At 37.8% G+C, this 144,179-nt stretch overlaps 1 protein-coding gene across 4 annotated transcripts; it reads left to right on the top strand.

The window, feature by feature from the left end:
• Nucleotides 1-19,503: 19,503 nt before the first annotated feature.
• On the top strand, nt 19,504-93,512 carry FAM126A (family with sequence similarity 126 member A). 4 transcript variants are annotated; one of them, XM_025380037.1, is made up of 12 exons: nt 19,504-19,774; nt 42,216-42,294; nt 49,573-49,674; nt 55,506-55,685; nt 56,534-56,614; nt 57,140-57,255; nt 57,643-57,738; nt 69,667-69,783; nt 72,813-72,900; nt 73,718-73,877; nt 87,543-87,838; nt 88,627-93,512. In XM_025380037.1, the coding sequence occupies exons 2-11, from the start codon at nt 42,244-42,246 to the stop codon at nt 87,809-87,811; spliced, it is 1,260 nt and encodes a 419-aa protein (XP_025235822.1). In that variant the 5' UTR covers nt 19,504-19,774; nt 42,216-42,243; the 3' UTR covers nt 87,812-87,838; nt 88,627-93,512. The 4 variants fall into 4 exon arrangements, with proteins under 4 accessions (XP_025235822.1, XP_025235823.1, XP_025235821.1 ...); XM_025380038.1 differs by having other exon boundaries at nt 87,543-87,757; XM_025380036.1 differs by lacking the exon at nt 87,543-87,838.
• The last annotated feature ends 50,667 nt before the right edge of the window (nt 93,513-144,179 follow it).

Raw genomic sequence — 144,179 nt, forward strand, 5'->3', positions numbered from 1 at the left:
CAGAGTCAAAGGTCAGAGGAATAGTGATGCCAAGATTCAAATTATAGCCTGAATTCAAAGTTCACATTCTTTAATTTCACCAAACTGCTTTTTTTCTAAAAAGTATAATGAACTAAACCACATGAAAACAAATGAATGACAGAATCAGAGTTTGATGGGGGTTGGGGAGAGGGCTGCAGTATAGTGTAGTGAGTAAACGGACTTGAGGGTCAGACAGACCTGAATCCCAGATTCTTCACTCAGCAGTCCACTAAGTTTTGGCAAGTTATATCCTTCACAGGAACTATTCTAAGTATTAAATGACAGAGCGATAAATAAAATCTTTGGCAGATACCATCACAAAGAAGACAAGAAAAAAAAAATCTTCAGCAGAGCATGGCACATAGTAAGTGCATGATAAATGCTGGCTATAATTGTTTTCATTTTTAGAAATTTAAACACTGTTCCAACACTCTTAAGAAATAAAAACTGAGGTCCAGAGAGTCTAAGTGAATTTCTCAAAGACACAGGATGAACCACTGACATAACTAGAATTGGAATTCAGCCCTTTTGTGTCCTGGCATATTCTTGTTATCTTTCTAAGATATGTGCTTCACAAGAGGATTTTAAGAGTTTTTGAGATTGTCATCTTTTTTCTTCCCTTTTTTTTTTTTTTTTTTGAGACCGAGTTTCGCTCTTGTTGCCCCGGCTGGAGTGCAGTGGCATGATCTTGGCTCACAGCAACCTCCGCCTCCCAGGTTCAAGTGATTCTCCTGCCTCCTGCCTCAGCCTTCCTGAGTAGCTGGGATTACAGGCATAAGCCACCACGCCCAGCTAATTTTGTATTTTTAGTAGAGACGGGGTTTCTCCATGTTGATCAGGCTGGTCTCGAACTCCTGACCTCAGATGATCTGCCTGCCTCGGCCTCCCAAAGTATTGGAATTACAGGCGTGAGCCACCATGCCCAGCCGAGATAGTCAACTTAATGGCCGTGTTTTGCAAACCACATGAAACAGAATATTTGAAACCAATACTATTCTTGAAAAATCCAGGATGTGAACACTGTTATGAGCTCAATAAACATAACTTCCTTTTCTTCCTTTCTAACAGAACCTCAGTTTTCTCCAGGTATCCACTCCTTCTCCATCTCTAGAAGTAAATTCTATTTAGTCTAAAACAGTAGTCCTCAGACCATACAATATAAGGAGGACTTGTTAAAACTCAGATTGCTGGATCCCACCCTCAGCATTTCTGATTCCATAGATGTTCATTTCTATGAGGTCTCCAGGTTCCCAGCAGCTTAAACTGCTGCTCTGAGGATGATGTTTTGAGAATCACGGGTTTAGGACCATCAGTGGTAGTTCCCTGTTCTAGGGACAGGCACGTGTAGTAAGTTGGCCCAATCAGACTAAAGGCAAAGATTCGTGTTCCTCGGTGGGAGGATTTCCTCTCTCCTGTTGTAGATGAATACTGAACAATGTTGCTCCAGTCCTTGCAATGGGCCATCTTATCACCATGAGGAGAGAACTAGCTTCCGTAAAAAGCCAGCACTGTAGATGGAAGAGCAGAGAGATGGATAGAGCCCAAGTGTTTGATGACATCATTGAACCAGTGAATCGGCTAACCTGGAGGCTTGATCTTCCTCTGTACCTTCTGGTATGAGAGGTTGTGCAAATGTCCTAGTTTAAGCTAGATCAAATCAGAACTTCTGTTATTTTGGCCACACTTAACTACCTAAAGTCAGGTAAATTCCTAAGACAATAAAATGAAAATGTGTATTTGAAAATAAGAAGTATTTTAACTTAATGCCAGCTTTTTTTATCCAAATAGCTGGCAACTGTATCTTTCATTAATGAGATAATACACACTTAAATACAAATCTGTTTCTGTGCTTTACATCACAGAAAGTGCTCAATAAAAGCACAGCCCTATTCTTAATGTTTTCTTGATATACTGTGGGCAGGAAAAACAATTGTCTTTTCAAAGACTCACTGTGATTAGTTAGTAGTTGTCAGTGAGAAACATACTTCAGAATATTACTAAATTAGGAAACACTTGAAATTCTTAGACAAGATAAATACATTTTATGTCAGTTGATCCACATAATCTTAAATATTGCCAGCTTGTTAGAGCCTCTATTCTGTTTTATAAATCTAGGTAGGAGTAAATAAGTTAATCCAACTCCTTTATGTTATTATATTGTTACTGTAAATAGCTGCAACTATGGTAAGGATATTAAAAAGAAAAAAAAAAAGCTCAAATAACATACTAGGTCCTCCTCCTAACATCACAGAACTGGAATATATATATATTTACCCAGTCCATTTCTTTTTCATAGAAACATGAGATTCATTGTTTATGACTGTAAGCAGACAACATTTTTGTCTACGATTCTGATACAATTCCATTTAAGGCTTCTCTGTGTAAAGGTCATTTTATTGTGGCATAAGTATTTGTTCTCTTTCAGAAAATATATATTACCTGAGGACAGAGCTTATCTACATCTTTAAGTCATTTGGAACGGGATCAATAACAAAGTTTGAGCTTTTCTGTTTCCCCTACACCAAAGAACAGGGTGAGTAGTAGTAACAGCATTTGTTGCTACTTTGCTCTGCTTCAGATATTGTGCTAAGTGCTTCACGGTGACTTTTGTTTCATTCAATCATTAATTCACTCACCATACATTTTTGGAACACCTAACATTTGCCAGTCCGATTTGTCAGAATGTTCTATAGAACATTTTCTGCTAGAATGTTCATCAGGGTGACAGAGAAGAGCAGTCTAATTTTGGATTCCAGGGCAAGAATCATATTCCCCAGGATGTAGGAGATGAAGAAGATAGGAATCATGTTTCCCTCCTTTTTATTTCCTGAGTTTCTGCTCCCAGCATGATATACTGTGTTTCTCAATGGGTATTCATTGTAATTGCAACAAGATAATGATAATAGATGTTATTTTAAAAGTTGTCATGGCTAAAAGTTTGAGGAAGAAACATGGGAGTTTAACCATTAAACAGGATTCTTGCTACAGAAGTTCTCAGTGCCTTTAATAAGCTTTGGGGCACTCCAAGAAGGAGGCACATTTTGCACTATTTCCCAAACTTATTTGACCATAACCTCTGCACCCACCGAACATCATGGGAAGGGCTTACAGTGTTAGGGCTTCATGGTACATACTTCAGGAAAGGGCTCATCCAAGCTATTTTTGCTTTTAAAACTTTATCATTTCTCCTTCCAGAGCTCCTTCCAGAGCACTTTCATGCTCTGAAATCTCAGGGTTTTATTCTCCACTACTACAAACTCATCACCTTCCTGCCAACCTTTCACATCTTTGACATATCTAGTTTTCAGACCTCACAGACATTTCTAGTCACATTTGGGATATCTATAATAGATATTTAGCTATGAAGCAGGAGATGCAGAGCAACAGAGTGAGGAGGAGAGAATCTCAGGGACCAGAGCAAGTGAGGATCTCAGGAGGAAATGAAGAATAACCAGGCCTCCTTTGCACAGTGGGTAACAACCGGGTAACAACTTTGAACAAGCCCCCTATGCTCAATGAACAGAATATTTTGCTTTCAGATCAGAGTCCAATCCCTTCATTTTACAGATAAGAAAACTGAGAACACACATCTTACAAGAGCTATGTGAGCTTTCAGCTCAAGCCTGGCTTCTGGTTCAAGGCTCTTTCCATTCTCCCACTCTGCATCTTTTATAATCTCTCTGAGTCTCCTCATTATCTTACTTCAGCCTTGAAATTCCACTTGCTCAGATCTCTGGTATCTCCTAGGCAAGGAAAAAGAGGGATGAAGATTTCCTCTGCAGGTACACATATGCTGCCAACACTAGGCTATTAATCTGAATAAGGAAGACATTCTCAGTTTCTGCAAACACAATGCGCAAATTGCACAGGAATAAAAATAAGCTTATATTAAAGCCTGGCTATATCTCTTTGACTGAGCTGGATGAATCTGAAGAACCGGCTCACCGAGAGAGGTCAACTTGATCCATCCAACTATGCCACAGGTATTCTGTGTGGCAATCTCAATAGGTGATGGAGGTGGCCAAAATTAGGTTCTATTAGGGTTAGTGGTGGCTTGGGCCACCTGAGGAATGTAGGGCACTTAAGGTTTCCATGCTTCAGGGCCAGCCTTGGGGAAACTGAGAATTTATTGACCTTTCTTTTAGGTGACCTCATACCCACACCTTCTTCCAGGTCCCTTTGTCCCCTTCCATCTCTAGGCCCTGGTTTAGCCTGGAGCCACTGTCTTTCCTCTTTGAATGAGGCTTCATTGAATGTGGCCCCACATTTCAGACTGTCCTTGGCCCTCTGCTCAGTTGAGGCTTAACTATCCTCTAGGGTTTCCCTTTCAGTGAGATTTCTGGAGAGGATCTGGTGTCTAACTGTTCAGGGTGGCTACTTAGTGTGTAATGTGTTACCCTTCCCAAGAACTTTCCCCATTTTCTCATTCTTGGCTACTCTCTCCACATTTACAATATCTCAATGTGATAAATAAACTCTGTGATGGAATGTTTATGTACTTCAGTCAGCCTGTAATGCAGGCAGCAAGGGAACACCCACCTAGCATCCCCTCTTGGTTAAGATGCACAGGAAGGGGAGCCCACCACAGCTCAAGGAGGCCGACCTGCCTCTGTAGACTCCTCCTCTGGGGACAGGGCATAGCTAAATAAAAAGCAGCAGAAACCTCGGCAGAGGTAAATGCCCCTGTCTGACAGCTTTGAAGAGAGCAGTGGATCTTCCAGCACGGAGGTTGAGATCTGAGAACGGACAGACTGCCTGCTCAAGTGGGTCCTTGACCCCTGAGTAGCCTAAGTGGGAGACATCCCCCACTAGGTGCAGACCGACACCTCACACCTCACATGGTGGGGTACACCCCTGAGACGAAGCTTCCAGAGCAAGAATCACACAGCAACACTTGCTGTTCAGCAATATTCTATCTTCCGCAGCCTCTGTTGCTGATACCCAGGCAAACAGGGTCTGGAGTGGACCTCAAGCAAACTCCAACAGACCTACAGCTGAGGGTCCTGACTGTTAGAAGGAAAACTAACAAATAGAAAGGACACCTACACCAAAACCCCATCAGTACGTCAACATCGTCAAAGACCAAAGGCAGATAAAACCACAAAGATGGGGAAAAAGCAGTGCAGAAAAGCTGGAAATTCAAAAAATCAGAGTGCATCTCCCCCTCCAAAGGAATGCAGCTCATCGCCAGCAATGGAACAAAGCTGGACGGAGAATGACTTTGACGAGTTGAGAGAAGAAGGCTTCAGTTGATCAACTTCTCAGAGCTAAAGGAGGAACTATGTAACCAGCGCAAAGAAACTAAAAATCTTGAAAAAACAATGGATGAATGGATAACTAGAATAATCAATGCAGAGAAGACCTTAAAAGAACTGATAGAGATGAAAATCATAACACAAGAACTACGTGACAAATGCACAAGCTTCAGTAACTGACTCGATCAACTGGAAGAAAGAGTATTAGCGATTGAAGATAAAATGAATGAAATGAAGCGAGAAGAGAAGTGTAGAGAAAAAAGAGGAAAAAGAAATGAACAAAGCCTCCAAGATATATGGGATTATGTGAAAAGACCAAATCTACGTCTGATTGGTGTGCCTGAAAGTGACGGGGAAAATGGAACCAAGTTGGAAAACAGTGCAGGATACCATCCAGGAGAACTTCCCCATCCTAGTAAGGCAGGCCAACATTCAAATTCAGGAAATACAGAGAACGCCACAAAGATACTCCTTGAGAAGAACAACTCCAAGACACGTAATTGTCAGATTCACCAAAGTTGAAATGAAGGAAAAAATGTTAAGGGCAGCCAGAGAGAAAGATTGGGTTACCCACAAAGGGAAGCCCATCAGACTAACAGCAGATCTCTCGGCAGAAACTCTCCAAGCCAGAAGAGAGTGGGGGCCAATATTCAACATTCTTAAAGAAAAGAATTTTCAACCCAGAATTTCATATCCAGCCAAACTAAGTTTCATAAGTGAAGGAGAAATAAAATCCTTTACAGACAAGCAAATGCTTAGAGATTTTGTCACCACCAGGCCTGCCCTACAAGAGATCCTGAAGGAAGCACTAAATATGGAAAGGAACAACAGGTACCAGTCATTGCAAAAACATGTCAAAATGTAAAGTCCATCGATGCTAGGAAGAAACTGCATCAACTAGTGAGCAAAATAACCAGCTAAGATCATAATGACAGGATCAAGTTCACACATAACAATATTAACCTTAAATGTAAATGGATTAATTGGTCCAATTAAAAGACACAGACTGGCAAATTGGATAAAGAGTCAAGACCCATCAGTTTGCTGTATTCATGAGACCCATCTTACATGCAGAGACACACATAGGCTCAAAATAAAGGGATGGAGGAAGATCTACCAAGCAAATGGAAAACAAAAAAAAGCAGCGGTTGCAATCCTAGTCTCTGATAAAACAGACTTTAAACCATCAAAGATCAAAAGAGACAAAGAAGGTCATTACATAATGGTAAAGGGATCAATTCATCAGGAAGAGCTAACTATCCTAAATATATATGCACCCAATACAGGAGCACCCAGATTCATTAAGCAAGTCCTTAGAGACTTACAAAGAGACTTAGACTTCCATACAATAATAATGGGAGACTTTAACACCCCACTGTCGACATTAGACAGATCAACGAGACAGAAAGTTAACAAGGATATCCAGGAATTGAACTCAACTCTGCAGCAAGTGGACCTAATAGATATCTACAGAACTCTCCACCCCAAATCAACAGAATATACATTCTTCTCAGCACCACATCACACTTATTCCAAAATTGACCACATAGTTGGAAGTAAAGCACTCCTCAGCAAATGTACAAGAACAGAAATTATAACAAACTGTCTCTCAGACCACAGTGCAATCAAACTAGAACTCAGGACTAAGAAACTCAATCAAAACCGCTCAACTACATGGAAACTGAACAACTTGCTCCTGAATGACTACTGGGTACATAACAAAATAAAGGCAGAAATAAAGATGATCTTTGAAACCAATGAGAACAAAGATACAACATACCAGAATCTCTGGGACACATTTAAAGCAGTGTGTAGAGGGAGATTTATAGCACTAAATGCCCACAAGAGAAAGCAGGAAAGATCTAAAATGGACACCTTAACATCACAATTAAAAGAACTAGAGAAGCAAGAGCAAACACATTCAAAAGCTAGCAGAAGGCAAGAAATAACTAAGATCAGAGCAGAACTGAAGGAGATAGAGACACAAAAAACCCTCCAAAAAATCAGTGAATCTAGGAGCTCGTTTTTTGAAAACATCAACAAAATTGATAGACTGCTAGCAAGACTAATAAAGAAGAAAAGAGAGAAGAATCAAATAGATGCAATAAAAAAATGATAAAGGGGATATCACCACCAACTCCACAGAAATACAAACTATCATCAGAGAATACTATAAACACCTCTACACAAATAAACTAGAAAACCTAGAAGAAATGGATAATTTCCTGGACACTTACACTCTCCCAAGACTAAACCAGGAAGAAGTTGAATCCCTGAATAGACCAAGAGCAGGCTCTGAAATTGAGGCAATAATTAATAGCCTACCAACGAAAAAAAGTCCAGGACCATTCTACCAGAGGTACAAGGAGGAGTTGGTACCATTCCTTTTGAAACTATTCCAATCAATAGAAAAAGAGGGAATCCTCCCTAACTCATTTTATGAGGCCAACATCATCCTGATACCAAAGCCTAACAGAGATACAACAAAAAAAAAGAGAATTTTAGACCAATATCCCTGATGAACATCGATGCAAAAATCCTCAATAAAATACTGGCAAACCGAATCCAGCAGCACATCAAAAAACTTATCCACCATGATCAAGTGGGCTTCATCCCTGGGATGCAAGGCTGGTTCAACATACACAAATCAATAAATGTAATCCAGCATATAAACAGAACCAAAGACAAAAACCATGTGATTATCTCAATAGATGCAGAAAAGGCCTTTGACAAAATTCAACAGCCCTTCATGCTAAAAACTCTCAATAAATTCGGTATTGATGGAACATATCTCAAAATAATAAGAGCTATTTATGACAAAGTCACAGCCAATATCATACTGAATGGGCGAAAACTGGAAGCATTCCCTTTGAAGACTGGCACAAGACTGGGATGCCCTCTCTCACCACGCCTATTCAACATACTGTTGGAAGTTCCGGCTAGGGCAATCAGGCAAGAGAAAGTAAGAAACGGTATTCAATTAGGAAAAGAGGAAGTCAAATTGTCCCTGTTTGCAGATGACATGATTGTATATTTAGAAAACCCCATCATCTCAGCCCAAAATCTCCTTAAGCTGATAAGCAACTTCAGCAAAGTCTCAGGATACAAAATCAATGTGCAAAAATCACAAGCATTCTTATACACCAGTAACAGACAAACAGAGAGCAAAATCATGAATGAACTCCCATTCACAATAGCTTCAAAAAGAATAAAATACCTAGGAATCCACTTACAAGGGATGTAAAGGATCTCTTCAAGGAGAACTACAAACCATGGCTCAGTGAGATAAAAGAGGACACAAACAAATGGAAGAACATACCATGCTCATGGATAGGAAGAATCAATATTGTGGAAATGGCCATACTGCCCAAGGTAATTTATAGATTCAATGCCATCCCCATTAAGCTGCCAATGACTTTCTTCACAGAATTGGAAAAAACTGCTTTAAAGTTCATATGGAACCAAAAAAGACCCCGCATTGCCAAGACAATCCTAAGCCAAAAGAACAAAGCTGGAGGCATCACGCTACCTGACTTCAAACTATACTACAAGGCTACAGTAACGAAAACAGCATGGTACTGGTACCAAAACAGAGATACAGACCAACGGAACAGAACAGAGCCCTCAGAAATAATACCACACATCTACAGCCATCTTATCTTTGACAAACCTGACAAAAACAAGAAATGGGGAAATGATTCCCTATTTAATAAATGGTGCTGGGAAAATTGGCTAGCCATAAGTAGAAAGCTGAAACTGGATCCTTTCCTTACTCCTTATACGAAAATTAATTCAAGATGGATTAGAGACTTCAATGTTAGACTTAAAACCATAAAAACCCTAGAAGAAAACCTAGGTAATACCATTCAGGACATAGGCATGGGCAAGGACTTCATGTCTAAAACACCAAAAGCAATGGCAACAAAAGCCAAAATTGACAAATGGGATCTCATTAAACTAAAGAGCTTCTGCACAGCAAAAGAAACTACCATCAGAGTGAACAGGCAACCTACAGAATGGGAGACAATTTTTGCAATCTACTCATCTGACAAAGGACTAATATCCATTACCTAAAAAGAACTCAGTCAAATTTACAAGAAAAAAAAAAAATCCCATCAAAAAGTGGTCAAAGCATATGAACAGACACTTCTCTAAAGAAGACATTCACACAGCCAACAGACACATGAAAAAATGCTCATCATCACTCACCATCAGAGAAATGAAAATCAAAACCACAATGAGATACCATCTCACATCAGTTAGAATGGCAATCATTAAAAAATCAGGAAACAACAGGTGCTGGAGAGGACGTGGAGAAATAGGAACACTTTTACACTGTTGGTGGGACTGTAAACTAGTTCAACCATTGTGGAAAACAGTGTGGCAATTCCTCAAGGATCTAGAACTAGAAATACCATTTGACCCAGCCATCCCATTACTGGGGATATACCCAAAGGATCATAAGTCATGCTGCTATAAAGACACATGCACATGTATGTTTATTGCAGCACTATTCACAATAGCAAAGACTTGGAATCAACCCAAATGTCCATCAGTGACAGACTGGATTAAGAAAACGTGGCACATATACACCATGGAATACTATGCAGCCATAAAAAAGGATGAGTTTGTGTCCTTTGTAGGGACATGGATGCAGCTGGAAACCATCATTCTCAGCAAACTATCGCAAGAATAGAAAACTAAATACCGCATGTTCTCACTCATAGGTGGGAATTGAACAATGAGATCACTTGGACACAGGAAGTGGAACATCACACTCCGGGTCCTATTATGGGGAGGGGGAGGGGAGGGATGGCATTAGGAGATATACCTAATGTAAATGATGAGTTAATGGGTGCAGCACACCAACATGGCACATGTATACATATGTAACAAACCTGCACGCTGTTCACATGTACCCTAGAACTTAAAGTATGAAAAAAAAAATGCACAGGAAGGCAATTCAGGGCCTCTTTTTCTAAAACAGAAGGAGCTTCCCATCGGCCACTGTTGCCATCTTTGGACAAAACTCTGACAGATGGGATTTGAGGTTAAGTAAACCAGTCTTTGTCCCTCAATAATCGTCATGTTACCAGAGGTTCACCCACATTTTCAGAGAACCTGTTTTTTCTATGAGTTATTCAGAGAAAGATCTTTCTGGAAGATTTTTATATCATGGTATCATCAAACAACTGTTATGGTTCACTTTCCCTTGTTTATGAGAACTAGTGTTATCTGTAGCAGTATTAAACATTATCCTATTTTATGGCTGATAAGTTAAATTATGTAGTTGTAGAAACTGTCATCAACTATTCTTAAGCCAGAAAACTTGAAAATCCAGCTGGTTTTCATTCTCTACACTCAACCCCATTCCTGCCCTCTGTCCCCAGCCCTGCTGAGACATTCTTTTCCCAGAAATGCTCTCTCCACAATGTCAGTGATAATATATCCTAGAGCGAAACCAGCAGGACTGACCTGAAACCACTTAGTCCAGAAAAAAACTCTCTCACCACCACCTTCAGACCAAGCACATGGAGGCATCTAATGTATGTAGACTCTGACTCACAGTAGGGACTTAATAAATGGTTGTTGATTTAAAATCTCAATACAGCTGAGGAACGATTTACAATGAAACAGACATGCAGAGTTGCTTTAAAATTGCAGAGCACAAAAAAGTCTGTGTGAGTCATCAGGGAAATGCAAATTAAAGCCACAATGAGATAGCACTACACACACACCAGAATAGCTAGAATTTAAAAGACTGATAATACAAATATTGGCAAGGATGTGGAGCAACTGGAACTCTCATATTCCACTGGTGGGTGTGTAAGTGATACAATTACTTTGGAAAGTCATTTGGCAGTATTATATAAAGGAGAGCATATGCCTACCTTCTTCCCAACAATACCCCTCCTGGATATATATCACAGAAGAGTATGTAGATGTGCACCAAGAGGCATGTACAAGAATACTCCAAATGGCATTCTTCGTAATAGTCTCAACTGAAAACAACCCAAATACCCATCAGCTGTAGGACTGTCAAACAAATCATGGCATATTCATACAGTAGAATACCTTACAGTAATGAAAATGAACAAACTACAATTCCAATAAGAAATATAGTTGGACTCCACAAAACACAATATTGATAGAAAAAACCAGACACACAAGCATATATCCCATATGATTCCACTTACATGAAATTTAGCAGGCGTAGATAAACTAAAGCATCATGAGTCAGAACTGATGTTGTCTTTGAGAATAAGAGACAGGGTGATGATTGGCAGTGGGTCCAAGGGAGCTTCTGGATTGCATCAATATTCTTTTTCTTGATGTGGTTTGCAGTGTTTGCCTGTAAAAATCCACTGAACGAATCATATTTTTGTTGTCTCTACTTTCTTATATGTATATTATACTTTTTTTTTTTTTTTTTAACAAAAGTTGCAGTTGCAGAGCTTGTAGGACTGATTCAGGTCAACATAGCCTGCCCTCTTTGACCCTTTAGATTCATCTTATTTCCTTCAATGGTTGCTTTGATTCTTCTCAGGCCTGGTTGTGTCTTACTGTTCATGGTCCCCAGAGCTTGAGTCCTCCCTGGATACTGTTCCAGGCTCAGATATCTACATTCCCTCCCACTGCCCTCCCCATTTTTTTCCCTAAAGCCCCACACTTTCTTAGGGACCTAACCAATTAATCTTAGCTAAGTTGTTGATGACTAATGTGGCTTCTCCTCCTGGTGTAATTCAACTTCGAAAAACACCCTCAAGAGTGACTTTAAAGGTTAGTATCATGGTCCAACCCACAGGGGTAGACGTTTTTTGGATAATGCCCTTTCAGTGACACAGGGTAGCTGGCCCTGGACATGTCTATGCTGAGGACTTGCTTCAGGTAAGCAGAGAAGATGAGAAAATGTGTGCTTTGCCTCTGCCAGCATAACGGGAGTTTTGATGATGGGATGGGTCACTTCCACGTGGTGGTAGAGGAAATGGAAGCCACGCTTGTTCTTATTGAACATTGGTGATGTACTCTCTTGCTGAATTTTTTTTTTTTTTGGCTTAAGTATCAGGGTGTGGTGCTGATGACTAAGTAGATGAGAACAAAATTTAAAAAATGGAAGTATTACTCATATATTGGACTCCCTTAGCACAGAGTTACAAACCAGCGAGAGTCAGCTGGCAAAACTCTTTGGGGGTATGCCTCTTTCTGGCATTTCATCCCTCTTCTTGCAGCTGGGCTGAGTTCCCAAACTCACCCTCCCTTCATCCAGTGCTTGTTGAATTGCTTTGTGGGAACCGCTTAGCAAAGAAACTAAGGAAGTGTGTGCCTTGATTGCTACCTCTGCTCTCTGGGTGAGGGGTTAACACATGGGAAATGATTTTGGAAAGATAAAAGGTGATACACAATGAAGTGTTAAACTGAATACAATTGAAATTCATTGCATCTAATGAATGCAGCCAGTGGTCAGAAAGGGGAGAAGTCACATTTTCCAATCCTTGGCCTGTATGCCTGTGGACAGGTGTGCCAACCTGAAAAAGATTCAAACTCAACCAATGTTAAGATGGAGGAGGAAAATGACCATCTTTTCATGTGCTCCTTTAACCTGTTTTTTTGAAGCTCCTCCACTGGCCAAGCACTATACTATTTCAGGGGGGTCCAAAGATGACAAGAAAAGTTCAACTTCTTCTGAGGGAGTCAGTTTATCACATTTACCTATGTATTTTCCCCGTGTTATTTTCTGTTCTCTTGACCACCATTTGTCAGAGAAAATCTGTATACAAGTTCATGCTTCTATATTAAATACTCATTAGCAAGGTCTTTTGCTTGTCAGCAATAACCAGAGCTTCTCTGTGGAATTTATGAGAACATTTTAAAGAATTTTGAATAATGCATTAGCTAAAAGTGAAAGGAAGAATGTTTAACTGAGGTTCACTTAGGCAGAATTAACAATAAGCAAGGTACAGTCTGCTGTCTCTTCATCTGAAGAAGTAATGTGTACTTCTGTTTTTTTGGTTTTTTTTTTGAGACAGAGTCTTACTCTGTCGCCAGGCTGTAGTGCAGTGGCACGATCTTGGCTCACTGCAACCTCTGCCTCCCAGGTTCAAGCAATTCTCCTGCCTCAGCCTCCTGAGTAGCTGGGACTACAGGTGCCTGCCACCATGTCCGGCTAGCTTTTTGTACTTTAGTAGAGATGGGGTTTCACCATGTTGGCCAGTATGGTCTTGATCTGACCTCTTGATCTGCCCACCTTCGCCTCCCAAAGTGCTGGGATTACAGGCGTGAGCCACCACGCCTGGCCGCACTTCTGTTTTTGTTTGTTTGTTTTGAGACGGAGTCTTGCTCTCTCGCCCAGGCTGGAGTGCAGTGGCGCGATCTCGGCTCACTGCAAGCTGTGCCTCCCGGGTTCAGGCCATTCTCCTGCCTTAGCCTCCCATGTAGCTGGGACTATAGGCACCCACCACGTCTGGCTAATTTTTTTTTTTTTTTTTGTATTTTTAGTAGAGACAGGGTTTCACCGTGTTAGCCAGGATGGTCTCGATCTCCTGACCTCGTGATCCGCCCGTCTCGGCCTCCCAAAGTGCTGGGATTACAGGCGTGAGCCACCGCGCCTGGCCTGTTTGTTTTCTTAAATAAAACCAACACTTATTTATTGTAGAACATTTGGTAATTTGAAAACACGTATGAAGAAGAAGATAACATTCACTTATGATTTCTCCATGCTTATATATTGCTGATATATCCTCCTGCCATGAACACTTGACAGACTGTGACCATGTCATATACTATGCAGTTTGTAACCATCTGTTTCATCTAATGTGATGAAAGAAATGTCTTTTTCCCATGTCATCAAATATTTTTCAAAAACATGATGTATAAAAGCTGCATAATAATTCTCTCCCGACAGTAATTCTTCTAGAAGACATTGGTTAATAAAATGTCTTAGAAGATAAATGTGGATATTTTTCATTTCCAATCATGTGAGGGTAGCAGTTAGCCATTATGTTTTCCACCCCTATCTATATGACTTGCTCATAAATATGAACCAGGTTGGTGCAGCTATTAAAAGACAAGAGAAAGGAGACCTTTTCCCCCTTAAAATATAACATTATAAAGTTTTAATTTATGTCTTCTTTTTTAAGATGTGAAGAATGTTTTCTTCTTTCGAGAGATATTATTCCTAGAAAAACCTATAACCAATCTTAAAGGATGAAATTCTCTTCACAAAATGCAATTGGTCCAGCTTCTTTCACTGAATGCATGATTCTGGAAATCTACATATTGGTTTATACAGGGGTGAAAGATACAACTATTTACTTGGAATAGGTGATGGAGATGGGAATTTTGGGGACTCTGGGAACAGCTACAGTTGGACCTCACAGATGTTGAATGCAAACACTGGAACTGGAGCGATTCAGTGCAGCTGCAGGAAATGGATTATCTCACTGTCCTTTCAACAACAGGACTTCATTGACCCCCATCTTTGTTACCGTGACTCATTCCACTGCCTCTACTTCTGCCGCTCCTTTGTTACCTATTACTTCACCATCCACTTTATACATCTTGATGCTACCTAATGGCTTCAGTTTACTGAAAACTTGCCCTTTTTATAGCTTCTCAGGGCTTCTTTCTGCTGTCTGATTTTTTAGCTTCTGCTTCCGCCATGTTATTTTCTCTTCCCATTTCCAGTTCAAATTCTTGAAAGAGAGTGGGTGCTCATGTCAGGTTACCTCTTGAGGTTGGCTGCCCTTGGGTTATACAGTTCATGAAGGGGGTTGTATGCTATAGATCATGCCTCAGGTTGCTGCTTTAGCTGGGTCCACTGGCTGGGGTAGTTCCCTTAAAAAGGGAATCTGATACAGCAATCCCTTGAATGACCTCCCAGGCATACTCTTTTTGTTTTGATTGCATTTCTTTGATTTTTTTTTTTTCTTAAAGTATGTTTAACATACCACAAAAGCAACATTTTGATATATTTTTCATGTTTTTTTTAAACAAAATTCTTTTTAATTTAAAATAATCATGCTATCTATTTTAACATGTTATCTATTTTAACTATTTTAACAATAGCTGTTGTCCAATTGACTTTAATAGAAATATAAAATATTTGAACTAGGTCAGGCACGGCGGCTCATGCCTGTAATCCTAGCGCTTTGGGAGGCCAAAGTGGGCAGATCACTTGAGGCCAAGAGTTCGAGACCAGCCTGGCCAACATGGTGAAACCCTGTTTCTACCAAAAAAATACAAAAATCAACCAGGCACGGTGGCACACGCCTGTAGCCCCAGCAAGTCAGGAGGCTGAGGCACGAGAATCGCTTGAATCCAGGAGGTGGAGGTTGCAGTGAACTGAGATGGTGCCACTGCACTCCAACCTGGGTGACAGAATGAGACACTGTCTCAAAAACAAAGCAAAACAAAACAAAACAAACAAACAAAAAAAAAAAAAAAAGAAAGAAAAAAGAAAGAAATAAAGAGAAAGATATTTGAACTAAATTTTTCTTAAAGTTCCTGAAATCTAATGTCTTAGGGAAAATGTTTATGTTTATAATGTTCAGCTGTCACTTTTATACGGTCATTTGCAAGAAGATAAATGCATTTTAATAGTTTAGAATTATGCATGTGGATATCAGAGACTAGCAAAGATGAGCAGAAAAGATCTGGAATATGTTGACTTTTATACAGTAGGTTAAAAGCATTTTCCTTTTGAAACAGAATGTTCTCTTAGGCATTTTTCTGGTGCTTTGCGATTAAAATATAAATGGTTATGTATAAAACTTAACTGCAGACTGTTATTGTTGGAAATTATTTTTATACACACAAATAGTGATGGAAAGGAAAGTAGACTGGAAACATAATTTGTGCTTTCGTTTTACTCTGACTTAGAGGGAAGACAACTGAAATTGCCTTCTATACTACCTTACCACTGCAAAATGGGAAGTGAAGTCAGACAGTAAACTGCTTCCTGTCTTCTTGCAGGAAGGAAACAAATTATACATAAATACACATAGCCAAACTTCAGTTTCTCTCCACTCAATCTATCCTATGCACAGCCCTGATTTGGCATTAGTAAAATGTTATATTATTTCCCTTTTGTCAACCTTGGGTGTATATTAGAACCACTTGGGAAGCTTTTTAAAAAACCCAATGTCTAGCCTCACACCCCAATTTTTTTATTTATTTAGTGTGGGGTGTGGTTTGAGTACTGATAATTTTGAAAGGCATCCTAAGTGATTCTAATGAGCAGAGAGGAAGCCACAAGGCAAAAGGAGAAAATCTGAACAACTGAGCTTGCCGTCAAGGTGCTCTATTATCTATCTGCAACCTAGCTTGCCAGGCTTGGCTGACCCAAATTGCCTCCCATGCCCTCTGAACATTGCTTGTACTTCCTCTCTGGTGTTATCTCTCCAGGCATTCTAGGAGTTACTTTCTCACACATTTAATCTGGTTCAAATTCCTCCTCATTTTTCTAGACCCAGCCCATTTTACCTCTTTCATGAAGCCTTCCCTGACTGCGCTTGACTGCAATGCTTGCATCCTCCTCTGAAAACACAGTGGTTATTGCCTAGAAAATCATTTGAACAATGAATCAATTATGTACTGCCTTATGTAATCTCTCCACCGCTGCATTAAATAATTACTTTAATCTTTGCTTAACCTTTCATCTGTTTGTTATCCAGCTACCTATACTGTAAGCAAGCTTCTAGCATTCATCTATATCCTTGACAAGCCACGTGCCTTGTACAGTACAGGAAGTCAGTAATGTTTACCTCTCCCTTCCATCCTGACTTCCACAGGTTTGGTTCAAGATTGTCTCCTGGAATCTTGTCCTGGTCTTGGCTGGCCTTCCTGCCACCAGACACTTTGGCTCTTCAAATCAGGTCAACACATTACTGGCACACATGGCCAATGACCTGTAAAACTGATGGGGGGTGTGTGTGTGCATGTGTGCAAGTGTGCACTCTTTTGCTCACTCTTGTTTCTATCTTATGATTTGGCTGACTGGGTTTCTTTCCTTCCTTGGTCCCTCACTGTCCTACTCAATGGGACTTGATGGCAGAATTCAACTTCTCAGGTTTTGACCTCTTGTTTTCTCTCAGGTGAATAACATGCTGCCTGGATCTTCCTGTTCCTATTCCTTTGAGTAAACACTTGTGCTGAACAGGCTCTGGCCAAGGGGACCTAAGTTAAGTCAATCTGATCTGTCAAGAGTTTCCTCTCTACCCTGTATTTTTTTTTTTTTTTTGGATTCTCACAATTTAAAAGAAACCTGATTGTATTGTCCACATGATTAAAAGCTGTTGTTGGTCCCTCATTGCCTTTAGAAGAAAATCTAAACCTGAGCTATCCAATATGGGAGTTGTTAAAGTTAAAATTAAAAATTAATGCCAGACATGGTGGCTCACACCTGTAATCCCAGCACTTTGGGAGGCTGAGGTGTGTGGATCACCTGAGGTCAAGAGTTCGAGACCAGCCTGGCCAACATGGTGAAACCCTGTCTCTACTAAAAATACAAAAATTAGCTGGACGTGGTGGTGGGTGCATGTAACCCCAGCTAGTCGGGAGGCTGAGGCAGGAGAATTGCTTGAACCTGGGAGGTGGAAGTTGCAGTGAGCTGAGATCCCACCACTGCACTCTAGCCTGGGTGACATAGGGAGACTCTGCCAAAAATAAAAAATAAATAAAATAAATAAAAATTGAGTTCCAGCCGCCTATGGTAGTTCATGCCTGTAATCCCAGCACTTTGGGAGGCTAAGGTGGGAGGATCACTTGAGCACTGTACCCCAGTTTAGGTGACAGCGTGAGATCTTGTCTCAAAAATAAATAAATAAATTGAGCTCTTCAGTCACACCATGTTTCAAATATTTGATAGCCACATGTGGCTAATGGCTACTATTTTGGACAACACAAATATAGAACATTTTCACCATTGCAGAAGGCTCTGCTTGACAGTGCTTGTCTGAATATCTTAGTGTAGCTTGTGAGGTCTTTTACAATCTCACCTCAACCTTTTGCTCCAGCCCAATTTTTGGCTGTTCCTCATTGTTTAACCCCATCTACTTTCTCAATGTTCCACAACGGCTCTGTGTCCTTTCATAGCTCCATGCCTTTGAACATGGTGTTCTCTCTTTCTGAAATACCCTTTGACTTTCTTCTCTGGCAAAGTCCTATTTACCTTTTAAGATCCAACTCAAACATCACCTTCCTTGTGGAGTTCGCTGACTTTCCTAAACAGTCATTTCTTGTCCTCTGTTTCCATTGCTCATTGAACCAATCTCTATTGTCCTTATCACTGTAGTTTGTTGTTATTTACTTATTAATCTGATCCTCCCTTTGGAGGGAGGATCCTATCTGTTTTAGCAATCTGCCCTAATAATTACCTGAAATTGTTTGCTTGATACCCTTTTGATAATCAAGTAACATATCTTCTTCTTTATGTGCTTGTTATTTATGAGTTCAGCATGTTTGAAAAGTTCACTTAGTGTTTCTGGAGAAATCCTGCCCAAAGCTAGAATGACTTCCTGTTTTCTAGGGTGGAGGTCAGTTTTTCTTCTAATTAATCCTGACCAGACTTGAGAAGGATGTGGTAGGAGGGGTTTACAAGGTCAAAAACAGCAGGACTGTCTGCAGGAGCAGGTTCAGGTGTTCTCAGGTTCCAGTTATTATACAAAATATTTAGTATATGTTCAGAGAAAAAGTAGGGAGTAATGATGGAAAAAATAAAAACAACCTCCATGGAAAGAAAACTGGGGTATCGTATTTGACTTTTTCCAAGCTAAGCCCAAAAGCAATGATGTAGTGAGGGGGAAGTTTTTATTTCCATTTTGCAAAAACGTAATTTTTTTTTCCTCCCGGGATTTGGTAAGATTTTCATAAATTCTTGTGAATTCAATTACAGGGAAGTAAATCCTACTTACTAGTAAATTATCAATTTGTTTCTCTTTTCTTACAAAAGAGAAACAAATTGATACACTTCACATCACCCGGTAAAGCTTATTTTTTCTGAGAAGGCCATAAGCCCTAACGGCTCAGAATCTAAGAGACCTTCACTGATTGTCATCGCCTAGCGGCCACCGCAAACCTTACAGTCAATCATCTTCCCCCGGGCCCCGGATCACGCCCATTGCTCAGACCACGCCCACTCAAGTCGCCTCAGAGCTCCGCCCCAGGCCCAGCAGAAGAAGATTCTCATTGGTGGAGAAGTTGTTCTGATCCCGCCCCGGAGGACGGCGATAGGCTGAATCGGCGTGGGGCGGTGGTGGTTGGCTGCTTCAGGACGGGTCCCTGGTCGTGCCTGTCAGAGAGGCTGGCGGCAGTGGCGGCTCTCCGGGCTGGGTTGTCAGTCAGTGAGAGGAGGGGGAAGATGGCTCGCCGGGACCCGTTCTGCTAGGAAGAAGGGGAGCAGGTGGTGCTGCTACTCCGGAGGAAGCAGAGCAGCTGCCGTCGCTGTGGCTGCGAGCCTCACGAGTCGAGGTCCTGCAGGTGGAGCTCCGGCAGCCGCTCTGGTGAGTCCAGCCGAGAGACCCACGCCGGGCCCCCAGGGCGTCTGGCGACAGATAACTTTTTTTTGTCAGGGAGGAGCCGGGGCGAGGCGGCGGCGAGGACAGGACCGAGACTTTGTCCCCGGGGCCGCGGCTCCACTGGGGGTAACGGCTCCGGCGCGAGGCGCCACGGGTGGGCGCGAGGCGGCGCCAGGCGCTGGGGGCTTCTGGCGGGCGGGTGGGCTGCGGCCGGCGGCTGTTCGCCCCGAAGTTGGGCGCAGCCCGCCCGCTGCCTGGAGGGCGGCAGCTTTGTGCGCGCGATTCGGGTCTCTCCTTCCCGGCGAGGAGCAGTCCAGCCTTCTGCCGTGACCCGGGTGTCGCCGCCTCGGCCCCACCGGCCGCTCCTCTGCGGGATGGGCCTGGGGCGGGAGCCCCCGGTCCCCTCCCTGCCGCGGCGGATGCTCCGGCCTCTGCCTCCTCTCCCATCCGCGCTCTCCGCTCCCGCGAGGCCGCCGCTGTCCGTCCGGTCTGGTGGCCACAATGGTCACTATCGACCCCCCGGCCCCGCCCCTTGGGAGGATAGTGTTGGCCTGAGTCGTTCTTGGGTCCCCTGCAGGGCGGAGAGGTTCAGACAGCAGCCACGCTTCCTTCATGGGTTATTACGCTGAAAATCTCTTCTTGAGCCCTTGCCCTTTCTTTCTATGAGTTATTCCTCTCCCGAGGCTCATTTTAACATACTCGGGAATCCTCGGGGGTTTGGCTCCAAATGGTTGCATTAAAACACCCCCAAGTTTGTATGCTTCAGAGCGAAATTTGGTGTCCGCCCGTCAGCTTGCACATGTGTGCTTTGTGAGTTTAGACCTTCCTGAAAGATTTTAATTTTGCCTAAGTGGTTTAGTACTGCACAGAATCTGCTCTCTGAGAAATACACTATCACAAGCCTGGCAGCCGCGGCGCTCTTCAGGTAGGGGGAATTCATTCCACCGGCAGCTTACTCCTTATCTCAGAGACTGCGCTACAGGCAGTAGGGCCAAGCTGACCTTTTGCAAATTATTTATCCTTGGGTCACACAGTAGTTTTTTGGAGCAGGTGGGCCACCTCTTTGGTTCATGTAACACTTGACAGTTTGAGGTTTTCAGCTTTCATATCTTATTGGCATATAGTCAGAAAGACTGGGAGGCTTGTTTTCCATGAGAACATTCTTCTGCTAACATCCACAGGCACCCCACCTCCCCCGACATTTCTAAGTATTTTTTTTTCTTTAGGTGAACACATTTTAAGGTTTACAGGATGAATAGTAGTCTAAACCCCCATATTTTTGAAGTGCAGGCAAAGGCAAGGAAGGAAAAACATTTAAGATCTGCTTGGCCAATAGTAGCTTCAAAGTTAGCTATTCAAATAATCAGTTCAATCAAACCAAGTGGCAAGGGGGAAAAGCATCACATATTTAGGAAACAAATTCTGGATTTGACTCGTTTATCCTTATTCAATTTATTGAAATTACCGTAGAGGGATTAGAAGGATTAGAAACCTTCTTAGTCATCGGCATTAGCAGTACCTGGATACAGACACCCGATGAGGCATTAGCTGGGTCAGCGTTTATCCTTGCTGTGCTTCCTTTCTTTGTTGTATTTCTGTTTTATGAAATTTGCTCTGGGTTCTATTTTTTAGACTGGTGTCTTTTTGACAATGAGTTTAATATATGTACTGTTTTATTCAGCATCCTCTTGCCTAATATTTATTTTATAATGGATCTTAAGAAATTTTAAGAAATCAGTATTCAAGACCTCTTTTGGGGTATCGTTTATATTTTATAAATAATTGCAATTATGTCAAGCATAAATTTATTTTTTTCACTCTTCCAGGCTGAGTAGGTACTAGGGATACAGAAATGAATGTCATAGCTCTTGTCTTCAAGGAATTTACTATCTAATATACAAGGTGTTAGTAACATTACAGTAAATTAACAATTATAATACTATGTAGTCAGTGGGAATGGAGATATGCCTAGTGTAGTAGGAGAGTTTAGAATAGGAGATGGTTAACTTGCCTTGAGTGTAGGTGGAGTTGGGAGCACACAACCAAGATGTGAAGGATGATATAATTTTGCCAAGTGCAGGAGGTAAGTAACTTCCCAAGAGGAGGATATAATAAATGAGAAGGCAAGGAGGCCTGAGAAACTGTGGCGATTTAGATAAGTCATTGACAATGACAAGTCAGTGTCAATTGACATTGACAGTTGACAAAGTCAGTAACATTGACATTGATGTGGCTTGAATGCAGGGATTAGTAGGGAAATGGTGCCAGATGAAGATAGTGAGGGTGGTAGAGGGCCAGATCAGGGAATGGTATCCTTAGCTAAAGTGATTGGATTGAACGTGATAGATGAGAAGCCATTTATTGGATTTGTATTTTAGACCTTTACTGTGGCAGAGTGAGGGAAAAACTGACAAGTCCTAATCACCTATGAGAAGAAAGGAGGACTCAGGACTCTGAAGGTTTGACTTGGGGTTCTGTTGATTGGAAATGAGGAACACATAAATAGAAGGAAGATGATAAATTCTGTTTTGAATTTGAAGAAGCAGTGGAACTTCGGGTGAATATATAGATAGATGTTTGTATCTATGGATGTGAAAATCAGGATTAAAGAGATGATTGGGGGTTGAATTGAAGCTGTATTGATTTGGTTGTGTTGAAATGACTCAGGGAAAGCCTTTAGCATGATGAAAGTGGCAGCTAGAGAACAGACTCTCATAAATAGCAGAAGTAGGGAGAAGAATTGTCTGAAAGTTAGAGGAACAGTAGCTAGCAAGGTAGGAGGACCATCAGGAAAGATGCCAAGGGTGGGGAGATTTTCCAATGGAGGAGGAACAGGTTAACATTTTTGAATGCTGCAAGGAGGTGTCAAGTTAGGAGAGGGCCCCAGTGACCACTGAATTTGTCAGGACTCCATAGGTAACTTTAACAAGAACAGTTTTAACTGAGTGGTTCAGAAACCAGGCTTCAGAAGATTGAGAAAGAATGGGTGTGATAAAGTAGACATGCTTGATTGAGACTTTTTGAGAGAACTGAAATAAAGAAGGGAGAAAATGATAGCTATAGCTTTCATTGAGCAGCGGTTCTCAATCTTGGCTATGCATTTATTTACAATATTGTAATAATAATTTACAGTAATCTCAGGAGCTTTAAAGAATTTTGTTTTCCAGAGAGAACCCCTATACCAATTTGGTGTGGGAGGTGTTGAACCCAGATATCAATATTTATTTCAACAGCTTTTCTGTTGAAGTGTAATTGATATGTAATATACTACATATATTTAAAGTGTACAATTTGATATTTGACATATGTTTATACCTGCAAAACCATCACCATAATCAAAATAATATTCACCTCCAAAAGTTTCCTGTGTCCCTTTATAATCTTTTCCTCTTATCCCCAGGAAACCACTGTCTACTTTCTATCACTATTGCTTACTTGCACTGATACTTTTTTATAGTTCCTTAAGTAATTCCAGTGTGCAGCCATGATTGAAAACTATTGCAGAGGAATATTGTTTGAAGGAATGTTATGTTTGTTTGTTTACATGCATAAGGAAAGAGAGAGTAGAGACAAGTGGGAAGAGATTCTTAAGCAATTTAGGAAAGATGAGATAATTATTGGAACTAAGACCCTGAGGAGCTAGAAGTGGATGGAATTCAGAGCTTTGACTAGTAAGAAAGGAAGACATTTCTGGAAGCGACATCTCTAAGAATATAATGTTAAAGACAGTATATTTCTTTGTTATCATCATCAAAGTTGGCATATAGTATCCAAATTGGTTCTCTGAAGTACTTCTGAAGTACTTAAAAAAGTTAGAGAGCATGTTAACATTGTGAAAATGGATACTGCTCAGAAAAATTCCTTAAATGGAGCCTGAGATCCCTGGCATCATCATGTAATGCTTTGTCATTTTTTGGAGGGGAGCAGATGGAATTAGCAGTTTGACTATTGCTTATTGTTGAGAGCCAAGTCCTGCCATAGACTTTTTGACCTTCTCAGAGTTAGGCTGCATATCTGCACTAAGGGAAAAGAACATTTAACACTTGAAAATCTCCTATTTAAGGTATCTTTGCTCAGAAGAAATCTTGTTTGCTTGCCCTTTGGATATATGGCTTATAAATACATTTGAGGATAAAATCATTCCTCTGTCTCCTAAATGAGACAGAGAAGAGTTGTGACTAGAAGTTCTCAAAGGCCCACATTTTCTATCTTGAGAAGGGTAATAGCTATCCTCACCTCACCACCTTTTTTTTTTTTCTTTTTGAAATTTCTGGCTCAGGATTTGGATATAGGTAAAATTGAGTCCTGCTGGTTCTGAGGTCTAGGGCTTGTTCCTCAGCCTTGACTCTAAGCTTTCATAGGGGGCTGAAAACGGAATAGCTTATCCAAATATTATTTGGCCTTGTAACTTGGTCATAAATAAAGAAGAAGTGAAAAGTTTTGTCTGATTGTATTCTAGAGTTCTGAAAATTTCTTTCATTGTGATTAAATAATTAAAGTATGATTCTTTTCTAGAGAGGAAAGTCATCCCTAATTTTGGTGCAGCCTAAAAGAGTGGAAATATTGATGTTAGCATGATTTTGGACATTATTATTATAGTCACAGCCATATTGTAAACATTCTATATTTTCTTAATTACTATTATAATAATCATTGTAGGAAATTTGAAAAATTCAGGAAAGCATAAATGGTAAATAACACTTATAATGTCTCCACCCAGAGATCCTTATTTCTTTTGTGAATTACCTATTAGTGTCCTTTGTCTACTATAACACTGGAGATTTTTAAATACTAAGTTATGAGAGCTCTTTGTATATACAAACTATTAGGTCTTTGTCAAATTACATTGCAGATAATTTCCCAAGTTTGTCATTTTTATCTTAATTTTGTTTTTGATGTGAATTTTCTTTTTAAACAGATTGCTAACATTTTAATATGTTTAAACTTATCAAATTTTTATTTTATGATACCTTGCTACTTAGAAAGGGCTTGTATTCCCAAATTATATGACTGTTCACCTCTATTTCCTTATATTAATTTCACAGTTTTTAAAAAAATTTACATCTTTAGTCTGTTTGCAGTGTATTTTAACAGAGTGATGGTTCAGTTATTTTAATGCTACTTATTGAACAATTACCTTCTTCAGAGGTTTTAAATACCAAATCATGTGCATATACTCTATAGATATGGATATATGACTTTTTCTATTTAGTTTAATTGGGCTATTTATTTTTGCTCTAGTGATTCCAAACTGTCTTAATTATTGTGAGTTTTTAATGTATTTCACTAAATGGTTGTGTGAATACCTACTATTGTCTTTGTTAAAACATTTTCAGCATTTCTCATATATTTCTTTATTCATGTTACATGAAAGGCAGTAAAGATTCTAAAAGAACCTCACTGGAATATCTGAGTGAATTTTCTAGAGAAAGTTGTACTATCTCTATTAATACAATGTTATCATTTATTGAAGTCATCTTTTATGACTCAAAGATGTAGTTTTGAGTTTACTTCTTGTATTTTATAGTTTGTAGTTTTCTTCATATGAGTTCTGCCCATTTTTCAAGTGGTATTTTTGATATTTAAAAACTTACTGATTCTATTGGGAATGGAACTTTTAAAATTATTTTATAAAGAGGATTCTATGTACCTGATGGAACATAGAAAGATGGCTAATTCTCGTATACTGTTTTCTAACTGGTCATTTTATGAAACTCTTAATTCTGATAGTTTTTATTGTGTTTTGTAGTAACTCAATTATAGCACGTGTAAATGGTGATGATTTTGTCTTCTTGCCAACACTTAATCCTTATTTCTTTTTCTTAGGACGTTGATCAGAATTTCTAGAATAATGTTAAGTTATAGCAGTGAACAGTGAGGATCCTTGGCTTATTTCTCATTTAAATGGAAACACCTTTAGGGTTTCATAGTTGTGTATTCAAAATTTTTATTTGTGGTATGTTAAGGAAATAGTCTTCTATGCCTTTTCAGGAGGAACCAAGACAGATACTTAGTTTGCTCACATGCCCTCTTAATGTACCTTGAGATGATCATATAGTTTTCCTTCTTTTACCTATTGGTTGATGAATTGTGTTACATTTCCAAGTAGCTTTCGTCAAACAATTGCTGTCTTAGGGATAAAGGCAACTTGATAATAGCATATCTCTTTAAAATAGTGCTATATTTAATTTGCTATATGAGACTGATCTTTAGTGTTCCTTTTATATTACCTTTTTAAGGTTTTGATTTCTGAATATGCCAGCTTTGTGAAAAGAGAGACCGAGAAAGCTTTCCATCTTTGCATGTGCTCTGGCAATTAATCTCTTCCTTGGAAGATTTGAAATAGATTGGCTCTAAAAATGTCTAGGTCTTTTTGGACTGAATACAATTATAAAGATCTTAATATGTGCTTAAGTACTAAGTATTTTGCATAATTAATTTCATTTAGTCTCTATATAACTTTATGAGGTAAAAATTGTTTATTCTACAGACAAACTGAGACTCAGAAGTTAAGACAGTTGTTCACCATCAATAAAGTACACAAAGTTTAAACTCAATTCCTATCTGATGTAATGCCCATGTTTTCTAATCAGTACCCTAATGTTTTTCTTAATTTCTTCACCCCATATTACTGAGAAGTAAATTTAATCATTTTATTTGAGCATCTTATTAAGTATTTTTCCTCTTTGCACACTGAGTTTTAATTTTTGGTAACCCTATTATAATTATCACTGGTCTGTTCTGTGCTGATGTGTCGTATCTTTTGCTATTTTAATAAATACTGTGATCTTGGAGTGAGGTGGGATAGCGTGGGTGAACTTAAAATTGTTGTTCATATAATGCACTTAATATAATTTACATTTTAATTTGTTGAGTGTTCAAGATCAGTTTGCATTATTGAATCCTGTTTGTACCTTGTAAAGAATGTTAAGTGTACCACATACAAGAGATCAAAGAGTTTTGGAAACACAGTACTTTTCCATTTTAGTTTGAATTATTTTTGTTGTGAGCCTTGCATCAGGGTAGCTTTTTAGTAGTAATGTTAAGGGATATTTGTTTGGTGTTTTCTTGAACAAAGAGTCTTTTGCTAGTTGACAAACAGTTGCTTTCTCATATAAATACATAGAATTCATTCAGTCACTTAAGAATTCATTCAGTCATTTATACTTGACTTAATGAAACCATATATGAATTATTAAACTGTATCATGCAAATTAGGTTCTAGCCTATTAGAATATTTATATTTACTCTTATGTTGAGTGATGTATAGGCTTGCAAATTTAAGAGAATAGTGTAAGCCTTAAAAGTGCTTAAATTGGGAAAGCAATTGTAAACTTTTTATTTATCTTTTTGAACTCTTATGTTCCCCCCCTTTAAATGTAAATTAACGTTTAATTAATTCAGTTAGGGTTTTGGTTATAATCAACACACCCAGACTGCATTCCCCATGCCCTTCCTACGGGGACAATCTGAACCTCTCAAACCTGCCAGACACATACATGTTCTTTTGTTCTAAATTTCAAGGTTCCTGCTGATTTGTTAATCAGTAGATGTCACAGTTGTGGACAAGGTGACAAATAGCCCCTGCAGCAGTGCACCCATTAGTAGTTAAGAAAAGGGAGAGACTATTTTGGAAAATCATGAAACTTCAAGTGAGTCCTGATAGGGAAATGGAGAGGAAGGTGAAAATATTATAGAAATGGATGGGGGAAGAAGGGAAGATAAAAATGTGTAAATCAAATAGATTGTTGGAGAAATATAGAAAATTGGTTACATAGGTGATAGAACCAGAATATTCAAGTCAGTGAGGTCAAGAAGTAGAGTTTCAGAAAGAAAGACTCTTGCTTCAGGTTACAGAAAAATAAAGACCATAGAGAAAGAACTGATAGAGTTGTCATTTATAAGGTCATGGAGAGTGGATGATGAGACCCAAATTTATACTGTAAAAGGGATTAAGGAATAAATTGATGGTGAGCAATTGGAAGTGGTGGTAGTAGATTAAGCTACTAAATCAGAAAGTTAATCAGTGAAGAGTAAATAAGGATGGAGTAACTAGGGCATTAGAATCTGATGAAGCCTTACTCTTGTGCCCCCTCTTTTCAGAACTGTAAGATCATGAAATACATTCTTAATTGTCCAAATGATAAATACTTTGTTAGTGATACCTAGAGGTATAATTCATTGAGTACCTTTTGTTTGCCAATGCTTTATTTGCATTATTTTTAATCCTTAAAACATTCCTAAAAGATAGATGTTATTATCTGTCGTTCACAGTTGAGGAAACTGAGACTTAGAAAGTTTAAGTAACTTGTTGAAAATTGGTATGGGTTTTTTGGACTCCAGAGTCAGCATTCTTTTCATTATGCCATGTTGTTTCCTTTATGTATTGAGCTGTGTTAAAACACTGGGGGCTTATAAGAGGAATATAGGTGGGATTCCTCTGCTTGTAGAAAGTAGTAGAAGAGGCCGGCATGGTGGCTCTTGCCTGTAATCCCAGCACTTTGAGAGGCTGAGGTGGGTGGATAGCGAGGTCAGGAGATCGAGACCATCCTGACTAACACGGTGAAACCCTGTCTGTACTAAAAACACAAAAAATGAGCCGGGCATGGTGGCACGCCCCTGTAGTCCCAGTTACTCGGGAGGCTGAGGCAGGAGAATCGCTTGAACCCAGGAGGCAGTGGTTGCAGTGAGCTGAGATTGCACCATTGCACTCCAGCCTGGGCGACACAGCGAGACTCTGTCTCAAAAACAAAACAAAACGAAAAAAGCAGTAGAAGAGAAATCCTAATTATGCTTGCCATAATTTGTGTTGACTATATTTTTATTTAAAATGTTTTTATAAAGGGAATCCTGGTAAGCTCCCCTACTATGTTTATAATATCTGATTTTTAACAATTTTTTACCCATGATAATGATGGGTTGAGAGGAAAGGAAGAACAGGTCAAGAAAAAGCATGTAAAGAAAAGTAAGACTAAAACTTGTTATTTTCACTATGAGAACTTCTAATATGTCATACAATTTTAGGTAGCACCTCAGAAAGGCCAACCTCTTCATGGAAATCGTATCGAGCTAGTCACAAGATGGTAATTAGGGCAGATATTCTTCATGTCACCAGATTATAGAGCTCCAAAGAATTTATTGTAATATAGTGTGATTTATTGAATTTAGATTTCATCAATCAGGAATTAGTTATTGGTGAAAGGGTCTAAGCAGATGTTTGATTTTTCTGTAATAAACCTTTCTTCAAAAACAATGTGTAATTGAAAAAGAAATGCTTAAAATACTTTAGGGATTAAACATTCTTATAGGACTTTGAAGTACTTTGGGAGGAACCAGGATAGAAATTTTTGCTGTGCTAATTTTAGCCTCATATTCAGCTACAAAACAACGTCTAGGTTACATTCTGCTGTACTAGTATAAGATAGTATTATTGAAAACTTTATTTTAAAAATAATTTTATAATTCAGCCTCTGCTAAAACAAATTGACTCTTAGCCCAGTTAATACGAATCAGCGTGGTCATACTGAACTATTTATTTCTCCTTTGGTTACTATAATATTTTTAAACCAAGAAAAACAACTATATTCATAATATCCACATAGTTTCTGATTGGGGAGAATCAAATAGAATTTTGTACAGTCAAGATCTGTTGTTTTTATTATTATGGCCCTATTAGCACACATGACTACCATTAACTGTGTTTACTTACATTTTCTTATTGCACTTCCCTCTTTGCCCTACTATTTTCTGTTGAACATCTGAGCCTCTATTGGCAGACCTCTTTAAAGGTTGAAAGTCTCATTCCAGCATATTAAAGGGCAGCGACTTCCTCTAAGACTTTAACTCCCAAGTTAATTGGAATTTGATTCTCTTAACATTTCTGTCTTTCTTTGTCCCCAACATTGCAAAAAGGAAAGCACTTAGAATGCAAAAAACTTTAAGGAGTCAAAGTAGAGCTGTGCTTTGGAAACCACATTTCCATATGCTATTATGTTTTGGAGAGAGGAAAGAGGGGTTATTGATAGTAAAATGATTGAAATATAATGTTTACATTGGGCTTTCTTTTACATTCCTCCTTATTTTTTCTCATGGCATTCATTTATTTTATTTTATTGCTTATATTCTGATTTACCTTGGTTTGTTTTTAAAACAGCTTAAGACACACTCATTTCTGCTGTTTTAGGTTTATTTGTCTCTCCTAATAGTCTGTGAATCCCCTAAGTCAGCCATGTCATATTCATTTTTGTAAATCTAGTATCTAAGACATAGTTGGCATTTAATAGTTTATGAATAAATGGATGATATTTAACCACCTTAATATAAGAAAAAAAAGAGCCAGGTTGGTTGCTGAACCCTAGGTTACTGCAGCTTTAGTGGTATTATGGGCTGCACTGTGTCCCATCCAAAATTCATAAGTTGAAGGCCTAACCCCCAGTACCTCAGAATGTAGCATCATTTGGAAATAGGGTCCCTAGAGAGGTAATTAAGTTAAATGGGATAATTAGGATGGGCCCTAATTCAGTATGATTGGTGTCCTAGTAAGAACAGGAAATTTGGATAGGCCGTACAGAGGGAGGATAATGTGAAGGCACAGAGAGAAGACCACCATCTACAAGCCAGGGGGAAAGGCCTGAAACTATTCTCTCAGAGCTCTGAGAAGGAACCAACCCTCCTGAATCTTGATCTTACACTCCTATGAATCTTGATCTTAGACTCCTAGCCTAGAGAACTGTGAGAAAATAAATTTCTGTTGTTTAAGCCACCCAGTCTGTGGTACTTTGTTACGGCAGCCCTAGCAAACGAATATAGATGGCTTTTATACTTGGATGTAGCAAAATCTCAAATACCCTTAATTTGCCTATTCCCAAGGGAACAGTTTGCCAAGGCGAATGTCAAAACCTCAAAAATTTATATACTTCTCCTAGGTAAAACATGGAAGAGAAAGATTTGGATACCTTAATGAAGAAAGTAATAACTATTTGCTCCTCCTTCATCTTTCCCAATACAGCCAATCGCAAGCAACTGGCTAATTCCTTAATTTAATTGAATTTGTTTAGTTCGGCAAGGAGAAAGTGTTTACAGGGTATTTGTGTTCCTAAGTGTTCAAGAGCCTCTCCCAATAAACCTGGTTCCTTTTTCATGGTAGAAAATGGAAGAGGAAGACTAAATAAAATACTTTTTAATATGATGTTAATTTGAGCTAATGGCTTGTGTATAATCTTAGTCACATTGTTTTACTTGAGTTATAGTCAACAGGGGCAAAACAGTATGTCTTTTACATGCCCATTGCTGTGGTAGTTGCTGTACCCTTTGATCATCAACTAGTCATACTGAGTTGCCACAGTGGTTGTCAGCGTTTTTTCATTACATGCTGTAGCCACAAACTATATATATATATACACACACACACACACACACACACACAATTTTTACTATTATTTCTTCTTGACATTTTTAATTGAGTTATGTATCAAATAGTGCTGTGTTCAGTCAGCTTTTATAGTGCTTTCAGATACTTCACTGAAGAGAAAATTTCAAACATATACAAAAGCAAAACATTTGCTCTTTCATCATTTGGGGGCAGTTTTCCCATAGTTCTGAAAGTAGGGTAAACTAAATTAGAGAACTGAACAAAGATCTCAGCCCCAGAATTTAAAAAAAAAAAAAAGTTTGCCGTAAAGCAAAGGAAACCAAAACCAAACAGAAAACCTCTGACTTAGGGGCACATAAGAATTTTGGTCTAATTTTGGCATTTCAACTTCAGTCACACCCATATGTTTTTGGACCACTTTTGTTACCAGTATGTAGGCACTGTGGTAAATACCAGTTGATAGATTTTTCTCATCTTTTTTTCTTTTCCTTCATTGCAACTGAGAAAAATACTGCAACCACATGCTAACAAGTGGCAGAGCTAGGTCTAAGTAAATTGAATACTTTTTCTCCAGTACCCTACCGTGTTCTTTTACTGCCCTGTAGTTCTCAACCTGGCCGCCAAACACAGTCATCTGAATAATTTACTTTTCCCTACCAATTTATTTTAAAATGAAAATATCCTACTTTTCAATTTAGAATGAAAATATTAGGAAGAAGAAAAGAGTGAACAAGAGTAAATTATATATGAGACAAGGGAAAGGCTTTGAACTGTTTTAGGTGCCGTGGGTAGGGATTGCTGATAGCATGGTGATTAGAATGGGGTCTTTGGAATTCGACTGCATGGGTTCTAACCCTAACTTAACCACTTTGGTAGTGTGTGATCTTGGGCAAGTTATTTCTTTAAGTGTTAGCTTTCTTTTTTGTGAAATAGAGATTATGTTAATTTACCAGCTAGGATGGCTATGAGAATTAAATTAAAATTCCAATAAATCGCTTAGCATAGTGCCAGAAACATAAGTGCTTGAGGAATGTTAGTCATTATCACAACATTATCCATGGACATCTACCATTGCTATGTATGACACATTCGGTCACATTGAATGTTTTCCAGACCATATTCCCAGTGATGCCAGTTGCGTATGGACAGCAAAGGATCCCATGGTCAAGTGCATTTAGGAAAATATTTCATTCTAAATGCGTTTCTTGGAGATTAGTAATACAGATTTAGCATATTAAAGGCTCTTAAAAGTCCTTTGATTAAAAAAAAAAGCTTCTTTAACTTTGTCAAGTAGTTAAATTTTCACAAGGAAAGCCTTTCTTTCTGCTGTCCTCCAGGATCTGTCTTCATGTGGCTTCTCATGCAGATGTCTGTCCCTCAGCTCTTATAGCATGGTGGTTACCCTCTAAGAGGGACAATTGAAGAGGACAGGTCCTAGATGGAAGCTCTTATTAAGCTTCTCCTTGCACCATGCTTGCTAAAGTCCACTGGCAAAAACATGTCACTTTGCCAACTCCAGCATTGATGTGGAGGAGGACTACACAAAGAAGTAAATTACAGGAGAGGTCATTTGTTGAAGGTCGTAAATATAATAGTAATAGAGTACCACATATTTTTTAAAAAGGTCCATGATGTATTAGGTGAAAAATAATCAAGTTTTGATAGAATGTGGTTCTATTTTTATGTTAAAATCAAAATATAAATGGACTATGTATACATGTATGTATATATGTGCATATATACATATGTACATGTTTTGATAGAGCAGATATATTTTGTTTTGGTTGAGCAGATATCTATATAGATATAGATAGGTACCTATCTATATACATGTGTTATTTGGTTGATATATTTTTCTTGGTTGAAAAGATATATTTTGTTTTGGTTTAGATATACTGCTCAATACTTTTTAAGGGTAGAGAGTTTTCAGAACTGCTGATTATATAGTATATGTATAGAAGAAAGTCTGAAATAATATAAAGTTAACAGTGTTTTCTTTTGAAGAGTGGGATAACAGCAGTGAGAATGATGATTATTTATTTTAATTATGTGGAAAAGATTTAAGTGCAGCAATTTAAAAAAATCTCTAGTAAAGAAAAATATTAGCAGGGATGGGAGATCAGTTTTCTTCCTAGTGTTCATAGTTTTTGTGTGTGTTTTATTTTCTTTCTTGGTGGAATTTTTATAATCTTTTATAGTTGCATAATGAGCAGAACCCTTGTTTTAAACTCTTCATTATTGATTTTGTGTATTTCTGATAATTTTCTCATGATTGCCCTTGCAATTATTCCTTTAGAAAATGTAAGATGCTACCTTGACTTATTTGCCTCTCGTCTATTCCCTGCTTTTCCTTTGCCATCTGGATTACAATTGCCTTAAGGACACAGATCGTATTTTACTATTCGTTTGCTAATAGTGCACACTAATAGAAACACTTTACATTACGCTCAGTAGACACTCAAGGACTTGCTGAATTATTAATGTTGCAGTTTGAACATATAGTAGTATTGACTTTTTGCATATATGAAAATATTGAATGAGTTACCCCTTAATGTGACCTCCCATTCTATGTTTGTTTTTGCTACTTCTATTGCTTTGTTCTTACTCTGACCCTGTCCAGCCTACTGTCTGGATAAATTATATGAACAGGCTGTCAACTTGACATCCTGTTCTAGTGAATATGTAGAAAGCATTTCTAATCACTATGCTATTTAATATGCAATTGTGTGATAATCATGTCAATGAATGTGATTGAGGTAATTATTATAGTTCAAAATTTTTACACTGATCTCTTGAAATCTTAACATAAACTTTATAATTTGTATGTTATCAGGGCTTACTGAAGTTTGATTCACTGAGGTAATACTTGAATCACTTAGTATGTACTATAATTATATTTTGTAAAAGTTGGTACAAACATTTTGGAAAGCTTTATTTCAGCAATAACTGCTCTTGTAGATTTTTACCCAATATTAAATGTAAAATAATTGGTTTGTGATATTTTTATGTTTAATGAAATATATAACATATTAATGGACTTTTAAGATTTCTTATAAAATTCTAATAAGAGGTTTTCTAAGTCAAGGTTATCTGCATCAATCAGTCTTTAAAATAATCAGATGATGCTGTTGTGTCTCACAGATGCAGTGTCAGTTCTCTCCTGGCAGCTTACCTTGCCAGTGCATGCATTTCATTAATAAGAGCCCCGGGTTTTTCCTAGGTAGGGTGTAAAAGCTGAGGAGCAAAAGGAAGATAGAGAGGAGAAGCATAGTCAAAGACATGGAGCCTGGAGTGGCATGGAGTATTTTGGAGAATAGTGTTAAGTGAAATTTGGATAAGTAAATTATGACCATATTATAGGGAAAGTTTGATGTAGAATATTTGTTAGGTCTGATGTCATGGTGTGTTCAGGAGAAAAGTAATTTCAATAAGATTATATGGCAGCAACATGCATGGTGCACTGGAGAAGGGAAGAAACCAGGAGCCAGAAGGCTGTGTGATCAGCACATGCAGAGGAAATAAAGGCCCAGACTCAGGGTGTTGCTGTGGAGATGGAGAGCAGATGGTAAATTTGACAGGCATTATAAAGGGTGAAATTTATTCCTCTATTCAATAAATATTTATTAATACTTGCTGTATGTTACTTATGCTTATAATATCTGGACTGAAATTTGCCTGTAATTACTAATACAGTTTAAAACTTTAAAATTATGTTATGTAATTTTTATTTGAAAAAAAATAATGTTGAACCACTGAGTCATGTGCTATATTAATGTCAATAAGAAGTGCTCATCTTAGTGCCGTGGTTCCCAGAGATCTCACCATTCTGTCTGCTCTTATCTAAAAGAAATCTAATTTGTTAATACATTGTACATGATCTTAGTCAAGGCTATTTGAATGCTAGCTCAAAAAGGAGGGAGAATATTTGCAATAGAAATCCAAGAGCAGTAACTGTTGGCCTCAGAAGTTTCACAGCATTGTGTTTGCTGTATTCTTTTGGTCAACATGGTTGTTAAAAAATAGTTCTTCCTAACTTCTCTTATTGGAGTCCAAATCAGATATCCTTTCCCTGGACACAGTGTTCTTCTGAAGTCCTGGAGGATCTTGTCTATGGCCATACTACCTTGAATGCGCCCAATCTTGTCTGAAGTCCTGGAGGATCTGAGAAGAATGGGAAGATAGAAATAGGGAATGAGACGAAAGAACTTCTTACCTTCTAATTGTTCTAGCTTTTCCAACAGAAACACACTGGGCTGGTTGCCATAGCACACTGATATCCCAGCATGATCTTATTTGTCCTTGGGGTAGGCAAAAGATGGTTTAGCCAAAAACCATTTTATTGAGTAAAAACCTATGTTCTATTCTTGATAATCGGACACTTGTTTTGTGATTTGGAGGGAAAATAGTCCTAAGTAATAGGCCTTTGGAAAGACTTCCCAAATGTCTCTTACTATGAATTATTTACTTTTCCTGGTGCCTTGAGAGGCAGCTTTATTTACTTGATGACCTAGGTAGGCAGTGAGGCATCAACATCACTTCTTTTTAAACAACAGCACAAATACCCTCCTCCTTCACAGTTGATTGGTCAGTTTCTAAGCAGCAAAATCCTAAAATTAAATTAATTTTATTCTGTAACATAATCTGAACATTTCTCTCCATTCTATTTTCCTGAAATTCACCCAGGAATTCTTGATAATCTTCTGGTAGTGCTTAATTTAACTACAGCAATGGCCTCATTGCATAGGAGAGAAGTTTAAAATTTCGTGATGTGTCACAATCCATTTATAGAAATTTGGTTGCTCTATAAATTTATAGAAACTTGGTTTTCATAATGATATATAAAACAAATGGTTATAAAAAGTTTTATAGTAGTTTATAGTTAGTACTTAATGATGGAGGGGATGATTTAAAAAATAGGAATAAGGAAATGTTTAGAGTTTTACAGTGAAAGTTACAAATACTTTAAAAATATTCTTAAAAAATAATTAAAATGTTATATGCCTCTGATGACAACACTAAAAGATAAACTTTGGTAATTGTTATTAATAACAATGTGGGAATTGAAGAGTAAGACATTTGACTTAGAAAGGTTTTATTGTACATTGAAAATATAAAAAATTAGTGTTAGACAGACTAATTGGGCTAGTGAAATACTACATGGACTCCTAGCAAGCCTTCTAATGTAATTTTAAATATTCTCCTACGGAACATTTTGGCAAAAATAGGAAGTTAGTTACACAGCAGGAAACACGTATTTTAATTTTATCTCTTACCTTTGAGAAGAATAAAGTTTTTAAAAATGCAAGTGGCCAGGCGCGGTGGCTCAAGCCTGTAATCCCAGCACTTTGGGAGGCCGAGACGGGCGGATCACGAGGTCAGGAGATCGAGACCATCCTGGCTAACACGGTGAAACGCCGTCTCTACTAAAAAATACAAAAAATTAGCCGGGCGAGGTGGCGGGCGCCTGTAGTCCCAGCTACTTGGGAGGCTGAGGCAGGAGAATGGCGTGAACCCGGGAGGCGGAGCTTGCAGTGAGCTGAGATCCGGCCACTGCACTCCAGCCTGGGTGACAGAGCGAGACTCCGTCTCAAAAAAAAAAAAATAAATAAATAAAAATGCAAGTATATTTTGAATATTACTAGAGATGTCTAATTAGATTTATAAAGCTTGCAGAGTTATATAATCAAGTCTTTGGCATAGATGTTAATAGGTTACATATTAGATATGAAATGTGGGGTGGGTTAGCAACTTGTAGAGAGCCTCCTGCTGCTTGCTGGTAGAGAGAAACTGTTTTAAATCATCATTTTGTGACCAGTTTACTTTTTGTCCTATCTAAGCTTTAGTGATACCTTTAGTCATAACTGTTATTCATCTTGAAGCCCAGGGCTTATGGAAATAATTTTTTTTTTTTTTTTACAATGTTACTGTATGTGGTAAGGACAAAGAAAAGCTTATGTCAGCTAGTAAACACTGTTGGCTTTTTAATTTTTCATTTCTTTAAATACTTATCCTACAATAGTACTTCAAACCTCAGCATCACACACTATACCCATGTAACAAACCTGCTTATGTACCTCCTGAATCTAAAATAACAAAATTATCCTACACTTTATAGAATTCCATTGTTCTCTTTCTTACATAATGCATTGCTATTTCAGGCTTCATTTTTAATGTTTGTATATTTTCTTTTCTTTCTTTCTTTCTTTTTTTTTTTTTGAGACAGAGTCTCGCACTGTCACCCAGGCTGGAGTGCAGTGGCGCGATCTCGGCTCACTGAAACCTCTGCCTCCCGGGTTCAAGCGATTCGTCTGCCTCAGCCTCCCAAGTACCTGGGATCACAGGCACACACCACCATGCCTGGCTAATTTTTGTATTTTTAGTAGAGAGGAGTTTCACTGTGTTGGCCAGGCTTTCTCAAACTCCTGACCTCAAGTGATCCTCCCGCCTCAGCCTTCCAAAGTGCTGGTATTACAGGCATGAGGCACCGCACCCAGCCATACTTTCTCTTCTAAAAATATTCTTTCTTTTATAGTTAAGAGGAACTTACCAGGGGCCAGGCACGGTGGCTCATGTCTGTAATCATATTGGATGGTACTTGATATTCACATGACATCATGTTGATGTTAGCTTTGATCAAGGCAGTGCTTGCCAGGTTTCACCACTATACAGTTGCTCTTTTCTTCTTTCCATACTCTATTTTTGTGGAAGTGAATAGCTATGTCCAATGCACTCTCAATGGCGAAGCAAGGACTAAGCTCTACCTCCTGGAAGAGATAGTGTCTACATCTATTATTTGGAATTCTTCTGTAAGGAAGCTTTACCTCCTATTCTCTTATTTATTTAATCATTTATTTATATGAGTATGGCCTCATGTATATTTATTTTACACTTTGGGTTATAATTCGATACTACATTATTTGTTCTATTGCTCAGATTGTTCCAGCTTTAGCCATTGGGTATTCTTTCAGGTTGGCTTAATATTTAATAGTATAAAGAGTACCTTACCAAAATGTTTGAAAACAGGTGGTCTAGGGTATGATCATAGATTATGATCATAGGATTGAGTAGCTAAGGCAGGGAGGAAGATAATAGTGTAGGAGGAGAAATCTAGGAATTAAGACTTCTAGGAATTAAGACTTCAGGCAAGAAAAAAATCACCAAGATTTAAGCAGGAGTTGTTTGAAAGCATGACAGTGACCTAGGAGCTAAGATCATCCAGAAATGAAGGGGAGAGACCAAGCAGGGCAAGGGCTTGGGGTGGATTGATTGATAGATGATGGTGACAGAGTTTCAAAGCAGCTTTGGGTGGATGGTTGAAGGAGGAAAAGAATGATCTTGAGTGGTAATAAGAAGGAAGGAGAACACCTACTTTACCTCTAGGCCCAGTGGTTTCTTTCAGGGATGTGTGAGGAAATGCAATCACTATTTGGTAAGGTTGCATGCAGGGAAACTAGTGTCTCATGAAAAGAAGAAAACATTTGAAGAACTGTTGAAGATATAGAGGATTTTGCTGGTAATAGACTCTAAATTCCAGAGGACACAGTAGAAGTATATCCTCCTTCCAGAATTAGGATGGGATGGGGGATGGGAGATCGGAGCAAAACAGAAGATGTACAAAGAGTTATGATGACAGTGTATGGGAGATGAATGTCACCTAGGTGTCTGTAGCTTCTTGTGGTGCCGGACATAAACAGGGATGAAGGGAATAATGACTTTAGTCCTGGTGGACCTAAGGCAGACAGTGGTGATGAGACTGTGAAACTTTCAGGGTAGGGAGGCATGTTATAGACTCCCTTTTGAGTTCTACAGGAGACAGAGAAGTTTGGGGAGGAACAATTTTATTCTGAGCTTGCATACATGCTAAACAGGTGAGTGTCCATGTGAGCTCAGCTATACAATGAGGGCACCCATTTGATCTCTATCAACTGGAAGATAAGAGACCCAGGGCTGACTGGTGTTACTAATGTATAATATACACACAGAAAAATGTACAAATTATGAGTATTCAGCTTGGCAAATTTTCACCAAATGTACACACCTGAGTAACCAGCACCTAGATCAAGAAACAGAATGTTACCAGAACCAACAAGATAGGCCCCTCAAGAGCAGCCACCATCCCAACTTCTAACACAAATGGATTCGTTTTATCTGTTCTTGAAATTTACATAAATGGAATTATATAGTATGTACTCTCTTTTCCTGCATTCTTTTATCCAACACCGTAACACAGATACAGTTTATTCATTCAAAGTTATATTTTGTTGTATAGTCAGGACAGCCCTTGACTGTTCTTGGTTCCTTGTGCATTCCTCTTGATTTCTTTTAATTTAAAAAAAGTTAACCTTAATTTTAATTGGAGAGTTATTGTGAAATTTTGTAAATTTTATACTGTACCAATTTGCATTCACATTAGCTGTGTCTGAATATTGATTGCTCCATATCTTTTTCAACACTTGGTGTGATCTGGCTTTCATTTTAGCTACACGTGTATGTGTGTGTGTATGTGTGTGTGTCTGTATGCTGTATTTCACTGTGGGTTTTAACTGACGTTTCCCTGATGACTAACAAAGTTGAGCACGTTTCATGTACTAAGTTTCCATTTGAATAAATGATGGTCTTGTTTTTCCTGTAGGATTGTCTACCTTTTTCTTAATAATTTATGAGTTCTTTATATATTCTGGATATGAAACTTCTGTCATATATATGAATTGCAGATATCATCTGCCACTCTATGGCTTTGCCTTTTCATTCTCTTAGTGGTGTCTTTTGGGGAGTAGAAATTCTTACTTTCAAGGAAGTCTGGTTTATCCTTTTTTTCCTCCTTGTGGTTAGTGCTTTTGTGCCTCTTGTTTAAGAAACCTTTGCCTAGCCTAAGATTATGAAAGTACTCTCTTGCGTTTTCTTCTAGAAGCCTTATGGTTTACTGTTCACAATTAGATCTATGATCCAACTGAAACTGTTTTTTTGTTTTTGCATGCAGCATGATCTCTGGGGTCATGGTTCTTTTTGTCCTCCCCTTGTAGCTATCCAAATAACCTAGCCCCATTTATTATAAGGATCATCCTTTCCTCACTGAATTTCAGTGTTATTTTTGTCATAAATCAGGTGACCATGTATGTGTGGGTCTATTTCTGGCCACTCTATTCTGTTCCATTGGTTGATTTCTATCCTTCCGACAGTGCCACCACTGGCTTAATTACCATAGTTTTTGGTAAGTTTTATGCTGAGCTTTGCTATCGGAAGTCCAGGTCCCACAGCGCTGTTGTTCTTCAAGACAGCCCTTGACTGTTCTTGGTTCCTTGTGTATTCCTCTTGATTTCTTTTAATTTAAAAAAAGTTAACCTTAATTTTAATTGGAGAGTTATTGTGAATTTTTGTAAAAATTTTACCTCCCCAGTTCTATGTAACTTGATGTAGTGTGGTTCCATTTGTGATAACTTTCTGTCCTAATTTATTAAACAATGTAATTCATACAAAAGAAAATTTTTGTGCATTTATACTGGCTTTGTTTTACAAATACACATAACAACATGAAACAACGTAGATACAGGCAGACAGAAAATAAGAGTAAGACAAAGAGACTCAGTTATGAAACTCACAGTATTCATAATATAAAAACAAACAAGTTACTCCAAAGGAGAGGTTTTCCTGGTACTGCAAACTTAAGATGTGAATTTTCTAGACTCTGTTGGCTTTTAAGGAGGATAAATGTGATCTAGCAGTGCTTTGGTAACATTTTGGACATAATTTCAAAGCCCAGTTTCTCCAAACAGACAGTTCTATAAAATCAATAATACACCACATGTATGTGGTTTTCTGTTAGTCTGACTTGATCCAAGGAGGAATATTTTTTATTTTAACAATAAAATTCATATTACTCAAGTAATCTTTTACGAATGAATGAATGACCAAAAAAATGTTTTAATCATGTATTTCATGAGAATTAGACATCAGGAACCTTAGAATGTATTCTTTGACTAGAACCTGTGTTGTTCATTAAGGCATATCTGGATACTTTGATAGACAGTTGAGCAGAGTTTATAAGAATTAATAATAATAATATTGCATAGTAATAATACTTTGTTGCCAGAAATGGAAATAACTACTTTTATTTGCATTTTAACATGGACTCCTCACAATAACTCCTTGCAAATAGGTACTATCGTTATCCCTATTTTGCAGATTAAAAAAAAGTAAGGCAAATATCTTGCCCAAGGTAGTACTGCAAGTAAGTAATAGAATCAGAATTCATTTCTGGCTACTCTGCCTGAGTTTCTACTACGTTATAATGCTGATAAAAATTAAGTAGCCTAATGAAGGATTTGTGACTGAATTTGGAAGTTAGGAAATTCAGATAGAGCTCAACTTTTCCATCAGGAAATAGTTTCCAAGTGTACTCCCATACAAATGGATGGGTAAAGACAAATACATTGTATTTTGACATTTTGCTTGAGATAAAACTGTTCTGCATTTCCTTTAGCTTGTTTCTTTAAATTTATACTTAAGTAAATCCCAATCTTCTGAATAACTATTGTCAAATATGGTCATTTTGAATATTGTCACTTTTACTTTTTAAAAAACGAGTATTACACTTTCATGAAACCAAATGGCTTGCCTAGTTACTGTTGTAAAGAACTGAAATATAAGCAAATTAAATTACTTTAATGCTTTCTATAAAGTCAATTTTGGATGCATGTCTTCTTATATTTCCACGGTTTTGAAATATTTTCTGCCTTTTTTTTAAGTTCAATGATCTTTTTGAAATTATTTTATTGAAACTAGAGAAAAATGTCCAGTATGTTTTGCAGCTGGCATTCCTGAAAACCAAATGAAAATTGCAGAGCCAATTTCATCATGTTATGATATTTATGCTTTTGTCAGAATTCTTGCATTTTAAGGCTTGTTTGTGCACATTGGTTTTGAAATGAATTTAGTAATTTATGTTTGAAACTCATTTCACAAATATGAAGTAACAACTTTATAGGATTATCTCTATTCATAGTAATCTGACTAAATGTATTCAAAACGTTAACATTTTTCTATGTTAATTTTCAGGTTGAAGGTTTAGAACAGATGTGGAAAAATGTTTACTTCAGAGAAAGGGGTTGTGGAGGAATGGTTGTCAGAGTTTAAGGTAATATTTACTGTTCTACTATAGTAATTATAGTCCAAAGAAGTTTTGTCTGGGGTTTAAATTCCAGTGATTTTTTGTATTTTATATGACTGAAGGGTTAAATATCTGTGGAAGAAGTATTTTCTATCAAATCTCAATAGAGAGTTATTTACACATAGTAATCTTTTCTAGGAAATTGATTCCTTTTTTCTCCCAAGTGGTTCAAAGAGTTTATTCGTTTGTTTATTTTCTTTCTTTCATGGCAATACCACAAATAATTAAAGTCTCTGAATGTTGATGTCATTCTCCAACGACCATCAATGATTCATTGTCAAAATGTTTCTTGCAGTTTGGAGGGCAGTGGAACTGGGCATGACCAACAATGAGGGAAGATATTTGCTCAACTTTATATCAGTGGATCTTTCTCTAGCTGGCTAACCCAGTGGCTATATAAGGGGTGTATAACCTTTGATTAGTTAATGAAGAAAATAAAACTTATATTTTCTTGTCTCATGAATTTTCTCTAGGATAGCTAAAATGGTGTTTCTTTAATCAGCTAATTACTTTTCTCTGTCCTTATATGACACATAATTATGTGTACTTGCATGATCATGAACCACAGGAATGAAGAGTTTGGGCTGCAACTGTCACTTTGATTTTGTCCAGCCCAGTCAGCCCAAGACCTGTAAGGACAAAGTTACAGACTGACAAAGTCAGGCTTATTGACTTGTTGCATTGAGAGAGATTGCCCAACAGATACCATGGGACCATCTCACCAAACCAAAGAAAAGATAAAGTTATAATATTTTGGAGGAAGGGTAGAGTTTAGGTAAAATTTAAATGGAACAGTATTCTGGTAGACTCAAAACAAAGCAGGGCTGTTTATAATGGGGTGAACATCTGGTCTGGCCTTCAAAGTAGACCCAGGATCTTGTTGTCTTGAAAACTACAAAGTTAACGTAGATTTGAAATGTTATGTTCAGAAACTCTGTATTTATATCTTTGTACCTGGGTTGAAAATCAAGGCTGCTTCTCTATGTCAAAGTGACTTAGATGCTCTAGGCAAGAGTGGGATGTTTTGTTCTTACTGATACATGTTCAACAACAAACTTTTTTATAATCTGTGATTTTAGGCAACAAGTCATCTTAGTAAGTAAGAATTTAGTAGTCACTCAAGGAGATTGTTATGACATTTTTCAGTTGCAGTGTGTATTTAGGAAAAGCACCATTTCCTGTTAATTTTACAGCTGGCCTTATCTGTCTCTGTTAGCTAATCCTGATGAATTGCTGGGCAGACTTTTACTGTCTGAGCTTTTGTAGCCATGAATTGAGCATCCTTCTATGGATTCCCTAAGTCATCATGAAGTGACATAGAATGTTACAGAAGTGCTTTCTACATATTTTAATAACTTGTGGCCAGATGTGGTGGCTCATGCCTGGTAATACTAGCACTTGAGAGGCGGAGATGGAAGGATTGCTTAAGGCCAGGAGTTTAAGACCAGCCTAGGCACCGGGCGCGGTGGCTCACGCCTGTAATCCCAGCACTTTGGGAGGCCGAAGCGGGCGGATTACGAGGTCAGGAGATCGAGACCATCCTGGCTAACATGGTGAAACCCCGTCTCTACTAAAAATACAAAAAATTAGCCTGGCGTGGTGGCGGGCACCTTTAGTCCCAGCTACTCAGGAGGCTGAGGCAGGAGAATAGCATGAACCCAGGATGCAGAGCTTGCAGTGAGCCGAGATTACGCCATTGCACTCTAGCCTGGGTGACAGAGTGAGACTCTGCCTCAAAAAAAGAAAAAAAAAAGACCAGCCTAGACAACATAGCAAGACCTCCTCTCTACAAAAAAAAAAAAAAAAAAAAAAATTAGCTGGGCTTGTTGGTGCATGCCTGCAGCCCCGGCTACTTGGGAGGCTGAGATGGGAGGATCACTTGAGCCCAGGAATTCAAAGATGCAGTGAGCTATGATAGCACCACTGCTGTCCAGTCTAGTGACAGAGGGAGACTTTTGTCTCTAAAAGAAAAACAAAAAACGAAACAAAAAAACTTTGATTAATCTTGTGTGTGTGTGTGTGTGTGTGTGTGTGTGTTTCCTGCTTGTGTTATCTTTGTGTTTAACATAGTCTCTTATCATGGCTTTTTTTTTTTTGGCAGATTGATGGAAATTGTCAAGTTTAACAGTTGAATGCTATTTCTTCTAGGGCGTTCTTATGTTTCATGATGAAGTAAAATATGCAAAAGCAAATATCGCTAGCTATCCATTCTTTAAGATGGAGTTGTGGAAAGAGAGCATGTTAAAGGGTGGGTTGTAGGGGTAAGATCAGCTAGTAAGGCAAATAATGGAAAACCATGACTGATCTCCTTCTCTTCCCATCTGTTCATTTATTCCCTTCCCCTCCTGGTTTGGATATATAGACACCTAGGAAGTGCAGTACCAAGGAGTGAGGGGCAGAGCAGCGGTTATTGGCAGTAGTGTCTGAGGAAGTAGGTGGTTGGGGTGAAGGACTACAGAGGTGGCATGTAGAAGAGTAACCAGAATAGTTACACTGGTAGATTGGTTACATTGAGCAAATAAGTTGATTGAACAAATAAGTAAATACTTTGAAGATAATGGGAGTTAGATTTCTGTCTGTCTAAAAAGGGAATTACAATTATGGAACAGCAAAAGTCAAGAAAGAACTCTAAGGGTGTTGTATTGGAATCATTATGAACTCACGGGTTCTAAGTATGCATATGATATATATGTGTGTGTGTGTCTGTACATATATGCATACATTTATCCCCTAGCTTTGTTCACTGGGAGGACCTAGAAACAATGGCACCCCGGTTGCAGTGAGTACACTAAGCACCCAGATCTTGTTTTCCAAATACCATCTTCCGCTACAAGAAACCAGAGTATGCATAAATAGAAAATATTATTTAAGTAGTATTTTATCAATATAACATATTATGTGGCTAGCAATATTTTATTAACATTTTTAATAAATTTAATGCAAGCATAGGGAAACTTTTCCTTTAGGAGGAGGGAGTGAAATCATGGCCTACAAGAAATAAAATGTAGTTTAAGAAGTTTCTCCTGCCCAACCCCAAGATTAACTTTACCCAATTTTGAATCAATTTGATACTCAAATGTTTTAAATTATTTTCAAATCTGTATTATAGCCAGTTCAAGGAAGGATATTTCCCATTCCTTGGTTAGTTTGGTAGGCATTCCTGATAATTATTTGGAGTGTTATTCTAAATTGGGTTAATGTGTGTTGAATTCAGCTCTATGTTTGACAAAGAGAAGAAGGTTATCAGGCAAAATCAGCAGCATACCAGAGGTAATAGAATATAGAAAAGTGCTTGGGAACATGTCTGCTAAGTACTTCTAAAATTAGAGTAACATATCTTTTGAAATCTCTGATGTTAAATACACATTTTTGTTAAAATATTTAAGAAAGGTTTTGGTTACATACATATTTCTAGAAAAGCTTCTGCTTGGTGGTTTGATTTAATAACCATGATGCTCATAAGGCCATGATGCTAATAAGGCCACTTACTCATGATTGAGTAAGTAAACTGAAAGTCAGAAACCCTTTGACTTAATTCTAATTCTCCCCTAGGCTGGTTTTATGATGTTGGGCATAACTTCTCTGGGTCTCATATTTTCATCAGAAAAGTTAAAGTACTGTAAGTGGTTTATGAAGATGATTTTTAGCTCTACACTGGTCCACGGTCAGTCTGAACTCCTAACCTCACCCAACATCTCTCAAATGTGTAGAGACGACACAATTTGCTTTGTACAAATACTTTATTTAAAATTTTTGAAATTGAAAATTTGGTAAAATTATTCAGTGTCTGTTCTAGCTATGGACTCTCATTAGTATTTTCTTTTTTTAAAATTTGAGACAGGGTCTCACACTGTCACCCAAGCTGGAGTTCAGTGGCACAATCTTGGCTCACTGCAACGTGTACCTCCCGGGTTCAAGTGATTCTCATGCCTCAGCCTTCTGAGTGGCTGGGATTACAGGTGTGCACCACCATGCCCAGCTAATTTTTATATTTTTAGTAGAGATGGGGTCTTGCCATGGTAGTGAGGCTGGTCTCGAACTCCTGGCCTCAAGTGATCTGCTTGCCTTGGCCTCCCAAAAGTGTTAGGATTACAGGTGTGAGCCACTGTGCTTGTCCTATTTTCTTTATATACCAACTAAATGATTAGTTTAGGACTTCATTATTTTAAGATTTCATGAATAGTTCAAGCTCTATCTTTTCAAAGATTTATTTATAAAATATTACCTTTCAGATTGTGTTATTTTTGTTACTGCTGTGTGGTAGATTTATCTAGCAGATTTCCGGACTCCTAAGTTTTTAAAATTTTCTGATAGTTGCTGAATCTCAATATGTGACTCAAAATCAAATCTTATGTGTGATGTCGTTGAACAGGATTGTTTTAATTACTGGTTCTTCACCCATCTGTCCATCTTGATTAATTCTCTGCTACTCAACCCATATCACCTCCTCACATTTTTGAAAAACCATCTGTCAAATGATACTTTAGTATGAGGCATCTGTCTTCAAATTTTTTTTTTTTTTTCGAGACAGAGTCTCGCTCCGTTGCCCAGGCTGGAGTGTAGTGGCACGATCTTGGTTCACTGCAACCTCTGCCTCCCGGGTTCAAGCGATTCTCTTGCCTCAGCCTCCCTAGTAGCTGGGACTACAGGCGCATGGCACCACATACCTGGCTAATTTTCGTAGTTTTACTAAAGATGGGGTCCCACCTGCCTCGGCCTCCCAAAGTGCTGGGATTGCAGGTGTGAGCTATCACACCCGATGTCAAATTTTGCCAAGAATAATATACCAACATAATTTTCCATTAGGTACTTTTCAACTCCAGTTATGCCTTCTGAAATGTGAGAAAGCTAAGCTGGTATTTAAGAAGGTCAGTACCTTTGAACTAGTACAGTGCATGAAAATTTAAATGTTTTTGCTATAATAGTATTTAAATTCATTTGGCTCTTTTAGATCTTGTTTTTTAAAGCACCATTTATGAACACAACAGTTACATTTTCTCCCTCTCTACAGACAAAATTAACTTTTCTCACATTCATTAAATGAAATGTCAGAATTGTGAATAAAAGGTATTATTACTGCACTAATTTTTAAGATACCCTTCCTTTCATTTATCAGTGGTAACCTGGGTCCATGGTATTTTCTAGAGCTTGTCTTTTCAGAAAACAGCTGTCTTTTTGCCTTTGGGTGTTTCACAGAAAATATTTTACCTCGTGACAGTCAGCTAGTATATAAGCTGAACATTGTAATTCATGTTTTTAATGAATGATCTAGTTTTAGCCTAGATCATATATATATGTATATATAATAATAATCTTTCTATTCACTAATAATTTTTCTAAAGATTTGTATTTTGATTCATTTATTCTTTAATTTTATAGTTAGACATATATATTAGACATGTATACTTAGTTACATAAGTTAGACATCAATGTGTTTTAAATATATATAATGCATTTTATACATAATTTAGATTTATTTTTATTCAGAGGATTAGGAATCTGCTGTTTATTTAACTGTTATTCCCTTTTATATAAATTTCCCAAGTATTAGGTTACTCTTGATCAAATGACGGAAATGGAATGTTGCCTGGAGATCTTTTGTGTCATGCTTTTGAAATATTGAAGAATGCCTTAATCTCTTCTTTATGTAAGCAGTTGCAGTAAAACCTTTTTTTCCCCACTCTGGAGAATTGTGAAAGGTTTCCAAATAGTCCACATTTGCTTACCCTTCTGGTAAATAAAACTCTTATTAAACTTAAAAAAAAAGTCTATTCACTTATGTATCCTAAGGTGAAATGTGACCTACTTTTAAAGAATCTACCAAAGTATAAACAATGGCAATTTTTATTTCTTATTTTGTTTATCTGTAATATGTTCCCTCAGCAAAGATTTGTGTATGTGGCCTTGTGGTGAGTGCTGTGCATGGAGAGATGATAAGACAGTTCTTGCCCTCAAGGAGCTCACAGTAAAGTGAAAATGAATCAAATGTCTTTATTGTAAAAATTTATGCTGTTTAATTTATGCACACATTCACCTATACGCTAATCATAACCCATATTAAATTTTGAAATACTAGGATATGAGACATATAAGGAATAATGTATATTTTAGAGTGAGTTAGGAATATCCTGAGACATGGTATCTACTTCAGGATTGACATTGATTGACTGAAGGAAGTAATTTGGGTGAGATAGAATAATGACTTAGGAGACAGATATCGCTGTCTGTCACAGATATCTGAGGAGGGGGTGTACTCCAGAAGGAAAGGTTTTTTATCATTATGATAATGAAATGTTTTTGTTTTCAGATTTCCCTACACTTTTATTCAAAATCATCTGACTTACTACTGGAGTTTTATTTCTTCCCATTCTTCTCTGGTCATGGTGTTCGTTCTGAATAGGTGGTGCTGGCAAGCTGTGACTCGTTGTCCACATTTTAAATGGCATTAGGAAAATTAGTTTGTTGGTAGTGTGGATATCTTTTTCTCTAGCTCTGAAAGTTCTAAATTTTCCCCTCAGTTGGTAAAGTAGAACAGCCTTCCCATGCTTAACAGTCACAGTATGTAACTCTGGAGTTAATTTGACCCTGTCTCATTCTGTTGCCCAGGCTGGAGTGCAGTGCCGGAATCATGGCTTGCTGTAGCCTTGACCTCCCAGGCTCAAGCCATCCTCCCACCTTAGCTTCTCGAGTAGCCAGGACTACAGGCATGTGCCACCATGCCCAGCTAATTTTGTTTATTTTTTGTAGAGATGAGGTCTCACTATATTGCCCAGGCTGGTCTTGAACTCCTGGGGTCAAGCAATCCTCCTGCCTCAGCCTCCCAAAGTGCTAAGATTACAGGCATGAGGCACTGCGCCTGGCCTATATTCTTATCTCTAATCCCAAACTGTGATCGAAGATGAAGTGTTGATGTTAGTTTATGTCCTTGTTGATAAGAGGATAAAATATATTTTTTGTTTTATTTTGAAGTTTTGTTGAGATATAATTAATATAACATAAAATTTACTAATTTAAGGTAAATATGTTTACCTTGCCTTGGTTTTTGATATATTCACAGTGTTGTACAACCAATGCCAGCATCTAATTTCAGCACATTTCCATCACCCCAAAAATAAACTTCATACCTGTTGGTCACTCCTAATCTTCCTCTCCCCTCTGCAGTCCTGGCAACAACTAATTTACTTTCTGCATCTATGGATCTGGACATTTCATAAAAATAAAATGTATTTTTTTAAATTTGTTTAGACATTACCAGAAACATCTTTACCAAATTATGCCACAAATTTGAAAGACAAGAGTTCTTTAGTTTCATCTCTCTATAAAGTTATCCAGGAGCCACAAAGTGAGGTAAGTACTTTTATGGTTTATTGTGCTAGTAGTATTGACTTGATTGATTTTCAATTTTTCATTGTCAAATCTATTTAAAAGGGTAAGAAAATATATATGTTTAAAGAGCAATACTGAAATGAACTTTAGTGTACCATTCCCCAAGCCAAGAAACAGAATTTATTACCATATTCCAAAAGCCATCTCTGAACATTTTCTCTCTTTCTCTCTCGCTAGAGGTAGCTTTGAAAAGTTTATGTCACTACATTTCATTTTATTCATTCAGCAAGTATTTGAGTGTCCATTATGAGCCCTTCAACTATGCTAGGCAATGGAGAATCAAATTGAGTAACACATGGTTTTTATCCTGAAAGAGGAAAGTGGGAGAAAATAAGTAAACACATGGTTTCAAGGCAATCCTTAATCCAGTCTACGGATAAGCGCAAGTTTTCCAGGTGGCAAGGTAAAAGAATATTCCATGCAGTGGGGATAGTATACGGAGGCTCAGAAAATGAAAGGCATTTAAAGAATGGCAAATAGTTTAGTCTGGCTATTGCCTTTCCCAGTCTTTCCTCTTGCCCCTACTACCACCCTTTCCTTTTTCTGATGGCTAATTTAGATTTTTTTTTTTTTTTTTTGAGACAAGGTCTCACTTTATTTCCCAGGCTGGAGTGCAGTGGTGTGATCATGGCTCACTGCAGCCTTGACCTCCCAGGTTCAAGCGATCCTCCCACCTCAGCACCCCTGTACCTGGGACTTCAGTCATGCACCATCACACCTGGCCAATTTTTGTATTTTTGGTAGAGACGGGATTGCACCACGTTGCCCAGGCTGGTCTCGAACTCCTGGGCTCAAGCGATCTATCCACCTCAGCCTCCCAAAGTGCTGGGATTCCAGGCATGAGGCACTGCACCCCACTAGCTGCCCATTTAGTTTGAAGGTAATAAAATAATCTATACTCCAGATTCTGGTGCTTGTAAATCCTACTATTCATAGTAGAAATAGAAAGAAATTGGAGATAGGATGAAAAATAAAAAGGTACGGCTTTTGGAAAAAGTGAATAGACTTAACACAGTAGTTAACAAGAGAGGGTAAGGCTGTGATAGGAGCTGAAGCTAGAAAGCTAGGTTTAGGACGTAACCGTGGTGGGCGTCAAATTCCATCTTAAGCAGTTTAGACTCTCTCTGCACTGAGGGGTTAGGAAGGTGGCTATGTGGAGGATAGATTGGCAAATGAAAAAATGGGGAACACAAGAAGACTAGGAAGCTATGACAGTAGACTAGGAGGGAGCTGTTGAGAACCTAAACTTGAGCAGTGTCAGGGGGAGTGTAAAGAGGTATGGTAGAAGAGAGGGATCTGAAGTACATAATTCCTTTTGTACTTGAGTTTGATGGATGGCATGATAGACTCTAACAGCAGATTCAGTGGTAAAGTAACATATCCTGGAGTCCAGTCCAATATGGATCTACGTATCTCTGGGATTAAACTACCAAAATTGAGGGAGGGTCTTCTTTTGAGTAGTTAACCTCTTTTGGAGGGGGTGTCGAATAGCCCAGTCCTACTGGTTATACTGTAATGCATATCATGAATTTTAGGTGCTGAAGGGATTAGGGAGTATATATTGACAAGCCAAAAAACTTTAACTGGAATAACTGAATTGAACAATCATATTTGTCTTGTCTCTTCCTTCTCCCCAAAACTTCTTAACTTGTATAGAATGCACAGGTAGGCTGTTTTCTTGAAGGGTTTTACTTTTTAAATATTGAGTGAAAGCTGTTTTAGAATTTTGCATGTTTGGTTTAGAATTATTTCACAAAATAGGGTAAGTATAGCCATGTGCTTTATGTTTTTTAACAAATTAAATCTTGATGCTCATGTATTATTTATTATTTTGAGAAGCTTAAAAATTATTCCTCTGATGAAGTATGTTTTAACTAGGCTACTTTGGAAAGAGTTTGTAGGATACATTTATGATTGGCTAGATTAGTTTATAGCATTCCTTTTATTCAGATAATGCTAGTGAATATAGCTCTGATGGTTCAGAGCAATGTTTCTGAAACTACTAGTGATGATGGACCAGTTTTTTTAAAAAATTGTAATCTGTCACAGACAAATATGTGTATCTAAAGTACGTGACTAACATGCAACTCACACCACAGTGTGAGGCACCACACAAATTTGATATTCCATAACTGATGTATACTCTGATAAATCTGATGGCTCACTTGGATGTTGCAAAAATATTAAGTTGCTATAAAAGTTTCTAAATGTTTCCTCTCAATTTCTCTGTTTATATTGTTGGAGACTGGCAACAGTTTGTGGATGATCCTTGGGACCATACTTTCCGAAGCACTGGTTCTGGTCTTGCATGTTAGTTTGTTTTGTGCTTTTATTCTGGTTCATGTGGTAAAGACAGTGTGTATTCTGTATTCTTAAAAAAAACACTCGCTCTTTCAAATATATTTGGAAGTGCTTCTAAAATACAAAAGTGTAATCTACTTTAACATTGTAACCTCCCTTTTGCTGTTTAGAATATTTTGTGTCTTAATTTGAAAATATTCCTAACAAGTTGATATTATTGTTTTCCAGAATTTTTGAAATTTGAGATATTGTTTCTGGTATTATTTGAAGTTCAATGAATTTGGCATTTAAACTTTACTAATAGTACTTTTTCATTATTCAGTTTTATTCATTTAATAAATATTTATTAAACACATATAATGTATCAGGAACCACTTAGGAATTATGAGAATAAAATAGACTAAATTCTTGATCCTGTAGATTAAAACTTGTTTTCTAGTTAGTGAGATAGACATTAAACAAATAGCTAAACATATAATACTATGTCAGTTAGTGATAAATCTATAAGGATAAATAAAATGAAGGGAAATATATGTTGGGACTGAGGAAGTTGGTGATTGAATCAAGATCCAAACGAATTAGGAGTTGGAGTGGAATCAGGGGCAAGAGCCTTCCAGGAGAATGAACTGTAGATGGAAAGGCCCTGGGATGTGTGATGTGTTCAAGAAACTTCTAAAGAGGCAGTTTATATGGGTACAGTGCAATTTGCTTAAATGGCGCTTTTAGTTGACTATAACTTTGAGACAGGCATATGAGTAGAGGTTAATACTGCTTAAGTCTGTTATGAAATCAGCTGTTTTTTGAAAGACCTACATAAAGTCCCCTTCGAGTTCTAGAAGTCTGGAGTCCAGAGAACAGAGAGGTCCGGTACCAGTAGCTGCTGATTCCTGAATAGTAGTGTTCTCCAACTTTTCCGTATCCTTTTCCTACCCAATGTTCCTCAGTAATTGTTCAATACAAAAAATATTACAAGATTTTCCTTCTAAATTTACCAAAACTTGACTCTTTTCCTGCTTAGTCATTAAAGAACATTTTCCTTACTTAGTCACTAAAGAGCATTTTTGAGTCATATGCCTATGACCACTAGAAATCTCTGTTATAATACAGACTTCTTACTTATGAATGGATTGTTGTAAAAATCCATTTGCGGCTTAGCTGTTTTAGAACTCAAAATATATTTTACAGTGGAGAGATGACACGTGGTGACTAGGTTCTCCTTAAACCCAAAAAAGCCATTTAACACATAAAAGTATACTTGAGGTACAGTCTCTCTTAATAGTACTGTAAAACGTAACCACGATAAATAACACAGTTTCCATGAAAAAAAAAATACATTAAAAAATGCAACCCAGACACCAGGAACACAGCAGGTTCTGATGCTCCTTTGCTTGCTTCAAATAGAGTCAAATTAGATATGTCAGACACTGTCCATATTTCCCACACTGTGTATCATTTTATTCTTCCTGACATTTTTCAGGTATGTTAGTAAAGAAGTCAAAATACCTGGCTCCAGGTCTGACCCTTGTAAGCCATGTGATTTTGGTCATAGCGGATAGCCTCTTTGTCTTAGTTTCCTTCTGTGGAAAGTGTGGATAATGATATTTTACTCTACAGTGTTGTGGGAATTTAATGAGTTTATGTATATGTAAGTACTTCACAGTCTGGGACACACTTCACAGATATTGATATTTATCTGTATTAATTTCAAATGCATAATTTCATCTAATCTTGTTGCGATATATTTCTACCTCCCCTTTGAATCGGTCTTCATTAAGTTATACTTTTGTACGGCAAAAACTCTAAATTTTGGATTTTAAATGGATTGTAAAGCCTTTTGAGTATGTTTTGATTAAAATTATATGTTCATACAAACTGTCTTGAATAAATTTTCAAATAAGATTTCATAATGGCCAGGCGCGGTGGCTCAAGCCTGTAATCCCAGCACTTTGGGAGGCCGAGACGGGCGGATCACGAGGTCAGGAGATCAAGACTCATCCTGGCTAACACGGTAAAACCCCGTCTCTACTAAAAGTACAAAATAATTAGCCGGGCGTGGTGGTGGGCGCCTGTGGTCCCAGCTACTCAGGAGGCTGAGGCAGGAGAATGGCCTGAACCCGGGAGGCGGAGCTTGCAGTGAGCTGAGATCCGGCCACTGCACTCCAGCCTGGGCAACAGAGCGAGACTCCGTCTCAAAAAAAAAAAAAAAAAAAAAAAGATTTCATAATTTTGCAGTGTTTGTTAGACTATCTCAATTGATTTAGCTTTCTGAGGGATTTAGAGATGAGGGATGTTATGCCACAATTCGAGATTATTGATATGGGTCCACAAAGAAAATTTTAAAAACTCCGCCCTGAAAGCTAAAACATCCCTAACCAGTCATTCTTTCTTCCAGCCACCTCTAACCCCCTTCTTTCAAATTCCTGCGCTAAAAACTTCTCTTGCTATCTCTGAATGGGATGACTTTGCCTCCTGCCCCTCTGTTTTTCTGTTGTCTTTCCATGGCCACACTGGACATCTCTTGGCTTCTAAAGACCATTTCAGGAGTGGAAAAAGTATTCCTTGTGGAAGATTAACTGTCAGAAGTTTATTAATTTTTCAATAGGAAAGACTAATTTGACTTAGTCAATGTTTATTGAAGTATAACTTTTGTTATACCTTTTATAAACAATATTGACTTTAATTATATTCAGTTTACATATTTCACTTACTTGAAATCAAAACATCCACTGTAAATTAGTTTCTGTTCATTACCATTATTGGTTGTAGAAAATCTGTTTAGTATATTTATTTAAATTTGTTGCCTTAGTGAAGTGTAGTTCATTGGATATATATATAATAAATAGCCTGAGAATTTGCTTGAAAAATCAGTACCTTGTGAACAGTACCTTGTGAATCTTTTAACATATTTGAGTATGACTTGTGTGTGATCATTGTATATGCTTTAAGAGAATACTTACCTGTAAGAGGGTCTTACCTTGCCTATGTGATTTCTTAAAGCCCCTTATAAAGATGCAGTCAGCTCTGTTAACTGGATAATGTTGAGAGTGTGGTGGGAGAGGAAAAGGTTGTGGATGACTCCAAATTATGTTTAAAATAAAATTACAGCAATTTTTAGACTCTCCAGGGCCAATTAGTCATGGTCACAATAGGGATCTAGATCTAGGGGGGTCTGTAGTTATTTAGCCCCCCTACACACCAATCATTGCTGTCAGATGTTGCCTAATTATAAACTCAGGAGGAGGGAGATAGGACAGTAAGTACCCAGGATTCCCATTTCAATTTCTTCAACCCCATAGTCAAACCTTTATATATTGGCATGTGTTTTACCAGGAAGAAAGGATATTTTAGGAAGAAACTCCCTACAACTTAGGTATTTTAAGAATTTAAAAAGACATGATTTTTACCAATCTGAGAAAACCTTTTATACTTCATATAGTAGTTCCATTCAAATACAGTCCAGTTCTTGAATTAACATTTTGTATTTCTTCCAGTTGCTGGAACCTGTCTGTCACCAGCTCTTTGAATTCTATCGCAGTGGAGAGGAGCAGTTGCTTCAATTTACGCTGCAATTTCTCCCAGAACTAATTTGGTGCTACCTTGCAGTCTCAGCCAGCAGAAATGTGCATAGCAGTGGATGCATTGAAGCTCTTCTTCTAGGGGTTTACAATTTGGTTTGTATTTAATGGAGTTAACAAAATCTTTTTTGAGAAAATCAAATATATAACCTGTGCAACTGCTTATCATTTTAATGAAGCTAGTATTTGTTTTTTCATATGTCAAATGACTCATAGCCCATTCTTCCAAATATAACTTTCTGGGGGTTGGGAGACATACAAGCATATATGTAATTATGTAACTATACCTTTATGGATTAATTGAAGGTTGAAAATCGGACCATTTCATTTCTTTTATAGCGACATCTGAAAATATCAGTGTTGCATTTTAAATTTTGTAAACTTAAAGTTCATTGCCTATAAATGATCTGTTTCTGACCTTCACAGAAAGTTTGGGAGAAAAGATTTACTCTAATATTCGCCAATTATAGTTCTATAAAATCTAGACTGTCTCCAGAGTGTACAACATTGTTTTAACATATAGCTTGCCTTACTAATAGAGTTTGTATATTAATTAGTATGGTATTCTAGATACTTAAGTTTTGTACCTTTCAAAATGGAAAAGAAATGTGAGGTCATTTTCTTCACATATTTCATATTTAAATGATTACTTCACTTAACAAATATAACTTGTTACATGAGGAAGATCAAGGATTATTAAGACACTATATCTGTATCTCAGCCATCCTGAAAATTATGTTACATATATTTTTTAAGTGGAAGGATGTACAGTTTAACTGCCGGTGTTGATGAATAATAATGGATTATCATGGTTTAAGATTTTAACTTAAAATTCCTTTCTATTCAGGTCTTTTTAAAAAAATGTTTTAGACTATTTAAATTTAGTTTGTAAATTTATGTGTAAGAAAGTATGTATTTTAATATATTTTCTTTCACTTCTATAGGAAATAGTTGACAAACAGGGACATAGCAAAGTATTGAGTTTTACAATTCCATCTTTATCCAAACCATCTGTATATCATGAAGTAAGTGACATTTTATCATAACAAGTTTATTGACCCTAAGCTTTGACATTGCCACAAGTTATAATCTAGTTATTTAGGAAAAAAAATTGATCAATTTATTAGTACCTGCAAAAGTATAAATACCCGCAAAGTATTTACTATTTCCAAATTGAGATGAGAAATCAAAATAATTGAACATCAAACTAAAATCTGCTAATAAGAGATCTATTGAAAGTATTATTTTTGAAATATTTTTCACTCCTCCTGATGGATGGCTACTTGTGTGTGTTGGCGGGGGTAGTGGGGGCAATTGTATATTTCCATGGTAGAATTTTTGAAATTAAACTAATTTTTATTTCTCATTTGTGGTTTGTTTTAAAATTAGTTATTAAATCTTTGAGCAAAAAAATTGGTAGGCAGCCTAAATGTGTTTAAGATATATGATGTTCTTCATGGTAGCTGTTTTAGTGGTACATATATATTCTAAGTATCACCTTTTCAGTAGAATAGCTTTTTTTTTTCTTTATTCAAATGTCTTTTCTCTAGCCTTCCAGCATTGGATCCATGGCTCTGACCGAGAGTGCACTATCCCAGCATGGTTTGTCAAAAGTGGTATACAGTGGACCTCATCCTCAAAGGGAGATGCTGACAGCACAGAATAGGTATACTGTGGGGATAAAAATTCTTATCTTACTCCACTAATTTTTTAAGAATATTATTTCAGTAGATTTATAAATAATGTTTAATGAGTTGTGTGTGACAATTTATTTGAATATTGAGTCATTTTATACAAGAGAAAAATAGATCTAGATTTGTCAGTGTGCCTTGCTTCAGGTGTCAGCTGGAACATTGAATTTTAAAGACAGGTTTCATATGGCTGTTACTTGGAAAGTCTTTTTTTCCTTGTAGTTTTTCATTATTGGTGTGCTTATACTGTGCAGGTCTGTTCTGTAACATTATATCTCTCCCCAAGGAGTGCCCTCTCCCCTATTATAGTTGACTTCTTAGAATTCTAAAGATTTGGTAATATTCTTTTTGTTTGTCTTTAGGTTTGAAGTGTTGACATTCCTTTTGTTGTGTTACAATGCTGCCTTAACCTATATGCCCAGTGTTTCTCTTCAGTCACTGTGTCAAATTTGTTCAAGGTAAAGTAAAATTCAAGTGTTTCTAATATTGAAATATATGAATCTATGATTGCTAGTCTAGTACATCCCTAAGTTATTTTTGTTTTGTGTAATCATTTGTTTAAAACATTAAATAAGTTAATGTAAAGCTCAGCCTACCCAACACATAGAAAGTTCCCTATAATTGATAGTCACAAAAAAACATGTGCAAAGCTCATGTCTGTAATTTCAGCACTTTGATAAGCTGAGGTGGGAGTATCGCATGAGCCCAGGAGTTTAAGACCAGCCTGGGCAACATAGCAAGACCCCTGTCTCTATAAAAAAAATTTTTAAAAAAAGATCAGCTGGGCATGGTGGTGCACGCCTGTAGTCCCAGCTACCTGGGAGGCTGAGGTGGGACAGTCACTTGAGCCCAGGAGGTTGAGAATACAGTGAGCTGTGATTGCACCACTGCACTCCAGTCTGGGTGACAGAGCAAGACCCTGTCTCAAAAACAACACAAACAAAAACAACAAAAACAAGAACATGATGAAGAATGTAAAGATGAATAACATTTAAATTGAATATTTAATCAGAAAAGGATTATAGTATATAGCTAAATGATAGAGCTGTTATGATCTTTCAAGTTTTGGCATGTGGTTGGCTTCTTTTTGTTTGTATTTATTTATATATTTTTACTGTGCTCTAATTTGGAACTAAGAAATAAGTAAGAGATACTGGTTCTTAAACTTTTCTTGTTAAAAATAAATTGAGTCAAGGAGTTATAAACTAAATTATATCCTTGAGTGTAGTATATTCACATTTTAAAAATCCTGATTTAAAACAGTAGTTAATGATACTATATATGGTTTTGGTTGAATATGACCAGAATATTAACAATGATTGTCTGTAGTTGGTGGAATTGTGGTTTATTTTAATTTTCTCCTTTGTGATTTTGTTTGTGATTTTCTAAATTTTTGGCAATGTCAATGTTCCTTTTTGAGTTAATAGTTGCAGCACACCAACATGGCACATGTATACATATGTAACAAACCTGCACATTGTGCCCATGTACCCTAGAACTTAAAGTATAATAAAAAAGAAAAAAGAAAAAAAAGCAGAAACAAAAATGACAGATTATTGCCCTCGATAATTCAAGTAAATAAGAGATATTATAGAACTAAGGAACTTGTGGAATAATTTCTATTTGAGGAATTTTTTTTTTTTTTTTTGAGAGGGAGTCTCGCTCTGTCGCCCAGGCTGGAGTGCAGTGGCCGGATCTCAGCTCACTGCAAGCTCTGCCTCCCGGGTTTATGCCATTCTCCTGCCTCAGCCTCCCAAGTAGCTGGGACTACAGGCGTCCACCACCTCGCCCGGCTAGTTTTTTGTATTTTTTAGTAGAGACGGGGTTTCACCGTGTTAGCCAGGATGGTCTCGATCTCCTGACCTCGTGATCCACCCGTCTCGGCCTCCCAAAGTGCTGGGATTACAGGCTTGAGCCACCGCGCCCGGCCTATTTGAGGAATTTATTTAGAAAATGCAACTTATGGGCTGGGTGCGGTGGCTCACGCCTGTAATCCCAGCACTTTGGGAGGCCGAGGTGGGCGGATCACGAGGTCAGGAGATCGAGACCATCCTGGCTAACACGGTGAAACCCCGTCTTTACTAAAAATACAAAAAATTAGCCGGGCGTGGCGGCGGGTCCCTGTAGTCCCAGCTCCTTGGGAGGCTGAGGCAGGAGAATGGCGTGAACCTGGGAGGCGGAGCTTGCAGGCAGCCGAGATCCTGCCGCTGCACTCCAGCCTGGGCGACTGAACGAGACTCCGTCTCAAAAAAAAAAAAAAAAAAAAAGAAGAAAATGCAACGTATCCTGAGTGTATTAGTCCATGTTCATACTGCTATGAAGAAATACCTGAGACTGGGTAATTTATAAGGGAAAAGATGTTTAATAGACTCACAGTTCTACATGCTGGGGAGCCTCACAATCATGGTGGAAAGTAAAGGAGGAACAAAGGCATGTCTTACATGGCAGCAGGCAAGAGAGCATATGCAGGAGAACTCCCCTTTATAAAGCCATCAGATCTCATGAGACTTATTCACTATCAGGAGAACAGCATGGGAAAACCTGTCCCCATGATTCAATTACCCCCGCACTGAGTCCCTCCCATGACATGTGGAGATTATGGGAGCTACAATTTAAGATGAGATTTGAGTGGGGACACAGCCAAACCATGTCACAGAGGGAGGGATCATTGAACAATACTTAGAAATGAAATGAAAACAAAATAAATAAAAAATCAGAACTTGATACTGAATAGGATAGAAAGCCATGCAGAATCAGCAGAGGAAGAGAATTCACAAGACAAAGGGCTTAGTAGAGAAGATAGAGAAGTGAAGTCTTTCAGATGTTTTCCAAATTAGAGCATAATTACATTTCCTAACCTTAAAAGATGGTACCAATGGTTCATCTCTCCCACTTACCAAGTCGTTCTAAGATGTTTTTTGCTTTAAATTGTTTAAAGGCAGAAATGTCCAGACTTTTGAATTTCACAGATCTGTAAAATCTCAAAAAAGGTGGAACAGCTGGGTTATTTACATACGTGTTACCAACTTTTTATTTTGCCAAGTCATTATATTATAAATATCTACCATCAACATTATTTAACAAAAGGGAGACTATTTTAATATCAAAAAGGTGGGGGGGGGTGTGGAAGGGAAGGAAAATAATTTATAAATTAAATTGGGATAAGTTTAGCTTTCCTGGCTTTTCATTTCACTATGGCCTAGTGAAAACTCTTGTTATCGACTAAAATGGGTATAAAGACCAACATTCAGAAATACTGATTTAAGGCGTAACAATGCAGCAATTTTCACCTCTAGAACTTAGAACACACTGCGAAGTCCAGATCCTACTCTGAAGCAGTATATTAGGTGCTAGGATCCAGGAATGCCTATATATGTATATATTTATATTTTTATGTATTATGTGTAAATGTATTTTTTGAAGCTCCATAGATGTTCTAATACAATGCCCAACCACTCTTGATGTTTCCCTGAAACTACTGATGGAAAAGTTAGAAAAGAACATGTGTCACTGATTTTTGTCCTAACTCTAATGTAGCACATTCTAATATAATTATGTTTACATTATGAGTAGAAAATTGCTAATATACCAATTTTACCTGACCAGGGAACTGAATAATTCTTCAACAGAGAATGCAAGTAAAAACTGGCTTTAAAAACAAAGAGAAACAGATTATTTTAAAACTCGCTGTAGGATTTTGGCCAAGGAAGTTTTGGTAGAAATAGATCAATCTGTGCCACAAGAGAAATTAATTTCATATAAATGTCCACCAGATTTAAAAAAAAAAAAAAAGGGTGGGGGAAAGATCTAAGTAATTTAAAAGACTTAAGCTATCTAAGTAATGCTAACTCTTAACTACAATGCCTTACATTTGAGGAACTCTATCAAATTTATCATTTCTATCATTTTTAGTTATTTATGTTTTTAAATTTTCATTTTAGATTCCCTATTAACTGTATTCTCAATGATAAAATCCAGTTATTTATTTCTCATACCTACTGGCTTTCTTAATTGTTTATCGGATATTCTAATTAGGAGGTTTTGTACATTTTTAAGATGAGTAGAAAAGAATTAGAAAACACTTTTGTTAATCAGGTTAAGCCTAGTTCATATCTATGGAAAGAAAATTGGTTACAGAACTGTGGTGTAAGTAAGTTAGAAAACGGTTATACCAGTTAAAGTATAAGAGCTTCTTAATGATCTTAGCACTAATGCTGGTTTTCCTGAAGATAAAAGTGATCCCACTATTATATGGGCCATCAAATCCTGTTTGCCATGTGATAGTTGTTTTAGATTGCTGCTGAATTTGGTTGATGATTATACCAAAATGATTGGGTCATCTAGGAGGAAGGATACATAAATACAACCAGAAAAAATTCATGGGGTATATGAACTAGAATCAGTGACAAATGTGTTTCATTCTTTTTTTATCTTCTGATTGTAATTAGTTATGAAAATAATTAAAACAATCTTGAACACTTCCCACCCTCCACCTATGCTAACATAAATTCATTCTACTGAGCAAAAATCTGTTTAGTTACTATAAGCTTTGCCTTCGTGATTCAGATTGATTGATGGCCAGCTTGATAGCCTCTTTTCCTCCTACATATTGTGTGTGAACAACTTGAAGAAGAGATCCGACAGCAAGCAAGAGCTAAACTGAATAAGCTATAGTCAAGAAGCTTTTGTTCTCTGCTGGTACTAAACATATATGGCCCTATGAAAAGAAATATACTTACCAAAGCTACGAATAAGTTTTGATAGTATATATCAGAGTCCTCTAACTTTGAGGAAATGATTTCTTCCTGTTGGATATTTAATGTAAGGCTGTTTAACAAATGGCTTATCTTCTTTTTTGATGTGGAATATAAATATTAAGAATGAAACTATGCTCAGCTACTAAGTTGAATTCTCTCCCATTGTCTAAGGGACAGCTCTGATTTTGTTTAGCTAGTGAGTCATCTAACTGACGAACCTGGATGTGGATAGCTGTGAGTTCCTGATCAGTGTATTTGTTTCTGTGTACCTGTAATGAATCCCTGCCTCTCTGCTCACTTCTAGGTCAATTTTTCTGACCACCTGAATAGATTGTTTTCTGTCAATTAAGGGCACCTTTGTTATGAGTAAGCCATTTTGCTCCTGACTAATAAAATTTATATAAATATAAAGCACTTAATGCAGCATCAGCCACTTTGTTATCATCTAGTAAATGACAGCTGGCATATTATTGTACTCCATCAGTGAGCACACACATTCACTATGGATGCATATAAGGCATTGCTTTTTTTTTTTTCCTCACCTGTTTGCTATGACTGTATCAACAATTCTAGAGCATATCTGATATTAGGTCATTTCTAGTTGAAAGAACCTATGGCAAATTTTTCAATTGCTTGTTATTTTGTTTGGAAACTAGTTTTTACTAATATCTAAATTTTGCCCATCCTTCACAACCCAACTAAAATAATCTTTCCTCCAACCATGTGAGCATGATTTTTGTGTGTGATCTTCACTTGAGAAACATGACAGGAGATGCAGACTTTATTAAGCTCTTAATTTCAAAGAGCAGAACAAGCAGGACAGAAAAGTGCTCGTTACTAATCAGGCAATTCTTCCACTTTCTCTTTTCTCCTTTCCCCTTTTTCTATTCTCCTGGACTTTTCCTCTCCACTTTTCTCTGCCCCTCTTTTTTTGAGATGGGGTCTTGCTCTGTTGCCCAGGCTGGAGTGTAGCGGCACAATCTCTGCTCACTGTAACCCCACCTCCCAGGCTCAAGCAATTCTTGTGCCTCAGCGTCCTGAGTAGCTGGGACTACAGGCAAATGCCACCATGCCCAGCTAATTGTTTGTATTTTTAGTAGAGACGAGGTTTCGCCATGTTGCCCAGGCGGGTCTCAAACTCCTGAGCTCAGGCAATACGCGGGCCTCAGACTCCCAAAATGTTTACAGGCATGAACCACCACACCCGGCCTGTTTCGCCTTTTCAGCCAAGTTTCTACTCACTAGCCTGATGATCTGAAGATCCATCTGATAATAATGTTATGTTATATATAATATTATAATTATTTATTTATAATATATTTATATATTATATATAAATATATATATCTGATAATAATAACCTTTCTTTTCTACTTTCGGTTCTGGTCTATCATGAATAAATAAACTCACTGGAATGGGTCTTCCAAATCATTGTATGGTTTGTAACTGAGGCTATGTTAACAATCTCAAAAGTTTTTTTTAATTCTAAGAATGAAACACATATCTCTCACCAGAGAATGAGAATCACAGCAAGAGTTTTTCTCACTTACAAATTGATGCCAAGAACTTCTCCAAGAAATATATTGACCAAATACACCTTCCAGAAGGGATTTTATTTTCGCATGCCTTGTGAATTTGGCAGAGTAAACTTAATACAGACATGGCTGTTATGGCACTCAGCTGCTCTTTTGTAAGGACATATCCTTATGTTTGGATTTGTGAAGGGAAATCAAAGAACTTCAGGACATAGCCCTGATGAACAGAGGAACCAGGAATTCATGTGGCATATAGCTTTATTGCTTTGTTTTGTTTGGCATTTTAAGTTCACTAAAGGGTATATGGGCAAACAATATCCTTGAAGATAGGGATCAGAAAAAAACTTAATTCAGAGAATTCTTAAGTACCAAAATAAAGGAGTAGAGAAAAGAGATGCCATTACCAGTTAATGATGCAGAGGGATAGGACCAGACTATTTTGGGTCTCAGCTCAAATGGTACTTCGTTGGAGAGGCTTTCCATGACCATCATTCCCAAAGTAGAACTTTCCTGCCCTAGTTTATTTCCTTGTAGCACTCATAACACTATAATTACCTTGTTTGTTCTTTTGATACAGCATGTCAACTGCTAGAAACTTCATGAGGTCAGGAACTTTGTTTTGATCACTGCTGTATCACAAGAGCTTAGAAGTGCCTGGCATATGATAGAACCTCAATAACTGTTGAATGAATGAATGATAGATGAGCTCTTCAGCTCAGATTTATAATTTGATAAGTAGAGTTAGGATTAAAGGAAATAATTGGGTTTTTACTTTTAAAAAATCTTTCATTGGTAAATAAAATCACCAGTTTTAGTTTTCTTAATTATAAAACATTAACCATTTGCATTTCTGAATAAATGTTTAATTTCAGCCTCTAATAAAATGACCACTTATTTCTTCACAAGTAGCTAGTATAGAAAATGAGAGAACCTGGAATTTTATTTCCTTTGTATATCTTTCACGTGTGGTGTTGGTATTTGAGAGAACTGTCTCTGTAATTCTTACATAAAGTAAATTTAAAAGATGAGTGACCATCCTAGAGCCATGCAAATATTTTTTAAAAGTTGTATAGTAACAACAATAATTTATCTATGTTCTGAACCCTATACTATTTCCTTCCTGATTCCTAAACCTGTATATTCAATCCAGGAACTATCTCTGTCAACATGTCCCATAGATACCTTGTAAATTTTAGGACTCTTCCTGTGGCAGCCAACTGATATCTACATCAAACTAAATTATACCAAAGGGGCTGGATGCAGTGACTCACCCCCTGTAATCCTAGAACTTTGGGAGGCCAAGGAGGGTGGATCACTTGAGGTCAGGAGTTTGAGACCAGCCTGGCCAACATGGCAAAACCCCGCCTCTACTAAAAATACAAAAATTAGCCAGATGTAGTGGTGGGCGCCTGTAATCCCTTCTACATGGAGGCTGAGGCAGGAGAAGCGCTTGAACCTGGGATGTGGAGGTGGCAGTGAGCTGAGGTCATTGTGCCACTGCCCTCCAGCCTGGACAACAGAGTGAGACTCCATCTCAAAACAAAACAAAACGAAAAAACAGATATTTGAACCTAGGAAGAGCAGTCATGGAATTGGCCTCAGGATGGCCAGACGGTGGCTCACACAACCTCCACCTCCCGGGTTCAAGCGATTCTCCTGCCTCAGCCTCCTGAGTAGCTGGGATTACAGGTGTATGCCACCATGCTGGGCCAATTTTTGTATTTTTAGTAGAAATGGGGTTTCGACATGTTGGCCAGGATGGTCTTGAACACCTGACCTTGTGATCTATCCGCCTTGGCCTCGCAAAAGTGCTAAGATTATAGGCGTGAGCCACTGTGCCAGGCCCTTACATTGTCTACTTTTAGTGACCTCAGTAGAAAGAGCTTCTTCCAGTTTCAGTATTAAAAACATCCAGCAAAGGGTGTGCCAGCCTGAGACTTCTACATACCCCTTTGGGGCCATGTTGAGTAATATAATTGGAAGAGTACTCTATCAGGTTAAATATTGCTTTGGTTGTATTAACACAGACAAACAATGATAACTTAAATAAAGTAGATATTTATTTCTCTCTCACATAAAAGTCCAAGCTGGTAGGTGGTCTAAAAGGTAGATTGCTTGCATGTTTCCAGTGTGTTCAAGTTCCTTCTGTCTTGGGATTCTGCCATTCCCTATGATATTTCTCTTGTTGGTATGGTCTCAGATCACCACTATGACATCTGCTTTCTATCCTGCAAGCAGGGAGAAAGGGAGTCAAAGGCATGTAGCTGCTTTTTAGGGGTATGAGATAGAAGATTTTTAAGGGGTGTGACCTAGAAGTTTCACCTCTTTGGTTAATATACCATTGTCTAGAACTTAGTCACATGATCACATCTAAATGCAAGGAAAACTAGAAAATGTAGTCTCTAGTGGAGCGGCTGCCGTTCCTAGCTAAAATTGCTGGGGGAAAGGAAGGGAGTGTGACTTATATGTTTGTATTGTTAAAAATAGATATGGAGGTAGCGACCTCTGTAATAGATAGTTTCATTAGCAGCCTCACCATAATCATGTGATTATTCTTGATTATATAGGGAAAGACTAGTTCCTAAAGGGAAGAGGGGTGGCAGTGCTTTTAATAGAAGATAGGGATGGTGGCATGGCAGATAGGGATGGTGGCATGGCAGGCAAAATTGATACTATGTCACGCTACCTAAAAACCAACATATCTGAAACAGTATATTCCCGTATTCCTATTTGTTCTAACTCAGTTAATGATACCATCATGTGGCCAGCTATTCAAACTAAATGTGGAAATAATTATCTACTCTTCTTATTTCTTTGGTCTTACCTTCTTTATACTTCCTAGATATGACTGCAAACCTACCCTTCCTCCTTCTACCCACCATTTTGTCTTGTCTTCAGTCCTCCTTCATCTCACTACTGGGATCCCCATCCCACCCACATCCAGTTTCAGTGAACTCTTCCAATATAGCCAGAGTGATGTTATCAGAAGACCAATCTGATTTTGGTACTCCTTTGCTTAAAACAAAACAAAACAAAACAAAAAAATCTTTAGTTGCTTACCAGTGTCTACGTGGTAAAACCTAGCAGGTTATAAGATACTTATGATCTGGCTACATGATGTGATGAGCTTCTCTAGTATTTCCTAGTGTCCTAGCCCTCCATCCTGCTAAAATGTCCACAGTCTCCTCAATGTCATGCTGTTTCTTCCCACCTCTGCCTTTGAACTTTCCTATGTTTTCCACTTGGAAAAATATCACTTTTTCTTCAAGACTCAATTCAAAGGAATCTCTTTTCTGAGAAGTCCTCTCTGACTCTCCACTTCTTCCACCTGAGTTTACCATTCTCTCCTTTACCAGCTCTTGAACATGTTCATTGAAAATATTTGCTTACTACATAGTCTCCATGATTAGATTGTGAGTCCCTGTGGGAGCTACATCCATCATCTGTATCTCTAGGGTCTGACACAATATCAGTCTTTAATTAATATTTACGGAATGAATAAATGAGTTAATTAAAAATTTCTTTCATCCATTGGTTCTCTAATATTTACAACCATACAACCATCCCTAGCATAAAAATGTAAGGTGTAAGAAAGTAAAATTTTTTGTTTGCTTCTTTAGTTAATAAGAGTAAGAGGAGTCTCTATTCTAGTTTGGGCATACATTTTTGTAAATTCAAACAAAACTTGAGTTTGTTTTATTTCACATGCAGCTAATTTTTCTATTTCCCTGCTTACTTTTTACTCTTGGTTCTAAAAAGTTCTGGGATCCTCTGATATTAAATGCATTTATGTGGATCTTTTAAAGTTGTCTGAATTAATAACATTCTTGGGGAATATTTTTGAAATGGTCTGTGGCATACTCAGACATTTTAAAGTGAAGGTTTAGATTCATTGAGTAGAGAGAATAACTTTAGTTAGTTACTCTAACTCTAGTTAAAGTAGAGAAAAGTTCTAGGTAGTGAGTGCAGGGGAAGAGTAAGTAAATAATTACAATCTATTGGCTAGCACTATATTAAGTGAAGCTCATATTATATCAAGCATAGAATATTATATGAAAGCATTTATTTTCTAGTAAATTTGTTTATGAAAAATAAAAATGTACTGTTTATTTTAGAAACAGTGCATGCTGACCAACATGGTGAAACCCCATCTCTACTAAATACAAAAAAAATCAGATGGGCATGGTGGCGCAGGCCTGTAGTCCCAGATACTTGGGAGGCTGAGTCAGGAGAATTGCTTGAACCTGGTAGGCAGAGGTGGCAGTGAACCAAGATCATGTCACTGTACTCCAGCCTGGGCAACAAGAGGGAAACTCCATCTCAAAAACAAAAACGAAAAACAAACAAACAATAAAACAGTGCATGTTGGTCAGAAAGTTCAAAAAATACATGTAAATATAAAGAAGAAAACAGATCTATAATCCCACAGATCAGAGATAACTATGACTTTTTAATGTTCTTTTTGCAGTGACACACGCTATACACCTATTTGTTTATTGCAAAATGGGATTATGCTGCATCTGTTGTTTTGGACAGTTTTTTCCCTGTCATTTAAATAGATTTTCAAAACATTATGTTTAATTTCTATAGTATTCTCTGAATGATTTATATAATTGGTCTCCTGTGTTGGACTTTTAGGTTGCTTCCTTTTCATTATAATAAATGCTCCTTAACTTTGGTACTCCTTAAATATTCCTCACTATAATACATATTTCTGGAGCTGAGTGTGATACTTGTAATCTCAGCAACTGGGAGGCTGACATGGGAGGATCATTTGAGATCAGGAGTTCAAGACCAGCCTGACAACATAGCAAGACCCCATCTCAAAAAAAATATTTTTTAAAGCAGCTAGGTGTGGTGACATGCACCTATACTCGGGAGGCTGAGATGGGAGGATTGCTGGAACCCAGGAGTTCAAGGCTGCAGTGAGCCGTGATCATGCCACTACACTCCAGCCTAGGCACACAGCAAGACCTTGACTCTAAAAAACTAATAATAATAATAAATAAATATTTCTTTGCTTTTTATTTTTAGTTTCCATGTCTTTTTTTTATTTTTTAATTTTTTGTACTTTAAGTTCTGGGATACATGTGCTGAACGTGCAGGTTTGTTACATAGGTATACATGTGCCATGATATAAATATTTATTTACATGTCATTTTGTTTATGGTAGTTTCTTGAAAAAAAAATGGTAAAATCTATTGATCTTTCTTTAGGGTTCTACCTTTGGTGTCATGTTTAGATAGCGTGCAAAGAGTATGTATCTATTTGCCTATGTTTTATGTCCATTGTGATTTTTAAACATTAAGAGTTATCTATCTGAAGTTTATTATGGTATACTGTATGAGGTTTGAGTCTAATTTATAGATTTTTATTGGATCCTACAGTTTGTGTCAAGAACTTTATCAGGAATTGTGGATCATACCACACATCTATTTATGACAGTGCCAAGTTTCTTTTTCTTTCTTTCTTTTTTTTTTTTTTTTTTTTTTGAGGTGGAATCTCACTCTGTCACCCATGCTAGAGTGCAGTGGCTCGATCTTGGCTCATTGCAACCTCCACCTCCCAGGTTCAAGTGATTGTGCTGCCTCAGCCCCCTAGTAGCTGGTACTACAGGCACATGCCACCACGCCCGGCTAATATTTTGTATTTTTACTAGAAATGGGGTTTTACCATATTGGCCAGGCTGGTCTCAAACTCCTGGCCTAGGTGATCCACCTGCCTTGGCCTCCCAAAGTGTTGAGATTACAGGCGTGAGCCACTGAGCCTGGACCGTGCCAAGTTTCATATAATAGGTTTAGCGGTACCCAAAAATCATTGATAATTGATTGACCAAAATTACTGAACTAACCAGTGAGTGAATCTGGTTCACTTACTCTATGTATCTACATACCTCAACTTTATATGTTTTTTCCTGGTATAACTTACTCAGGAATATATTACAGACAAATGTTCTGTTTGGAAAGATTCTTTGTTTCATAAATATTAGGTTTGTTATGAAAGTGTACCTAGTACATTGTTGGCTTATAAATGTTAAAATAACTTACCTAAATTTTTACCAATTTTACAAATACATTTATTTTGGTTTTTCTAGAATCTGTGTTTGTGGATATCCTCGACAACATGTAAGAAAATACAAAGGTATAAGTAGCAGGATACCAGTGTCTTCAGGATTCATGGTGCAAATGTTAACAGGGATTTATTTTGCCTTGTAAGTATCTCATCATATGCAAAGTAAACCTTTAATTTCTTTGGAAAATTATAGTCTGTTAATCTATTGTCACTATATTATAATGTCAATAGATAAGTAATTTACATACTTTTTGTGAAAGAATATGAATGAATATCTTAAATAGTTTTATTTAAGGAAGATATTCATTCAAATTCTTTATTTTATTAAATAGTTTTAATACTTTAAAACTATTACCTTAGTTTGAAACATATCTTTTAAAGTTCTGATGAATTTTTAACCAACTAAAACACTTTATCATCTTTCTTAAATTCAAGGATGGAATGAAAATTAGTAACACTTAAATATATTCATAGTCTCTTTCTTCATTTTTTTTTTTGCTATAATTTCCAAATAGCTTTTTTTCCTCAAGAAATATCTTTTCCCATTGCCAGAAACTTTAGCTCTTAAAAAACATTTCAGAGCCTCTTTGATTAGAAATAGTTTATTATTAGCTTTCTATTAGTTTCTAGTATTGGTGCTCAGTCTCAGTCTTACCTAATGACTTGGGTACTAGTATTTTTCTTTGAACCCTATCCTTTACTTTATAATTCTCTTATTATACATGTCTCATTTACTTTGCATTATAGTTACTTGATACTTTTAATTTTCTCTAGTAGAGTATAAACTTTTTGAAGGCAAAATTTATAAACTTCGTAAAGGCAGAATTTATCGTCTCTGGGCCCAATCTGGCCTCATGCCTGTTTTTGTCAAGTTTTTGCAACACAGTCATGCTTGTTTGTTTATGTATTGTCTATGGCTGCTTTTGTGTTGCAATGGCAGAGTTGAATAGTTGAGACTGTATGGCTGACAGGCCTAAAATACTTGTTGTCTGGCCCATTAAGAAAAATTTTCTGACCCCTGTGTTAGACCATTAATATTGTCCCACAGTTCTTGGATGCTCTGATCTACTTTATTTTATCTTTTTTCTTTGTGTTTCAGTTTGAGTAGTTTCTGTTGGATATATCTTCATGTTTACTGATTTTTTTCCTTGACTAGGTCAAGTCTAGAAAGGAGACCACTGAAGGCATTCTTCATCTCTGTTACTGTGTTTTATTTCTAACCATTTCATTAGACTCTTTCTTGTAGTTCCCATCTCTTTGCTGAAATCTTCATTTGTTCATGCATGTTGTCCATCTTTTCCACTAAAGCCTTTAGTATATTAGTCATAGTTAAATAAATTTCCCAAATAACTTCAACATTTAGGTCATCTATGAATTTAGTTCTACTGCTTGCTTTATCTCTTGATAGAGTTGGTCTTGTTTGTTTTGGTTTTTGTGTGCCTTGTAATTTTTGATTGTTCATGATTTTGTTCAGTGGTAGGACAGTAGAGACTGAGGTAAATATTATTTATGACAGGAAATGGGCATGCCTCTTCTAGGCTGCTAGTGGAATTATTATAGGCAGAAGTGAACTAGGATTGGATTTTATTGTTATGGTTACCCTCAGGGCACCATCTACTTCAAATTCCTCTAGTGCTACCTGGTACTTAGGTGGAGAGCTGGATTGCTGGAGGGTTTTTGTTAATACTCCTGCTTCCTCCTCAGCTTTCAGCATTCCCTGTATGCCTCCACTGCAGATAGATTTCTCTCCATGTTCTCACCCCTTCCTCCAGCAATAGAGTTCTGTTGCTTGGTTCTGGGTGTGCAGTAGCCTGATGGTGGTTGGGGTGGTGGCTTGGAGGGGAGCACGTGGAAATGGGGGAGGTAATGTTCTCTGTTGTCCTAGTCCAGCCTCAGTTTTAGGCTGATCCCATGTCCCTGCATCTCAGGGATGGGAGTTTCTCAGTGGTCCTGCCCCTTCTTCAGTGATGATACCTCTACTTATCTCTCTACTTGCTGCTCTTTCCCCAAAGGCTTTAACATTTTTGTTCCATGTGATAAAGGCATCTGGCTGGGTCTTTGTACTTTTCTCACGGAGAGGTTACTCTTTTCCTTCAGGCCTATACCATCAAGGGCAGTTTTCTCTGACCTGTCCTTTTTCTAGTTTTTCTTGTGAGTGCCTAAAGGAGATTTATGGAGAAGAGCCTGTGGTGGATACAAGCTGCCACTCGTATGTGCTTTTGGAGATCCTGTACTCTCCTGCTAGCCCATGAGGTACCTTTTAGCAATTTGGCTTCTAGGAATTTGTTAAGAAGATTAGCTAAATGTTTCCTACCTGCTTGTATTGTGGCCCATCTCTCCTTAGAGGCACCTATCTCTCCTTGGGGTTCCGGCTACGTGGATGCCCCTGTGACCTCGGCTCTTTGATGGATTCATGAGAATTTATAATTTTATAGATTATCTGGCTTTATCTTGTTTTTATGGTGGGAGTAATATTCTTGCCAGTTTTTAGGCCTCGCTTGCACTCTTAATGTAGTGTATACCTCTTTATTTTGTTGTCAGTTGATCAAGCCACTATATCTCTGTTCATTTTTGTAATTTAGCTGATTTTTAGGAAGGGTTTGGCATATCTTTGAAAATTATGCATACACACACACACACACACACATACACTCACACACACATGCACACATACTTTTTCCCTCATGTTGCTCTGCTATTTGCAACATGTAGCAAATACACATCTAAGTGACTATCAAAATGCAAAGAAATAACTACTCAGGCCACATTAGTTGTATATTCTCATTAAAAACTGTGGGAGTTACAGAGTAATTTGGCCATAAAGTGTTCTGAACATTATTCTAAGGTATATAATTTATTATTCCCTGATTTGCTTTGAAAGTATAAAATGCTTTGAAATTGCCTTAGCTTTTTTTATTTCTGTTCTATAAATAGTCATGTTCTTTAGAGAAGAAATGTAGATCTATAAAATTTTCTTTGCTATTAATAGGCATTTAGATGCAATTCGAAGGAATTCAAAGATTTAAAAATACATTTTTAAGAGGAGTAGAATGTTAAGCAATGTGCTAATATGATCTTTTATTTTCTTCAGTAAAGATAATTTCTCATTGTATTCTGTTCAGTTAAAAATAATTATAATTTCTTTGTTTAATTCATCTAATTTTATAGTTATAATGGAGAATGGGATCTCGCTCAAAAAGCACTGGATGATATTATATACAGAGCCCAGCTAGAATTATATCCAGAGCCATTGCTGGTAGGTGCCTGACTTATTTATGTAAATTTTATAATTTAAGATTTCTCAATTTAGAACTATAAATTGAGAGAGCCATTCATAGTTCATTAATATGTCATTAATACTCAGTGTATTCATGCTCTTGTTATATATACATGGAAGTTTTATAACTTAGAAAAGTAACAAATAAATTTTTTAAAAAATTTTCTTTGAGACAGAATTTTGCTCTTGTTGCCCAGGCTGGAGTGCAATGGCATGATCTCGGCTCACCACATCCTCCACCTCCCAGGTTCAAGCAATTTTCCTGCCTCAGCTTCCCAAGTAGCTGGGATTACAGGCACACGCCACCATGCCCAGCTAATTTTTTGTATTTTTAGTTGAGACGGGATTTATTCATGTTGGTCAGGCTGATCTTAAACTCCCGACCTCAGGTGATCAGCCTGCCTTGGCCTCCCAAAGTGCTGGCATTACAGGTGTGAGCCACTGCACCCGGCCAAAATAAAAATTTTTATTAGACCGACTTCCTAGACACCTAACAGACTTTTTAACTTATAAGAATTGTTCTCCTTAACATACTTTAGCTGCATTTATTAATCAACATTAGGCATTTGGAAATCTAATTGAATATTTTGAAATTTTTAACTTTATCATTTACATATTTTTTAAACCATGGATTTCCCCCTGAGCCTCCTATTCTTATCTTAGAGGATTTCTGTATCATCTTTTAAAATGCTTGGGAAGAGCATCTTTGTATAAGCCTGTTTAGCATCATGTTTTATCTAAGGGTAAGGTAATACATCTGCTCATGTTGATCTTAAACTATATTTTTTCTTCTTAGGTTGCTAATGCAATAAAGGCTTCATTGCCTCATGGTCCCATGAAATCTAATAAGGAAGGTACAAGGTGTATTCAAGTTGAAATCACACCAACTTCCTCTAGAATATCAAGAAATGCAGTAACCAGCATGTCAATAAGGGGTCATAGGTGGAAAAGACATGGTAAGAAATACGTAACTCTTCAAGTCAAACCATTGTTGATTTCTTTACATTTTTCGCTGTACTTATGGTGCTATAACTTCTAACTTCAGTAAATAGTAGTCTGGAAGAAAGAGCTGTGGAGTTGCCCTTAACTCCTAATTTATTATCTAGGAGCAATAGGCAATAAGAAAAATGGAGCCCCTTATGTTACACATATGAATGAAAATTTATTTAAAAATCGTATTCATTTTTAAATTGTTATTTCAGTAGGACAATAAGGAAAATGCATTTTAAAATTACTCATACATTTTGGGCTTGTATTCAAAAGTATTTGCAAATATTCCTTAATTAATATTTCTGATTTCTCAATTAACTCTTAAGCAAGTGAATTTACATATTGAAGTAGAACAACTAATAGGGACTTTAAACACTTTGTCTGGACTTTCTGGTAAAGAATGCCATAGTATTGATGCAACACTAGTTATTTGTATTTTCTTGAAGTTAATTTTCTTCCAAGATTCTGTGTATGTGTGTGTGTGTATATATATATCCCTTCTTGTCTGCTTCATTTTATTATTTTAAAATTTTACTGGAAGTCAGTTTCATTCATTATGGCTTTTTCAATGCTTTCCCATTTCCCTCCCTTGTCTTTTAATTTATTATTCTTTATTTAATTTCGTATTCTTTTTATAACTTCCCTCCTATCTAGACGTTATTGTAGTGTCAACAACCAGTCTAAGAAGGAAATTATCACCTTCCTCAGAAGGTAACCATGGTGGGAAGCACAAAGCTACTTCTTTACCCTAAGCAAACATCTATATTAGAAGTAAAACAAAATCCATTCTCTGTTTTCTTCTTCCTGTAAACTGAGGTGAAAATAGTAGTTCCTTTTGGTATATTTAGTTCCGGTTGTGTTGTGGTTTCTATAGAGAAAATGGGAAAGGAGGAGAAGAATGGAGCTATTTATGGTAAACTAGAAAGTTGATGATGAGAACAGTTGCCATTGTTTTCACTTAAAGAATCTAGGTGATTGTATGTCAGAAAAGAATAATGATTATCCAGCTTACCTAGTGATCATTTTTGGTGTTTTTAAAGTGTGGCAATTCTTGAAAGTTCCATAGGAAAGCATAAAAGAGGTGGTGATGTCTGCCAATAGCAAGGCACATTATGCCACCATTTAAAACATACAGTCTAAACATACTTCAGCTTCCTCAGTGAAAATTATGCTACTGAATGGGTCTAGATTACAGGTAGAAAGTCATCTAATTAGATATGGTTTACCCTGAGATTGGTTTTTCTGTTTTGGCATTAATGTGTGAAAACAGGCATGGAGGCAAGGAAGCAGATCATAGTGGTTACTGTGGCTATAAGTGCTCCCGAGCTACTGCTACAGGAAGCACAAGAATGAATTTTAATTTCTTTTCCACTTTCCTTCTTGCTATTTAGGTAGACATATTGGGAATTAGGGAGAGAAATGCAGGTCCTGCAGTTAAAAATGTGAAATATTGATGCTCCCTTGTATTTGTGCATGTGCGTGTGTATGAGAGAGAGTACGTGTGCATGTCCAGGCATACATTTAAACAAGGAGGTTTGTACCCTGCAATAAAATGGAAGCCATTTCCCAGAAATGTTTTATAGGAAAAAAATTACAAAACAAGAGAAAAGACTGCTTGAATGTATTGTATCTAGCAGATTCTTACATATCTTCCAGATTCCATTTTGGCTGCCACTTGAGGGGTTAGCACTCTGTCTTAGGATTTTACCTTCGTTAAAGTAGTATTCTTATCACCTGTCCCCCTTCACAATTCTAACACTTGGGAAACTCCTGAATTATAACAATAAAATCACAGATGAGAATATAGAAGTGAACGAACTATAAAAAGTAAGTCACATGCGTGGAACAGATACAGAATACAACTTAGCCTTGTTCATCACTCTTCTTTAGTGTGAATTTCTTTTATCCAGTGGACTCTAAAATACTCCTAAGTCCTTCTTATTTGCCTCTACAGGTAGGTTGCAGTCTTCTCCTTTTTTAGGGTAGTCTTGGCTTTCCCTTTTAGAGCAGTAAAGTTACTGTGTTCGGCTGAATTTAAAAGGTTTCTATTTTCCATCCTCATGGTCCTGCTTCCTACTTCTAGGCTCTCTAACAGGCACTGGCTTCCTGTGGGGAAAGTAGATACCTTTGCTGTACTTCTTAGATATATAGACAATTCTCAAATTATAAATAGATTATTAAATTTAATTTTGTTTATATATAAATTACAAATTTCTCAAATTATAGATTTTTAAATTTAATTGTATTAATATATAAATTCTATTGTTGATATTTATATATAAATCAAAACAAAATTTGTTTATACATTTCTTTAGAAACGATATTAAAGGGCTTGTAGATCCCAGGGTGAGCCACAGCAGCCTTTTTATCTCATAATGTTTCTGAAACATAGGACTATAGAATGTAAGTTCAGTTCATGGCTGTGTGAAAATACATTTAGAGTTTCTATATTTAATGGAACTCTAAATGTGTTTCCCATTCTACCCACTCATATCCCTACTATTCTCTCACCACACCAACTCTCACAGTAGGACGAATTTCTTCCCAAACCCTCACCTGTATCTATCATACAGTAGAAACAAAGAATATCCCACCCTAAGCCAGTGGTCATGAGGGTTGGGAAAGGAGAAGGGACAAGAACCATGAACTTTAAGAAATATTGTTTTTTTTTCTCTTTCTCCTTGCCTCTTTCTTTGTTTTCCTAGTTTTTGGAAAGCAGAAAGCAATTGGCCCTTTTTTTCTTTTTTCTGTTGGAGCTCTTCCCTTTTTCTTTTACTTATTTGTCTTTATTTATTATTGCATTTCCCCTAATTTCTTCTCTTTCTATCTTTTCTGGATAGATGAGGGAAAGGAGTGAATGAGGTTTTCTCATGGAAAGAGCCAAGTAAAACTTTGCTTTTTGCTTTTTTTTCTTTTCCATCTCCCTTTACCATGAAAGAATATACGTAATTAAGCCATGTGAATGTACTGGTGTGTTTGCATATCTGAGTCCCCAAAAATTATTACACAGCCAGCAAATACATTAAATTAGAGCAATTAGTGGACATTTATTCTCCTTTATTATCAGTAACAGAAGAATCTTTCCATTTTCTTTACAGCCCAGTCTCACACTGTAGTGTTTTTAAAATGAATTTTGAAAAGTTTTAATTATTTACATTTTAAAATATTTTAAAGCTATTCTAGAATGTATTTTAGGATTCTCTAATGCTTCATAGATCTACCATTTTTTTCTTAAGGTTAAGAATTATTCACAACATATTTTAATGGAAAGTATTATAATGGAAGTTTAAAAATTACTTTATCCTTAACATTTCTACACATTTCAGAATATGCATCCTTAGCCATGGTTTTGTTGTTGTTGTCAACCCAGGTTTCTAGAATTGCATTTTGACCAGTCCTGTTATTTGCTTGGCTCTGTTTTTTATTTTTATTTTTTTAGTTAACTTTATTTTTTAGAGCAGTTTTAGGTTAACAGCCAAACTGAGCGGAAAATAAGAGAGTTCTTAAATACCTCATGACCCCACATTCATAGCCTCCCCCAGTATATCAACATCCCGCACCAGAGTGGTACATTTGTAAGGACCTGTAATTTAAGTTTTGAGCAGACAGTGCATCCTCATGTCAACTAAATAGGATGATTTTTAAAGAAAGATTGGTTTCAACTGAGGTATTATTTTGGAGAGATCTGTTTGACAACTAATGGTGTATTTGCTTGATTTGCCCCACTTTTCAGTTTAAGTTAAACCATTGTATGGACATGGCTTAACTTAATGTGTTTTTCAAATTTTTTAAACTTTGTGTTTAAATCTTTGAGAAAATTCTAATGACTTTATCATTTTATGTCAATAAATATGTTTGGGAAATAAAATTACAATGTAGAATTGCTGCTTTTGACTTCTAAGGAACATAATTTCAGAATTAAAAGCTTTACGTATTGCTTATTCTTTTATGCATATTGTATTTAATTTAGTCTACAGATGGCGAATAATTCAAGGCAAAGGTGTATTTTTTTCAAACTGATTTTCAAGTCACCTACAAATTGAGGGCTATCTAGAAGTCATAATTTGAAAGTAAAACACAGCTGGAGAAAGATAATAATAAAATAAACTTTAAAAAGCATTCAATGAGTTTAGAGAAGACTGAATAGATTATGACCATAATAAAAGTCAAAATGAAAATTCCAGTAAGAAAAATGAGATAAAATTTAGTAAAATAATTCATTAATTTTTCAAGTTAATAATTAAAATTCAATTTTGCTTAAATATTTCCTTTAAAAAATAAAAAAGTTAAAGGAAAATAGAAAGTATTTCTTTATAATTATGCTTTAATTCTATAGTCATTCTTAAATGTTGTTTCCAAAGATACCTTTATCATCTACCATTTCAGCTATTTTAAAAAGCTCCTTTTCTTAAGTCCCTGAAAAGTTCTCTTTTCACTCCAGTATTCCACTCCAGTATTCTAGTGTACAGTTTATACTTGTTTATTTCCTTGCGTTTTTCCATTCCTTCCTCCTCTTCTTTTTTTTTTTTTTTTTGAGAGAGAGTCTCGCTCTGTCCCCCAGGCTGGAATGCAGTGGTCGGATCTCAGCTCACTGCAAGCTCCGCCTCCCGGGTTTACGCCATTCTCCTGCCTCAGCCTCCCAAGTAGCTGGGACTACAGGCGCCCGCCCCCTCGCCCGGCTAGTTTTATGTATTTTTAGTAGAGACGGGGTTTCACCGTGTTAGCCAGAATGGTCTCGATCTCCTGACCTTGTGATCCGCCCGTCTCGGCCTCCGAAAGTGCTGGGATTACAGGCTTGAGCTACCGCGCCCGGCCTCCTTCCTCCTTTTCTAGAGCAAATCTAATTGCTATTTTCTCTCTGTTCACCACAGCTAACTACTACCATGATTACTCATTCTTCTTCCACTTTTTAAGAAATTACCTATTCTTGGAACAATGTAAGAGATTTCCTCCTTTCTTTCAAAATAGTTATTGTAATACCAGTCATTTGTTCTCTAAAAGTTCCCTAATTAAGTTATAGTTACAAATAATGAGTGCTTATAATTTTTGCCAACTATCAAAAGGCTTATCCAGTGAAATCTCGATTTTTTTTTATTGCTGCCCATCATTCTTCCCACTTGCGCCTTTGTGAGATAATGAGACAAGTGAAAACATTTGGTATACTTTAAAGCACTACATAAAGGTAGATTATTAATTAAGAACAGTTTCATTTGTTTTACTAGCTACACAATAAGTATATTTTTAATAAGTTTTTATTAGCTAGTTTGCTATTCAAATTGTCCTGTGATTCTTTAGTACTTTCCCAAAATTCTAAGTTTTTGAAATTTGTAATTTGGATTTTCTCAATTTGAGTTAAACTTGTTTAGTTTGAGTATAGCATCAAACACAAAAGTACACATGTTATGTAATAGTAACAATTACTTTAAAGATTTTTTGTGTGTTCTGTGGTATTGGAGTACAGTACTCTAACTTTATTATCTAATGTGTATGTCACTGTTACAGTAAGGATTTTTAAAATGTTATTGTTTCAATCCCAAGTTAACATAAAAATAGAAGTTACATAGACCAAATTTATGTTTCTTATTTATGTACAGTTATAACTGTTTGCAACTAGTAGGTATCAGTAATAAAAGGAATGTTTATAAACTAGATACTTTGAATGTTTCCCTACTTTTGGTCCTGGCATATGTTAAATGGTTTATTTTAATAACAATGCATTGAATTATTTTCATTTAGGGGATCCAAGAGTACAGAATTTTAAGTAGTAAAAAAGAATTAAAAATAGCAACTGTATATATATATATATATATATATTTTTTTTTTTTTTTTGTGAGACGGAGTCTCGCTCTGTCGCCCAGGCTGGAGTGCAGTGGCGCGATCTCGGCTCACTGCAAGCTCCGCCTCCTGGGCCCATGCCATTCTCCCGCCTCAGCCTCCCGAGTAGCTGGGACCACAGGTGCCCACCACCACACCCGGCTAATTTTTTTTTGTAGTTTTAGTAGAGACGGGGTTTCACCGTGTTAGCCAGGATGGTCTCGATCTCCTGACCTTGTGATCCGCCCGCCTCAGCCTCCCAAAGTGCTGGGATTACAGGCGTGAGCCACCGCGCCCGGCTAACTGTATATATTTTTAAGTCTTCTAACTTAATAATGCAAAATAAGTACTGTGAGAATTTTAGAATATTTAATTATATGCAGTGTTTATGTGAAAAATCAGACTAAATGAAGTTTATGTAGTTGAAATAAAAAGAAAGTCTAGTTTCATGTTGTTAAAGCAGTTTTATTGCATTTTTCAGCATTTAAAATAATTGCTTCTCTTTAATGGATGCCATCATATTTAAATAAAGTTAAATGATTATAACAGAGGTCAAAGAGATATTATTTAAAAAAACGAGAAAGTGATTTGTTTCATAATTTGCTCATTCAGTGGTTTAGTACTAGCTTGTTAGATGAAAAAAGAAAAGAAACAAAGATTGCAATTCATATTGGAAAACATTAAAACTGGTTATTGATTTAGAAAATGTTAATAAATTTCTACTGTATAATAACATTGATAAAGCAAAGAAGTACTAATTGTTGAACAAATCTGAAAAATTATAATGGATGTATTTTAGTAAATATAAATAATACTTATTTATAAATATTTTTAAGCATTTAAGGTTGTCTTTCTAGATACTACAAAAGGTAAACGGTAATAAATCTTGAAATGGAACATCTATTTTGTAAATCTGATTTTACAACTATGAGAAAAGTCTTCAGTTGAGGAGAAATAAAATTGCTAACAGTTACAGAAGAATTTTGAAAAACAAAGAAATGGTAATAATTTTAAACCCCAAAGTAGTAAACTTTAAAGAATTGTCTATTGGAATAATTTTTACATCGGCAATTAAACATTTTTAATGTGTATGTTTTTATTTGAAAGGTTGTCTATATTTATTAAGGAAATTTAGGAAATAAAAAATTATCTGGCAGTTTTATTTTTAAAAATGAAAATGCTTTTAGTATCATTTTGAGAAGCTCCATTACTTTCAGATTATAAAATGCTATTTGAGGAACAGATTTTCTTTCCCAATATAGAAGATAAAACATTTGAACAAAAAGCATTTATTTCTTACCAAAAATTTTGTGAATTTTAACTGGCATTTTTGATATGGAACTTCCTTGGAGGACAAAATAAAATATTAGGAAATACTAGATTACTCAAGGAAAAAAGACATGTTAACCAAAGAGCTGAAATATGTTGATATGTTTGACACATGTGGATATTAAGTTTGAGAGAGGAAAGAACGACTGTGTGCAGAATCCTGACTTAGACTATTTTTGAAGAAAACAAAAAAATCTCATTTTATTTCCAGGTAAAATGAAGTTGAAAAATTTTCCAGCCAGTGACAGAATTAATGGTCTTATGAGGCAAAAAAACTTGTTCATGAATTACTGTATTCTACATTTTTACTAAGGGGGACTTACATAAATCTTGCAGTAGTTGAGAAAGTTATTATTTATTATGATTGTTTATTGAGCACTCCTCCTTTCTCCACCTTTTTATGAGCATTTGCTGCACATTGCACACCAAGGAAGAAATAAGCTTTTATAGGTAGTTTTGTAATAGGTGTTGCTGACCTGTTTTTGGTCTGTGCTGTGTGGTCATGAGGATCTGTAATAATCATAAAGGATTCACCTGGTCCTGCAGCAGCTTTATGTTGCAATTCTCTATTGGATTTTTTTAAAAAACTTGAGACTCAATAAAGATGACAAAAGGAGTTACTGAGAGTAATTGAATCCACCTCAATAAGGAGAATTCTGTCATTTACCATGTATACAACCAAAGCTAAAGATCTGACTGTTTTTCACTTATGGAGACTGCTAATAGCTCCTAACTGGTGTGTCTAAATAAATTGTCCTGTTCCAGACTGTTTTTCTGCATGCCCCAGGCTGCTCTTTTCTTACCTAGACAGTCTGCTTACTGCTTCAGAGCTCAGATTTTGACATCTGAGTCTTTGTTTTTGTCCTTGCTCAGAGTACAGCCCTTTAACTGCGGTGGGGTCCCATCCTGTGTTTCTGTGATAGCTTTGCTTTCCTCTAATCTGCCTTGTAAATGCTGGCTCAGGTTGAGCATTGCCACAGTGCTGTTCTTTCTGACTCAGGATACACTTTATGATCAGTATTTTGTGTTACGCGAATGTGACTTCTATTGATAAAAAAGGCTAGTAAAGTATGACAGTATGCAAATAGTTTTTCCATGTAGCTGTCAATGGCTATCCACTGTAATCACAATAAAATCCAGACTTCGTACTATGGCATATGTGACCCTGGTGATATGACCTCTTGACTACTGCTTTGACCTCACTTTAAGACCACTCTCATCCTAGTTCATTAGACTCCTTCATTCTAACACTTCAACATACTAAGCCGTTCTGCCTTAGGGGCATTGTCCAGTTATTTGGAGTATTTGAGCTGAAATGTGAATAGTGAAACGTACCTTGACTGCCCTTACTCCAGATTGCTGTGTGGCTAGCAGGTTTTCATCATTCACGCCTCAGCTTAAACATCTCTTCTTCAAAGAGTTTTTCCCAGACCACCCATCTAAGTACTTTTATCCCCTACTACCCTACTTACTCTTTCCCATCTTATTTTTTTTATTGCATTTTCTGCTATTTAAATTCTCTTGTTTACTTAGTTCCAATATTACATTGTGATCTCTGTTCCCTTATTATATAGTGAGGGCAGAATCTGTCTTTTTGGCTGTTGTATCCCCAGCATCTAAAACAATGTCTGACATATTACAGGTGCTCAACAAGTTTTAGTTGAATGCATGAATAAGTGAGTGAATGATAAAGAAATGTATAACAGGGTGAGCAAGTTGGTCTTTTCTTGTGTTGTTGAAGAACAGTATAACAACATGATAGTAAACTAGGTTAGGGGATATTTACTTATAATTCCAATATTTAAATAATTTTCATTTTAGTTTTTTCTATGCATGTATATTTTCATGGTTGTACTCTATTTAAATGTTTTTGGTATTTTGTTTTTGTTTAGTTAATATTGTCAGACATTTTCCCTAGTTCTCCTAGTAAATACAGTTATTTTAATGGCTACATAATATCACATTGAGTTGATATTCCATCATTTGCTTAATCATTTTTCTAGTATGTTAAGAAATTTGTTTCTGAGTTTTGCTATTATAAATAACACTGCAAGGAATAGCTTAATGAATATAGATAACATTTTTCTCCATTGAACAGAATATATTATAAACATTAAATGACTATATTAAAGGATATTTGTTCTGGTATTTTATGGCATTTAAAATATCTACATCTCATAAATTGTAAAAGAATGTGTATGACTTTGTTTTGGGGTTCATTCTAAGTTAAAATACTTTTCATAATTCATGTAAAAATTGTGTGATGCAGACAAATAATAAATTATATTTTTAAAGCTTCAGCTTATTATTTTCACAAATAAGTTTGTAAGCACCCCATATAGCCAGATGCCTTTAGACTCAAAGTAATCTGAGTACAGAGATGTATAAATTCTATGAATAAATAAATTATTTTATTAAAATTACCACCTTTAGTAAATAGGGCAGCCATAAAACAAATAAAAGCAAAAGCTAAAGTGGTTTTGTAAGTGACATAATAGAATAGATATTTGGGATTATAAAATGACATTTGAGAGAAATCACAAATTTTCGTGATTGGTTTTAATATTATTTGCAATTTGCTTCACTTTTTTTCTTAAAGCTGGAAGAAATTTTTTAGGGCGAAATAATTTGAGTACCTTTGAGAACTAATTTGGAAATGTCTATTAAAAGTATTCTTTAACTTTCATTTCTACATGTGGAGAGTTTACCTATTTATGCATATAAGAGGTTACACAAATAAAATATATCCTGAGAATTTTCTCTTTGGATCTTTTTTGAGCTTTTTGAATTATTTGAAGTCAAGTTTTTTTTTTTTTTTTAAGGTGTGGATTAATCATGACTTCATTTGCATAGATTGTTAAGTTCTGGGGAAAACAAAATCTAGTTTATTATGCATTTACATTCCCTTGCAGCATCTTCTATATAATTTTCTTAAAGAAAGGATTAAGTTCTACTCTTTAGCTATATATGCTATCCTCTGGATAACATAATGCAAAAATAGATTTTAAAAATGACCTTTTTGACCTAAGCATCTTGCTAAACCTACACTTAGAGACGGCTCCTTCACTTTTCCAAAACAAAGAGGCTTTGCTTTTCTTTGCCATATAAAAACTCTTATTAGCATAAGCTATATGTATTTCATTTATCCAGTCAACACATTCACAGCTTACCCTTCTCATATCTTCTGTATGTTTTCTTTCTTTTATTTATTCTAATAATTTAATCTGATAACAGAATATTCACTTAATTCATCAAAAAAAGATTTCTTGAGTGCCTACTATATACAAGCTACTTTTCCAGGTACTAGATATATAGTAGCGACTAGACGAAAATTTTAAAAACTCCTTCCTCATAGAACTTAGATCTAGTAAACAAGATAAATAAATAATTGTAGATTAGATAGAGAGTGTTAAGTGCTAAGAAGAAGAAACAAAGAAGAGGGTATGTGAAACGTGGGGGCTATTAAAACTTTGGATGGGTTGACCAAGGGAGACTTCACTGTAAAGGAAATTTTTGAAAAAGATTTGAAGTAAGGAAGTGAGTCATTCAGCCACCAGGAGAAGAGAGCAGCCAGGAGAGCAGTAAGACAGTGTGGGTAGGAGTGTCGAGTCACAGAGTTATACAGGGAAAGAAGTCGGAGAGCTGATAGAGAGCGGGATTAGGTAACAAATGTTTGTTTGGATTACTTAATTATCTTTCTTTATTCTGTAATTTTTCTGAGATTTATGTTTCTGTTCTTTCTAGCTCTGTACAGATATACTTGCTCTTATAAATTTAATAAGCAGTTTAAAAAATCTGCCATTGTTAACCATTTTTGAGTGATAATAAATATCAATTAATTAGTCAAAGATTTGTGTTTGTGGGAAAACACATGATCTCGTTTTTCTACTTGCCATTTAATTCCATGATTTTTTTTTAATGTAATATCATTGCTTTTTGGGCTGCGGACGTTGATCACTATTCTGATAAATGTGATTACATTTCAGTTGCCTAGTAGTGCTTTATGTAATATTCTCCCTGTCATTTTCTAGTTTTTCTTGCAAAATCCTAAATTTCTGCCACTGAAGCACCATTTTAAATTAATAGCTTTCTTCGGCATCTTTTAAAAAATTGACCCAATTAAAAAAAAAAAAAACAGACCTAAACTCAAGAGTAATTACTTTCCTAGGATTTCTTCCAGACTTTTATTTTCTCTGGCTCTCCATTCAAAGTAAGTTATTTGCTTTTATAAAATGGCCAGGAGTCTACACAAGTAAATTAAACCTAATTGTGGGATGTCAGAGGATATTTAACTCAAATGGACTCCAATGAATTGAAGAGTTAGAGTTAGTATTTATAGTATGTTAGAATAGACATTTGAAGTTAAAATATTTTACTGGTTAACTTCCCCCACTGAATAGTTGTGTAGTTCTTCCTGAACTTCAGTTTCCTTGTCTGTAAATGGGAATCAAATTGCCTACTTCAGAGGCTCACTAATAGATTGTTTTGAGATTATAATTGAATAATATATGTGGACACTCTCAAGAAAGTGACTTAGGGCAATTCAATGTAAGTATTGTTCTGTATTCTATGAGGCCACCTATGCTTAGTTTTAAAATTTTGTTAAATTTTAATATTCATTGCCTTTTTTATGTCTGGATAATTTCCGAAGTTTGATTTTTTTTTTTTTTTTTGGACTGAAGATCCCTTCAGTAGATCTTTTGTGAAACAGCTTCTACAATGTAAATAAACAAGTCTTGGCCTTCACAGTGCCATGGTGATTTTATCTCAGTTGCAGTGACCTCTGGCATGTACCTCAATAAGAATTTATTTGCCCTCACTTGGATGACAGTTGTCAGCAATTGGAAATAGGCTTGGTTGGAGCTTTTTAGTTGCATTAAACCTTTATTAGAGAGCACCCAGAAGCAGCAGTGCACTACTACCTCACCAACATTCTGCAGCCTATCTAGGAAATAAAAACTTTAGAGAACCTTTAGTCAAAAGCCTATGAAGCACTAATTAAGGGGAAATAATTATACCAGCATGTTGGCTCAGCAGTGCAAGGCACCATGAAGCTTTGAGAAGGGGCTCCCAGAAGTGCGTATTGCTGCTGAGTATGGAGTATCCAAGGCACCCGTAACAACTTTTGTCTTAAGTTTTTAAAGTTTGAAAATCAGAATAGAGCAGTGGTTCCCAGACTTTGTTACACATTAGTCACCTGGGGCTTTTACAAATCTTATGCCCAGGTAATATCTTACACTAATTATAAATTAGAATGTTTGGGGATTGGAGCCAGGCATCAGTAGTTTTTAAAGATGTACAGATGATACCAATGTGCAGCTAACTTAGGGAACCACAGGAATATGTGGCTCTGGCCTTCGTTCTTTTACTACCTATTACTGTTTCTCAGCCTTTAGCATCGTTAGTGGGAGTCTGATAATCCTATCACTAAAAATATTTGAAAATAGTAGGTGATGTCCTGTAAGTAGGTTTGTGGTCTACAGTTTTTAAAAAGTATATGCTATTTTACGTGGTCTTATGTTACTTTGAACTTTGTTTCACTACTGTCACCTTCTAGATATACTTATGTTACTTTTTCCCATTTACATGAATAACTCCTTGACAACTTTAAATAACATTATGCCTTTGTTATTTAAGACCAGAATAAAATAATGTCTACAGGTATTAACTAGTTAGGAGTTTTGTTTCTTTGTTTCATTTATAATGGCTGTTTTCAGATGAAGGGCTGACAGCCAATTTGTTTTTCCAAATCCATTTTTATTTTTCTGCAGTCTAGTAATGAACTAAATTTATGAAATTGGTATGAGTCTGAATAAATCAACTGCTTAACTATATCACAGCCACATTAAGATTTACTATTAATAATAGATGATATATATCTGAGACAAAAACTATACCTGTGGCATTACTAACCATGATATCGTATGTGAATAAGCATTTTCCCAAATATCATGGTTTATTAAGTCAGTCTCAATGTAGCCTAGTAAAAAAACTAGAATTTTAAGAGTACAAAGGGGAACTTCTATGTGGCTTTGTTCTTAATGTTGACAAAAGCTAAAGTTTTGGCTGTAGATCCTTGAACATTTGCCTAAGACTTGACATAAATTCGGGTGGTCACCATATTATCTTAAAAACACTAGAAAATTACCCAAAGAACACAAAAAGAACAATTTAAAAACAAATTTTATTTTGATTTATTAGAAAATTTATCTTTCATATTTCATGTGAAATGTGTGTGTGAAAAAAATGCAGAACGTGAATTGATGCTCTGTGAATTTTTTGTTTGTCATTTAAAATTAAAGAATATGACCCTATTGTCTCTGGTGCTCTCAGAGTATTATAAATTATGGAAATTACTACAGTGCAAATATTTGGCTTAATTCATAACATTTAGTCGTCCAATTTTTGTTTTGAGTCTTTTGCTTTTCTCATTTCACATTTTTGTTTTGTTTTCATCCATCATTTTGTCTTATCATCTTCAATTCTAGAGCAACCTGACAACAATAATGATACTACTGAATTGGGCATCCTTGTCATTCCTGAGATTAGTGTCACAAATGTGGCCGGAGAGAGAACCGGGAATGGGGAAAAAGGCAGAACACTAGGAGAAATTGATGCTCAGCATATACAGGGTGTGCAGGAAACAGCCACAGATCCTAGAACTGAGAGCAAAGGCTTGCCAGAGATCAGGAGGCAAAAATCTGTAAGAAAAATGATGGAGGATGGAATAAACTCACCTGGCAGAGTGCAGTTTTAGCAGAGCACTTTATAGCTGCACTCCAAGGTATCTTAAGGCAAAGGGCCACTGATGCATGTTAAGCAGCAGTTGCACAGTCACAAAAATTTTGCATGTAATCTAATCCAAATGCATGAATTATGCACCACATTTCTCAATGACTCTTAATGCTCTTTGGAATGATTATACCTATATAGTCTTTTAGTAAATTGTTATGAAAACTGAGGCAGAAAATTCCTTCTAAAATAGTTTTCTGCTTATGTTTGGAGTTCTAAAATTACTTTTTCAGCTTTGTCTTTTTGCCATCTTTGATATGAAGGGTAATGTGTATAGAATTTTATATTTGAGCTTGTGATATTTATAGTCTAGATTTTTGAATTTGATAAAATAATCTACAGTATAGAGTACAACCTTCTAAAAAAGTCTTTAAAGTATTCTAATACGAATTTTTTAAAAGTTCCTTGGTAAAAGCTTTGATTTTATACTGCTTTGCTACTGAAGGAGAGTTCACCCCTAGTTTTACTGTGTGATAATATTTCTAATTGTTTCTTATCTTTTGCATGAATAGGAGAATTCTTTCTAAAAACATAATGGGGTATGGTTTATGGCATGCTTGTTGTTTAATACACTATAAATTACCATCATTTAATTACAATGAACTATTTTTCACGTTTTTATAATGTTTTGATTTATCCTTTGCTTTTCTATAATCTGTTGCTTTATAAAATTATGCTAAAGCTTAATTTATTTAAAGTATAACTGATTTGGTGTTAATCATTTAAAAAGATTGCTTAAAATACTTAATGTTAATTAATCTTTGTCATTTCTTTGTTTAGGAAATACAGAATTAACAGGTCAAGAAGAACTGATGGAGATATCTGAAGTTGACGAGGGATTTTATTCCAGGGCTGCGTCTAGTACCAGCCAGTCGGGTTTATCAAACAGTAGTCACAATTGTAGTAACAAGACAAGTATAGGAAAGAACCAGAGACGGTCAGGAGGAAGCAAAACGGGAGGAAAAGAAAAAGAAACTACAGGGGAATCTTGCAAAGATCACTTTGCTCGAAAACAAACTCAGAGAGCCCAAAGTGAGAATCTTGAGCTTCTCTCTTTGAAGAGACTTACTTTAACAACCAGCCAATCCCTACCTAAGCCTAGTAGCCATGGTTTGGCTAAGACTGCAGCGACTGTATTTAGTAAATCCTTTGAACAAGTCAGTGGTGTCACAGTCCCACATAACCCGTCATCTGCTGTTGGTTGTGGGGCTGGGACAGATGCCAATAGGTTTTCAGCTTGTAGTCTCCAAGAAGAAAAGCTTATTTATGTTTCAGAAAGAACTGAACTTCCAATGAAGCATCAATCAGGTCAGCAGAGACCTCCTAGTATTAGCATTACTCTGTCCACAGATTAATTAGTAACGTATTTTTCTCCCATAACCCAGTGAACCCAGAAATACAACTTTGCTTCTTTATGAAAGTACCCTGGGTCTTTCATCCGTGTTCCTGACAGGAGCCCTGATGTCTTAAATTCTGAAGGCTCCCCTGACTTTATGAAGGGAAGATTGTCTAGGTTGCAGTAAGTTGAAATATATATTTTTTTATTTCTAGATTAAGATTTTTTCCCCTTGGTCTGAGTCTTTTTTTCCCCCCCTTCTTATTTGTTATTGTTGCCCTAAGATTATCAGTGACAATAAATTTTGACAGGTTGTCTGATCAAGTTGGTTATGTCTCATGTGAGGTTATAAGGTAGTTTTTCTTGTTTTGGTTTGGGTTTTTTATAGCTCCTATTTTGGTGGCTGTGTGTTTGACCTTCAGAGTCAAAGGGAGTCTCCATGTATGGGAACTGTTTTATAGAGGATGGGGCAGAGGCACAACTCCAGGAATTCTCCAGCTCCTGGTCAGGAAGCCAATCTGAAAAACAGGCGTGTGGAAACACAAAAATGATGTGTATGAAAAGCACCTGATGAAAATATTTGTAAGCAGATCATCTTTATGATTAGAACAATTTGCTCAAAGCACTGGAAAATGCCTGGTAACCCAGTACCTAGAATATTATATGATTCCAGGGGATGGGTAGAGGAATTTCTGTTGTTATCTCTGAAACATTTTTATATCAAAAATCAGATTGCTGGTAGGTGTGTTGTTTTGAAGTGTTTGGATTTAGCAGGTGAAGATCCCTTTCAATTATTAAGGTATAATAGGCCATAAAGCTGATTTACCCTACTGCTGGACTTTAGAAATCCTAGTTAGTTTGGACTCCTATAATTCAGAGCATACGTCATTGGAAGAATTCCTGGAAATCAGTGTAAATCTTGCAACACAGCTCTCAAGATACCACTGTGTAATATGGAATTGTTTGTATGCAAATGCATTTTTCATCTATAAAATGTCATGAAAGAAAATAAAGATAGTAAAATATGGACAAAGGACATTTATATATTAACTAATTTAGAGTTGTTTATGTTTGTGTTCTTAAATTTAAAATATGAAAAAAAAGAAATGTCTTTCTTGTTTGTGAACAGACCTATTTAAAATATCTTAGTATGATATCAAAAGAATAATCAATTTAGTTACCTCCCAACTAAAAATTAAAAATAAAAAAGATGATATGGCAGAAGTTGAAACAAACTTGTATGTATCTGTATGTGACCTCTAGATGGAAATAAAAGTTTGGTGTTTGCTAGCAGTGGTCCTTTTGGCTATCGTTGGGGTTCCCTTGTAAAGTAAGTGTACTTAAGTCATCATTCAGAGAGAGAGCAGGGCTGAGGCTGAGTCAGTTGACTGTTGAGGAAGTCCTAAGGAGCTGTCCGGTTGGCTCTTTCACTGTGAGTACACAGCGGTTTCCTTCTTCATAGTCCCTCTCTGTGGTCACCAAGAGACCATGCTAGTGTTTTCCTCTTGTACCTGCTTATGCAGAGCTCAGATATGTGAAAAATTTGTACGCTTTGAAGGCTGCCAAAGCATTTATACTCTGAACATAGTTTTGACCGCAATTGCTTTGGCTACCAGTTTAAACTGAATTCTTCAAAAAGCATGAACTGGTTTTCATTCATTAGCCCTGATTACAATGTGGTTTTTGACATAAATGAATTTGATTTTTTTTTTAAGCTCCAGTAACAGAATGGAATAAGATCTGTTGCCATAAATTGTAGTTAAGAACTGTAAGGCAATCAGGCAGTGAAACTTGATATTGTGTTAACTTAATGGGAACCCTGTATACAGTTTAAAATATTTGTAAAATGTCACTGTGAATTTACAGATGTCTTTTTGTCATTCTTTACCAATGAATTTCCCCTGTGCATAGTTATTAATAGTGTGGGTATTATTAAAAACTAATTTGTAAGATAGGCATTTTAAGCAAGTTGAGGTGCTTAGGAAACATTGTAGAATAAGTTTGAGGAAATGTTAGCTGACACAGCTGAGAGATCAGATTTTCATGTTCTACCACTGTAATGGAACCTCATTTGGGTATTCTTCTAGACCTTTGCTAGCTGTGTGGTCTGAGGACCAGTAAGTAGGATTGGCATTATCTGGTATCTTGTTAAAAATGCAGAATTTCAGTGCCACTCTAGGTCTACTAAATTAGAATTTGCATTCTTAACAAGGTTCCCAAGTGATTGTTATGAGAAGAAAGTATCAGAGTGCAAACAAATTACTTGTCTGATATGTAGAACTACCAGTAGTCTCACAGCTCTAGATCAAATGTGTCAGACACTAGGTCATTATAATCTTCATTGGTTTTGACAGCTAATTAATTAGTTTAATAATATTGACATATGGCTTCTTAAGTATTTGAATTCTAAATTGCTAATGATCCTTATTTTTGCAATAAAAAATGTAACAGTTTATATTTTTCTTGTTAACTATAAATGGAATCAGAGCTGCAAATACCTGAAATTTTAAGTATGAAAAGGGGTGCCACCCTTTTATATACTGCACAACAAATTTGCATTTGTATATTCTTTTAAAAAAATCTCTGAAGGCTTACTCAGTGAAATGGTTCTGATTTTTTGCTTCAAATGATTTGCACTAATTGATTTTCTGGAGAATGGAGTTATGTTAACAAAATTCTTTTATAGTTCCTTTGATACTATTTCAAATAAGGATTACACATTGAAAGTTTTTATAGAAATTATGAAAATTGGATAATCTTAACTATGGTAACAATGACTATTATCCATACTACTTTCTCCCCACTCAACTGTCAAATTTTAAAGTTGGGGTAGCTTTTGTAGGTCACTTTCTTATAAAGATGCTGATGGTCACAGACCTCCTAAGTATCCAGAATAATATTTTTATCATGAGAAGGATTCGACACACAATTGGGGTCTTGCACCCCATATTTCAGAGGATCTGAACAGAAATTGTGGCTCCATTGCACATTTTAAATCTCTATAGATTCTTGAAATCACCCAACCTCTCACTTTTGAAAACCCAACGGCCTGGAGTATTCTGGTGGCATTGGAGCCAGCACTAGCTTTTTGGAATCCAAGTGGGGAGAGAAACAAAGTAGACTTTTCAAGGGACTGTCCCAGAGTACCCAGGGCAAATGTCTTCCCTTCCCTTCCTGAAGCCACAGGAAAGCACCGTGGAGTCCTTTGTATACCACTATGGAAATTTTTAAGGCAAGCGCTCTAGACTTGAAGAGTTGGAATTCTCAGCATCTAAATGATGACTGAAGTTTGTTTTGAAAAAGCAATATTTCATTGCCCTTTTCAACTGTGAAGCAACTGCTGAGCAAATATTACTCATTTTTTTAAAAAAAGTTGAATTAAAGGGAAATATATTTTTAAAACCAAAATAGATCAAAATGATCCCAGTTTTAAGGGATTTTGCCTATTTTGGAAGAATAAAACTAAAATGTTAAAACTGTTGAATTATGGAGAACAGATGTAGTCCGAGACATAATTTTAAACAAATAGTTAAAATAAGGCAGTTAACATTTGCGTCTAGGCACAATAAATCTATACTAAAGGGAAGCACATCAAGGAAATATATATATGTTGAATAATGTAACTGAAAAATATTTTTTAAAAACCACTTAAAAGGAAAAATAATTTGGTGGGTACTTTAAGCATTGTAGATATAAATTAATGTATAATAGTGTCTTCCCAGTCTTTGTATGAAAAATTAAAACTCTCTAGTCCTTTAATGAGCATGAATTCATACTTCTAGATTTGTTGCTTAATAAAATTATACTCAGTACTTTGACTTATTCAGATTTATGTTTACTATTGTTAAATTCTTCATCAGAGAGCATAAATATATTGTTTTCTATACTTTGTAACTTGTGCATATCTAAAGAAACTAACAGTGAACATTTTGGGAGATGTTTTTGTGTTTTTTTTATAGTAGAGTTTTAGAGTACCTGTGTCTTAATAGGAAGTTTTTACCATAAACCCAAGATTTTATTTCACGTATTGTTGCTTTCTCTTATATGGAGCTTATTGTGTACCTCTTACCTTTATTTCTAATCATTTGGTGATACTAATCTTTTCATAGTAAATATATTTGTTTCTAATTGTATTCCTAGAGTTTACATTCCTAAAGAATAAACTCTGACTTTGGATATTTTTATGTGTTCCCTACCTTCTTAAGGCTATGGAAATAAACTGGAGTTTAGTTTTTTGAATTTTTGTATATTTGCGTAAATGTTCTCCATATGCAGTACTTTATACCACAAGTGTTGCCTCTTGTTTTATTGAAATAAAAACTGAAAAAAATATTTTTTCCAGATCAGTTTACTCATTTAAAAAATTGTTATAAAAATTTGCAGAAGTTATGATATGAAGGAAGAGAGTAAAGGAGGAAGACTTAGGTGAGTTGAGCCATTGAGAGCTTTTGGGGGTAAGTGATAAGACAATGACCTCATTCCTGGCTTTGTGCTTTATATGTCATAGGGCTGAGGAGTATGACAGGTCCACTCGTATTCATCCAAAGATGAAGATGAGCTCTGTGGGCCATGCACCAGTGGCGGATTATTTGTCATATCAGAAGCACAGGCAAATTTAGGTAACATCACTTTGTCCTTCTAACTTTAGAATCTTTATTGCCAGATGTGGTGAGTAGTAGTCCCGACTACTCTGGAGGTTCACTTGAGCCCGGGAATTTGAGACCAGCCCGGGCAATATAACGAGATTTTATCTCTTAAAAAGAAAAAAAAAAAAAAAAGAAGAAGAAGAAAGAGTCTATATCTTTGAGTACAGAGATCATATGCCCCTAGTACCTAGATAGGACTTTGTGCATGGTAGGTATCTAGACATTTAGTGAATACATGAGTTAGGTTGATGTTAGCTTTGGAAAAGAAGGATAAAGTCTTCAGTGTTTTCTTTAACAGTACAATTTTAGAATTTTGTTTGTTGGCTTTAGGAAATCTCAGTGGCATTACATGAATTGCATTATAGCATGCACTTAGAAAAAAGAACCTATGGCTGGGCGCGGTGGCTCACACCTATAATCCCAGCACTTTGGAAGGCTGAGGTGGGTGGATCACCTGAAGTCGGGAGTTCAAGACCAATCCGACCAACATGGCGAAACCCCATCTCTACTAAAAATACAAAAATTAGCCGGGTGTGGTGGCGGGCACCTGTAGTCCCAGCTACTCAGGAGGCTGAGGCAGGAGAATTGCTTGAATCTGGGAGGCGGAGGCTGCAGTGAGCTGAGATCACGCCACTGTACTCCAGCCTGGGCAACAGAGTGAGACTCTATCTCAAAAAAACAAGCAAACAAACAAAAAAAAACAAAACGGAAAAAAGAACCTATTAGACCCTTGAAAAAATTCCTGGCTTGTAGTTGATTATATGTTTGGTTAATTCCATTTCATCTAAGGAACTAAGTAATTTAGGAAATGTGTTCTTAACTACTCTTAGAAGGGTATTTGTAGAGAACCAGAGTGGTGATTTTGTAAGCAGTATTTTGTCCTATGCAATATGCACTCTTCCAGTAACTCCAGTAGTCCACATAGTTGACTCACCTCCTACAACCTTTGTTAATATCAAGATAACTTTTATAATTGTAAAGAAAGATTTTTTACAAGCAATTGTAGTTATTTTATTATTTTCTTTATATTATTGTGATAGTAGTGACAGCTAATATGTGTAATTAAAATGATCATCTTATCCTCAAAATCATCCTATAAAGTGCATAGAATTCCCATTTTACAGAAGAGGAAACTGAAGCTCTCGATAGGGTAGAGGACTTGGCTAAGGTCACCTAGCTGCTGAGTGGCAAAACTAGGCCTTGAACACAGATCTTAGGACTCTCACTTTTATATCGCTTGGTAAAAGAAGGTACTAATTAAATCCTACCTAATGGAGATGTATTTAAAATTCACTCACCCCATCTGTCTTATAGGTGATAGTTGTAAGGTAAGATAAAATCAAAGTGTTCTAAAACTAAATCATAATACATTTTACAGAATTAGAGATAATTGTGTTTTAGTGGTCAAACAATGCTGGTTAGTGAAAGCATGGTAAAATGCAAATTAAAATAAGATTTCTTTCTTTTTTTTCCTGTCAGATTGATAAAGATGAAGAAGATTGATTCTAGTATTGACATTGGTATGGGGAAATCATTAGTCACTGAGATGATTAGCAGGACTGTAAATTGGTACAAATGAATTGGTGGGCAGTTCAACAGGATCTATCAGACTTTAAAGTGCACCTCATACCCTCTGAAACAGCAATCTTACTACTCTTCTATATTCTATTCTCTGTATTCTACTGAAAATGTAGCACAAATACATAAACATAAGCATGCAAGGTATTCATTGCAGCATTGCTTGTAATAGCAAAAACAAGCCAGCAAATCTAAATGTCTATTATTAGAGGAATAGATAAATTATGGTACATACATATAGTGGAATATGATGTAGCCATTAAAAAGAATGCAGATCTGTATGTGATGATTTAGACTGATTATATATTGTATGATCCCACTTGCTTTGCAAATGTGTGCAGTAGTTAAATATGAGTGTGTGTATGTGTATAATACACACTTATGTTTGCTAGTATGGGGGAGGAGAGCATTGTGTCTCAAAGTGTGGTCTAAAGACAGCCTGCATTAGGAAATTTTCTTTTAAATGGAGATTCCTGGGCTTTGTGCTAATTTCCCTGAATCAGAATCACTGTGAGTAAAACATGGAAACCTGTATTTCTAACAGGTTCCTCAGTTGATGGCTTATACAAATGTAAAATATAGTCTAGTAGCTGACAGCAATGAATTGGATATCTGGTAGTGGATTGTAGTTAGAAAGGGCAAACTTCTTGAAGAGATCTTGTATTTTAAATGAGGCCTACCTAAGATAAAGCCAGTTGATTAACATTATCAACATAGACCTGTTAATGAAGGTGAATTGGCCTGACATAGAAAAATGATTCTACCGTACAGGAGTACACACCAATTAAATGAGCAAGCCTTTTAAAAAATCCTTGTTGAACTTCCCAAATATCAGATGACCTGTTAATAAAGCACAATTAAATAATAGGACTTATTGTGGTAAGAGAAAGTACCACCTTCATTTGATTAACTGTGTGTCAGAACAAGAAAGTAAGATTATTGGTAGGGCTTTGGGATCTATGTTCAAATGGTTTAAGGTATGTCTGTCAAGGCAGGGAAATGATTGGGATTAGCAAAGTTGATAGTTCAGGATTAGTGGACACAGCAAGCAAGGGTCTTGAAGATTCCTGGTAAGTCAACTGTTGTTTAAGAAACAAGCTGTTTGCCCAAGTGAGCAGGGCTTCACCTGTAGGAATTGTTTTCAACCTTAGGAATTTCCTCGACAAACAACAACAAAAAAATAGGGGTTGTTCTTGTTTTTATTTGCTCTGTTTTATTTATAATCTTATCTTTTCTGGGCAAAGATTTCCTGGAATAAACAACTAAGTTATGTTGACATACATGGGCTACAGTCTTATCCAAGCTGTGCTGACACTGATAGATTCAGTTTGCTTTTGTTAGTTCTCTCTGTTCAAAGATTGTAAGTCAATATTATGTGTACAGCAATTGACAGGTCATAAGTACTGCGTGCTAACTGCTTGTACCACTGGAGCCCCAACAATTGATGGATCTTTGGTGACTTTTTAGTGTTCTGCTGAAGATCTCAAAGATTTCTTTTGAAGCTTCTTGACCTCTATAACACTTGGTTCCCACTTGTGAAGTGTTCTAATATAATCCACATCACACTGTGCTGTGGCTTGTCTTTCTTATATCTGTCTCCCTCACTAGAACACAGCCCTGTGGGAATATAATATAACTACTACGTAATGGTGAATAAAGATTTGTTTTACTAGATAGAATATAAATCAAATCCAGGAAATCAGTGACAGCATAGGAGAGACTGTTGCTTCTCTTCCATTCAATAGAAGTCTTTGAAACTCCTTTTATTCTCTAATATTCTTCATGGAGATGAAGATGAAGGTTGTAAAACTTTTGATTATTTTAAGCATGCCTGCATAAAAGTTTTTTGAGAAGTAAATTATGCATCACATTTCTCTTTAGTTAGAGTATGAATGGTGTGAAGAATTTTCTGGGCTAATGTTTGACATTTATTATTCACTCCTGTATATTTGTGGTGAGTATGAATGGCATCTGGACTAATCAGAAAACAATGTAGGAAAGGCCTAACTTCAACACTGTGAGTTCTCACTCCTTGTCTCACTTGCTTCCTTTTGTGGAAACTACAAGTATATTTAACTTTTGTATCCTCGATCCACTACTACCTACTGAGGCCTGTCGTGCATTTATTTTTAAACTTTTACTCTCTTCATTTAGCCAACATATTTCTACTACTGTGTTGCCTGCTGTGCTGTGTCATTTTCTACAAACATTTTCATCTCCAAATCCCTTGAAATGAAACCCTCTGGAAGAGCATCACCACTTTTTCTTCTTCTATTCTAATTCCCCTCTAGTTTCCCTTCTAGTTTAAGACTTTTGTTTCAATATTTATCCTTTCCTTAAGCCTTTTAATTCATTTATATCCACCAAGTTGAATTTGATGAAGCAAGATATGTTTGAAAGAAGGACAAACCAAACAAGCGAGCAAACCCATGAATACATGTACAACAGGAAATAATATACATTTCCCAGTTCCCTGAAGCGGGTAAAATTGAGACTGATTATACAAGCAGTATTGCATAGCATGCTGATACTAGCTCAACATAGTCTACAGTGTTTCAGCTTCACTCAGAGATAGTTCTGGAGGACAGTGAGGAAATGAACTTTTTCCAGTGAGAATAAATATGAGCACTATTTCTAGTCTGCTTTGCACTGAAAGTACAGATCACCATTTATACCTGGCCAGGTGACTGGAAACATGAACATAATAAGATTGGAGGATGAGTGATAAAAAATGGGAGCTAAACATATTGGACTTCTTAAAATAGGCTCAAAATGCAAGAATAATTGTTTCCTACAAACATATTAAACAAAGGCCCTATGGTGAAGGAGGTGCTAAATAATCAGATGGTCAGGATGACTTTGAGGATATCAGTAAATCTCTTTGGTATTCTAGCCCTTGTTCAACCAGTTTATGAGCAAAGCTGCTATACTGGAAGGATAGGGCTACACATGGACTTCAACAATAAAGGCCTCCTTTCATCATGGCTGTCTTTATTACTGCCCAGAGCCAAATTGGCCAGCAGCAGTGCCCATCCTAAGATATAACATCTGAGGGTGACCAGATAGCGGCAGATTGATTATATCAAATATTTTCTTTCATGAAGAGACAACTATTTGTCCTCATGGAATAGAGCCTTACTCTGAATCTGGGTTTAGGTTTGCCTTCCCTAAGCACCATGCTTCTGTGTGCAATACTAAGCTTCCTGTTCACCATTATGATTTTCCCCAAAATATTGCTTCTAAGAAACTTATTTTACAATGTAATAAGTGAGGTAGAGGTAGAATTACATTTTCAGTCATGGGAGACTAGGTAATTAACATCAAAATCTCCATTGGCAACTAGATAATCTAGCAAAAACTCTTTAAAACATGAAAATCTAGGCCAGGCGTCGTGGCTCATGCCTGTAATCCCAGCACTTTGGGAAGCCGAGGTGGGCGGATCACCCGAGGTCAGAAGTTCGAGACCAGCCTGGCCAACATGGTGAAAGCCTGTTTCTACTAAAAATACCAAAAAAAAAAAAAAAAAAAAAAAAAAAAAGGCCAGGCATGGTAGCCCATGCCTGTAATCCCAGCTACTCAGGAGGCTGAGGCAGGAGAATCGCTTGAACCTGGGAAGCGGAGGTTGCAGTGAGCCGAGATAGCACCACTGCACTCCACCCTGGGCAACAGAGCAAGACTCTGTCTCTAAATAATTAAACATGAAAATCTAGAGAGGCAAGAATTGGCACAACTTCTTTCCGGAGGTATTGGCTGATTCTAGAAGAAGCATTTAAGGGGATAAGCCGTACTTCTTACTGCTCCAGGATATTAGGAGGACAAAAACTGAATACCAGTGCCTGCCAAGTCATAAAAGAGGGCTTAGGAAATTTCCATGCTTTGGGCTGGGTCCCAAAAAAGCTGCACCATAGGAGTAAGAGCGAATCGAAAGTGCATCAACTCTCCCTCATACACAGGGAATTCAGCACGGATTCAAACCATCCCAATTACTGAAATCAGATTAAAATAATCCCTTAAATGCTTGGTGATAAACAAATGCTCCATGAGGGAGGAAAAAAACCCATCGTAAGCCTCAAGTTCTACAATTTTTCAAATGCAGTCTTCACAAGAGAAAAGAAAAATAACCAGACACTTCTACAGCAGAGCAACACTCATTGAGAACAACAAGTAACTTTGGATAAAATTGCTTAAAACCTCTATTTGAAGCCATTGAAGAAATTTCAGCTAAACAGGACTCTAGAAGACAAAATACCAGAGAGAAGGTGTGCAGAGAAGAGTCAACATAACAGGCTGAGATGCTATCCTTAGCCCTGATTTTAAAGCTGAGCTTTGGCTAGCGTCTGGGAACTTTGATTACCGGAATGTTCCCACCATTCCCTAACTGATAAGGGGGTTTACTCTGTAAATTATATAAACAACATGGTTTATGCTGAATTCCTGCTTTCCTTCTAGGAGTCTGGAATTGTGATTCGTGCTAGGCAGAGGGTGCCTGTGTCACCAGCTTCCAATACAAACTTTGAGCAGTAAAACTCTTAAGGAGCATCCCTGGCAGACATTTCACACCTGTTGTCACGATTCAATACTGAAGTAATTAACCACATCCTGTGTGATTCCACAGGGAAAGGATTCTTGGAAGCTTGTGTCAGGCTTCCTCTAGACTTCACCCCATGTCCATTTCCCCTTTGCCGATTTTGCTTTGTAGTACTTTGCTCTAATAAATCATAGCCATGAGTATGACTGTATGTTGAGCCTTGTGAGTGCTTCTGTTGAATCACTGAACCTGGGGTGCTGGCGTGGTCTTGGGGACTCCCAGTACAGAAGTATTTTAACGAGAGAAGTGAGCAGACATTCTGCAGCTACTTCTTCCTTTATGGAATTTGCCAAATCTTGGTAAAAGGCCCAAGAAGAGAGTTACTGCTAAGAATCAGAGAAGCAAACAAGTTATGGCAACCACACAGGACTGGAGAAACAAAAAGAATCAAGGCCTTTAAACCAACCAGCACTTGGGAGAGCAGAGATCCTAATAAGACAGGAAGTTCAGAGAAGTGAGCCTGACACTTTCCTTGTTTTTCTCTTGAGTATTTGCTGAATTGTTGGATTGCTCAGAGAGGGGGATGGGGGGGGGGGGGGGGGGGGGGAAGCAGAAATTTACTGAAAGCCAGAAAAAAGATTTTTAGTTTTTTTTGCATCATGGCATTGAGAGATAAAAATGTTATTTCAGGATCCTTCAAGAGGGAAAGGCCCTAGTACATATCCCAGGATCTCATTTAAGAACTCTGTGGAGATACAAACAGGAGAATCAAAGTAAATTATACCTTATAAAAATCATAACTTAGCTTCAAGTCAGCTGAATGATTGATTGAATTAATGCGGTCGGCCTGCCACCACTCTTTATCTTCCTACCAGGAATATATCATCCAGACACTATAAAAATATATCATATCTAATAGTTAACATTGTGTCAAAAATTACAAAGAATGTTAAAAATCTGAACTATGAGGGAAAGGCAATAAAAACATGCACAGATGACCCAGTTATTAGTATTATCAGAGACAGACTTAAAAAATAGCTTTGATTAATGAGTAAAGATGGAGAATTTCATGAGAATCAGAATCTAATTTAAAAATTCAAAATTCTAGAATTAATGCAAAACTTAATATATATGTATTTATGCATATTGAAGAATGGATTAATCAAAAAAGATTGTCAGACTGGATTTTTTTTTCAAAAGATCAAACTATATGGTGACTACAAGAGATATGCCTTGGATTCAAAGACACAAGACACCAATAAGTTTAAAATAAAAGGTTCCAAAGTGCTATACCATACAAACAGCAACCATCTAAGAGAGTCAGAATGGCTACACTAATATCAGACCATTAGACTTTAAATCAAACAAACAAAAAATGTTATTAGAGATCAAGAGAGAAATTTTATAATGATGAAAATGTCAACTATACAAAAATGTAACAATTATGAACATACATGCACCTAACCCCAAAATACATGAAGCAAAAATTAACAGAATTGAAGGGAGAAACAGACAATTTGGTAGCAGTTGGAGATTTCAAGATTTTACTTTCAGTAATGGATATAATACCTAGGTAGGAGATAAAGATTTATCCCAATAATTCAAGGTTGATGAATTAGCTTCCTAGAACTGTTGCAACAAAACTCCACAAACTGTATGACTTAATACAACAGAATTTATTCTCTCATGGTTCTGAAGGCTGTGTGAAATCAAGGTATCAGCAGGAAAATATCCCCTTTAAGGCTCTAAAAAATAACTTCTGGTGGCTCCTGGCAGGTCTTGGCTTATAGCTGCATCCCTCCAATGTCTACTTCTGTTGTCACAGGGCTTTCTTTCCTGTGTATTTTCATATGACCTTTTTATAAGAACGCCAGTTATTGGATTTAGGGTTCACTGTAATCCATTATGACTCCAACTTAGCTAATTACATCTGCAAATATTCTATTTCCAAATAAGGTGAAATTCTGAGGTTTTAGGCCACCGTGTTTTGGGGGCTTATCATTCAATCCCATACAGTCGTCCCTATGGCTCCCCAAAATTCACATTTATCCCACATACGTTTACCCAATCTCAGTGTTCTCCGAAGTCTTAGCCATTCCAGCATCACTTATAAGTTCAAAATCTCATCTAAATATCATCAACTAAAAAAGTCCTAAATCTCATATCAAAATTAGGTATTAGTGAGAATCTGGGTATGGCTCATCCTGGGGAAAATTTCTCATCTGTGGACCTGGGAAACCAGAAAGTAAGGTATCTGCTTCCAAAATACAATGCTGGGACAAACATAAGACAGACATTTCTAATCAAAAAGGGAGAAATTTGAAGGAATAAAGGGGCCTCTGATACCCAACAGGTTTCCTGATTCCATTAAGATTCAAGGTCTAAGAATAATTCTCTGTGACTTGATGCTCCATCTTCTGGGCTGCAGCAATAATGACCCCATCTACTGCATCCATGACTCAGTCCTTGGAGTCAGCCTTCTTTCATTTTACCCCATCTTTACTCCTTTTAGTACAGGCTGGCAGTGTTCCTATTGGCACAAAATCCTCAAAAACCTATCTGTTTCCTATGCAGCTCATTCAAGCCATTAGACAAAGGGGTCTTCCATACATTTTTTTCTAGATAACTCCACCTCTATTTGTGGCTTCTGATAAGATGGTTGATTGTATCTGTAAGTCACATATCTCATCAATAAACTTTTGTCCAGCCACGCCTTTGGTGTTCTCTCCAGACCATATTTTCTCATCTTTTGCTATCTAGATAGGCTGATAATTTTTTTCAGGCAGCAAGTGCTGGTTCCTTTCACGTAATAGTTCCCTTCTCAATTTATCTCACACCTCTTGCATTTTACTGTAAGAAGCAAGGAGAAATAAGATCATATCTTCCACACTTTGCTTGCAAATGTCCTCCACTAAATCTCCAAGTTTATATCTCGCAATTTTTACTTTCCATCCAAAACTACAGCACAATTCAGCCAACTCTATTGCCACTTTATAACAGTAATCACCTTTCCTCCAGTTTTTCAATCATATATTTCAATTCCTTCTGACCTCACCAGAAACAGCTTCAATGTTCACATTTTTACCATCAATCTAATCATGATGACATATGTGTTATCTAAATGATAGAAGCTCTACTATTCTCTTCTTTTCCTTCTGAGCCCTCACCAAAATCACTTTTAATGCCCATATTTCCACCAGCAAACTTTTTAAAGCAATTTAGGTTTTCTATCATGTATGTCAAAATTATTTCAGCCTCTACCCATTAACCAATTCCAAAGTCACTTCCACAGTTTCAGATATTTGTTATGGCAGCACCCCATGCCCTGGTACCAAAATCTATATTAGTTTCCTATTGCTACTGTAACAAATTACCTCAAACTATGTGGCTTAAAACAACAGAAATTTATTCTCTCACAGTTCTGGAGGCTAAAAGCCTGAATTCAAGGCCTGTGCTCCCTTTGAAGAGTCTAGAAGTCTCACCACTTCTAGTGGTGACAGGCTGTTGTTGTTTTTTTTTTTTTTTGGCATTCCTTGTCTTCTAGCTGCCTCATTCCATTCTCTGTCTCTGTCATTACATGGCCTTCTTTCCTGTGTGTCTTCATGTGGCCTTAAAAGGGTACTAGTCATTGGATTTGGGGCTTATCTTAATCCTATATGACTTCATCCTAATTTCATTTGCAGAGACACTATTTCCAAGTAAGATTATATTCTGAGATTCAGTCTTTCACATTATGATGCAAACTGTGGGTTTATCTCACATGTTCTTTATCAGATTGAGGAAGTTGCTTGATATTTGTAGTTTGTTGAATGTTTTAAAAATCATCATGAATGAATGATGAATTTGTCAAATGGTTTCTCTGTAAGTATTGAGATGAACATGTAGTTTTTGTCATTTATTCTATTAATGTGGGGTAGTACATTAATTTATTTTTTGAATGATAAACCAACCTTGCATTCCTGGAGTGAAGCCCACTTGGTAATGGTGTAAAATTCTTTACACCATAAAAGTTCTTTTTATGTTTCTTTGATTATTTGATTTGCTAGTATTTTGTTGAGGAGTTTTACATCTCTACTCATGAGGAATATTACTCTGTATTTTTATTTTCTTATGATGTTTTTTCTGGCCTTGTGTCAGGGTAATAGTGGCTTCCAATAATGAGTTCCCCCCGCTTTTATTTTTTGGAAGAAATTGTGGAGTATTGGTATGAATTATTCTTTAAATGTTTGGCAGAATTCACCAGGGAAACCACTAGGCCTCCAATCACAGTATTTTCTTTGTGTAAAGTTTTTTGATTACTAGTTTATCTCTTTACTTTTATAGGTCTGTTCTGATTTTCTATTTCTTCTTCTTCTTCTTCTTCTTTTTTTTTTTTTTTTTTTTTTTTTGAGACAGAGTCTGGCTCTGTCACCCAGGTTAGAGTACAGTGGCATGATCTCTGCTCATTGCAACTTTCACCCCCTGGGTTCAAGCAGTTCTCATGCCTCAGCCTCCCAAGTAGCTGGGATTACAGGCGTGCACCACCACACTGGCTAATTTATGGGGTTTTTTTTGTTGTTGTTATTTTCTTTTCATTAAAGTCAAGATTTTACCATGTTGGCCAGGCTGATCTTGAACTCCTGACCTCAAGTGATCCGCCTGCCTGGGCCTCCCAAAGTGCTGTGATTATGGGCATGAGCCACCATACTCGGCCTTCTATTTCTTTTTAAATCATTTTTGGTAGTTTGTACCTTCTAGTAACTTGTCCATTTCATCTAGGTTATCCAATGTTTTGGCATACAGTTGTTTATAGTATTTCCATGTAATCATTTTATTTGATTCCTAAATTTCCTTTATTTGGTAAGGCCAGTTGTAATGCCCCCTATTTTACTTCTAATTTGTGCAACCTAAGTCTTATCTTAATCTTTTTCAGTCTAGCTAAAGGTTTGTCAATTTTACTGATTTTTTTGAAACATAAACTTCTTTTTATTTTCTCTCTTGTTTTTCTATTTGCTGTTTCTTTAATTTCTGCTCTAATTCTTACTATTTCCTTCCTCTTGCTTTGAGTTTGGTTCTCGTCTTTTTACAGTCTACTTAATATGGAAGATTAGGTTATTGATTTGAGATATTTCTTCTTTTTTAACATAGGAAGTTACATCTATAAATTTCCCTCTAAGTACTGCTTTAGCTATGTCCAACAAGTTTGGGTATGTTGTATTTTCATTTTCATTCATCTAAAAGTATGAATTTACTTGTGCTTTTTTCTTTGACCCATTGGTTATTTAGCAGTATGTTGTTTTATTTCTACATATTTGTGAATTTCCCACATTTCTTTCTGATATTAATTTCTATTTTTATTCCTGTGGTTGGAGAGGATACTTTGTGTTATGTATGTGCTTTTAAGTTTATTGAGACCTGTTTTATGACCTGACATATGATCTATTCCTGAGATTGTTTCATGTGCACTTAAGTATGTGTATTTTGTTGTTGTTGGGTGAAGTGTTCTACCAATGTGTGTTAGGTCAAATTTGTGTGTAGTGCTCTTTAAGTATTTGGTTTTCTTGTTGATCTTCTGCATAGTTGTTCTATCTATGATTGAAAGTGGAGTATTTAAGTATCTCATTATCACTAAATTGTGTATTTCTTCATCCAATTCTCTCATTTTTTTACTTCATATGTTGTGGGGCTCTGTTGTTAGGTGTATATATATTTCTAATTGTTATAGCTTCCTGACGGGTTGACAATTTTATCATTATAAGATGTCCCTATTTATTTCTAGTGCTTTTTTTGTTTTAAAATCTATTTTGTCTGATATTAGTATAGCCACTGTAGTTTTTTTTTGTTTGCTGTTTGCATGACGTATCTTTTCCCATACTTTTACTTTCAACATATTTCTGTCTTTGAATCTAAAGTGTGTATTCTGTAGACAACATATACAGGTGGTCCCGGACTTACAATGGTTCAACTTACGACTTTTTAACTTTATGATGGTGTGATGGTGATATGAATTCGGTAGAAATCATACTTTGAACTTTGATCTTTTCTTGGGCTAGCAATATACCATACAATACTCTCTTGTGATGCCAGGCAGTGGCAGTAAGCTGCAGCTCCCTGTCAGCCATGCTAACATAAGTGGTCTGAGCATGTTCAAGGTGGGCTTAGCTAAGCTATGATATAGTAGGCTGGATGTATTAAATGCATTTTTGACTTATAATATTTTCAGCTTGTGATGAGTTTATCAGGACATAATCCTATTGTAAATTGAGAGCATCTATAGTTGGATCTTGCTTTTTATCAAATATGACAATCCCTGTCTTTCAATTGGATCTTTTAATCATTCACATTTAATATTATTCATAAAGTTAGATTATGTTTGCCATTTGACCTTTTGTTTTCCATATGTCTCATGTCTTTTTTGTTCCTCTATTTTTCCTTTACTAATTTCTTTTGCATTAACTGAATATTGTCTAGAGTAGTATTTTCAAACTCATTTAATGATTTTTTTCACTGTAGGCTTTTGAGTTTTTCTTACTGTTTGCTCTAGAGCTTTCCTATACATATTAACCTATCAGAATCAGCTTCAGATTTATGTTACAGTTGACCCTTGAGCAATGTGGATTTGAACTGTGTGGATCTCCTTGTACATGGATTTTTTTCAACCAAACTTGGCTTGAAGGTTTGTCAATTGAATGTGAAACCTGTGTATATGAAGGGCTTACTTTTTGTATATGCAGGTTCTGCAAGGCTGACAGAATTTTTAAAACTCATATTTTTAAAAATATGAATTTATACTGATATTATTTTTACCCATAATCCTCACTATGTGAGTTCTATGGGATACATGGGTGTGGGGAGCAGTGTGGAGCCAATCCCCTGTGTATACCAAGGGACAGCAGTAACTTAATTCCAGTGAGATATAGAAATGTTACTCCACTTCCTCTTTCCCTTTTTTTGGTGCTACTGTTGTTATACATACCAAATATTTATATTCTACAAACCCAAGAATACATTGTTACAATTATTACTTTATGTAATTTTGTGTCTTTTTCCATTAAAGATGGAAAAAGAATGAGGAGAAAGTATATATTTATAGTGTTTGCTGTATTTAACTTCTTCTTTACCTTGATACTTTTTATTTGTTCTTGTGTGTTTGAGTTACCATCTGGTGTTATTTTCCTAGTCCAAAATTTGCCCCAAGCTACTGCCTTTATTCTGTTTTTGCAAAGTATTCATTTATATGTTTTAGGCCCAAGAATACATACATATGTACTTGCAAACATATATACATACATACACGTAGTTTTATATACTTGCTTTGTAAATCAGCCAAGAGAAATGTGTTACCTCATTTTTGCATTGCTATAGAAATACCTGAGGCTGGTTAATTTTAGACAAGAGGTTTAATTGGCTCACAGTTCTCCAGGCTGTACAGGAAGCATGGTGCCAGCATCTGTTTCTGGCGATGCCTTAGGAAGCTTACAATCATGGCAGAAGGGAAACGGGGAGATAGTGCATCACATGGCAAGAGAGGGAGCAAGAGAGAAATGGGGAGATCCACATACTTTTAAGCAACCAGATCTCACATGAACTAGCTGAGCAAGAACTCATTACCAAGGGGATGGTGCTAAGTCATGCATGAGGGATCCACCCTCATGATCTAGGCACCTCTCACCAGGCCCCACCTCCAGCATTGAGAATCACATTTCAACACGAGATTTGTAGGGGACACACATTCAAACCATAACAAGAAGAAAAAAGAAGAACTATGCATTTATACTGGTATATATTTTTACCTTTACCCATACTTTTTGTTTTTTCATGTGGATTCACACTTCCATTTGAGTTTACTTGCTTTCAGACTGAAGAACTTCCTTTGGTCTTTTCTGTAAAATATCTCTGCAAGCAATGACTTTTTTTTTCAGTTTTGTTTATTTGAGAATGTCTTTATTTCATCTTCATTTTTAAAAGATGTTTTTGCTAGACATAAGATTCATGGTTGACTGTTTTTCCTTTCAGCATTTTGCATATGTTATTCTATTGCCTCTGTCTTTCATTGTTTCTGCTGAGAAGTCAAATACTAACTTTATTTGGGATCTCTTATATGTGATAAGATGTTTTTCTTTTCTGCTTTCAAGATTTTTTTTTTCTTTTGTTCTTTTTATTTATTTATTTATTTATTTATTTATTTTTAAAATACAGGGTCTCACTCTGTCACTCAGGCTGGAGTGCAGTGGCACAATCATAGCACACTGCAGCCTTGAAGAGATCCTCCCACCTCAGCCTCTCAAGTAGCTGGGACTACAGGTATATGCCACCATGCCCAACTAGCTTAAAACATTTTTTTGTAGAGACAGGGTCTACAAAAAAATCACACCATCCTATGTTGCCAGGGCTACTGTCGAACTGCTGGGTTCAAGCTATCCTCCCTCCTTTGCCTTCACAAAGTGCTGGGATTACAGGCGTGAACCACTGTGCCTGGCCTAAGATTTCCTTTTTATCTTTGTTTTCAGAATTGTTACTCTCATGTGTCTGAATTTGTATCTCTTTTCATCTATTTTCCTTGGAGTTCACTGAGCTCAGATATGTAGATTAATGTTTTCTTAACATATTTAGAACATTTTATGCTGTCATTTCTTCAAATAGTTTTTTTTTCTGTTTTCTTCTTTTTCCTTCTTCTGACATTCTCCTTATGTGTATGTTGGTGCACTTAAAAGTGTCCCATATTTCTCTGAGACTCTTTTAATTTTTCTTCATTCTATTTTTCTCTCTGTTCTTCAAGTTTGTTGATTGTTCTGACACTTTAAATCTAGTTTAGTTGAGCCCCTCTATTAAATTTTCATTTCCGTTATTCTACTTTTCAATTCCAGTATTTCCGTTAGTTTTTTTTTTTTTAAATAATTCATATCTCTTAATTGATACTCTCTACTTGATGGGACATTGTCATCATAACTTCCTTTACTAATTTTGTTTTTTTGAGACAGAATCTTGCTCTGTTGCCCAGGCTGGAGTACAGTGATGTCATCTTGGCTCACTACAACCTCTGCCTCCTGGGTTCAAGCAATTCTCCTGCCTCAGCCTCCTGAGAAGCTGGGATTACAGGCACACACCACCACGCCCAGGTAATTTTTGTGTTTTTAGTAGAGACAGGGTTTCGCCATGCTGGCCAGGCTGGTCTCAAACTCCCAACCTCAGGTGATCCCCCCGCCTTGACCTCCCAAAGTGCTGGGATTGTAAGTGTGAGCCACTGTGCCCGGCCTCAACTTCCTTTACTTTTTAATGCATCATTTACTTGAGTTCTTTGTACATATGTGATGGCTACTTTGAAGCCTTTGTCTATTAAATCTGAAATCCAGCCCCTCTCACGTGCAATTTTTTTTTGTTCCTGTATATGTCTAACACTTTTCTGTTTCTTTGCATGTCTCACAATTTTTTATGAAAATTGGACATTTTAGGTAATAAATTATTGAGACTATGGATACCAATTTTCCTCTCCCTCTCTGGGGCTTGTTTTTGTTATTTGCTTGAGTGTGTTTTTGTGACTTGGCTAGACTATTTTAATGAAACCTGTTGTCTCCTTGTCATGCACGTCCATGTGAAGAGACCACCAAACAAGTTTTGTTTGAGCAGTAAAGCTTTTTAATCACCTGGGTGCAGGTGGGCTGAGTCCGAAAAGAGAGTCAGCAAAGGGAGTTAGGGGTGGGGCAGTTTTATAGGATTTGGGTAGGTAGTGGAAAATTACAGTCAAACGGGGTTGTTTTCTTGTCAGCAGGGCAGGGGTCACAAGGTGCTCTGTGGGGAGCTACGGACCCTTATTGTCCAGGAGAAGGAATGTCACAAGGGAATGTCATCAGTTAAGGCAGGAACTGGCCATTTTCACTTCTTTTGTGATTCTCCAGTTGCTTCAGGCCATCTGGATGTATAAGTGCAGGCTTGGGCTCAGAGGCCTGACATTCCTGTCTTCTTATATTAATAAGAAAAATAAAATAGTGTTAAAGTGTTGGGGTGGTGAAAGTTTTTGGGAGTGGTATGGAGAGATAATGGGCCATGTTTCCCAGGGCTGCTTCAAGTGGGATTAGGGGTGGTGTGGGAAACTAGAATGGGAGAGATTAAGCTGAAGGAAGATTTTGTGGTAAGGGGTGATATTGTGGGGTTGTTAGAAGGAGCATTTGTCATATAGAATGGTAGGTGATGGCCTGGATATGGTTTTGTATAAATTGAGAAGCTAAATGGAAGACCCAGGGTCTGAATAAGAGAGGGAGAAAAATCAGGTATTGAAGGACTAAGAATTGGGAGGACCCAGGACATCCAATCAGAGTGTCTAAGGGGGGTTCGGTGTGATTATTTGCTTGGTTGGTGAGTTTTTGGGCTCTATCCTTGAGTTTTTTTATATTGTCATATGCCAGGCCAGATTGATTTAGGTAAAAACAACACTCTTCATTTAAAAATATACAGAGTCCTCTTTTTTTAGCAGTAAGTCGAGGCCTCAGCGATTTTGGAGGAAAGAGAAATGCAAAGGCAGCAATTGTTTGTTAAAGAAGGATTAGAAATGGCTAGGAGAGAGTGAGATTGATAGTGTGGTGGAGATAGCTGGGGAGAGGTAGAAGGTGGCATAAGAACGGGAACGAGAATAAGAGTGAGTATAAAAGTAAAGAATAGGACTTCATCAGGGTGAAAGTGTTGGAGGGTACCTTGCCACTGCAGATCTTTTATCCACTTTAAGAGAGACTTAAGGGTGGCAGTTTGAGGTAAAACCAGGAGCCACTGAATACCAAGAGCCTGAGAAACTGCTTGGGTGATTTGACTAATAAAGGCCAGTCTGTTATCAGACTGTATTATGGAGGTGGGAAGGCCAAACTGAGGAATTATGTCTGACAGAAGGGAAGAAATGACCACAGTGCCCTTTTCAGATCCTGTGGGAAAGGCCTCTACCCATTTAGTGAAAGTGTCTACCCAGACTAAGAGGTATTTTAGTTTCCTGACTTGCGGCATTGTGAATAAAGTCAATTTGCCAGTCCTGGGCGGGGCAAATCCCCGAGTTTGATGTGTAGGGAAGAGAGGGTGTCTGAACAATCCCTGAGGAGTAGTAGAATAGCAGATGGAGCACTGAGAAGTGATTTCCTTGAGGATAGATTTCCACAATGGAAAGGAAATGAGAGGTTCTAAGAGGCGGGCTGGTGGCTTATAATTTGCATGGAAGAGGTTATGAAATGACAACAGAATAGAATGGGCCTGCGAGGCTGGAAGGAGATATTTTCCTTGGTTTAAGAACCATTTGCCTTGTGTGGGAAGAGATTGAAGTAGGTGAAAGTTTCAGTGAGGGAGTAGGTGGGAGTGACTGATGAGAAGGAGAAAACTGCCATGAGGGACATAAGCTGGAACACTAGCTGCTTCTTTAGCCACCTTATCAGCATAAGCGTTACCCTGAGCAATGGGATCTGATGCCTTTTGATGGCCCTTGCAGTGAATGACTCCAGCTTCCTTGGGAAGTAAAGCGACCTTGAGAAGAGTTTTTATTAAAGAGGCATTAATGATGGAGGACCCTTGTGTAGTGAGGAAACCTCTTTCAGCCCATATAACAGCATGGTGGTGCAGGACATGGAAGGCATATTTAGAGTCAGTATAAATATTGATGCATAGTCCTTTCGCAAGAGTGAGGGCCTGAGTTAAGGCAATGAGGTCGGCTTGCTGAGAGGTAGTGGAGGGGGGCAGAATGGTAGCCTCCAGGATAGATGTGGAAGATACTATAGCATAGCCTGCCTTTGCTGGTGAGTGGCTATTAGGCCTGGTAGAACTGCCATCAATAAACCAAGTGTGATCAGGGTGAGTAACGGGAAAGAAGGAAATATGGGGAAATGAAGTGAATGTCAGGTGGATCAGAGAGATACAGTCATGTGGGCCAGATGTGGTATCAGGAATAATGTGGGGGCCAGCCTAAAACAGTAAGGTCAAGTTGTTTGTACAGAAAGGCTACAGGGCGCGGTCCCAGCTCTTGTGTAAGAATTTTGACCCCACAGCCCTGTACTTTGCCTGTGGGTCAGCTAGGTTTATCTAGAACAGAATGGATTGTGGAGGGAGGTATTGAGGATAGGAGAGTATATGGGTTTGGCACCACGGGTGGATAGGCAAGACAATTTGGTTGATAAGGCACAGATCCTGAACTAACCTGTAAGACTTGTCTAGTTTTTGGACAGGTAAAATGGAGGAATTGTAAGGAGAGTTTATAGGCTTTAAAAGGCCATGCTATAACAGGCAAGTGATAACAGGCTTTAATCCTTTTAAAGTGTGCTGCGGAATGGGATATTGGCATTGAGTGGTGTAAGGGTGATTGGGTTTTAATGGGATGCTAAGGGGTGCATGATCGGTCACCAAGGAAGGAGTAGAGGTATCCCATACTTGTGGATTAAGGTGAGGAGATACAAGGGGAGGATTTGAAGGAGGCTTTGAACTGGGGAAAAGGGCAGCAATGAGGTGTGGCTGTAGCCTAGGAATAGTCAGGGAAGCAGATAATTTAGTTAAAATGTCTTGACCTAATAAGGGAGCTGGGCAGGTGGGGATAACTAAAAAGCAGTGCATAAAAGAATGTTGTCCAAGTTGGCACCAGAGTGGGGGAGTTTTAAGAGGTTTAGAAGCCTGGCCTTCAATACCCACAACAGTTACGGAGGCAAAGGAAACAGGTCCTTGAAAATAAGGTAATGTGGAGTGGGTAGCCTCCATGTTAAGAAGGGGACAGACTGACACTCCACTGTAAGATTTACCCAAAGCTTCTGTGATGGTCCAGGAGGCTTCTGAGGCGATCAGGCAGTGTCAATCTTAAGCCGCTAAGCTGAGAAGATCTGGGAAGGAGTCAATCAGAGAGCCTTGGGCCGGAGTTCCAGGGATTCTGGGAGTGGCTGCCAGGCGAGATGGACAGTCTGATTTCCAGTGGGGTCCCGCAGAGTTGGGATGTGACTCAGGAGGAATCCTGGGCTGTAGGCATTCCTTGGCCCAGTGGCCAGATTTCCAGCACTGGAAGCAAGATCCTGGGGGAGGAGGTCCTGAAGGAATGCCTGACTGCTATGGCTTAGGCGTGTTGAAGTTCTTGTGTGCTGGAGATGTGGCTGGGGTTTCTCTCACAGCAGAGGCAAATAATTGCAACTCTTCTCTATTATTGTACACCTTGAAGCCGAGGTTAATTAAGTCCTGTTGTGGGGTTTGAGGGCCAGAATCTAATTTTTGGAGCTTTTTGTAATGCTGGGAGTGGATTGGACAATAAAATGTATATTGAGAATAAGACGGCCTTCTGACGCCTCTGGGTCTAGGGTGGTAAAGCGTCTAAGGGTTGTTGCCAAATGGGCCATGAACTGGGCTGAGTTTTTATACTTGACGAAAAAGAGCCTAAACGCTAACTGATTTGGGAGAGGTAGGATAAAGAAAAAGGAGCATTAGCCTTGGCTATGCCTTCAGCTCCAGCCACCTCTTTAAGAGGAAATTGTTGGGCAGGTGGGGGAGGGCTAGTCACTTAGCCCGGAATGAAACTGTAAGCCAGACCAGGGATGAGGAGGGGAGGTGATAAAAAGATTATAGAGTCGGGGAGCAGAGGCTGAGGAAGAATTGATACCTGGTTTGGCCTGCCGAGGAGCAGCCTGGGGAGGAGGGGAGAGGTCAGATGGGTCTGTAAAAAAGGAGGATTCAAAGGACTCAGAGCTTGGGGTGGAGACTAAGGAACAGGAGAGAAAGAAGAAAGATTTGGGATGAGTCGCATTGGGAGCAGAGACGAGGGAGGGACCAATGTGTAAAAGAATGCCTGGACATCAGGCACCTCAGATCATTTGCCCATTTTTTGACAAAAATCATCCAGGTCTTGTAAGAAGGAGAAATCAAAAGTGCCATTTTCTTGCTATTTAGAACCATTATCGAGTTTGTATTGGGGCCAAGTGAGTGTTGCAGAAAAAAAAAAAAAAAGATGCTTAGGTTTTAGGTCAGGCAAGAGTTGAAGAGATTTTGTTTTTGAGAACACAGGCTAAGGGAGAAGAAGGGGGAATAGAGGGTGGAAGGTTTCCCATTGTGAAGGAGGCAAGCCCAGAAAAAAGAGAGGGTAGAGACATGGAGAAGGGGGGTGGTGGGCAGCCAAAGCAGGCGTCCCCGCAATTGACTTGCCACCAAGGGAATGTAGGTGAATGACCAAGGCAGGTGTCCCTGTGGTGATTAGACACCAGTAGAGTGTGGGTGAATAATCAGGCAGGCGTCTCCATAGTGATTAAACACCAAGGGAAGACTGTCTTCCCGAGTCCATGACCGGCTATGGAGTTTTGGGTCCACAGATAAAATGTGTCTCCTTTGTCTCTACTAGAGAGGAAAAAGAACTGGAATTGGAAGGACAGGGAGATTGAAGGGTAGCAAGAGAGGGAGATCGAAGGGTAGCAAGAGAGGCTGGAGAAGAGAGGGAAAAGACTGTTTACCCAATTTGAAATTGGTGAGATATTCCTTGGGCTGGTTGTACTGAGGACCTGAGGTCATAGGTGGATTTCGTCACGGAGTGAGGGCGCGGACAGGGGACTGGTCTCCCGAAGGAGGAGTCCTGTCCCGGATCTTTGGCACCAAATGTCACACGCATCCGTGTGAGGAGACCACCAAATAGGCTTTGTATGAGCAATAAAGCTGTTTATTTCACCTGGGTGCAGGTAGGCTGAGTCTGAAAAGACAGTCAGCAAAGGGAGTTAGGGCTGGGGCAGTTTTTTGGATTTGGGTAGGTAGTGGAAAATTACAGTCAAAGGGGGTTGTTCTCTTGTGGGCAGGGGTGGGGTCACAAGGTGCTCTGTGGAGAGCTCCGGACACTTATTGTCCAGGAGAAGTAATGTCACAACATAATGTCATCAGTTAAGGTAGGAACCAAACATTTTCACTTCTTTCGTGATTCTTCAGTTGTTTCAGGCCATCTGGATGTATAAGTGCAGGCTTGGGCTCAGAGGCCTGATACTCCTACTGTGTGGGCTATGACTCCTAGGAGGGTATTGCTTTGGGTGTGCACACAGTGAAGTTGGATGACAGTGATTTTGGCAGGACATTCTTTGACTATCTTTTCCCCTTGTTTCTCTGTTAAGCTGTCTGCCTCATTTGGTATCACACCCCACTGTAGACTCCATGAATTGCCAGCTGATTCCTCTATTGTTTTCAACAATGCCCTGGGGCGTAAATTGCTGTGTAGTCTGATCCAATTAAACTCAGGCAGGGGCAGTTTTTGAGACTAGTCTTTGAGGTTTAGTCTGACCCTAGGAGAGTACTTCTTTTTTTTTTTTTTCTAAGATGGAGTTTTGCTCTTGTTGCCCTGGCTGGAGTGCAGTGGTGCTATCTCAGCTCACCGCAACCTCCACCTGCTAGGCTCAAGTGATTCTCCTGCCTCAGCCTCCTAAGTAGCTAGGATTACCAGCGCCCACCACCACGTCCAGCTAATTTTTTTATTTTTGGGAGAGACAGGATTTCATCACGTTGGCCAGGCTGGTCTCGAACTCCTGACCTCAGGTGATCCACCCACCTTGGCTTCCCAAAGTGCTGGGATTACAGGTGTGAGCCACCATGTCTGGCAGAGAGTACTTCTTAGTTGTCAGTTTCCTTGGTTCTCTTTGGTGAAATAGCTTGTACATGCTTTAGCTGGTGCTCTTACTTAAGAAGAGCTGCTGTTTTCTAGAACACCCTTAGGCTTGAACTTTCCCACATTCTCTTTCAAATGGTCAGGTACTTTGGGGAAAGATTGGAACTCTCATTTCTGATGAACTAACTCTCCCCATAGGATAAATCTCCGAAGCACTATTCTGGGTGGGGCAGTAGTCTCTGATCTTCTTGGCTTCCCTCTCCTTGCTAACTTGAGCAAGCTGAAGCAAAGGTAACTGGGGTCATCCCAGCTTGGCCTGCTGCACTTGGTAGAGCCTCCGTCTTATGTGTGAGTGTTGGGTGGAGGAAGGGAGTTCCCAATCTCCTGGCTGTACTCTCCTGGAATTTTTCCTTCTGAAATTGGAGTTGGAGGGCTTGAGAAATGTTGGCATTCTACCCTCCTGTTGAGATATGGTACCCCTTGATTAGGAGCTGAGGAGAGAGGGAACTCCATCTTCCTGGTTGTATTCACCTAGGGTGGAGCTTCTGTCAAGCTGAGCTGGGTGTATAGAGTTGGGAGACGGTCATGACTCAAATTCCACATACTCTTATTGGTTCTTTCTGAGTTTTAGTAAATTTTCTTTAGTAAATGTTTCTTGATTTGCTGTATGCTTCAGAGAATTTCCAGAGACTTTAAATAGTTGTTTTAAAATAGTTTTTTATCAGTTATGCTTGTATGCCAGAAAGTGGGTCCTTGGAGTTTCTCATGCTGCCATACCAGAAGTGGAAACTTAAGTTTAGAAGACAAATGACCATAAACATTGGTTTTAAAGACATTTTGTGGTCTTCTATGTAGCCAATGAATGTACTTTTATGGCAAAATCACTAGCCAACCTTCAAACACATTTGTCTCTTCTTATTCCATTAATTATTCTTTTTGAAAAGAGGATAAAGATGTTCTGCTAAGTTGGGGCTACATGATCAGAAACATTTAGTTAGAATTCACTTCAAAAATATAGTACTGGGATTAGAAACATTTCAGAGAAGTTGAACCTTTTTATTTTTATTATTATTATTATTATTTGATACGGAGTCTTGCTCTGTCACCAGACTGGAATGCGGTGGTGTGATCTCAGCTCACTGCAACCTCCGCCTCCCAGGTTCAAGCGATTCTCCTGCCTCAGCCTCCTGAGTAGCTGGGACTACAGGTATGCGCCACCATGCCCAGCTAATTTTTGTATTTTTAGTAGAGACAGGGTTTCACTATGTTGGCCAGGATGGTCTCGATCTCCTGACCTCGTGATCTGCCCACCTCGGGTTCCCAAAGTACTGAGATTACAGGCGTGAGCCACCACACCTGGCCTTTTGAACTTTAATGTAGGTATGAGAACAATAAATGGTTTGTCTCTAGGGACTATTTTAGGAGTAAATTATCTTGCTGCCAAAGACATTGCTAAAGTTTTCTTCTAAAACAGTGACACTGATTATCAAAGAATTGCTTGGTATAAAAACAAAACAAAAATCTAGTACTAGGTCAATTGCTTATGATTAACAATAAACAAATAAGCCAAAACAAGACCAGCCTACACAACGTTGCTGTCATTTACAAGGCCCCTGTTTCCTTGATAGCAGCCACCAAATTGATGGCCATTGCAAAGGTCCAATTTCAGTATTTATCCCCAGATTCTATGATACAATGGTAAAAAGTCCTATATTTCTTCCTTTGTGTTCCTGAAATGAAAAGCCATGTAAATGAGCACTTTACATAGTTATCACTTTAGCCTTGCCATGAAATGTTATCAGCTATAGGCTTCATTTAGACTAAAACCTGAAGTTCTCAAAATGCGCAAGTCCAAAATGATAAGCCCTAATTGTTGTATAATACAACTTAATATAATAAAATATAAACATTATGAATAATGAGAGTGACATAGTTTCTGTGGATTTCTGCATTTTTTTTGAGTGAACATATTTCAGAAAGAATAAGCATACTCTTAAAATACTTTCTTACAGTAACTCACTAGAAGTTAACTAAAATTAGTTGCCCCTTCCCCCAAAAAACAGGGAAATGTAATGATATATTTTATGCCAAAAGTAATTGGATTGCTAAAATAGATCTGCTTATGATTTAGAATATGAAAATTTTCCCATTTTAGTAACATTTTACACATCATATTTTAGCATTTCTAACCTTGCAGTTATACATGTGCATCCTGGGAAACAGTTTTTATTGTAGTGGTCCTACCCTTGTTTTTCTTTTTTTTTTTTTTTTTTTTTTTTTTTTTTTTTTTTTTTTTGAGACGGAGTCTCGCTGTGTCGCCCAGGCTGGAGTGCAGTGGCCGGATCTCAGCTCACTGCAAGCTCCGCCTCCCGGGTTCACGCCATTCTCCTGCCTCAGCCTCCCGAGTAGCTGGGACTACAGGCGCTTGCCACCTCGCCCGGCTAGTTTTTTGTATTTTTTAGTAGAGAGGGGGTTTCACCGTGTTAGCCAGGATGGTCTCGATCTCCTGACCTCGTGATCCACCCGTCTCGGCCTCCCAAAGTGCTGGGATTACAGGCTTGAGCCACCGCGCCCGGCCTGTTTTTCATATTAAAAAAGAAATGGCTTCTTTATGCTAAGAAAGATTAATTAATATTATGTGTTAAAGAGACATGTATTAGTCTGTTTTGCATTGCTGAGACTGAGTAATCGTAGGAAAAAGGTGTATTTGGCTTCCGATTCTGCAGGCTGTACAAGTATGGCATCCACATCTGCTTGGCTTCTGGTGAGGCCTCAGGAAATTTACAATTATGGTGAAAGGTGAAGGGGGGGCAGGCATGTCACATGGCATGAGAAGGAGCAAAAGCAATGCCAGGCTCTTTTTAACCAACTAGCTCTCTTGTGAACAAACAGAATGAGAACTCACTCATTACCATGGGAAGGGCATCAAGCCATTCATAAGAGATCTGCCCCATGACCCGCATACCTCCCACTATTCCTTCAACATTGAGGATCACATTTCAACATGAGATCTGGAGAGGACAAAGATCTGAAACACTTGGCATCCCTTGCTGGTGCTTATTAATAGCCTTACATATTTGTCGCTAAGTTCATTTCATATGTGCATATTTTCTGGTCTGGATTTTTTTCCCCTTTATTTCAAACAGTCATGTCCATATGTAATTCATTCAATTCATACACATGTACTAAAGACCTACTCTGTGTGAAGCCCTCTGCTGGGTACTGAGAATGCAAAGATGTGAGGGTCATGATTATTTGTGCTAGGTGTCCTAAGAGAACTAGCATAATGAGAGTGGGATGGGGAATGACTAATTTCGTTTGAAAGAAGGATCTGGTGAGGACTCTCAAAAGAGGTGCTTAACAATACCTATATAAAAGAACAGGAGTTTGCCAGGTAAGTAAGGGAGAGGAGGGTCCTGGGGAAAGGAATATCAGTCAGAGGGAACTACAGGAGGAAAGGTCTAGAAGAATAAAAGGCCTTGATGTGTTCAGAACATTGTAGGTGTGCAAACTTAGGGAGTCAGCAAGCCCATCTTCAGGGTTAGTAATCCACTAGAAGGATTCACAGAACTGACTAGAAGCAGTCACGCTCATGGTTATGGTTTATTATATCAAAGGAATATCGATTAAAGTCAGCCTGTAGAAGACATGCATGGGGTGGTGTGTTAGGCCATTCTTGCATTGCTGTAAAGAAATACTTGAGACTGGGTAATTAATAAGAAACAAGTTTAATTGGCTTATGATTCTGCAGGCTATACAGAAAACATAGTGCCAGCATCTGCTTATGGGAAGACCTCAGGAAGCTTCCGGTCATGGTGGAAGGCAAAGGGGGAGTAGGTGTCTCACATGGTGGGAGCAGGAACAAGAGGTGGGGGTAAGGTGCTGCACACTTTTAAACAACCAGATCTTCCAACAACTCACTTGCTGTCATGAGGAGAGCACCAAGCCATGAGGGATCCACCGCTGTGATCCAATTACTTTCCCCCAGGCCCTACCTCCAATACTGGGGATCACATTTCAACATGAGATTTGGAAAGGACACAGATTCAGCCCCTATCAGGCATAGCCCAGGAGAGGTCCATGTGTGGTTTCCAGTTGTCCTCCTCCAGCATGGTCATGGACCATGTTAACTTCTCCCAGCAATAATGGGAGACAATCCATCTGGAGTATTATCAACCAGGAAAGCTCATCTGAGCCTTAGTGCACAGAGTTTTTACTGGGGCTCAGTCACATCAAAATGGTTGACTGCCAGCATAACTGACTTTTAGGCTGTAGCCCCTCTGGAGGTCAAGCTGATACTGCATAGCACCAAACCCCCACAATAAATCACACTGTTAGACTACCCAGTGGCCCAAGGCCCCCAGGTAAACAAAGTCATTCTTATCAGGCAAGACATTTCAAGTGCTTAGAGATGACCTTTTAGGAGCTGAGGGTAAAGGCCAGACCTCTCTTTGGGTACACTTAATTCTTTACTATACAAGGTATAAGGAGTCCAGTCTGACTGGAGTGCAGAGTTTATTAGAGGCTGGAAATGTGTTCAGGGCCAGATGGAGAATCATTGATGGGGTGACAAATGGAGGGGGAGTAAATGCAAGTAACAGAAGATGTAGATCAAAGATGCATGGAATTAACAGCTATATTTGGGGAATGTGGTTTTCAACATTACCTCCTTCCACATAATGCCTGGAAGACCAGAATAGAGGCATAATAAAACCAAAATCACAAGCAAAAGAAATGCCAAATCGTGTTTGTGTGCTGGAACATTACAGCATGTGTTTCACAACAGTGCCATACAAGAAAATGTAACCAAAGCAAGCCACTTAAATTGAGTATATAGTGGAAGTCAGATCAAAAAGTTATCTATGGGTATCAGGGCTCTTGTTATCTCCTTACACAGAAGAGCACCAACGTCTTCCAAAAGAAATTTGTCAAATGACCTTTTTACCACTCCATTGTATGGAACTATGCCTTGTGCATTTCCCTATTTTTCATCACTTAAGCTTCTCTTATGTTTTAGTCTACTAAAACAAAATTATAAACTCAGAAAATTTGGAGGCAAGAGAGGTCTTAATACTCCTTTAAGTCCACCTTTTGCTTAAGGGCAGCCCTCAGATTGCTTGCATGAGAACCTTCTGGGAAGATTTCTCATTCCTAATAAGAGATTATGGTTCAGCAAATGGGAGAGTGGAGGTGGCAGTGGGAAAGAAGCATATAAATCTGCATATTTATTTATTTATTTTTGAGACAAGATCTTGCTCCATTACTCAGGCTGGAGAGCAGTGGCGCAATCTCGGCTCACTGCAACCTCTGCCCCCTGGGTTCAAGCGATTCTCCTGCCTCAGCCTCCTGAGTAGCTGGGACTAGGAGCGTGTGCCACCAGGCCCTGCTAACTTTTGTATTTTTTTAGTAGAGACGAGGTTTCACCATGTTGGCCAGGCTGGTCTCAAACTCCTGATATCAAGTGATCCACCCACCTCAGCCTCCCAAAGTGCTGGGATTACAGGGGTGAGCAACCGCGCCCAGCTGAAATCTGCATTTTAATAAGCATGTCAGTCTGCATCTACCTATGAATCTTTCAAAATATTTTGCACACTTCCTTATGATTATTTGTTTAGATAAGCACCAGGAAAATATTTGGCTCACCCAAGCATCTATTACCTAAAAGGCTCTCAATAAATGGTGTTTGAATAGTTGTTCACTCTCCTAAAAGATCTCCTAGATTCCGGGGACCAGAAGACGGGGCTGAGGGATTCTGTGATGAGGTTACCTGGACAGGCTAAGGTAACGTGCCAGCCAGCCTCAGCCAGTTTTTGGCTAGACCCCACCAGGTGCCAATACTTTTTTGCTTCGTTGTTACCGTTGTTTCATAATAAAGGTTTATTTTTAAAAATCCAGGCATCTTAGTTGAACTAAGTAAGGAGAAAGGGGAAGTTTGCACACACCTCCTAGATAGTTATTCTTTTGTGAGGGCCTGAACCAGCCTGGGCCAAGTGATTGACTTGTACACTAGATGTAAGAACCGGCCGGGCGCGGTGGCTCAAGCTTGTAATCCCAGCACTTTGGGAGGCCGAGACGGGCGGATCACGAGGTCGGGAGATCGAGACCATCCTGGCTAACACGGTGAAACCCCGTCTCTACTAAAAAATACAAAAAACTAGCCGGGCGAGGTGGCGGGCTCCTGTAGTCCCAGCTACTCCGGAGGCTGAGGCAGGAGAATGGCGTAAACCCGGGAGGCGGAGCTTGCAGTGAGCTGAGATCCGGCCACAGCACTCCAGCCTGGGCGACAGAGCCAGACTCCGTCTCAAAAAAAAAAAAAAAAAAAAAGAACCATTGCTTTTTTTTTTTTTTTTTTTTGAGACAGAGTCTCGCTCTGTCACCCAGGCTGGAGTGCAGTGGTGCGATCTCAGCTTACCTCTGCCTCCTGGGCTCAAACGATTCTCCTGCCTCAGCCTCCAGAGTAACTGGGATTACAGGTGCCTGCTACCACGCCCAGCTAATTTTTTTATTCCCACCTTCCAACCCCAACTTCTGCAAATGAGTGCTTCCAATCTTGGGCTTTTAATTTCATTTCCAATGTTTAATAGATGTGTAATTGTGCCCTAGATTGTACATGTATTAAAGAAACCCAGCCAGGTATGTATTTTTCATTTTGGTAATTTGATGTCTTTAAGTCTGCATGTGTACATGGTTTGTCCACCTTGGCTATAAGTCAGGCAGAATCAGATACTAACCTTATATATTTACAATTGTTTTTTATTAGTAGTATATTATACACTTAGTCTTCTCACACAAGAATAAGGCATATGTCTTCATAAATTTATTTTTCCTCTATTAGAGTTTTGTATCTGCCTGTAAATAGATTGCAAAATTATAAATCATGTTAAAGAAATCCTCCATAACTTAATATATTTCATTTTTATCAAACAACTTATGTAGATATAAAACATTTGATACTCTATGTGAAAAACCAGAATGCATGATGCCATGTGTAAATATAACTGCATCTCAGGAAAAATTAAAAAGAATTATATAAAAATAAAAACTTATGGGATGATAGTAGCACTTTTTTCCTTCTTGGCAAATTTTCTTTAATAATATTATTAAATCTTTATGAGAAGAAATTAAGTAAAGATGGTGAGATGGTTTGGATATTTGTCCCCTTCAAATCCGTGGCTCATGCCTGTGATCTCAACGCTTTGGGAGGCTGAGGCAGGCAGATCACTTGAGGTCAGGAGTTCAAGACCAGCCTGGCGAACATGGCGAAACCCCATCTCTACTAAAAAAAAAAAAAAAAAAAAATTTAGCCAGGTATCCTGGTGCGTGCTTGTAAATCCCAGCTACTCCAGCAACTCGCTACTTGGGAGGCTGAGACAGGAGAATCACTTGAACTTGGGAGGCAGAGGTGGCAGTGAGCCAAGATCATTCCAGCCTGGGCAACACAGCAAAACTCTGTTTCAGAAAAAAGAAAAAAGAAATGTAATCCCCAGTGTGGAGGTGGGCCTGGTGGGTGGTGTTTGGATTATGGGGGTGGATCTCTCATGAATGGCTTAGTGCCAACCCTCTGGTGGTAAATGAGTTCACAAAAGATCTGGTTTTTAAAAATTGTGTGGCCCCTCCCTCCTTCTCTCTCTTGTTCCCTTTCTTGCTGTGCGATACTCTACTCCCTTTCTCCTTCTACCATGATTGTAAGCTCCCTGAGGCCCTCACCAGCAGTCTTGTGGATGCCAGCACCGTGCTTCCTGTATAGCCTGCAGAACCATGAGCCAATTAACAATTAAACCTCTTTTATTTTCTTCTTTTTTTTTTTTTTTTTTTTGAGACAAGGTCCCCCTCTCTCACCTAAGCCTTCTGAGTAGCTGGGACTACAGGCGCATACCACCATGCCTGTCTAATTTTTGTATTTTTAGTAGAGACAGGGTTTCACCATGTTGGCCAGGCTGGTCTCGAACTCCTGGCCTCAAGTGATCTGCCCACCTTGACCTCCCAAAGTGCTGTCATGAGCCACCATGCCTGGCCCTACACCTCTTTTCTTTATAACTTACCCAGACTCAGGTATTTCTTTATAGTAACGCAAGAATGGTCCAACACAGATGGTTGGACTTTTATAAAATATTCTATTTTAGAATGTGACTTATACCTTTATTCTGTTGAAAGCATGATGAATTATGTTTTACTTCACTTTGCTGAGAATTAAGTGCTATGGGTTTCCAAAGACATCTTTTTTTTTTTTTTTTGAGACAGAGTCTTGCTGTGTTGCCCAGGCAAGAGTGCAGGGGTACGGTCTTGGCTCACTGCAAGCTCCACCTCCCAGGTTCACGCCATTCTCCTGCTTCAGCCTCCCAAGTAGCTGGGACTACAGGCACCCGCCACCATGCCTGGCTAATTTTTTGTATTTGTAGTAGAGATGGGGTTTCACCGTGTTAGCTAGGATGGTCTGGATCTCCTGACCTTGTGATCTGCCCACATCGGCCTCCCAAAGTGCTGGGATTACAGACATGAGCCACTGAGCCCAGCCCCAAAGACGTATTTTTTTAAGGTTTCAATTACTAAGTTTCTTTAGGATTTGATAATTTCTACATTTTCAGTATTATTGGTCTTACTATGTTATACATTTTCTTGATTTTGTTTTATCAGCTTGAATATTGTAATATATTTATAGCTATCTACTTCTAGGTAAAAATAACATTTGTTAGAGAATATAAGAAAGTTATAATCCCTTAATTTTTCCTTCAACATTTCATAATAAAAATTGTCAAATGTTACAGAAATGTTGATTCCTAGTGCTTTTTCCTTTATCCATTGATTGCCAACCCCTCTCTGGCCAGGTTATGATATTAAAAAATGTCTCCACATGTTGACAAATTTCCTTTAAGAAGGCAAAATCATGAACCACTACTCATGAGGGGTATTAGTATGTCATTTTAAAAAAGAGTTTGACATTAGAGTTATTTCCTCATGAGTGGGCAGTGTTTCCTCCTGCTTTGTTTTCTGAAAAATTGTATGTGAGATCAGTATTATTTCTTCCTTCATTGATAAAATTTACCAATGAAACTAAGTGTCCTAGAATTTACTTTGTGGGTAGGTTTCCGGTAACAGATTAAATTCTTTTAACAGAGATAGAGCTATTCAGATTTTCTGTTTCTTCTTGTGTCAATTTTGATAAGTTGTATTTTTCTAGGAGTTTGTTCATTTATGTAAATTATCAAATTTGTTGGCATAAGGTTTTTCATAATATTCTCTTACAATCCTTTTAATATTAGTTGAATCTATAGTTATAATTGTTTTTAAATTCTTGGTTATTTGGATTCTCTTTTTTCTTCATTACAAGGAGTTTGTCAATTTTAGATTGTTTCCAGTTTAGGGCTGTTACAAATAAAGCTGTTATGAACATTTGTGTACAAGTTTGTATGTTTGCATGTTTTCATTTTGCTTGGATATATGCCTATGAGTGAAATTAATGGGTTATATGGTAACTATGTTCAATCTTTTGAGGAACCACTAAACTATTTCCCACTGTGGCTGCATGATTTTATATTCCCCAACTCCAGAAGTGTATGAGTGTTGTAATTCCTTCAACCCCTTTCCAAAATTTATCAACACTGTCTTTTTTATTCTAGCTATTCTAGTGTGTATGAGGTGGTATCTTATTGTGGTTTTGATTTGCATTTTCCTAATGACTAATGATATTGAATATCTTTTTATGTGCTTACTGGCATTTGTGTATCTTCCTTGTCTGCTGCAGTTTAATTTATCGTTTCTTCCATTTATGGTCTATGCTTTAGCGTTTCTATCTAAGAAACTATGTTTATCTCAAGGTCACTAAGATTGTATCCAAGTTGTCTTCTGGAAGTTTTATAGTTTTAGGTTTTATATTAGTCTATTATGCAGTTTGTCTTAATTTTTGTATATGATTTGAAGAAAGGGTCAGTGCTCCTTTTTTCCCCATACAGATATGCAGTAGTTCCAGCACCATTTGTTGAAAAGATTTTTTTTTTTCCCATTGAATTTCCTTGACACTTTAAAAAAATAACCATATATATGGCATATTTCTGGACTCTCTATCAAGTTCTCCTGGTACCTTTTGCTAAGGCCAAACTGTTTTGTTACTGTAGCTCAGGGCTTCTCAATTTCAGATTATTTAAATTTTGGTTCCAATATTTCTTTGTTGGTAATATTTTCAAAGAACTAGCTTTTGGCTTTGTTAATTTTCTCTATTGTGTGTTTTCTATTTTTCTGACTTTTGTTGTAATTAATTTTATTTACTTTCTGATACTTTGGGTTTACTTTATTTATTTTTAGCTTCTTAAAATAATAGATCATTAATTTAAGACTATCAAATTATTTTCTAATACAAGCATTTAAAACTATACATTTCCCCCTGAGCACTGCTTTACCCATATCCCATATATTTTTATGTGTTCTGTTTTTATCATTGTGTTTAAAATAGTTTCTAAATTCCCTTCTGATTTCTCCTTTGACTCATAACATTTGAAAGCTTGCATTTAATTTCCAAATATTTGAGGTTTCCTAGGTATGTTACTTTTATTGATACGATTTGTAATTTGATTCTATTGTGGTTGGAGAATATGCTCTACATGTTATCAATTCCTTAGAAGTTACTGAGATTTGTTTTATGGCTCAGCATATGGTCTGTCTTGGTGAATGTCCCATGTACACTTGAAGAGGATATGTATTCTGCAGTTGTTGGATGTAATATTATACAAATGCTGATTATATCAAGATATTTTATAGTATTATTCGAATCTACTATGTCCTGAATTTTGTCTAGTTGTTCTATCAATTGATAAAAGAAGTATATTAAAATATATTACTATGATTGCAGAATTATCTCTTTCTACTTTTATTTTGGTTAATTTTTTTTCTTCATGTATTTTGAGGTTCTGTTATTAGGCACATATTTATAATTTATATGTCTTTCTGATGGATTGCTCCTTTTATATTTCTGATATATTCTCCTTCATCTCTGGTAATATTCTTTGTCTTATTGTTTATTTAATCTGATATCAATATATCCTCTTCAGCCTTCTTAGGCTTACTTATTTTTCCAAATACCATCTTAGTTGGGGCTAGAGTTTCGACAAGCGAATTTTGTGGAAACACAAACATTTAGTCCCTAAAAATGTTCTTATGATTCGTATTTGAAATGAGTTTCTTGTAGACAGCATATAGTTAGGCTGTGTTCTTTTATCCACTCTGCCAATCTTTGTCTTCTAATTGGTGTGTTTATGCCAGTTACATTTAATGTAATTATTGATATGTCAGGGCTTAAATCTTTCATTCTATTTTTTTCTATTTTTAGTTTTCTGTTAGTTTCTTTTTTATTTATTTTTTCTGACTTCCTCTGAGTTGCTTAACATTTTTTTAAAAGAATTATTGAGAATTATTGGTGTATCTTTTTTTTTTTTTTTTTTTTACTTTGAGATAGGGTCTCACTCCTGTTGTCCAGGCTGTAGTGCAGTGGCGCAATCATGACTTACTGCAGCTCAACTTCCTGGGCTCAAGCAATCTTCCCACCCCAGCCTTCCAAGTAGCTGGGACTGCAGGCACAAACCACCACACCTGGGTACTTTTTTGTATTTTTAGTAGAGATGAGGTTTTGGCATGTTGCCCAGAGTAGTCTCAAACTACCTGCCTCAGCCTCCCAAGTTGCTTACAGGCATGAACCACCATGCCAGGCCAGTATATATTTTTTATTGCATGTACTTTCAAACCTATTTGTGTCTTCTTACTTAGAGAAATTGATAAAAGAAGTATATTAAAATATTTTAATTAAATTTTTAAAAATTAAACTAAAAATATTTAATTAAAATTAAAATTAAACTATAGTAAAATATCTTACTTAGAGAAGACACAAATAAAGATGGTATTATGTACAGAGCATATGGTTGAGTCTTGCTTTTGTTACCCACTCTGATAATTTTTGCTTTTTAATGTGTTTAGATCATTAACATTTAATATAATTATTGATATGGCTGCATCTAGGTCTACCATTTCATCATCTCATCATCTGTACCCTTCATTTTTTGTTTTTCTGTTCCTATCTTATTGTTTTTTAAACAATTTTCTTAGTATTCCATTTTAATTTTATCTATTTGATTTTTAGCTATATTTCTTTGTATTGCTATTTTAATGATTGCTCTAAGAATTATAATATACATCTCTAAGCAGAACTTGCCTTTTTAATACAGCGCTTCAAAGGTTTTCCTGGAAGCTTACCTAGCAGATGTCTGTTTACATCTCATTGGCTAAAATTGGGTTTAATCACTACCTTTAGACCAACCATTGTCCATGGATAGTGACTAGGTTAGACAAATTTGATTCACATTCCGGAATTGGAGGATGAATCCATCTACACTGAAACAGGAGAGTCTCTTTGTTTGGTATTTGTTAGTAGGAAAGAAGGAGGGTGAATACAAAGTAAACAGTGGTCAGTGCCTGCCATGGTCATTAAGCTTGTTGAATGTACTTAGTGTGCCAACATTTTAACCTCAGCACATTTTTAACACAGTTCTTTTATTTTTTTGTTGTTATTTCCCTTTAATTATCTTATCAATAAAGGAAAACTATCCCCTTCAAAAAATTACGTTAAATGTAGCTTCTAGTATTTGTTGCCCATGCCTCCTATTCCCATTTTGTTGTTTATTTAGGCTAGGAATGCCCCTTGGAATAAATTTTGAAAGTCTGTGCAAAAGTGGCCTATGGTAGATAATGCTTATTATCTACAAATGAGTGATTAAATAATGAATGCCCAAAAGTGGCTATTTTCTGACTACAAAAATGAAATTTCATGAAGAATCGGTTTAATTTTATTCTAGCAGATCAGAATTTCTCTTGAGATTTATTTTGCCATAAAGGAGACAACCGTAACTTTTCTTTAGACAAAAAAGCAAAAGAGAAACAAAAAGATTAATTTGGGCCATTGGCTATTTCCTTTCCCATTTTTAAAAGAAGGTAGGTGTCATAAACCATGTTACATGTCATTTTGTTTTTAAAAGCTTAAGTAGTATTTTAAGTGTCTTTGACTTAATACATTTTGGTACAATATGGATATACTTGTGGAAATATTCATAACTAGAGGAAAAAAGAATTGGCATTTGCAAAGTTTAATTACATATAAGATGTTTGGTTTGCGAAAACCAGGCCCATAATTTTGAAAGCACATTGCCCACTTTCTTCTCTAATAGGAAGGTACAGCTACTTATTACTGATGATAGAATTATAAATTCTCTAAGGCAGAGACTATTTTCTGTCTCATTAGCAACTTGTGTGTGCAGAGGGACAGGTTGGTCAGCCTTATGATGATTTACAACTTAATAAATATATATGTACATTATCTTATTGGAGATCCTTAACCTCCCAAGAAGGTAGTGGAGGAAATTTCTCCCATTTTTTGGATGTTTCCTGTATGCCAGCATCCCTAGGCACCCCCCTCCATGCTGTACAAATTCCTTGGAGTTGGTCCATGTACAACCTGCAAGGAGACTTTCCTGCCTCCTAAGTGTTTTCCAGACGGACAGCATGGGGAGTCTGGGTGGAAAATCATTGATTGTGCAGGACTGTTTCATTTAACATCCCCAGACCTCATTCAAAGTACCAACACTGCCGACCTGCCATCGTGACATTCAGAAATGCCCCTCCCCACCAACCACCAGATGCCCCTGGGAAGTAGTGCCATGTCAGGACTCGCTACCATGCTGCCTCTCTAAGGTCATAAGTGGCAGGATTTATAACCACAGTGAAGAAAAATGGCCTTGACAGAGAATTGTGAACATTTTGGACCAAACACATAAACCTTCCTGTATGCAAGCTTTCTTGGACACACAAGGGAGTGCTTGGAGGAGATTAAGAAGTATTTGGGGCCGGGCGCGGTGGCTCACGCCTGTAATCCCAGCACTTTGGGAGGCCGAGGCGGGCGGATCACAAGGTCAGGAGATCGAGACCACGGTGAAACCTCGTCTCTACTAAAAATACAAAAAAATTAGCCGGGCGCGGTTGTGGGCGCCTGTAGTCCCAGCTACTCGGGAGGCTGAGGCAGGAGAATGGCGGGAACCCGGGAGGCAGAGCTTGCAGTGAGCTGAGATCCGGCCATTGCACTTCAGCCTGGGCGACAGAGCGAGACTCCGTCTCAAAAAAAAAAAAAAAAAAAAAAAAAAAAAGAAGTATTTGGACCAGCCTGGGCAACAGGAGGAAACCCTGTCTCTACAAAAAATGCAAAAATTGGCCGGGCACAGTGGCTCACGCCTGTAATCCCAGCACTTTGGCAGGCCGAGGCTGGCAGATCACAAGGTCAGGAGTTTGAGACCAGCCTGACTAACATGGTGAAACCCCATCTCTACTAAAAATACAAAAATTAGTCTGGCATGTTGGTGTGCACCTGTAATCCTAGCTGCTCAGGAGGCTGAGGGAGCAGAATCGCTTGAACCCAGGAGGTGGAGGTTCCAGTGAGCCAAGATCATACCACTGCACTCCAGCCTGGGTGACAGAGTGAAAAAAAAAAAGAAAAAAGCAAAAATTAGATGGGCATGGTGGTGTGTGCCAGTTACTTGGGAGGCTGAGGTAGGAGGATGTCTTGAGCCCAGGAGGCAGAGGTTGCAGTGAGCCATGATCGTGCACTGCACTCCAGCCTGGGTAACAAAGCAAGACCCTATCTTTAAAAACGAGAAAGAAAGAAAGAAACATTTGGAATCCCTCAAGCAATATGAGTGTCAAAGCTTAGAAAAGGAGTTGGCATAGAAGAATCACCTCAAAATAATAATCATGGTGATAGCAATAAGAATGCTCAAGCCAGGTGTGGTGGCTCAGACTTGTAATCCCAGCACTTTGGGAGGCCAAGGTGGGTGAATCACTTGAGCTCAGGAGTTTGAGACCAGCCTGGCAATATGACAAAACCCCATCTCTACAAAAATAAATAAATAAATAAATAAATAAATAAATAAATAAATAAAACACACAAAAATTAGCTAGTGTGGTAGTGTGCACCTGTAGTCTCAGCTACTTGGGAGGCTGAGGTGTGAGGATCACTTGAGCCTAGGAGGAGCTCACCCCACTGCACTCCAGCCTGGGCAACAGAGTGAGACCCTGCCTCAAAACAAACAAACAATGCTAACACTGTTATTACTATGTGCTAGGCACAATGTCAAGCTACCTGCATGTACTATCTTATTTAATTCTCACAATAGTGCCATGCAATTGTTGCTACCATTACCCTCATAGATTAGTGAACTACTATCATCCCTTGCCACAGTCATTATTATAAAGTCCTTTCTGGTCTTACTGCTTCCATGGAGTAAGCAGTACTTTTACCCTTCTGGAGTCCACTCTTGACAAAATCAACCAGAGCCAATTTTATAAAACAAAATCAGATCACGTAACTCCTCTGCTAAAACTCTCCAGTTGCTTCCTGTCACTGAATAAAATCAGAAGTCCCACAGTGGTCCACAGGGTGCATATGTCCTGGTTCCACATACCTCCCTCATCTCCTTCTACTCTGTCCCACACAGACCTCACTCCAGCCACACAAGCTTCTTATCATTCTTGGAACAGGCCAACCTTAGTCTCACCTTGGTGTTTGCAATGGCTGTCTCTTCCCAAGATGTGACTCACTCTCTTACCTTATTTGGTCTCTGCTCAGACCTCATCACCTGAAGAGCCTTTCCTGGTGGCTCCATCCAAAGTAACCTCCCTCCTTCACTCTTTACCCTTCCCCCACTCCAACTGCTGACCTTTGCCTCCCTCTGACACTCTATTAAGTGCCTCTTTGTCCTCCCATTCATTGTTTCTCCAATCATAAGTATGTGAGCTTATAAAGTGGGGGCTTTGTCTTGTTCTCCCCTGAATCCCTATCTCTTAGAAAACATAGTAACTCAGTAAATATTTCTTGAGTATCTGTGGCTGCCTGAAGTAAAGTGACTTGTCCAATGTTCAGAGCTAATAAGGAGTGATTCACACTCTGAACTCCCAGACCGTCACAGAAGGCCCTCCTTTGGGAAGAGGGGAAAAAAGTACAAATGGAAGAGAAGTTTAGTGTGGAAGATGGGAATGGGAGAAAGGCCTTTCTTCTCTGCCAGGGAATGCTCGATGGAACATTTTTTTTTTTTTTAATGCATGTAGTAACCAAAGGACAATTGTATAAAAGGTAAAAGCTAAGGTGCAGACGCTGAGACTTCAGCAAGTCAGGAGTTTGTCAGTAAATTGGAACCAGAGTTGTTTCTTTCTGGGCTATGCAGTTGCTAGACAGCTCTCTGCTTTAGCCTTGCTGTCTAATTGTCATATGTAGGAATCATGCAACTGCAGAACGGTGTCTGTTAAAGCAGCTCCGTAGTGGTCATTCTGAGCAAATTAATTTAGGATTAGCTCAGAAATAACTAATGCCTCCAGGGCAGCCAGAATTGCAGTCTGCCTATTAACATTTGCTTTGTTCCATTGCTTTAGAGTCATATTCAATTTATCAATTCCCCTCTTCCAGTTTTTGGCATGGTATCCTTTTGTCCCTTTCTCCTTCTGTATCATAACTCTCAGGGAGCCTAGCTCGCTGTGTGTTGAATACTTTAAACATTTTTTTAAGTAATTATGCAATTTTAAAAATGACTTATCTTTTTGGCTAGGGGGAAGCAAGGGAAATCGACAGAATACCACCTCAAATGATGTGGACTCAGTTTCTTGCTGGAATTTGCAAAGCCGGTTTAAATACGATCTTAAGTGTCAGAAGATTGTTTTTAAAATATAGGAATTCAAGAAGACAGACTTTGAGAATGCAAATTTGAAGAACTTGGAATCTTTTCCATTTCAAATATAATATTAACCACGGAGCTTGTCTAGCTGGATGCCACAGTCTGTACAACATAAGGAAATCATCATAATAAAAACAGCTTCACGGCCTTGCTGGTGTTTGGTGCTGTCTTTGCCCTTACACCATTTTTTGCATGTTGTTGGTTAGAAAAATAGCAATGTATGTAGGAGATCTAAAGGGCAAATCATTAAATTATGGCCACTAGCTATGAACCAATGAATGAATGTCAGCAGAGGAAGTGTGATGACTTAAAATATAGAAATGATGCTTCCAAAACTTTCCAAGGTTGTTTACATCACTGTTGGGGGAAAAATAAGGTTTATGTGGAGAAAAAAATTCAAGAATGCCTGAAAGTCATATAGCAATTATGACAAAAATTCAAAGCAGTTCATAGGCAGGGATAAAGGTGTAAGGAAGGCAGGGTCTAAACTGGTGCAATTTGTGTGGGGAGGGAGGGGGTGATGGTGGGAGACAAGGGGAGGGGAAGAATCGCTTAGCCCTCCATGGATTTATGTTTAGCATTCTATTAAAGAACACTGGGATTTAATCCAATGCTAGCTTTACTCTAAATCTGTTTGATGTATGCAGGCAGCGAGCCAAAGGGCTGGAGGCTAAGGATTGACTTGCTTAGTTAACTAGAGAAGCAGATGGGGTGGGGAGGTTCTGTGCTGTGTCTCTCCCTCCACAGACAAGGCTGAACCTGGGAGCAAAATTACGAGTTGGGGTTGGGCATGGTTGCTCACACCTATAATCCCAGTGCTTCAGGAGGCTAAGGCAGGAGGATTGCTTGAGGCCAAGAGTTCAAGACCAACCTAGGCAACCTGGGAGATTCTGTCTCTACAAAAAAATGTTTTAATTAAAAAAAAAAAAAACAACTGTGGGCGTCCTTCAATCTTGGAGCTCTAAGACCACATCTAAGTGAGTGGGAATGTGGTTGGGGTTGTGAACAAGTCCAGTAGAATGTGGGATGTGGGGCAAAAGACTGGAACTTAGCTTCCCCAAGGGCTCAACCCCAGGGTACACACTGGCAGGTTACGCTACGAACTCTCTAGGTCTTTACAACCTAGTGCCATTCAGAGGAAAAGGGAAGAAGGTAGGAGAACGTTTGCCAGGTCCCCTCTCACCCTCATTCAACACTGCAGCCCTCACAATCCACCTCCACACTCTCCACCCTCGATGACATCACTGCTCATCCACACCACAGTAGGTCCCAGTTTGCCATCTCCTGGTGAAACAACATTTCCTTTTTGGTATTAGTAATGATAATTTTTTTATGTTCCAGCAACAATAAGAGTGATAAAATGAGCTTTGCCAACCACCGTCCTTCTGCACTGATTAAACATTAATAGTGGGGTTAAAGGAAACTCTCATTAAAAACAAATCTACGCTAACAAGCAGTTCTCCAAGGCTTCATCTGATCTCTCTTACAGCAAAGTATATTGGTGATACACAGGGGAGCGAAAGAACTGCCCCATAACACAAACACCCTGTGGGTAGAAAACAAGCAATGGCTGAGATTTTGGAAGCACCAAGGCTAATGGTCTTCATTCTTCATTTTAATATCCTGGCCACAGGACATAGTAGGCACGCAATAAGTGTTGAAGAAATAAATGATTGAACACACTTTTTAGGATACTCAAATCCCTCCCTTTTAGCACTGACTTCCCCAAACCTGTCTTCTGACATCCTAATTTTATCCCCAATAAATGGTCCAGCTGTAATTATTTTCAACCAAGTTCCTTCAGAGGAATTTGTGTATCTGTGACTATGCAAAAATATCTTGACTCTGGTGATGTCAAATAAAGCTCATATACTATTAAATACTAGACATGCATTAAAAGAACAAGGTAAGCCAGAGTATAGGTGAGGAACAGACCTGACTTTGTGGGAAGCATTGGTAGGAATAACTTCCTCAGAGATCATCAGCTTTTCCCATTCACGTGACTTTTCACTCTGACATTTGAAAGAGATCATTTTTCTCTGTCTCAATACCCAAAACACTGATTATCATTGCTGTTTGGAAACTTAGAAACCATATAGTCCAAAACGCTCACTTAATAGATAAGGGAACCGAATTTCAGAGTGGTCTAATGATTAACGCAAGATCTCACTTCTAGTTAGAATTGCTAGAGTGAAAGAACAAATGTCTAGTGTCTCAGGCGAGTAAGCCATTTCCCCCACAAAGCAATGACTTCTGCAACAGACAGAAGCAGCAAGGGAGAGACATTCATCAGGCCTATTGAAGCAATCCATTGTGGTTATTGGGAATAGGCACCATTTAAAAAAAAAAAGAATACTAACATGGAAATAGCTCCAGACATTATTGAATGAAAAAAGCAGTTGCAAAATAATGCATAGGGTATGAGTCCATTTATGTGAACCAAAATGAACCGTGTAAATTTTTCCATGGACAAGGTGTGGAAGGATGGATTCCACTCTGACAACAGTGCTTCCCTCTGAAGAGGGCTCTAGGATCAAGGATGGTGGTCAAAGGTCAATTTGTCCTTACCTGCAATTGTCTGGATTTTTATAAGGAGGATCTATCTATGCATGAATTGTTTAAGAACTAATTTAAAAGGGTAAAACTGGCCGGGCATGGTGGGTCATGCCTATAATCTCTGCACTTTCGGAGGCTGAGGTAGAAGGATAACTTGAGGCCAGGAGTTTGAGACCAGTTTGGTCCACATAGTGGGATCCCATCTGTTTAAAAAAAAAAACAAAGTTTAATTGAGTGTGTTGGCACATGCCTGTAGTCCCAGCTAGTAAGGAGGCTGAGAGGCAGGAGGATTGCTTGAGACCAGGAATTCGAGGTTGTACTGTTGTACTGCTCACTGGCTATGATCATGCCACTACACTCCAGCCTGGATGACAGAGCCAGGTCTTGTCTCTAAAATAAAATTAAACAAAAATAAAAGAGTAAAACTGTGTTTATCGTTGTGTTCTATGTCACTCTGATGGCTTTGTTCCTAACACTATGGATCATGCTCTGGGGGACTCAGCCTTTTACCTTAATTCCAATGGATAGTCTAGATTCATCCCAAAACTTTAGGGTTCATGGTCTACCACAGGGAGAGGAGAGAGTATGTTTGTGAGGTTATCTTCCCAAAAAGTGTTTATTGCCCACTTCTTCACATTGATTTCCATTTCACACCTTGAATATAATAATAATGACAATAATAATAATTGAATATGTAAATGCTACTAATAATAAATGACAATAGCTATGCTCTTTTGAGCTCTAACTCTACCCCAGGCACTCTCCTAAGCACCTTCATGCATTCTCTTTTAGTCTTCATAACCACTCTGAGAGGTAAGTACTATTATTATTCCCATTTTAGAGATGAAAATCTGAGGCTTAAATATATCAATGAACCTGACCTTGGCCACAGGGCTGCTGGGATCTGAACCAGGCAGTTTCACTCCAGAGTCTGTGGTGGGACACAGGCATTGGCACTTCTTGAGCCTGGAGAAATGCTGACCAGTGTCTGTAGGAGGAGTGTATCATGCTAGAAAACATGATTTCATCCACAGCAGAAAATGCTGCCTCCAGATAGACTTCTGTCTAATCTGCTTCCCCATTGCTTTCTCTTCGAGTTCCTTTGAGTCTTTACCTATGGATTCAGATGCCCCTGGGTCACTAAGTCGAGTGCATAATTCTATCACGCAGTGTACAGTGAGGGGAAAATATTCTTATTTGGAGAGTAAAAACCCATCTACTATTATGTACAAGCTCAGCAACAATTTCTCAATTACCTGTTCATTTTATTTAAAACAACAGTCAATAAAAACAGCAAGAAACTTTCTTTGAAGGAGATAAGGGCTGATCTGCCTGGAGCCAGGGAATAATCCCTTTTTTCTTGGGTTACTATTTACTTTGGATATGTGAGTTTGGGCCCTTAAAGGTGTGGACAGCATAAAGTGGTAAGTTTTGAAATGATTTTTGCATTTTATGTTAGAGAAAGGTACTTTTCAGGAAGCTGTTATTTTCTTTCTCTCTCTCTCTCTCTCTTTCTTTCTTTCTTCTTTTTACTTTTTTGAGATGGAGGCTCGCTCTGTCGCCCAGGCTGGAGTGAAATGGGGCAATCTCAGCTCGCTGCAACCTCCACCTCCCAGGTTCAAGCAATTCTCCTGTCTCAACCTCCTGAGTAGCTGGGATTACAGGCACGTGCTGCCATGCTTGGCTACTTTTTTTGTGTTTTTAGTAGAGACAGGGTTTCATCATGTTGGCCAGGCTGGTCTCGAACTCCTGACCTCAAGCAATCTGCCTGCCTCAGCCTCCCAAAGTGCTGAAATTACAGGCGTGAGCCACCACACCTGGCCTTATTATTTCTCTAATAATGAGCGAGGCCTCTCTGATTCAACACTGAAAGTTTGAATTAGATCATAGAAATCTTTGTTTAAATATGTACATACATACTTATGTATACATTATATATGTATGCCTATGTGTATATATATATCTATAACATGTCTATTCTATATCTATTATGTACAGATATGTAAAAAGTGTAGCTTTAATTGGGAAAATTTGCATTGGATGAAGCACTTTAAAATTCTTCTCTCATGCCCCAGTACTGTCAAGTTTTGCCTAGAGCAATGTACTGACTCGAGTTCTGCTGAATCCTGCCTAGAGAAACCACTTGTCGTTTCAAAGTTGCATTAATATTTCCATGCACTTTTTGAATATTTCCTTTTGGAAAGAGTAACTCCACCTGCTTCTTTTTTCCACATGTGTACATCAAAGGTGAAGCTGGGACATGTCCTCTTTCCTCTTAACCCCCTAGCTCAGGACCTAGTAAATACAGGAAATGGGGAGTGAGTTTCTCAAGTGCCTGGCTGTGTCCGCCCCGTGCCTGCCCCGAGATGCGGTGGTGGAACAGCAAGAGGAGCCTTGCCAGCCTGCAGGACTCGGGTGCTGCTAAGCCCTCCAGTTACCACGACTACAGCACTTTCCAACGGGTGAGGAGTTTTGATAAATGTCTGGTACGCATTTCTGCAAACAAAGCCATTTATTTTAGGCCAAAGCATTTGTAGCAAAATGTAGATAATATATCTAGAATGTGTCAAATGGAATGCTTTCATTACATATTTTCGGATTGATTTCTTAGGCTGCACATTTATAAAGTAAAAGCCTTGTTATCTTAGATTTCTTAGCTTTGCCATTAACTGCAAACAAGATGTATGGACTAACTGTGGAGGCTGTCTCAGCAACCTGAGCCCATCTGGGAGAAATATTTTAGGTCATCACTGAAGGGAATCAGTGCCCTGAGGGTCCTTTCTCAATGCTCTAAGTTCTTGGGACAGCAAAAATGTTTTTGTTGGGCCACAGTTGCCACTAAGTGGTAACTATTATGTGATGAGCCAGAGACCTGGAAAACTATCCCCAATTCCTCTCCCCTTCACCCAAAAGAAAATACTGGTTCCTGAAATTCTCATTAAAAATGGAATCTTTTTGGTTGGGTTGGCATGGCTCTTGGAGGAAAGGCCAATCAGGCCAGGAGCGGTGGCTCACACCTGTAATCCCAGCACTTTGGGAGGCCGAGGCATGCGGATCACCTGAGGTCAGAAGTTTGAGACCAGCCTGGCCAACCATGGCCAACATGGTGAAACCTCATCTCTTCTAAAAATACAAAAATTAGCCAGAAGCAGTGGCGGGCACCTGTAATCCCAGCTACTTGGGAGACTGAGGCAGGAGAATTGCTTGAACCTGGGAGGCAGAAGTTGCAGTGAGCCAAGATTGTGCTGCTGCACTCCAGACTGGGTGACAGAAGGAGACTCCATTTCAAAAAAAGAAAGAAAGAGAGAGAGAAAGAGAGAAAGAAAGAAGAAAAAGAAAGAAAGAAAAAGAAAGGAAAGAAAGAAAGAAGAAAGAAGAAAGAGAAGAAAGAAAGAGAGAAGAAAATAAGCCAATCAACCCAGGAGGACCAGCCCAAAGCTTGTGCTTGGGATTAACTTTTAGTAGGATTTATCTGTTTAGGGACTGGCTGGCACCGGTGGCACCGGTGGCCTAGGGATTGGGGCACCACACATGAGAGTCAAACTTTTGAAGGAAGACAGGAGGAAAAGAGAGAGAGGTGCTGGACAGTGTTGCCCTGGGAAGGCCTGGAGAACTATGGGTACCAAAGGGGCAGCCTCTAAGCATGGAGATCTAGCGTATGTTAGCCACTTACCTCTGCAGAGGGCCAGCTCTTATCTGCCTCCAAGTGATTTCTGACATATTTCCAAGTGCAAAATAAAACATTCTTCTTTGAGAATATTAATGAATGTTCCTGTATGTGTCCTAGGTTTTTATAAGACAAGGATGTTTTGGACATGTCCAAGCCCCCAGAACTGGCTGCACCCTGTGTGCCCTTCTCTCAGTGCAGCGACTTCTGGGCTAAGAATGGCCCCTGCCAGAGCATACTGTGCTGGGCAGTCACGGGGGGCAGAAACCGCTGGCCTCTCTTTTGACAACCCACAGGAAACGTTTGCACCTCCAGCACGTTCTGCTCAAAGTGCTCCATGGTAGCAACACCTGCGTGTGGTGCAGAGCTGTGGCTACGCTGCTTTATAACTCATCTTTCTCTCTGACCTCTGGGAGTCCAGTGAAAGACAAAAACTCTACTGCTGTTTATGTTCGGTAAGCAAACTTAAACGTTTAGAATTCCTTATTTGAACTATATTTAGAATTCAAATAGTCATTAGCAGGAGGAAGCATTTGCTTCTTAGGGATATATATTAGTGAAAATGTAATGAAGCTTTTATTTATAACTTGCATTAGTTATAAGTTGCCAAACATAATCAATTTACCCTGTTGAGAAATTAGAGTTGAGAGACTAACATGTTAAAGAAGGACAAACTGGGACGGGTGATATGGCTTACACCTGTAATCCCAGCACTTTGGGAAACTGAAGAGGGAGGATTGCTTGAGGCCAGGAGTTCGATCCTCCCTGGCCCGGGAAACATAGCGCCACCCTGTCTCCATAAAAAAGGAAAAATAAGTAAAAAAGAAATTAAAGGACAAGTTACTTACATCATTGTTCCTGGTAGAATGACAACACAGATAATTTAGTTAAAACCTATCTTTAACCTTTTTGTGTGTGTGATTAATCTGTGAGTCTCTGATTATAGCTGGTTGAATATTTCCCCCAAAATAATTGGTTTTGAGCATTAATAATAGGCCTCTATGTCGATGACAATTGTTATGACTTTATTCATGTGCAATAAAGCTCTTATAATAGATTATACAATTAACTTTCTACAGTTGAAATAAGTGAAATATAAATGGTTTCAGAGGGATCCAGTTGGAATTAAGTTAAAGCACATTGACTTCTTCCAGTTTAGGACCATGTAATAGTTTTGAATGCATTTTTCATTATTTGAAACCTTTTTCTTCTAGCATGTAGTAATGGTGGGAGAACTAAATGACCCTGAAAATTCTGGAAATGAGGAGAAACAGACTAAAGTCACAGGCAGCAGATGAATGAAGAGAGAGAAGAGTGCTTTAGGTAAGCCTCTGGTTAGACCTAACTTTAATAAGCTCTACTTGAGAAAGGGGGCACATGGCCTCTCCTGGGGTACTATGGCTTCATTCATGTCACCCTAAAATTGCATGCTTCCTCTGAGCATAGTGGTCTTAATTAGGATGGGAGGTTAAACAAAATAAGCAAAATTAACAAAGCATTTGTCCTTTTATGTAGCAATGTTCTAGAAAAATCTTAATGGATTTCATTAATTTAAATGTCACAACACAATTAACTTTGTTTTTCCATCTCTGCTGAGTGTGGGTGCATCCTAATTTTTCTTATAGTTATAAAAAGTGTTGACTATTTCATATACACAATTAGTATTGAAATTACCAGAACTGTGGATAAAAATGTCATCTCTTGTTTATCTTCTCCCACGGTTACTTGTGAATTGTGGAGTGTGATGTGTAGAGCTGTTCTGGGAGGTGGAATACAGGTAGGACCCCTAGTCAAGAAGCCTGCCTCACAGAGAGGGCGCCTTACTCTACATTAAATGTTCACAGTCCTTTGCTCACTGTCTAATTGAGAAGAATATTAGTACATCAGGCGCTCAATCCCAAGTAAATTTAAAAATGGGAAGTCTTACAACACTTTTGGAAGATACGTGGATGAGGCTTTTAGGTGACTTGTTAGTCGTTTTTTTTTTCTTGAGACAGAGTCTCACTTTGTCACTCAGGCTGGTGTGCAGTGATGTGTTCTCGGCTCACTGCAACCTCCACTTCCCGGGTTCAAGTGATTCTCCTGCCCCAGCTCCTGAATATGGGACTACAGGTGCACGCCACCACGCCCGGCTAATTTGTATTTTCAGTAGAGATGGGGTTTCACTATGTTGACCAGGCTGGCCTCAAACTCCTGACCTCAAGTGATCCACCTGCCTGGGCCTTCCAAAGTAAATCAGCTTTATGCATTTAACTTTAATCAGCAATTAACTTTAAATTGTGCCTGGCTGGATTTGTTAGTCTTAACTCCAAAACTTTATTCCAATTTTCCCAGAGGCACTATGGGCCCAGAGCCAGCATGGGCTAGAAAGTGAAACTTTGTAGCCACAGGCAGAGAGAGTGGAGAATGTTTCTTTTTTATTAAAAGGAGAAGAAGGCCAGTAGTGGTGGCTCACCCCTGTAATCCTAGCACTTTGGGAGGCCAAGGCAGGTGGATCACTTGAGGTCAGGAGTTCAAGACTAGATTGGTCAACATGGTGAAACCCTGTCTCTACTAAAAATACAAAATTAGCTGGGCATGGTGGCGGGCACCTGCAATCCCAGCTACTCAGGAGGCTGAGGCAGGAGAATTGCTTGAACTCGGGAGGCAGAGGTTGCAGTGAGCCGAGATTATGCACATTGTACTTCAGTTTGGATGACACAGCAAGACTCCATCTCAAAAAATAAATAAACAAAAATAAATTAAGCTAAATTAAGGTTCATGTCTGTAATCCCAGCACTTTGGGAGGCCGAGGTGTGCGGATCACAACATCAAGAGATCGAGACCATCCTGGCCAATATGGTGAAACCCCATCTTTACTAAAAATACAAAAATTAGCTGGGTGTGGTGATGCACGCCTGTAGCTCCAGCTACTTGGGAGGCTGAGGCAGGAGAATCGCTTGAACCCGGAAGGCAGAGGTTATAGTGAGCCAAAATGGCACCACTGCATTCCAGCCTGGCAACAGAGCGAGCCTCCATCTCAAAAAATAAAATAAAAATTAATGAAATTTTTTTTAAAAAATGAAAAGAAAAAGTAAAACAAAATCCCAAGTCCCATTTGTATGAACATTTATATGAAAATTTTATCCAACCACAAAAACACATTTTTGTGTTAAATACATTTTGTGATAAAGGAAACTGAATATGGACTAGTGCTCAGATGATATCAGAGAATCATTAATATTCTTAGGAGGGATAATAGAATTGTTGTTATGAAGGAAAATGTTCTTTTTAGGAGATACGTGCTGAAGGGCTAAAGTGTTATGTCTACAGTTTATCTTCCACATATATTGAAAACTTACACACACAGAGAAAAAAAGCAAATGTGGTAAATATTAGAAGTTGTTGAATTTAGATACTGGGTGTATGGGTAGTCATTGAGCTAGTAATTAAAGGTCTGTGAATCAGTTGGAATTGCTTCTGGCTACAAATAAAACTCAACTGACAAAGGTTTCAATTTTAAGAACCTTCAACCTTGGCTAAACAAGAATTGCATCAGTTGTCCATTTAGTGTTGGTGCAGCCACTCAGTGATGCCATTGAGACCCCATATTGATCTATCCATCTGTCTTGTCATTTTCAGCAGATTGGCTTCTGACACTGCCAATTCATGATTGCATGACAGCTGCTGCAGCTGTAGGCACTGTCACACTCACAGACAGGATGTGGGTGGGGAAGAGCAAAAGCAAACTCTCCTCTTGCACTTGCACCATTTATCAGAAAGCAGAGTCTTTCCCTGAAGGCCCCAGGAGACTTCTACTTATACCTCAGTGGCCAGAATGGTCCTATGCCAATCCTAGCTACAGGGGAGTCTAGGGAAGGAAATCACCATATGGAATTTATATCTACTGTGATTCATCCCCTTGGGTTACAGGTGCACTGTCACCCTGAACAAAAGTGGTGTTCTGTTAACAAAAAAAAAAAAAAAAAAAGGAGAAAATGGCAGCTGTTTGTCATTGGCTAAATAAATACCCTTTTTCTCTGGAAGGGAAATTGTTCTGTTTCACTAGATAACAGAAATGATTTTTAAATGAAACTAAAACTCCTTCCACATGACATCAGATTGATGTTTAACAGAAAGATAAATGGTACCTGAAAGGAGCTTTTAGGTTTCTTGTTTTTCTTTAGCTCAGTAAAAATAGAAAGTTTTTAGCCATCCGTGGAAGCTATTTTTTGCTTAACTTTTGATTTTGGTAATACATTTCAATATACAGTTTGCTTCCAACAATTGTTTTCATTGTGATAGACATTGTGAGGCAGAACCCAATATATATTTCTACTCATCATATTATTAGCTACCATTTGTTGAGTGTCCCTTATATGTAAGGCATTATAATAGGTGGTTACATCTTCTCTCATTTATGTAAGAGGATATGGCCCAGCTGTTACAAAAAGCCCTAGATCAAGTCTGAGTCATCAGACTTAATAAAGAAGAAGAAAACAGAAAGTTTTCAACAACCATTCTAATTTCTACTTCATTCCCAGCCTGTGTGAGGCCACTATAATAAGATACTCTTGACATCTGGGCTCTTAAAATGGAAACCCATTTATTGGTTAAAACAAAGAACAGTCATAACTAGAATTCCCTTCTGTTCCCTTCCCTATCCCTTGGCCCAAGGGTAGGGTTTCTTTTAGAAAGGAAGCAAGACACTCATTATAGAGTCTTAGCTCAGTAATAGCCACCTAACCATCACTGGGGACCACAGTCATGTGTCCTGGAAAGGCATAGAAGGCATGACCTATGCCCAGAAGGTCTCTGAGTGTGCAGAAGTCCCTCACCTTCAGGCCATTTGGTGATGATTTAGCATGTGGTGTGGATGACTGAGGTCCACCTTCTAACTCTAGTTGACTGCCAACAGATGCTGTGAAGTGCTGTGTTGTTTTCTGGAGTCGTAGCAAAGAGAAGTATAGGCTGACAGCACTCTTGGGCTACCCCATGGCTCTTGGTCATTTGTTGTCTCAAGTAAGCCTAGTTGAAGAGAAGTTCAACAGAGCCAAAGCTGGCAGAAAGGACCAAGAGGCTATAGACTGGTGGGTTGAGGTGAAGGTAGTGGGTACACCATTGGGAAACTAGATACTGGTTTTGGAAGGAAGAAACCATTCAGAAGGAGAAGGGCCAGAGGTACGTATGAACATCCAGGTCAGGAGATGAAAGTTAGATCAACGTCTGGCAAATTAGCAGAGAGTAGACACAGACAGAGAGCAGAGCAACACCTGGATGCAATTTGTAGCGTTTCCTACCGCATTTCCTTCACTTAACAAAGATTTTGTTTAGTGTGTACTATGTGCCAGAAACTGTTCTAGGTACCAGGAATATAGTAGTGAACAAAACAGACAAAGATCCCTGCCTCTCATTCTCCTTGTAGTTATAACTTGTTTTTTCCACTTACATTCTAATGAGGAAAACAAATTATAAACAAGATCTACACATAAATTATAAGTAAATTATGTAGTATGTTAGTGGTAAATAGTAAGCAGAAACAGAAAGCAGCAAAAGGAGATAAAGGAGTGTAAAGATACTGTGCTTACAACACAGTAGCCACTAGCCTTGTGTGGCTGATGATATTTAAATTAAAGTTAAAAATTCTGCTTCCATGTGATACAAGCCACATTTCCAGTGCTCAAAAGCCTCATAGTGGCCATCCTGTTGGACAGTGAAGATAAAGTTTCATCATGCAGAAAGTTC

Source organism: Theropithecus gelada, chromosome 3, assembly GCF_003255815.1.
Source record: "Theropithecus gelada isolate Dixy chromosome 3, Tgel_1.0, whole genome shotgun sequence".
In the NCBI taxonomy this organism is placed as follows: domain Eukaryota; kingdom Metazoa; phylum Chordata; class Mammalia; order Primates; family Cercopithecidae; genus Theropithecus; species Theropithecus gelada.

Bases quoted from the DNA above. Each gene is read 5' to 3' on its own strand.
- FAM126A (XM_025380036.1), top strand. From the start codon at position 42,244: ATGTTTACTTCAGAGAAAGGGGTTGTGGAGGAATGGTTGTCAGAGTTT. The intron at 49,675-55,505 runs GTAAGTACTTTT...TATTTCTTCCAG, and splicing joins TCCAGGAGCCACAAAGTGAG to TTGCTGGAACCTGTCTGTCA. The intron at 57,256-57,642 runs GTATACTGTGGG...GTTTGTCTTTAG, and splicing joins ATGCTGACAGCACAGAATAG to GTTTGAAGTGTTGACATTCC.